The sequence below is a fragment of the Malania oleifera genome, chromosome 1 (assembly GCF_029873635.1).
Source record: "Malania oleifera isolate guangnan ecotype guangnan chromosome 1, ASM2987363v1, whole genome shotgun sequence".
Classification (NCBI taxonomy): Eukaryota; Viridiplantae; Streptophyta; class Magnoliopsida; order Santalales; family Ximeniaceae; genus Malania; species Malania oleifera.
The window spans coordinates 83,588,410-83,722,560 of record NC_080417.1 but is presented as its reverse complement, the minus strand read 5'-3'; the positions used below and the strand labels follow the sequence as shown (position 1 = coordinate 83,722,560).

At 35.5% G+C, this 134,151-nt stretch overlaps 2 protein-coding genes across 2 annotated transcripts; both read left to right on the top strand.

The window, feature by feature from the left end:
- Positions 1-23,719: 23,719 nt before the first annotated feature.
- Positions 23,720-26,067, top strand: LOC131157237 (transcription termination factor MTEF18, mitochondrial-like). Its single transcript, XM_058111227.1, has 2 exons — positions 23,720-23,968; positions 24,201-26,067. Exon 2 carries the CDS (start codon positions 24,232-24,234, stop codon positions 25,963-25,965), a length of 1,734 nt encoding a protein of 577 aa, XP_057967210.1. The 5' UTR covers positions 23,720-23,968; positions 24,201-24,231; the 3' UTR covers positions 25,966-26,067.
- A 3,738-nt stretch (positions 26,068-29,805) lies between these two features.
- On the top strand, positions 29,806-105,989 carry LOC131157228 (uncharacterized). The gene is made up of 11 exons (XM_058111216.1): positions 29,806-30,061; positions 39,081-39,152; positions 41,366-41,582; positions 48,941-49,359; positions 49,562-49,643; positions 49,809-49,881; positions 70,011-70,100; positions 87,819-87,955; positions 103,486-103,735; positions 104,863-104,926; positions 105,120-105,989. The coding sequence occupies exons 4-11, from the start codon at positions 48,990-48,992 to the stop codon at positions 105,755-105,757; spliced, it is 1,704 nt and encodes a 567-aa protein (XP_057967199.1). The 5' UTR covers positions 29,806-30,061; positions 39,081-39,152; positions 41,366-41,582; positions 48,941-48,989; the 3' UTR covers positions 105,758-105,989.
- Positions 105,990-134,151: the final 28,162 nt, after the last annotated feature.

Sequence of the window (134,151 nt, the reverse complement as noted above, 5' to 3'; positions counted from 1 at the left end):
CCTTGCGTCCTTGAACCAATAATCGTCTTTCGACTAACCTAGCCTACTCCGTCCCTCGAGACCAACAAGGGGTAGCACAGGAATATTAAGTCTCCTGAAAAGATCTATCATATTGGGGCGAAGGAGGAGATGGAAGTTGATATGGTGAAGGTTTTGGGGCAGACATAGGAGGATTTTAGGAATTTTGGTATCGGTGAGGAGGTGGAGCAGTAGGTGATTGTTGAGGTCTTTGAACTTGAAAACCCGGAGCTTGTGGCCTCTAAGAGAAGTTAGGATGCTTATTCCACCTAGGATTGTACGTGTTCGAATATGGGTCATTCGATGGCCTATTGTAACAATTATGGGTAACCTTAACTTCCTCGTGCACAAACTCAGGCGGGGGAGGCATTATCAAAACAGGATGAAACCTAGAAAAGCCAACACAAGAGTAGCCCAGTTTTCTCAATTAAGGTCTATTTGAGCTTCAATTCTTCAAATTGAAATTTAATTGCATTCGAAGTCTTGAGATTGAAATCCAATTGAACCTTTATCTTGAAAATAAAGGCTAATAGGATGTTAGTCCAAAAATTAAGGGACAATTGAGCTTCATTTCTCTTTTAAGCTTCATAAGTCCTTCATTGCTTCAAAATCAAACTCCCAACTCCTAATTTTCATCCAACCATAAAACTAGTAATCAATCGAATCTTATTGTTCAAATTGAAATTTCAATATTTGGTTAGAAATCAATGTCAAATTGAATTCTAGTTTAAAAATTGAAACTTAATTGAATCTTAAAATTTTAAATTAAGCTCAGTTGAAGCCAATTCCACATTTGCATGCTCAAATTCACACATGAAAATACTCACAACACATGTACAAAAATCACCCCATTTCGACATGTGCCAGGTTTGGCCAAGTTCCGCCTCCTATTGACCTAGTCAAATACATTGAGTCGGTTTGTCCTGGTTCAATCTGCCTAAACAGCTCCTCCTTTTTGTTTAATTAGAATAATTTTTTATTTCATTATTAATTAAATATCCAAAAAAATCAAGAAAAATTAGAATAAAAATCCTTGAGTCTTTTTGGCTTAAGAGGCCCAATAACATAGGAAAATAAAAATAAATAAAAATAATTAAAATTGGAAGAAATTCCCTTAAAATCATGAAAAAATGCGGAAAAATATTGAAAAATCTAGAAAATACTAGAAACATTTTTTTCTTTTTTTGAAAATTTAGGAATGCTTTGGAGATCATTTTTTACTTGAATTTGGTGCATTTGCATGACTGTTTTTGCATCTTTAATAGTTGTATGCAGCATGTTCTGTGCACGTGTGTATATATTCAACCCGATGATAAAACAAAGGGTAAAGAGGTGTTTCAAACCTTACCTATCTCAATTTAGAATGGATTTTATCTAATAAGAGCCCCTCATTTAGAGGTCTTATTAGACATTCCAAAATTGCATTTGATTTTGCAGTTTCTCTTGAAGTTTTAATGTTCATTAGATTGTTTAGGAGTTAACTAAGGACCATCTTATTTAGCTTGAGCTAATTCATAGTTAACTATATACCGTTTGTAGAACAGGTGTGTAGGAGGTGCTAATACCTTCCCCTCGCATAACTGCACTCTTCATCTCAGTTTTGGAAAAAGCATATTGTAACTAATGGTTCCTTAGTCTTAGGATTAGTTTAGAGACCAATCAATAAGTAGTAATTAGGTGGACTAGCCTGTTGGGTTTCCCTTCTTGTGGGGCTCAGTCCATTGAATATGGGTGAATATTAATTGGGTTTATTGGCTTCTCAGTGGAAGCAAATCTAGAGCATTCTTTTTAAAAATCTAGAGTAGCTTCACGCTTGCAAGAGCCGAAGCCATGCGTAGCAATAGCTGGTTGCCCCCTCAACTCCTTTCTTCATTTTCTTGCAGCAGCTCAAGTCTTCACGGATAGTAGTCTGCACCCCCTTTGTTTTTCTTTCTCTATTTTTATTTTTCACTCACCCACCTCCTCACGCCAGAGCCATCTTCTCAGTTGCAGCAACCTGCTGCTACTTGTCTCTTCTATGTGTGACCTCGGCTGCGTACTACTATCAACATTTTGGGAGCCTCTGGTTGTGCTCATTTGGTTGGTTCTTTTTTTGGAGCTTTGTTCATAATATTGGTGAGGCCTTTCCATCTTGCTACACTTGTTTATACACTCTTGTGTATTTGTAAGGCTCGTGCCTTTTTTATCCACTTTGTACAACATTTTGGTGATAGTGGATTTACACCGCAGTGCCCCGTGGACATACCTCAACATTTGAGGGAACCACATTAAATTTCTTGTGTCTCATTTTATTTATTATTTGCATTACATCATTGATTTACTTGTGGGAATTGTTCGCATATATAATTTTTTTCCCAACAAGTAGTATCAGAGCCGTGTTATATGTACACATTAAATTTGTGTAAATCATGGATGGTAATGTTGGATGTATGATTAGCTTCCTTGGGAGCAATTGGGTAACTTGGAAAACAAAAATGCACAATCTTTTATTTTAAAAAGCTTTGGATGGACTTATTGAGGGTGATAGCCGAAAATCTAAAGACATGAGTAATGACCAGTGGAATAGGCTTAATTGGAAAACCGTTGATGTTATCCGGTAATGAATTAATGATAGTATCTTTCATCATGTTTCTACCGAAACATCGGCATAGGAATTGTGGAAAAAATTAGAGGGTCTTTATGATAGAAAGTCGGTTACAAATAAAACTTTTCTTTTCCGAAAATTGGTGAACTTGAAATATAAAGATGGCGGTCTTATTACAGAGCAATTGAATGAGATAAAAAATATTATCAATCAAATTGCTACTATGAAAATAGTTTTTGATGATGAATTGCAGACCTTAATGCTTCTTAACTCTTTGCTGGAAAGTTGGGAGACTTTGGTTGTGACAATTAGTAATTCGGCTCCTGATGGAATTGTTACTATGAACCAAGTAACTAGCAGCTTGTTGAATGAAGAAATTAGAAGAAAATCAGTTGGCTCTTCTCATTCAGAGGCACTTGTTACAGAAAATCAGGGGAGAGGCAGAAGCAAAAGCAGATATTCTCACCACAATGATAAATTATATGTCGGTCCAGCTTAGTTTCGAAAAAAGATATTGAGTGCCACTATTGTTATAAAAAGGGGCATATAAGTCGAGAGTGTAAAAAATTGAAATTCAAGGAGAAAAACAAAGAGAAAATTTTTGAGAAATAGCATGAAGACACAACTTTAGTTGCTTCTGATGGTGATCTTATGGTTGTTTGTGATGAAAGTTGTATTAATTTGACAAGTCAAGAGACTATATGGGTTATTGATTCCAGTGCGTCATTTCATGTCAGTTATCAGGAAGATTTCTTCACTTCTTATTCCATAAGAAATTATGGAGTTGTTCAAATGGTAAATGAAGGTTTATCAAAAATTGTTGGCATGAGAAATGTTTGTTTGGAAACAAATCTTGGATGTAAGTTGGTGCTCAAAGATGTGAGACATGTACCTGACATTCAGCTAAATTTGATATCTACCAAAAAGCTTGGTGATGAAGGGTTTGACAACCATTTTGGTGATGGAAAATGGAAGCTCACAAAGGGTAATTTGGTGGTGGCTAAAGTCAAGAAGACTGGTACACTCTATATGATGTAAGGTAAAATTGGTAATGGTATTGAATGCAATTGAGAGCCACTCTTTCACCGATTTGTTGCATAAGCGGCTTGGGCACATGAGTGAAAAAGGAATGCAGTTTTTGTTCAAAAAGAAGCTTCTACCTTGAATGAAAGGTACATCTCTTAAAACTTGTGTTCATTGTTTGGCCGGTAAGCAACGTAGAGCTCCTTAAGTACGAAGTTTGTTACTAAAAAATCTAACGTTCTAGATTTGATACATTTTGATGTATGTGGTCCTTTGAAAGTTAAATATCATGGTGGTGCACTTTATTTTGTTACTTTTATTGATTATTGTTCAAGAAAAGTTTGGGCTTACACTTTGAAAACTAAAGATCAAGTTTTAGATGTGTTTAAGCATTTTCAAGTTAAAGTTCAAAGGGTGACTAGAAAGAAGGTGAAATGTGTGCGCTCAGATAATGGTGGAGAGTACATTGGCCCATTTGATGCATATTGTTACAGTCCGGGCATTATACATCAAAAGACCATCAAGAAAACCCCTCAACAAAATGGAGTTGCCGAAAGGATGAACCACACCATACTAGAGAGAATGAGATGTATGTTCTCTCATGCAAAGTTACTAAAATCATTTTGGGGTGAAGCAATGAGGACGGCGGTGAACTTGATTAATTTTTCTCCTTGAACTCCTCTACTTGGTGAAGTTCCTAAAAAAATTTAGAAAGGTAAGGATGTCACTTATGAATATTTGAAAGTGTTTGGTTGTCATGCCTTTGTTCATATTCCAAAAGATGAAAGATCCAAACTTGATGACAAGACAATGCAATGTATTTTTCTTGGCTATGGGCATAATGAAATTCGATATAGATTGTGGGATCCAATTGAAAAGAAAGTTGTTAGAAGCCAGGATGCTGTATTTTTTGAAGATCAAACAATTGAATATTTTGGAACAGCTGAGCAACCACAATCTTATGGAAATGATTTTGTTGATGTTGAGTCACCTTCTCCACCTTTGGCACATGATGAAAATATGGAAGATGTTCTTCCACCTCTTGAAGATGTTGGAAATGATGAAATTCCTAGTGATGTTGAAGATGAAAATGAGGGGGAGCAACAAGTTCAAGAGCAAGCTCCATTGAGAAAGTCTTCAAGAGAGCCAATACCTTCAACTAAATATCCACCAAGTGATTATGCTACTCTAACAAATCAAGGGGAGCCCGAAAGCTATCAAGAAGCCATAAACCCTGAAAATGAAGTTGAATGGATGGAGGCTATGCAAGAGGAAATGAAGTCCATAGTTGACAATCACTTTAACATCCTCAAAATTTCTCCATTTTTTTTTTTTTGTATCTATATAACCATACCTAAACAGCGGAAATATAAGTCATACAATCACATATACTATACAATACCAAAATTCAATACATATAGACTATAAGCATAAAACATTTCCCTCCAATATCATCTATCTCAAAAATACATCTTTGTGCAAAACTTACCCTACAACTAGGGCAACAAAGTAGTCACTCTATTTGCGAACCTGCTCGCTCGCCTAGCTGGCTCGCCTGAAAAATGGTAAAGTAATAAGGTGAGACAATGCTCAGTAAGTGGAAATATGCTATTACTAGTGTGTGGCGACCGAGTTGTAAAACTATAACGTTAATATATAAAACTACATGATCTGACAAATCTATAAAACACATGCATAGTAGCTTAAAACATTTGTATCATCTGAACTTTCTATCATTCATATTGCTATATCATACTATATATGACAAAAGCTATAAAATTGTATACATATACATAACTGTTCTCTTTCCCTAGAACTCTGTATGTCATGATTTGACCCCTCATGATAGGGTTGTGTGGCCCGTAGGCGGGACTTAACCTAGTCGGCCCTTCTGGTAAGTCATCATACTGTACACTACCTCGGCCCGGCCAAACTGCATCCACTCCTAAGCTTGGGACTGGCTGCTACCTCGTCAAACTGGTTCCTTCAACCCAGCGTACTGAGGAGCTGCATCCTCTTCGAGCACAGTTTGACGATACCCACACACTATCTAAGATATGTGGTTGCACTTTATCTGTATTAGCAATGGTACCGTGCTCTATAAACTGTATCTGTCTGTAATCCTTCCACAGGGATGTGATACTATATAAATACATACATATATATATTTACTATTTTCATCATGTTTCCAAAATAACCACAACACCATAATTATGTGCTGTAAATACTGTGATATCTGAATAACTGTAACATCTTGATGTTATAACTGTATAATCTGTCTTTATAAACTATCTGTATACTCTGAGTGTTACGGCATTTAGGAAAACATAATTTTCTATATACATTGTATATACTATTCTGAATAATTATCTATATACTGTTATATATATCTGTTTTCGTAATCATTTGAATAAAACTGCATATGTATACATACTTTGTCTGTATAAAATCTGAAAATATCTAACTATATCTGTATATTTTGAAATACTGAAAAACTGCATAAAACTCCATATCAATATCATGTACTCAGGCTACACATACTTAAAAAATTCATATTCTGTATAATATCTGGTATACATACAATTATATATATATATATATATATAATTTCTGATAACGTAAGTAAATTTTCTAGCATAACATATTTCCCTTATCTTAAATCTGAAAAGCTTCTCACTGAACTCTAGCCCGACACCCGCAGGGTCCTCCACTCAACACCCTGAAAATAACATCCCCCCAAAACAAAACATCAATATTTTCTTATCCACAACATTTCTTATAACTACAAGGCATAATTTGAATAAAATGTCTTACCCTGGATTTGGAATGAATTCCAAACCAACTTCTCCCACGATAAGCTCCAGCAAACTTGTAGAGAACTTCTTCAGGAGCGTCGTGGTGGCCTTAGATCTTCAATCCGGCGAGAAATGGGGCCAGGATTGAAGAGAGAAGGAGGGAGAGGCGTTTTAGAGAGAGAGAGAGAGAGAAAAAAAAAAGAAGAAGAGAGAGTTTGCATTGAATTTTCATCAAAAAATTCGGGTTTCAACTATTTATAGGGTCGAATTCGTCGATGAGACACGTCATCTCGTCAGTGAGTCCTTAAGTAATTTCGTCGATGAACCCTACCTCCTCGTCGATGAAATTCAGACTGTCCAAAAACCCCTCTTGGTATCTTCTCGTCGACAAGACCTACTTATGCACTCATCGACGAACTCCCTGTGTTCGTTGATGAGACCTTGCGTAAAAAAATTTTGGGTTATTATATTCAAAATGTAACGTCGTCGACGAAAGCGAAGACGAGACCTACTTATGCGCTCGTCGATGAGACCTTGTGTAAAAATTTTTGGGGTTATTATATTCAAAATGCAACGTCGTCAACGAACGCTTCACTTTCGTCAACGAAGCCTACTGCCTCCTTCTGTTTCTTTTTCCATTTCCTCCCCTCTTTATTATTTAAATACCATTATTCTTCGAGTCGTTACAATCACACTTATGATTTGGTTAAACTTCCTCATGGAAAGAAAGCTTTGAAAAACAAATGGGTGTTTAGGTTGAAAAAAGGTGGAAAGAATCTTCGGAACAAGGCTAGGCTTGTGGTAAAAGGCTTTGGTCCGAAAAAGGGAATTGACTTTGATGAAATATTTTCATCAACTGTGAAAATGTCATCTATTCGGGTTGTTCTTGGCATGACAACAAATTTGAATTTATAAGTTGAACAACTAGATGTGTAAACCGCTTTCTTATATGGTGACTTGGAAAATGAAATTTGCATGGAACAACCAAGAGGTTTCAAACAGAAAGGGAAAGAGAATTTAGTGTGCAAATTAAAGAAAAGTTTGTATGGCTTGAAGCAAGCACCATGGAGATGGTACAACAAATTTGATTCTTTCATGATTGATCATGGTTACTCAAAAACCTCTTCTGATGATTGTGTGTTTGCGAAAAAAATTTTAGATGGTACTTATATTGTTCTCTTGCTCTATGTTGATGATATGCTCATTGTAGGACAAGACTCCTTCAAGATTGACAAGTTGAGGTTGGAGTTGAGCAAGACTTTTGCTATGAAAGACTTGGGACTGGCAAAGAAAATTCTTGGCATGAGTGTAACGTCCTCAAAATTCATACCATTTTTAAAAAATATAATATATATATATATATATATATATATATATATTGAATGATACTCATATTACTTTAATACCCCTTTAATGACTATTGAAAACACCTATGCAGTGGAAAACATAAAACTGTACAACCAAATACACAATACTAGAATTTAGTATCTCCCCAAAATATACATACACAAAAACATAACTCTCCAGCATCATCTATCAAGACTCCTGAGATCTACTCAAAAATACTTTTCTCCTAAAAACACATACCCTACAAACAGGGCAGTGCAACCAACCTCCCTATCTTTGAGTCTGATCTACACGTGTAGCTGGATCACCTAAAAAATGTTAAATTACTGGGATGAGATAACACTCAGTAAGACGAAATATACTATTATCAGTGTGTGACAACTGAGTTTACATAAATAATCTACTGATAAATAACTGAACTGAGATATCATGTAAAATATAATATTGTGTAACTCACACCTATAAGGCTTAAAATACAATTGTATTAACTAAGCTTTCTATTTATTCATACTGCTAGTAATATAATATATCCGTTGTTATTCTTTAATTCGTATATATATATAACTGTAAAAACAACCCTGGAAATCTGTATGTCATGATTTAACCCCTCATGACAGAGTTGTGCGGTCCGTAGGCAAAACTTAACTCTAGTTGGCCTACTAGGATAAATCAATTGAAACTCTATCAATCATCAAGCCAACCATTCTACAATCCCTCTAAAGACTCGGTAACTGACTCTCACTTGTATAACCAACCACCTCTACCCAAAATTCTGGGGAGCCTGCAATCCCTCAAAGGCATGGTTGACGGAAATCCACACACTATCAGAGATATGTGGTTGCATTCTAATATGAAATAGCTACTGTACCATGCTCTTCTAACTGAATCTGGCTAAAATAATTTATTAGGGTTTGATACTATATAATACTAATATATATAATTATCTTACTATTTCATCATGATTTCAAAATAACCATAACACTATAAATCTGATATGAAAATACTGTAATACATGACTGAAATAACTGTAATTTCTAATATGTAATATCTGATTGAATAAACTGTAATATCTGAGTGTTATGGTTTTGGAAATTCTGGAAATCATGGTATTTTGTAAATATTGAAAAATATCTGACTATAAAATATCTGTCTATAAAATATTTGTTTGTATAATATTTGTCTATAAAATATCTGTCTGTATAATATCTGTTTGTATATACACTATAATTTATAATTCTGTAAAATTTGGTAAAACATATTTCTGTGCAAAAATACTGTAAATCATGATATTCTGAAAAACTGTATAAATTATGAACTGTTCGGATATTAACTCATGCCACATAACTAAATAAATAAAAATCCCTATACTTAAATCTGTATTTTCTGATAATGAAGATAATTTATACTCTATAGAATTTACCCTAAAAGACATATATATTACTGATAAAATTTCTAAAATTCCTAACATAACATATTTCCCTTACCTGGCTACTAAACTCATTTATTAATTTCTAACTCACGCCCACGACATCCATAATAACAAAATCCTGAAATTACATATATATATCCTTGTCAATCAACTGAATTTTCCAAAATAGTTTCATATTCACATTTCCTAAATTATAAACTATTTGTCATCTACCTAGTTTCTTGAGGAAAAATACCCACTGAAAATCCTAGCCAGCCTGCAGTATAAGCACCAAACCTTGTATTTGACAAAATCCTAATTTCTCAATTTACCTTTAGAAATACATACACATCTAAGCTTATACCTTTATTTGTAATGCCCCGAACCCGAAAACCCAATCCGATGCATTATACCTAATTAACCGTGCTTTGTGGCGCCTTGAACCCACCTTGTGGGACCCCGGTGCCACTTCATTCATTTTCCTGTATCTATTATACCATTAATATTTACGCAGTGAAAAACATAACTACAGTCCTCAATCGGTATAATACCAAAGTTTTCTACATCTATCTACATTCCAACATAAATAATACATCCACCTGTATTTACATATATACATTACTCCAAAAACATAAACCACAACTTCCAGTATTCACAATCATTCATTTCTCAGAAAACTTAAAACATAAAACATAAAACATAAATTTATACAACCCAAAAGTATCATCAAGTTATACCCTTTTTCCTTTCTATAACCAAAAATACTATAATAATCTCAAGCTCTCTAAGCTCGATCTCGTGGAGGTCCTGAAAAAGATAAATTTGTATTTAGGGTAAGACATATCTCAGTAAGGGAAGAAACAATATATTAAATCAGTGTGTGGCCAACATGAGATTTGTATAAAACATATAAAAATCATTATTTACATTTAATCATACTTTCTAAAATCCTTTCCTGAGCCTGATCAAACATATGCAAGGTGTTTTACTAATGAGATTTCCTAAGGATTGGGGTGATTACCCGCCCATACAAGTAGCACCCCTCTACTCTGATACTTTAGGCAACCCGAAAGTCACAACTGAAGCATACCAGGGCACTCACCTTACTCAGTAAGCTCTCAAGTAAAGAAGTAATCTCGTACTCACACAGTTCATACAATGGTTTACCAGCAAAGGCTCCCGAGAATAAGGAAATCAACCCACCCATACAAGTATTTTGACTCTGCTCTAGTACGTCATGTAGGCTAATGCTGCATCTGATACCTACTAGGGCACTTGCCTTTCTCAGCAAGCCCTCGGGCGAAGATTTTGCACTGCCCATATAAATATATATCATAATAACTTGAATATTGATACTGCAATATACAATTCATTCTTACCTTTCTCGATATCTGTTATCTCTTTATATACATCTTTTCATGTTCTCAATAGTTCATATTACGTAGTTTACTTTTATAGTTCACATTATATAAAAACTCATATAAAGTCCACTTTGTGTGGATCTCATGTAAATTCCAACCTACGTGGATCTCATGTAAAGTCCACATTACGTGGGTCTCAAGTAAAGCCCACATTACGTGGGTCCCATGTAAAGCCCACATCACGTGGGTCTCATGTAAAGTTCGCATCACGTGGGTCCTATGTAAAGTCCACATCACGTGGGTCTCATGTCATATACATCATCTGCAACAGTCCACATTGTGTGGATCTCGTATAAAGTCCACATCACGTGGATCTCATGTCATAACAAACAATACACATGCAATACATATTTTTATCACATTTCAGTATTCCCAACATCTCATAAATGTACATATCATAATTCATCACATAATTTCCATTTTACTCATGCCACACAATTTAGTAGTATAATTCGAATATGTTTTGTAAAATAAGCCAACCCTTATTTATTATTCTTATACTAAAATAATACCTTTAATTTCTTACGTAATTATCCTGAAAAATCTTTCACTTTCATCAGTTAATTTTCACAATTACTTATCTAATAAAACAACCCTAGGCTTAGAAATCATAATTTAAATGGTTGGCATTTTAAATCCATACAACAAACATATATACATATATGTTGACCTTATAGGTCACGCTCAGTTTTGATTATGACAAATACTCATTATATCTAATGAGTGTTTGAGGTTATGTGCAGGAACTTAAATTGAAAGATCTTAATGCACATGGAAGAAAGTGAAGATTGAAGACCCAATGTTTATGTTGTAATATATTTCATTCATGTAAAGGGTCTGTAATAGTAATTAGGGTCTATGGTTTGTAATAATCACACAAATCACATGCATGGTCTAATACGTAAGTTCAAACTAAGAATAACTAAAAATAACCTTAGAAAGACCTTAGGGGTTACCCTTTGACCGACATCGAATTTTTTCGGTGTCTTCAAAAAGGTTTAGAAAAGACACTAGGACACTCATCATTGCACTTGTATGTATTAGGCACTTGAATAGGGTGAATGTGTATTGAAACAGAATCGAAATGCACAAGTTATGCACTTTCAATCGACCGACCTATACAGGTCATTTTGCCCCCGGTTAACAAAATCCGGTTTGGGTCAACAGGTTGACCATAGTCTGGTCGGCTGAGCCCCTAAAACTTATTTTACCCTAGTCAACCGAACCACCTAAAAGTCAACAGTTTGACTTCCTGGTCAACTGAGAGACTTTTGAACTACACCAACCTGGTCGACCGAGTTCCCACGTGTGGGAACCTAATGGTCTGGTCGACCGACCAGTTAGTTCATTTTCACCCTGGTCGACCGAACTACTCTATTTTGAAAAATCTTCCTCTTCGGTCGACCGAAAGTCTTTTGGTCGACCGGTGCTCTCGGGTTGCCCTATATTTTTACCATGGTTAAATATTTTTAACAGGGTTAAAATCACTAAGCATCATTAAATTTTTTCTAATAATACCCGCCTTGTCCCCAACGGTCATAATTCATGGGGTGTCTACATATACCCCTTCATTTGGGAAAATTAGTAATTTGATTAGCAAATCTGATTAAAAATTCTCTCTCAAGTTCAAAAATCCATACTACTCATTTTCAAGCCTCATTCACTCATGCTTACCCTTTACTATTGCTTAAACTCTCTGTAAGTTGTTTGAGTGATTATTTTGATAGGTTTGCTCTCCTTGTTTTGTTTGATTGATTCGATTTTATTGAGAACAAAATCTTAAGTATTCTTAGGGGACTTTGTTAATAAGTCTATTCTAAGAAGACTTTGTTAGATCTTCTGAGATTGCACCTTCATTGCAAAATCTTGAGAAGCTCATAGTTGATTTTGGTTGCAAAACCTTTTCAAAACATTTTCAAATATCTATTGTGTTTTATCTTGAAAAATATTTGAAGAGATATTTGTTTATGAGTTAAAAATCTTTGTGGCAATATTCATTGAGTTATATCTTTTGCTGATTACAAATATTCAAATTCTTTTTGCAAACCCAATTTATGCATTGCTCAAGCTTTATATTATTGAGAAGATCTGCTAGTTGAAATATATATATAAGGATTGATTAATATCTTTGTTTAAGCATTTATATTGAATACATTTTGTGATACAAAGATCATATTGTTATCCTTTTACAAACCAAACTCATACATTACTAGAGCTTTATACATTGAGAAAATCTGTTGATTGAGATATATGAAGTTTGGCTAATATCTTTGTTTGAGCACTTAGATTGAATACATCTTGTGATACAAAGATTTTATAGTTTACACTCTCACGCACTGATTACAATGATAGTAAATCTATTTGAGAGTAGACATCTAAGACCACACTAAGCTTACATATTAAATCATTTTGTGGTGTATGTGGCTGAGCGTATTTGGGTACATATCTGTTTTACACGAAAGCACAATCATTGTACCAATATCCTTTGATTGTAAAATAAGAGTGTTCTAGGTGTGGCGTGAGGGGGCGGTAATCCAGCCCAGTAAGGATTGTGAAGGTTAAGGTCAGCCCTATGTTAATTGACCTAGTTGTAAAGGTTGAGGTCAACTCTGTGCTAATTGACTTGGTTGTTTAGGTGTCGCTCCACTCGTTAAGTGAGCCTATAGTGGTAATCCTTGTGCTTGTTAGTCAAGGTGGGGACGTAGGCAATTTGGCCGAACTTCGATAACATTTCTGGGTGTCGTCTCCTTTACTACTTTATTGTGCATGCTTGATTAAATCTCTATTGCAATTTAAATTCCATTGTATATTTACATTGATTTATTTTACATGCACTAGATTGACCTTAGGCTTGTGTAATACTGTTGATTAGTGGATTGACCTAGGTAATAAATTTTAAATACCCATTTAACCCTCCCCACCTCTTGGGGTTGCACCAAAGCTAACAATATATTCATAACATATTTCATTTTCCAATTAATTCATAAAAATCTGGTTTAATATATATTCCCCCTTACTAGTTTTTTTGAACTATGTCGACGTGAATTCCCAAAAGATGCCTGTGACGCTCACCCGAACTCTAGTTCAAAAACCCTAGTTTAATTAAATAAACCTCAATTAAACTACTATTTCTATATTTTCTCAACCTATAAACCTTAAATAAACCTTTAAAAACCCAAAACTGAGAATTTTAACCCTTACCTCAACTTAGAAGCATTTCCCGAAAAGCCTAATTTAAAAAACTACTTCGCTAGATGTGTAGAGAATCTTCCCTAGAAAATCGTAGCGGTCTCCGATAATTGATTCAGGATAAATCCGAGCCTAAAAGCTAGAGAGAAGGTAAAGGGGCGTTTTAGAGAGAGAAATTCGAAGGAAAATATATTTCCTTCGCCAAGAAGCTTCCCAATTCCCTTTTATACTCGATTTTGCCACGTGGCCTCATCAACGAGCAGAGAATATTTGTCGATGAGTCACAGAAGAGACCTCATTGACATGAGATTCATTCATCGATGAGTCTTAAAATTTGAAATTCTCTCATTTGGGATCTTCTCGTCGACGAGGAACTGAACTTCGTCGACGATTTTTAGTAAAACACTCGTCGACAAGGACATGAAACTCATCGACGAGGTCTGCTGTTCCCTTCTTCTAAAATTTTCCATTTTCCATTTTATCATTTTATTTTTTCGGGTCATAACAATGAGAATTATTTGTGATCGTGAAAATGGGCAAATTTGGTTGTCTCAAGAAAGGTACATTGAAAAGGTGCTTAAGAGGTTCAATGTGGATAAAGTAAAACCTGTTGGTTGCCTACTTGCTAGTTACTTCAAGCTTAGTACAAAACAAAGTCCTACAAGAGAAAGAGAAGAAAGAGATGAAGAAAATTCCTTATGTTTCGGCCATTGGTTCCTTAATGTATGCAATGGTTTGCACAAGACCGGATTTAGCTCATGATGTTGGAGTTGTTAATCGGTTTCTCTCTAATCCAGGAAAGGAGCATTGGTTAGCGGTAAAATGGATTCTCCAATACCTTAGAGGCACTTCAAAGGTGTGTTTGTGTTTTGGAAATGGTATATCTATGCTCCATGGATTCATGGATGCCGACATGGCCGGTGATGTTGATTCTAGAAAATCAACTTCAGGTTATTTGATGACTTTTGCAGGGAGAGTTGTGGAATAGCAATCTAAATTACAGAAATGTATTGCTCTATCCACTATGGAAGCTGATTTTTTTGCCATTACGGAAGCTTGCAAATAATTGCTTAGGTTGAAGAGATTCTTAAAAGAGTTGGGCATAGAACAAGAAATGTATGTTCTTAATTATGATAGCCAAAACACAGTTCATTTGAATAAGAATTCTATCTTCCATTCAAAGTCAAAACATATTGATGTTAGATATCATTGGATTCAGGATGTGTTGGATAAGAAATTATTGCAGCTTGACAAAATTCACACCGATGATAACGATTCGGATATGATGACAAAAACATTGTCTAGAGACAAGCATGTGAAGTGTCGAACTTTGGCCGATTGGTGAAGTCGTCCCTATAAGTCAGAAGGGGGAGATTTGTTGGGTTTCCCTCCTTGTGGCGCCCGATGCATTGAATATGGGTGAATTTTAACTGGGTTTGCTAGCTTCCCAGTAGAAGCACATCTGGAGCATTCTTTTTAAAATTCCAAAGCAGCCTCATGCTTGCAACATCCAAAGCCACGTGTAGCAATAGCTAGCTGCCCCTTCATCTCCTTTTTCCATTTTCTTGTAGCAACTCAAGTCTTCACGGATAGTAGTCTGCACCCCCCCCCCCCCTCTCTTTGTTTTTCTTTCTCTATTTGGATTTTTCACTCACCCATCTCCTTACACCAAAGCCATCGTTGCAGCAACCTGTTGCTACTTGTCTCTCCTACGTGTGACTTCAATTGCGTACTACTATCAGCATTTTGGGAGCTTTTGGTTGTGCTCATTTGGTTGGTTCTTTTTTTGGAGCTTTGTTCATAATATTGGTGAGGCATTTCCATCTTGCTACACTTGTTTATACACTCTTGTGTATTTGTAAGGCTCGTGCCTTTTGTATCCACTTTGTATAACATTTTGGTGATAATGGATTTAGACCGTAGTGCCCCGTGGACGTACCTCAACATTTGAGGGAATCACGTTAAATTTCTTGTGTCTCATTTTATTTATTATTTGTATTACGCCATTGATTTACTTGTGAGAATTGTTCGCATATATAATTTTTTTCCCAACAAGTGGTATCAAAGCCGCGTTATTTGTACGCATTAAATTTGTGTAAATCATGGATGGTAATGTTGGCCGTATGATTAGCTTCAATGGGAGCAATTGGGTAACTAAGAAAAAAAAAATGCAAGATATTTTATTTTGCAAAGATTTGGATGGACCTATTGAGGGTGATAGTCGAAAACCTAAAGACATGAGTAATGACGAGTGGAATAGGCTTAATAAGAAAACCGTTGGTGTTATCCGGCATTGGATTGATGATAGTGTTTTTCATCATGTTTCTACCGAAACATCGGCACGGGAATTGTGGAAAAAAATTAAAGGGTCTTTATGATTGAAAATTGGCTACAAATAAAACTTTTCTTTTCTAGAAAATTGGTGAACTTGAAATATAAAGATTGTGGTCTTAATACTGAGCATTTGAATGAGATGAAAAATATTATCAATCAACTTACTACTATGAAAATAGTTTTTGATGATGAATTGCAGGCCTTAATGCTTCTTAACTCTTTGCCGAAAAGTTGGGAGACTTTGGTTGTGACAGTTAGTAATTCGGCTCTTGATGGAATTGTTACTATGAACCAAGTAACTAGCAGCTTGTTGAATGAAGAAATTAGAAGAAAATTAATTAGCTCATCTCATTTAGAGGCACTTGTGACAGAAAATCGGGGGAGAGGCAGAAGCAAAAGCAAATATTCTCACCGCAATGATAAATCAAGAGGCTAGTCCAACTTAGTTTTGAAAAAAGATATTGAGTGTCACTATTGTCATAAAAAGGGGCATATGAAGCGGGAGTGTAAAAAATTGAAATTCAATGAGCAAAACAAAGAGAAAAATTTTGAGAAACAACATGAAGACACAACTTCAGTTACATCTGATGGTGATCTTATGGTTGTTTGTGATGAAAGTTGTATTAATTTGATAAGTCAAGAGACTGATTGGGTTATTGATTCCAGTGCGTCATTTCATGTCACTTCTCGGGAAGATTTCTTCACTTCTTATTCCAAAGGAAATTATGGGTTGTTTAGATGAGAAATGAAGGTTTGTCAAAAATTGTTGGCATGAGAAATGTTTGTTTGGAAATAAATCTTGGATGTAAGTTGGTGCTCAAAGATGTGAGACATGTACCCGACATTCGGCTAAATTTGATATCTATTGGAAAACTTGATGATGAAGGGTTTGACAACCATTTTGGTGATGGAAAATGGAAGCTCACAAAAGGAAATTTGGTGGTGGCTAAAGGCAAGAAGACTGGTATAGTCTATATGATGCAAGGTAAAATTGGTAATGGTATATTGAATGCAATTGAGTGTCACTCTTCCACCTATTTGTGGCATAAGCGGCTTGGGCACATGAATGAAAAAGGAATGCAGTTTTTGTTCAAAAAGAAGCTTCTACCTTAAATGAAAGGTACTTCTCTTAAAGATTGTATTCATTGTTTGATCGGTAAGCAACATAGAGCTCCTCAATTACAAAGTTTGTTACTAAAAAATCTAATGTTCTAGATTTGATACAGTTCGATGTATGTGGTCCTTTGAAAGTTAAATCTCATGGTGGTGCACTTTATTTTGTTACTTTTATTGATGATTGTTCAATAAAAATTTGGTCTTACACTTTGAAAACTAAAGATCAAATTTTAGATGTGTTTAAGCATTTTCAAGTTAAAGTTTAAAGGGAGACTGGAAAGAAAGTGAAATGCGTGCACTCGGGTAATGATGGAGAGTACATTGGCCCATTTGATGCATATTGTTACAGCCAAGGCATTAGACATCAAAATACCGTCAAGAAAACCCCTCAACAAAATGGAGTTGCCGAAAGGATGAACCGCACCATACTGGAGAGAATGAGATGTATGCTCTCTCATGCAAAGTTGCTAAAATCATTTTGGGGTGAAGCAATGAGGACGACAATGGAATTTATTAATTTTTCTCCTTCAACTCCTCTACTTGGTGAAGTTCCCAAAAAAAATTAGAAAGGTAAGGATGTCACTTATGATGATTTGAAAGTGTTTGGTTATCGTGCATTTGTTCACATTCCAAAAGATGAAAGATCCAAACTTGATGACAAGACAATGCAATGTATTTTTCTTGGCTATGGGCATGATGAATTTTGATATAGATTGTGGGATCCGGTTGAAAAAAAAGTTGTTAGAAGCCGGGATGTTGTATTTTTTGAAGATCAAACAATTGAAGATTTTGGCATAGCTGAGCAACCACAATCTAATGGGAATGATTTTTTTGACTTAGTCACCTTCTCCACCTTTGGAACATGATGAAAATATGGAAGATGTTCTTCCACCTCTTGAAGATGTTGGAAATGATGAAATTCCTAGTGATGTTGAAGATGAAAATGAGGGGGAGCAACAAGTTCCCGAGCAAGCTCCATTGAGAAGGTCTTCAAGAGAGCCAAGACCTTTAACTAAATATCAACCAAGTGATTATGTTACTCTAACAGATCAAGGGGAGCCCGAAAGCTATCGAGAAGCCATGAACCATGAAAATAAAGTTGAATGGATGAAGGCTATGTAAGAGGAAATGAAGTCCATAGTTGACAATCACACTTATGATTTGGTTAAACTTCCTCCTAGAAAAAAAGCTTTGCAAAACAAATGGGTGTTTAGGTTGAAAAATGATGGAAAGAATCTTCGGTACAAGGCTAGGCTTGTGGTAAATGACTTTGGTCCGAAAAAGGGAATTGACTTTGATGAAATATTCTCACCGGCTGTGAAAATGTCATCTATTCGGGTTGTTTTTGGCATGACAGCAAATTTGAATTTATAAGTTGAACAACTAGAGGTAAAAATCACTTTCTTACATGGTGACTTGGAAAATGAAATTTACATGGAACAACCGGAAGGTTTCAAACAGAAAGGGAAAGAGAATTTAGTGTGCAAATTAAAGAAAAGTTTGTATGGCTTGAAGCAAGCACCACGGAGATGGTACAAGAATTTGATTCTTACATGATTGATCATGGTCACTCATAAACCTGTTCGGATGATTGTGTGTTTGTGGAAAATTTTTAAGATGGTACTTATATTACTCTCTTACTCTATGTTGATGATATGCTCATTGTAGGACAATACTCCTCCAAGATTGACAAGTTGATGTTGCAGTTGAGCAAGTCTTTTGCTATGAAAGACTAGGGACCAAAAAAGCAAATTCTTGGCATGAGAATTATTCGTGATCGTGAAAATGGGAAAATTTGGTTGTCTCAAGAAAGGTACATTGAAAAAGTGCTTGTGAGGTTCAATATGGATAAAGCAAAACCCGTTGGTTGCCTACTTGCTACAATTCAAATTTAGTACAAAACAAAGTCCAACAAGTGAGAAAGACAAGGAAGAAATGAAGAAAATTCCTTATGCTTTGGCTGTTGGTTCCTTAATGTATGCAATGGTTTGCACAATACCGAATTTAGCTCACATTGTTGGAGTTGTTAGTCGGTTTCTCTCTAATCCAAGAAAGGAGCATTGGTTAGCGGTAAAATGAATTCTCCAATACCTTAGTGGCACTTCGAAGGTGTATTTGTGTTTTGGAAATGGTAAATATATGCTCCATGAATTCATGGATGCCGACATAGCTGGTGATGTTGATTCTAGAAAATCAACTTCGGGTTATTTGATGACTTTTGCAGGGGGAGCTATGGCATGGCAATCTAAATTATAGAAATGTGGTTCTATCTACTACGGAAGCCGAGTTTACTACCATTACGAAAGCTTGCAAAGAATGACTTTGGTTGAAGAGATTCTTAAAAGAGTTGGGTATAGAACAAGAAAGGTTTGTTCTTTATTGTGATAGTCAAAGCGCAATTCATTTGAGTAAGAATTCTATCTTCCATTCAAAGTCAAAACATATTGATGTTAGATATCATTGGATTCAAGATGTGTTGGATGAGAAATTATTGCAGCTTGACAAAATTCACACTGATGATAATTGTTCGGATATGATGACAAAAGCATTGTCTAGAGACAAGCATGTGAAGTGTTGAATTTTGGCCGGATTGGTGGAGTTGTCCCCATAAGTCAGAAGGGGGAGATTTATTAGGTTTCCCTCCTTGTGGGACCCGATGCATTGAATATGGGTGAATTTTAATTGGGTTTTTTGGCTTCCCAGTGGAAGCATATTTGGAGCATTCTTTTTAAAATTCTAGAGCAACTTCATGCTTTCAGCAGTCGAAGCCACGCGTAGCAATAGCTGGCTGCCCCTTCATCTCCTTTCTTCATTTTCTTGCAGCAGCTCAAGTCTTCACGGATAGTAGTCTACACCCCCCTTCGTTTTTCTTTCTCTATTTGGATTTTTCTCAATTGCAGCAAGCTGCTGCTACTTGTCTCTCTTACGTGTGACTTCGGCTGCATACTACTATTAGCATTTTGGGAGCTTCTGGTTGTGCTCATTTGGTTGGTTGTTTTTTTGGAGCTTTGTTCATAATATTGGTGAGGCCTTTTCATCTTGCTACACTTGTTTATACACTCTTATATATTTGTAAGGCTCATGCTTTTTGTATCCACTTTGTACGACATTTTGGTGATAGTGGATTTGGACTGCCATGCCCCATGGACATACTTTAACATTTGAGGGAACCATGTTAAATTTTTTGTGTCTCATTTTATTACGCCATTGATTTACCTATCGGAATTGTTTGCATATATAATTTTTTTCCTAACATAACCACACTTAGGAAAATAACAGGAAGTAGAAGGAGTGAAAGAAAGATCCAAGCAACACTTTTTTGGTAAGGAGATTGTTTTGTTGTATTTCGCCTTGTGTTAGCGGCGAATCCATCAAATCATCAATACTAGTATTGCCCAGCAAATCCATCAAATCATCAATACTAGTATTGCCCTTCACCATTTTGGTCCCCTTTTTGGGATGCCACGACAATTTGGCAACTTCATTAATCATTGGAGACCTTGAGAGAGTTGTGCCATTAATTAACTAAAAAATTTCCCAAATTTAAATTTAATGATCATTTGATTGCTTTATGATTATAATATTTTACCTTAAATATTAATTAAAATAAACAAATAACATAATTATTAATTGAATTTTAATTAAAAATTAACCATATATTATTTTACTATACATTGTAACCTATTAATTATTAAAGAAATATAATTAATTTTGGAATAAATAAAAAAACCATCTATAAGTTCTAGTTATTATCAAATAGTCTAAAAATTTTAATTTAGTTATTAATTTTACATTTAGCATAAATTAATGTGATAATGATATGTTATAAATATATATTAATAACAAGATTATTGCTAAATTAATAAATAATATTATAGTATTATAGATATTTAAATTTTAATTATGAAATTAATATAATTATCATTCAAATTTCTAATCATAAAAATATTAATATTTTTATTCAAAATATATTTAAAACTAACTATATATATTATTTAACTATGGATTAAGACATATTAGTTATTATGTTTCAATTTTAGATTGAATAAGAACTATTTATTGTTAGAATTGGTGATATCCCAAGGGGGTGAAAATATTTAAAAATAACTATATATATATATATTATTTAACTATGCATTAAGACATATTAGTTATTATATTTCAATTCTAGATTGAATAAGAACTATTTATTATTAGAATTGGTGAAATCCCTAGAGGGGGGTGAATTGAATATTTAAAACATTAGGTCAAATATGTGAGCTATTTATCAATCTAGATTAACTTGAGTTTGGCATTTATAGAACAATCACAAATACCACAAATATATAAACATACAAGTGCGAAAATTAAAGGAGTGCAGGGAAAGAGAAAACAACATCACCGTTTTACAAGGTTTGACTATACCTGCCTACGTCCTTACCTAAAGACAACCACTTGAGGATTTCCACTATCGACTCCTTCAACAAGGCGGAGCTATCTCTTACAATCCTCCTTCATATGAGCGGAGATACCCTTACAAACCCTCCTAGTAGGCAGAGATACCTCTCTGAGCAAAAACCCTTACTTGACACGATTCCAACCCAAACCGTGAATGTTGAATGGGAAAACAAATGATTTGTGTACAAGAGTGCTCCTTCAATAGCTAATGAGTAGAATGGAAATACAAATACTAAAACACTTTTAATGAATAAGATTCGAAGCTCAATAGAGTTTGGATAGTGTTCTCAAATGACTTTTGGAAATAACAATAATGAGAGAACTTGAAGTGAGAGATGTGTAAAAGTGTTGCTCAAAGATTCAAGTATATTCATAGATTGATCAAAAGTGTACTCTAACTCTCTAAGCCTAGTATTTATAGACAAACTTAAAATATAGTTGTTTTATGGCCAACGGGGGTTTTAATATATATATTTTATTTCGAAAAATATGACAGTTTAAGAGCCAATTTTGGCTTTTCCCAAGAGTTTCGGTCGACTAGACTGAGGTTCGGTCGCTCGGATTGCAGGAGAAATTCTTTTTAGCCATTTTCGGTCGCTCGGATTGATGATCCGGTCGCCCGGATCATACTGCCTGACGTTCGGTCGCCCGTATAGACCATCCAGTCGCCCAACTGCCTTGCAATCTTGATATTTTGAGCTTTTTCATGTTCAATCTCATTTTATACCTTTCGAAATAGTTTAGTATTTCCATTAAAAGTTTGAGTCCCTAGGGACCATCTAGGGTCAAGTATGAGCTTCACTTCAAATTCATTAAGACGTGCATTTACACTCAATCCTAAATACAATATAAATGAAAATTATTTAAGTCTTCAATTCTTGCTTCTTAAATGCTCCGTGAAATATGCCAAGTGATGTGTCATTGAATGCTTCATGGCTTCTATTTTGCATCGGCCATTGTGCTTTCTTAAATCTACATTCCTATTCACATACTTAAAACACAAATGAGATGCTTTGATTTATCATTATCAAAATAAGATTAAACTCAAAAAACCAACATTTATTAATTTAAATTAACATGAAATAGAGTAAAATTTTGAATTTAACTAGTAATATTATTTTCATCATAATTTAATATGATAGTAATATGGTATAAATATATATTAATAACATGATTATTGTTAATTTAAAATAATAATATTATATTACTTTTTAAATATAAAATATTTAAATTTTAATTATATATAATTAAATTAATTATCAATAAAATTATTAATTAAAAATATTAATATTTATAATTTAAAATATGTTTAAAAATAATTATATAATAAAGCAAGTATCCAAATATCACTTATTTTAAACACAACTAAACACTAATTACAACTTTCAACATTTCTGTAGTTCAGTACTTATTAATAACAGTTATTAAATTAAGTACTTTTTCTTAAAAACACTTGTGTATAGGCAGTTCCAAACGATCCTCAAGTGTTTGGAAAAACAGTTATTGTAATAAGTGTTTGTTGTAGTGCAAGTCAAATGTCTTTTTTTTTTTTTTTTTGTAAAAGTGCTTATTTAAAGTGATAAGTGTTATAAGCAATTTCTTTAAGTGGTCCAAAACGGGGGCTAAATATTTGAAGAATTACTATACACACAAATATTTAAATATGTTTTAATAGACACATAAATTAATTTTGAGAGGTACAAAACAAGAGGTAACTATTTTTCTATATTATATATATATTTTTTATCTTTTAAAAAGTTCAAGCCTAAGATCACTAATAAAAAAATCTTGAATTTTAATTATAGGGATATTTATTACGTAGAAACTACATAAAATTTATGATATTATTGATTTTATCTTTAAATTAAATCAAATTATTTAAAAAAAAATTAAAACCTGACCTTGTTCAAAGTAAACACTATAAATCCGATTTTAGCTAATTTTAATAGATTTATTTATTTATTTTTAAAATGGTTTCTCTATTTATACAATAATTATATCCTCGATATATATATATATATATATATACTTAAATATTTGTGTAAATAGGATATAATGAAATATCAGGAAGGCAAGCTAGCCGCTAGCCAGCAGCAATCCGAAGAGCAGGGTTGAGGGCTAAAACCCTAGGGCTGTGACTGAAGCTACAATTATCTGATATAAAGCCCTTGTCTAGCTGCTTGCAAAGCGCATAGCAAAGAGGCGTAGTAGCATTTGGGAATAAAATCAACGATAGTGAATGGTGCTTTCGATCAGAAGACGCGAAAGGGGGGCAAAACCCAACAAAAACCCCAAGGCAAGATACCCTATCCCCAATCCCACCTTGAAAGCTTTTGTTTTGAGCTCTTGTCTTTAATTTCACCTATTCAGTTCCAAAGTATGAGTCGCCCAGAAAGAATTTTGGGCATAGATAGATTAAGCTTGCATTCATTATAATTGCCCTGAAGCTTAACCTTAATTCAACTCTGTCTCTTTTTCTGCCATGATAATTTGCAGACTAAGTATTTTTCTGCCATGATAATTTGCAGACTAAGTAGGTGGTTGTCTTCCTTATCTGCAATGATTTCCCAGGTGAACTACTTTGTTCCATCTCCTGTTGTTATCCAGAAACCCGTTGCTGTGCAGAGCCCATCTTTTGTTTTTGTCAAAATTCGATGCTTTCGCACTTCTAGAACTACCCACCATCCTAATCTGACTCTCACAGAGAAAGCTCTGCCATCCACTTCTCTTAGTGCCAGCCGAATATCCCGTTTTGTGAGAACAGAGGCACAAGAAGCACTCTTCGATTACCTACATTGTACTAGAAACTTCTACTTTGCTGATGCTGAGCACATTAGCAAGAACTCTCCCGCTTTTCTTCAAAAACTGCTCTCCAAGATTGAGAATGAGCAACACATTGCCCGGTCTTTGTCTAAATATTTTCGATACAATCCCATCAATGAGTTTGAGCCATTCTTTGAAAGTCTAGGTTTGACCCCCTCCGAATTCTTTTCACTTCTTCCCCGTGACTTGATCTTCTTGAGTGATGATCACGTCATGCTCGACAACTTTCATGTTCTTTGTGATTATGGGATTCCCCGTAGTATGATTGGCAAGATATTTAAGGAAGCCAAGGAAGTGCTTGGACTTGATTATGGGGTGTTGGCTCGGAAACTTCAAGCTTATGAAGAACTGGGTTTGGGTACCTCCACGGTTATTAAGTTGGTGAGTTGCTGCCCCTCATTATTGACTAGTGGCATTAACAGTGAGTTTATCAGGGTTTTTGAGAAGTTGAGTGGATTAGGGATGAAAAACGACTGGATTGGAGGCCACCTAACCAATAAGAGCATATATAATTGGAACCGAATGCTTGACACGATGGAGTTTCTTGATAAAGTTGGTTATAGTAAGGAGAAGATAAGAACTTTGTTTAAAACAGATCCTGCCTTACTGTTTGAAGGCTCTGGGAAGAAGATCTACATATTGGTTGGTGGGTTACTTAAATTGGGTCTCAGTATGAATCAGGTTGCTAACTTGATCTCGCAGAACCCTCAGATTTTGTCCAGGAAGTTTGCTCAAAAGCTTTGGCGTGCAGTGAGTTTTTTGTTAGATATAGGAATGGAAATGGAAGAAATTGGAAATATTGTATCCACCCACATGCAACTAATGATATCACATTCTCTTAATGGACCAAAAACTGTTCTGAGAAAATTAAAAGTCGGGAGAGATGGCTTATGCCAAATTATAAAGGACGATCCGAATAAGATGTTCATTTTGGCTTCTAAATCAAGTGGTATCAACATTGAACAAAAAGCTGGAAAAAATCCAAGCAAGATTCTTGAGAAAACCGCATTTTTGTTGAGATTAGGATATACTGAAAACTCAGATGAGATGGTGAAGGCTTTGAAACAGTTTAGGGGCAGAGGAGATCAATTACAGGAGAGGTTTGATTGCCTGGTTCAAGCTGGTTTGGACTGCAATGCTGTCTCAAACATGATCAAACAAGCTCCATCAGTGCTAAATCAGACCAAAGATGTGCTTGAGAAAAAAATTGACTGTCTCCAAAATTGTTTAGGCTATCCACTGGAATCTGTGGTGGCATTTCCTGCATATTTATGTTACGATATGGAGAGGATCAATCTCAGATTTTCAATGTATGCATGGCTGAGAGAGAGAAATGCAGCAAAGCATATGTTATCCTTGAGCACACTCCTTGCTTGTTCAGATAAGCGATTTGTAAAATATTTTGTTAGTGTCCATCCTGAAGGTTCAACCATATGGGAAAGTTTGAAGAAATCATCCTCCTTGTGCTAAGTTGTTTTATCCACTGTAATATGTGATTGTTTATAGAGTCTATGGATATGGACACACAAACCATTTTTCTAATGAGCAGATAGTTTGTTGTACTTCAATAAATTCATTTGAGATTTTTTTTTTTAATTTTCTGTTTTAATTGCTGTGAATAATCTGCAGCTTAGCTTCAGTTGCAATTGTAAGTTGCTTCCCCCTCCATCCTAAACCAAATGGAGACATGAAGCACATGACAATCTTTTTCATTTACTTCATTTTTCGTGACAGTCAAATTGATTGTGTTTGACAATATCTTTAGGATTTCAATAAATTCTGCCCTTTCAAATTTGTGGTCAATCTTGTTGCTACATTTTGGGCACAGTAGCTCCATTATATTTGCTGAATTTATTTCTTAAAGTACTGTTAAAAAAATGGAAACAAGGGACTGTTTTGCTTCCATTGGTTTCCTAAAAGTCTTCATTTAATTATAGGGGTTTAACCTAAAGAGTTTGAACCATGAGGTTCTTGCATCCATCAAACTGAAGAATCCAAAACTTCATTTATTTGTCAATGGGTAAAAAAGAAATATCCTGATAATGAAAACCTGTTTGCATTGACTATTTACCTTAGGGGTTTACTAGAAATTCTTGAAGTTTTTTCTTTTCCTCCTTTTTTTTTGGTGTATGAGGAGATGAGACGAGCAAAAGGTTGAAATGTAGATTTGGTTATATATTTCTAGAATAATAATAAATAAATAAATAAATAAATAAATAACACTACTAGAGACGTGTGTGGAGCACAAGATATTATTTAATTTTTAAGAGCTGCCTAATATATATATTTTACTAATTCATTAACAGACTATTATTGTAAAAATTATAATTTAAAGCATAACAAAAAAATAAATTGTAATCGTAACATTTCTTGCTATCTATTTTTTGTTTCATTAAAATGGCCCACACAATTTAAGATATGTATTTATTGGGCCCTTTTCAGAAAGGAAACACATTTAGTTATTTATTAATTGTACAAAAAACTTTTGATGGGTTCTTATTATTTTGTTTTGTTTTAAATTCACAATTACTAGAATTTAGCATTGGATTTTGGAGGCCAAAGAGAGCCGCCTGTTCTGCTATATATATATATAAGAGTGTGTGTGTGTGTGAAATTAATTTTTCCAGTAAAAGAAGAATTATTAAGATTATAAGAAGGATTAAGTGCAATAAGGAAGACATTCACCTAAGAGATTGTTACAAAATGAAAAACAAAAGCAACTAATAAGTCCTTCTAGCCTCTTATACATCTATACAAGAAACTCCTTCAAAGCATTAGATGTAAATACACCATGATGAAGCAATAGAAACTCTTACGCACCATAGCAAAGTGGAAGGAAGTGGTGCTCATTGTTAAGAACTTGTTGAGATCTTTCTTTTTGGTTCCTTTGTCTTCATCCAATGTTTATGTATCTCAGTGTTGATCACCAAAAACCACACTTAAAAATTTTCATCTTATAATTTATCTCAGTTATATTTCTTTGATAATATATTGGAAGCTCCTTCTTCTTAACTTTTTTTTTATTTCTAACACCTAATATAGAGACAGAGACACATTCTATATATGTGATTGATATGAATTTTTGTGCTTGTATGAAATATGAGCATTTTATATTTGATGTTTCTTAGTTTAAATTGCATTTTAGTCAACAAATTAGTTAAAACTTAAAAGTAGTGAATACAAGCTTTTTTTATTGCCAGTAACAAGTGCATAAGTGTCATGAGCCAAACTTGTTTTGGGCATTATGCTGGCTTGTGACTAAGGTCTTAAATTTCGATTTCGACTCAAATTTCGAAGCTCCAAAAGTACGGAAATTTCGACGAAAAATTCGATTTCGATTTGAAAAAATAACGGAAATTAGTAGTAAAGCATGGAATTCTTTGTGAAACTTTAGAAATGGTTAACAAACATAATAATATAAGTTTTAGGACTAATATATTACAAATTAAATACATCTATGTTTTGTATGAGGTAGAAAAGTTGTAAAATGATATGTGCATTAAACATATTTGTAAGATAATGTACATTAAACATATTTAGTTAATACAAATGAAATTCATAAATCATTATTATTTATTATACAAATAATGATAATTTAGACATGAATGGTTAAATAAAATGTTACTGTAAGTTATTTTTTCATATAATTTCAAAAGCACTTGTAATATCTTTTGTTTTGATAAAATAAATTGAGATAGAAATTTCACTAAAATTTTGAGATTTTGATAAATTTCGGATGACGGTGAGATTTTGACAGAAATTATGCAAAACGGAAATAGACTGCCATTTCTATTTCAAGGGTGACGGAAATCGGAAATTTTGACGGAAATTTTGACAATTTTGTGGAAATTTAAGACCATGCTTGTGACTGCTTGCATTGTACATGGAATGAGTAACCATCATGTAAGTGGTAGTATAGGTTTTATTCACTGAGTATGCTTATGCCCAAGTGTAAAGTGGGAGTATAACTCCAGGGTCGGTTTGATGTTTCATAGTCTCAGAGCTAGAATATCAAATAAAGCTCCTTAGGGGAGGGTGAGTGTTTATCAATCATTGTAAAACTCATTAGCATTTGTAAACATGTTTAGCCTATCTGCCTCTCTCGCGAAACAAATGCTGCCTACAAAGGTGGTGTTAATGAATATTGTTGCTTCAATATTTACCACTTGATTATCATTTGCTTACATGAATTGCTTGCTGCTTCTGCTTTTGTTGTGAATGTGTTCTTGTGGTGAACCTCAGTTAACATTCGCTGACTAGTTAAGCAACAGTGCTTTAACTAGTGCTGCACGGCTCTTCACAAGGTGTGAAGTGTTTGGCCCATGACAAAAAGCCGAGATAGCCCTTGTTACTTATAGTGTATCTTAGATTGATTAAAAAATTTACTAAAATTGTTTAAAACATTACTATGTAGGTGATGCTGCTCGAATCTTGGGCATATCAATAATGAATCTTTGATTTTCAATCTAGAATATTTTCTGATATGACCTGCAAGACAATACAGGATAGAGAGTTCTCTGACTTCAGCCCTCTAATGCATAAGTCTGTATTTCCCTTTGTCTCATGGGAGGTTGGTGGTTTAGAAGTTGCTCCTTTTCGCTGGATCTTTTTCCCCTTTTGCTCTTTTCTTGTTCTATTTGGAAATAGCCCTTGATTTAGGCTCCACATGAGGTTGCTGTGATTTTAGCCCCCTTTAATGCCCCAAGGTAGATGATAATTAATGCCTATTGCTATCAAGGTGCACATACCTTTTCTGGCCAATGTATCCTTAATAGGGCGCCCAAGGTGTAGTGTCCAAATTATGCAACCTCAGGTTGGCTACACTCACCGTGCTGAAATATTTCAGGTTGTAGTTAGACTCTGCAAATATCTCGTCAGTTGTTCTCTACTCGCATACATATCTGGGTTGTCTTTTTCGGTTTTCTTGTTTCTTCCAGCCATCACTTTCATCTATTACACATTGTGACATGTGCCATCATAATGAAAGCCTGTCATTGTCCGCATTAAATGCACTCTTCACATTGCAGAAATGGGCAGAAGACGTGTCCTTTGTGTACTCACATGGTAGGAGACTCATATTGAGGGAATATTAACCTTCCTTGATTTCAGTAGAATTGAAAGACAGTGGGTATTTATGTTTCATTCAATGAGATTATCTCTTCATCTTTTGCTGTTGCATTGTTCTGGAGATGACTGAAGCTTTAATTGGTGCTTTGTATATGACTTCATCTCCGAACTGTCTAACTGATCTCGGTATGTTTTGTCCTCTTCTTTTTATTGGTTTTCTGAATTGAGACATCATGCCTCCAGGTGCAGGTTGTTGCTTGATCATGATTCTGAGGAGGAATCAGAGGGATCTTCTCTGATCCATTGGATTTTGGCAGATGCATCATTCATAGGGCTGCAAACGAGCCGAGCTGAGCTTTAACCTGCTCAGGTTCCACTTGGCAGACCAGTACTTTGGCTTGCACTCAGGCACTTGCTCAGGTTTGGCTTGGCCATTGCAAACACAGAAATTTGGGCTTGAGCTCGGCTCAGGGGTATTGAAGTGCCGGTTCAAGCTCAGGTCGTTTACTTGTTTGGGCTCTAGCTTAGTAGCTTTGGCTCAGGTCTCATTTCTTAAAAGACTCACATCTGTGTCAATCCTCATCCACCCATTTTTGAGCTGCAAATAATTTATCATTCTTTGGTTCTATTTGGCAGTTTTCCATGGTATCAATTTTTTTCTCGTTGGGTAAAATGTCTTTTTGATAGCAAAAGAAGAATTTCTTTAATAGATTAAGAATATATAGTTAGGAGGATAAGACATCTCCTTAAGGGTTTTGTTTGGGAAAAGGAAAGGAAAATAAGAAGAAAACTCATTTTCCACTGTATTTTTCTTCTAATGAAATACTATTAGAATGATAATTTGTTTTAATATGACTAAAAATTAGGAAAAATCAAATATTATTGATTTGAAAAATCAAAATTTTGTTCACGAATTTGATACATTTTTTTATTTTCTTTCTCACTTTCCTTAATAATCATTAACCAAACAACATAATGTGGATTCCTTGATATTTACCTTTTCTTTCGCTAATATTTTACGAGTTGCAAACGGGCCCTAACAGAGTCTAGAAAAATCCAGATAAAAACAAAGAAACAAAACCAGGAAAACTGATAAAGAAGAGAAATAAACCAGTAGAGCACTAACAGAGGAAGATAATAGAAAGCAAAACAGAATATCAGGAAACAAATAAAGCACCACCTTACATTATTCCTCCAAAATGCCTGCAACTTCCTCTTGTAAAAAATAGCTGGGTTGCATAGCCTTCAGTCTACAAGAAAATAGAAAGTCTCATTTGAAGTACTTATATTGTCTTCTCCTGAACATACTCTAAAGCTTCCACCTTTGTACATCCCATTGTTTCTTTCTATTTTGATAGAAAAAGAACTTTATTAGCAGAAAGGAGAAATAGTTACAAAGATCGTAGGATAAGATATCCTCTTTAAAAGCAGAGAACAATTATAATAAGCCCCCCTCCAATCCCTATGAAGATTAGACAACAAACTCCCTGAAATTAACCCAAAGAGTGAGCCCAAAAGGGAGCAAGGAAAATGACTGTACCCCATAAAAGACACAAGGGAATTGTTTGGCCAATGAAAATCCTTGCATTCCTTTTGATCTACTAAGCCCAAAAAAGAGCAAACATAATGTATCTCCAAATCTTATTAGGCACCGACAATGAAGGAACAAGTGGCCAGCTTCACTTGACTTCAAACACAAAACAATATCCTGATTGATATCCTTATAAGGTCTATGCATCTGCAACATGTCATCAGTATTAAACCTATTAGGAGCCACATCCACATGAAAGCCCTGATCTTGTAAGGTACCTTTGGCTTCTAAATGAAATTAATCAAGGGGAAAGGAGGACTCAGATTTCTAGGGCTGAGAGAAGAATTTATGGAGAAAGAACCAGATGTATCCCCAATCCAATCCTCAAATCATTTCTCACTTGAGGAGGAAAATAATCCAACACTATTAACAAAATGGTCATGATTCCACATTATCAACCTCTCCCTTATTGAGATTTTTGAAAAAATGAAAATCCCAAGAAAGAGAGCCCTCCAACAAAGAATAAAAAGCATTTATCTGGGGAGACAGTCTGAAAAGATGAGGGACCAAAGACTCAAATGAAACATCCACCCAATTATCCTCCCAAAACTGAATGTGATTCCCATTTCTTACTCGAGAATGAGTTAGAATAGAATAAGTGAGCAACCTGAGAAATGAATTTCCAAGGGCTTGAGTGACAAGCACAGCCACTACTTCTTGTATCCCAAAGATGATAAACAGTGGGCACCAGGCTGTTTGTTTAAGACAACCAATCCATCCATGGTCAATAAAGCCTCAACAACCAGGCCCACCATGACAACAAGAATTTAATCTTGAATGGTGCTGTTTCCATCTTCAAAGCCAAACTATGAATTTGTAGTTGGTGTTAGGACCGGAGGAGCCTATGGGTGGGCTTGATACACATGGGTGAACACCAACTTGACCCAAAAGCTTAAGCCTATTGGGTCTTGGGCCCAACCATGTATATAAGCACTCATGATCCACTCTAATTTTCCAATGTAGGACAAATTCACAAGTGGAATTCTCAACAATCTCCCCCTCACTTGTGAGTTTCAACCGCTCCCCCTTGAACGGAAACTATCTCCCTTATGGGAGTAAGCCCAATTCCCCAACAATTGCTCAAGTGGGCCTTACCACTGGCGCCTTGCGTGCCTCAGATTGCATTTCACGTGCCTCATATTGCATTCCACATGCCTTCGAACCAATCCTACCTCCCACGAATTGACCCTATTCGAATCCATCCCAAGGCTAGATGATCCTTATTGGCCCCGGTTACACACTTAGTCCTCCAACTGTTGGCACGTCAGGAGAATTAGCTTCACGGCTCGACTTTTATGATGTCGCTCGCCCAGAGTTACGAACCGTCGGCTCTGATACCACTTTTTAGGACCGGAGGAGCCTATGGGTGGACTTGATACACATGAGTGAACACCAACTTGACCCAAAAGCTTAAGCCTATTGGGTCTTGGGCCCAACCATGTATATAAGCACCCATGATCCACTCTAATTTTCCAATATGGGTCAAGCTCACAAGTGGAATTCTCAACATTTGGTTGATATAACAAAATCTCTAGATATTGTGGATAATAGGGAGTTTAAAGTTTTTCATATATAGGCAGCTCAACATCTATATATTAAAAATTAAACCCACTGACAACTCAAGAAGATGCTGGTGAAGAAGTCATCTATTTTGAAATCGAAGCTCTATATATTAAAAATTAAACCCACTGAAAACTCATGAAGATGCTGGTGAAGAAGTCATCTATTTTGAAATCGAAGCAACAAGGCCTTCAATCAAGTGATGCCATTGATGAAACCACATTTTTTTTTTTTTGCAGAAACAAGAGCAAGGATAATATTGAAGCAAGTAAATGGCAAGAATTGATTGCGAAATAGAAATAACAATTAAAATAATACAATTAGACCAAGCATCACCGATGAAAAGAAAGGAAGAAGAAAACTGAACTAACTAGCTAAAAGACATAATTGAATTGATTGGTATCTTTATAGAGAAGCTGGAAAAAGGCCCTTTGTGCAATGATTTCTAGTTTATTTATAAGTTCCCTTCGCGTTCAATTGATCTTATTTTGTTATGTTTGGTGTGCAGGAATGGAATGGAATGGAATGCCCATTCTAACAATTTAATTCCATTCTTATGTTTGGGAATACTTGTAAAAGTGAGAATGTCCATTCCCCCAGACTGCCCTTTCCAACCTAAAATGGGAATAAACATTCCTTCAAATGTACGAAGAATGCCTATTCTCGCCAAAGTGGAAATAAGATTTGAGCCGCAACCTTACTCTCTCAATTTCTCTCCTCAACTCTCTCGACTTGTAACTTCCCAAACCAAGAGGAAGGAACAAGGGGAACACCAAATCAAAGCTAGCCATGAATTGTATCTAGTGGTTTTATCCAAAATCAAATCTAGGGTAAGTCCCCTTGTTCATCAATCTTGCTCTGTACATATTAAAATTTATTGCTTTGAATCACAATCTATATCAGCTGCTGAAGTCTATGTGTTTGGTCAGATTATAGGATTGAATCACAATCTACATCTGGTTTGAATCGGATCTATTGGCTCTGTACAGAGTCAATCGACTTTTATGATCAGGTTCTAGCCTTCTAGGATTGAAATTGTTCCTTTGGAAGCTGTTAGATGAAAATTAACTCTGCTGAAACCTTTATGCTCAGAACATTTATTTATATTGATTTTTAATTCTTGTGTAAGAAACTATGCTCTAGTAATAGAATAAATTTTAAATTAAAATCCCAGCTGCAGATGAGTTTTGCTAAAGTTTGTTAAGGTTTTGCTGGAAAAAATAAATAAATAAAGTGTGCTGTGTATGTTCATGCTTGGTTTATGTGTCAGTATGTTCTGTGTTCATTCAATACTACAGAAATTGTGTTTATGATTCTGCCAAGCTGGTTCATTGGGTTTCATGTTTCTAATTTCACTTGGTATTAGAGGGTTCTTCAAATCTACAGGTCTCACAATATAGCAATTGCATGGTTTAAAATTTTTGTGTGTAACCTGTACAACCACATATATTGGCACAGGATTTCTGTTCTTGGTGGTTCATAATGTGGGTTATCGTTACAATGTTTGCATTACTGGCTTACTATATGATATTTGGTTTCAACTTCAAATTTCAAAGGCTGCCAAAGTGGTCTTATTTACATCAACTTTGCCCTACTCCATCCCATTCAGTGTGGGTGTCTAGTTGTTGGAGGAGTTTTGTTCTTTGTTTTCTGATTTTTTCTTAATTGTTTTTGTGTGTGTGTGTGTGTGGCTTCAGTTCTTTTTAATATGGATACTTGAATTTTCACCTTCTAGCTAGATGACGAATACTATGGGAGTCTAATAGGTGATAGAGGTTTTTTCACCTTCTAGCTAGATGATGATAACTATGGGAGTCTAAAAGGTGATAGAGTTTTCTTTGTCTGCTTCTTTTTTTTTTTTGTGGTTATTTATGAAATGAATGGTTGAGCTAAGATTTTAGCAACTCATGGTTTAAGGCTTTAAGCCTGTGCTTGGCTCCCTTTTTGAGGAAGCTTCTTGTTCCAAATTTTATTTCCAAGTTTTTCATTGTATTCCATCTTATTCCTAGGAATAGCTATGTGGTGTACCAAACATAATTTTGTGTTTCTGTATTTGAATTTGACAAGTTCAAAAACAAATATGTCATTTTGAATAACATTTGGCAAAGTTCAAATACATATTAATACATTGTTTGTTATTTTTAGTGCTTCATTTACTCTTGGTATTTGTTATTGTAGAAAGCAGAATACTCTTTGCTTAAGAATAGTATAATTCATAATATTATGATGATCATAAGAAAATTCAGATGCCCTGTTTTGAATATTTTCTGAGGAAGACAATATTGTTGATAAGATGGATACTATAGAAAACATAATATTACTATGATGATCACATGAAACCCCAGAAAATGATTGTTTTGCAGGTATACCTCCCGGAATTTCTAGAACAGTAGAATCACTAGCATCTTGTTTGTTTCTGAAATCTTTTTTCTGGAATCTCCTCGTCTTTGAAGACCACAAATATGCTAATAGTACTGGTTATTTGTTGCAAAGACAGGACTGTTACACACCACAAAACGACTACATGGTTTTAATCACCATATATATGGTAGTTTTCCCTTCTCTAGCTAGATTTTTTTTTCTCTGTATTGATAATAAGACTGGTTATTTACTGCAAAGACAGAGCTGTTATAGCATGGTTATTTGTTAGCACAGACCATTAAAGAATGCAAAGACTGGCCTAGTTATTTGCTATAGTTCTGGGTTTATCATTGCATTGATTGTTTACGTTTTTTTGTTGATTGAGAGCCAGTTTGTCTCCACATGTTAATCTAATGTCTCAAAAGAAATCATCTTGTAAAGGTACAAAAGTGAAATTAAACTTTTGTTTGACGTGTTATCTGAAATTTCAGCTTTAGCTTTTATCCTAAAAGCTCTCCAAATGTGAGTTTAACTTCAGCTTTTATGCTAAAATTTTCTAGTTATCTGAAATTATTTTAGTTTGATGTGTTGGTTTTTCTCCTGTTAATGCAAATGGCCACTGTGATTATACAAATTTGAATCGGTAGAAGCTGGTTTGTGCCTTGTGCTTTCAAGACTTGACAGGGCTGTTGTGGACAGATTGAGCAGTGTCTTGGCTGACATATTTTTCTTAACATGGTCTGTTTCTATGGGTGGTTAATGTGATTGTGGACGATGCTAGGATAGGCTTTATAGGTGTTGTCTTGAATTTAAATCTTGAGAAGGCATATGATCAAGTGTGTCAGGGCCTTGTTGAAGGTTGTCATGATATTGATATTGCTGATCGCAAGGTACAAATCTCATCTGCTGTATTCCTTGGGCTTTTGGGGAGGTTTTAAGCAAGGTATCATCGGCTGTCTTTTAAAGTGTAAATGTGAGAGCTAGCATATTGTCTTACTTTTGATTTTAGCTGCTCTTTTAGAGAATAGTCATATTCTTGGTTTTGATGCAAGGTATCATCTGCTTTCTTTTAAAGTCTAATTGTGAGAGCTAGCATATTGGCTTAGTTTTGAGTTTTAGCTGCTCTTTCAGAGAATAGTCATCTGCTGTTGTAATGGGTGGCCAGAGAGGCTGTGAAGAAGTGCAGTTTCTCATTACAAAGAAGTGAGCTTTCCTTGCCCTCATTTGGTTTGCAGAATCAGGCTTGGAATGGAATTAAATTTCAGGAATGGAATCGCTTTCCTACATTTAGTTTATGGAATCAAGGGAGAAATCGTATTCCAATTGGAATCAAATTTTTGGAAATGGGGAAATCGTGATTCTAATTCAAATAGGCTGGAATCTTCCTCCCCCTTTCATGAACTTAGGCACAATGAGTCTTACTAAGAAGTTTCCTTTTCTTTTTATTGAATTGAATCCTTCCTATCTTAGTGTGCCAAGCATGAAGAGATGTCTTTTCCGTAAGAGAAAGGGGTTCCTCTATTGACCTTTTATGGATGAAGTGAACCCCATTTCTAAGTAAGAAGAAAGGGCATAGAAAGAATGAGAGGGGCCCTCCTGCCGTCGTTTCAGTGACTGATAGGGCTTTCCTCAACTCAGTCTTTTTGGTTCTTGAGAATGGTTGCCACCTGTCCCAGGACCTGAATGATTATCCTTGCTCGATGGGTCTACATCCATCCCTGAATGTCGTCGGGTATTGAATAAGAAGGAAAAAGGCTACTCAGGTCTATATCTAGAAAGGAGGCTGGATTGGAAGATTGGAAAGATACTCATACTTCCACTTGACTTTTTGTTTTTCCCTTCTCCTGCCCTTCTCAATCGAAAATTTAATAACTGATCTTTCGTCCCCATACTTCATCTTCATACCAATGGATCCAACTAATAAACCTCATATCCTGAGGCATGTAGAGGGATCTCTCTGATGCTAAGTGCACTACATCTCCTGTCCAAGTGCAGAATATCTCTTGTCCAAGTCCTTCGCCTCCTTCTTCTGCCATTGGGAATGGAACATCTCTCTACTTGCTAGTGGTAGAAATTAAGGCCGGAATGGAAACGAGTAGGATATATGCTCTCTAGCTTAGCTGGCTATACCAGCAATTCATGACGATGAGAAGACGCTTCTCATGATGATAGGTGATAGGTAGAGTCCCGTATCATAAGACCCATTCCTGTTTCGCTCTATAAAATCAAACTCATTTTATAATATTCAATATTATTAAAATAATGACTAATAATAATTACACTAACAATAATATTTATTATTATAAAAATGTTAATAACAACAAGAACAATATTAATAATAAAAAAGATCAAAATAACAATTGTTATTATTTTAAAGACAATAATTATTATAAAAATAATAACAACTAATAATAATTGCAACAAGAACAAAATTTATTATTTTAAAGTAACAATAACAACAAGAACAATAATAATAATTGTTTAAGGATAATAATTATTATAAAAATAGCAATAACGACAATAAAATAATAATTACCCTAATAATTACTATTATGAAAATAATAAAAAATAATAATCAAACAAAAGTAACAACAAATAATAATAATACTAGTTGTTATTATTATAAAAATAATAATTAATAATAATTACGATAACTATAATATTTATTACTATAAAAATAATAATATCAACAAGAACAATAAGAATAAAAAAGAAAAGGAAGAAAATAATTATTATTTTGACTTTTAAGGATACTAATTATTATAAAATAATATAAAACTATTAATAACAACTATTAATAATTACAATAACAATAATATTTATTGCTACGAAAATAATAATAACTACAAGAACAGTAATACTAAAAAAGGTAATAATAATAATTATTATTATTTTAAGGATAATAATTATTATAAAAAATAAAAAATCAGTATTAACACTAATAAAAATCATTAAAAAATATCAAATGATGGAAAGAAATCGAAATTGGATTCCTATAGCCATTTCATGCTACTAATTGAACGTAACAATTGCATTCCTAAAATAATTACATTTTTGCCTTAACTCCATTCTTCCCTTAATTCCTTTCGTAATTCAATTTGATTCCCAAACCGGGGTAAGTATTACCACCAACGGTACTTATGTTTCATTTCCGGAAACTTTGTTGCTTGCTCTGCATATTTTAAATGCATGGATTTGGCTCATGAAACTCACCTTGAATTACCAAAAATTCAAATTTATCCTCTAAAATGCACTCTCAAAAAATAATGAGTTTAATGGGTCTCTTGACTCTTTTACCTCGTATCTGTCGCCTTGCTGGTAAAAAATTTTTGGCTCTTTTTTGCTTTATACTAGCATTTTTGGCTGCATTTCTTTGAAGAAATTCACTACTTTGGGTGAGTGGGTGTAGGGTACTCTTCATGTTTTTAGTTGCTGCTGTTCTTACTATTTTGATCCTGTTTTTCTTTTTCTTTGCTACTTGTTGTTTTTTAAGCTGATTTTATTTGTTGTCTCTGTTTTTTTACTGCTGTTTTCTTTTTTCTTGAATAAAAGCCTGAAATGTGCTCTTTTTCTGTGCTATTTCTTTGTTTACTTTTTGTTGTTTTTTGCCTTTTCTGTTGCTTTTATTTGCTGTTATTTTTTCAGCTTAAAACTTCATCGCTGGATTTTTTTTCTTCTTGTTTTTGTTTTTGTTTTTTATTGCTTTGTTTTGTCTTCTGTTTTTCTTTTTTATGCTCTGCTGAAGAGATTATTCATTCATATATTATGAGAACATTTAGCATTCTAATTTTTTGGAGCCAACAAAAACAACAACAAGAAGAAGCCTCAAGTCCCTTTAGGTGGGGTCGGTTACATGAATCCTTTCTCACCAATTCACCCGATCGCGTTTTACTCTATTAGATTAAGGGCTATTAAATCCTTACTCATTATCTCATTTCAAGTTATTTTAGGCCTACTCCACCTCTTTTCATGCTAGAAATAATAACTAACTCACTTTTCCGCACAGGTGATCTACTAGGCCTGCATTTCAAATGCTCAAACCATCTAAGTCGCCTCTCTCGTATCTTGTTTTCAACTGGTATTATACCTAAATTATTGCGTATATGCTCATTTCTTACTTTTATCTTTTAATGTTAAACCACTTATCCACTTTAACATACGCATGTCAACAAATTTTTCATACATATTTCTTAATTGCCCAACATTCTGAACCATAAAACATAACTTGCCTTATAGTCATCTTATAAAACTTTTCTTTTAATTTTAAAAGTATTTTACGATCACACAACACACCTGATGCACTCTTCCATTTTAAGCAACCTATATTTATTCTATGTACTACATCTTCTTCAATTTCCCTTTCACCTTATATAATAGATTTAATATATCTAAATCTATCAATGTTAATCGCTTGATTATCCAATTTAATCTTCTCTCTATTGTTACTCTTTACATTACTAAAATTACATTTTATATATTCTATCTTATTCCTACTTATTTTGAACCCAAGTATCCTTAATTTCCAAATAAAGCTACCGTTTTTGTTTTAATTTAAAAAAAATTGAATAGTCACTTAATGCAAATTGCACTTTGCCCTTTTCTATTGAGGATGGGCTTGTAGATTATATATTTTTTGTTATTTTATGGCTACACTTCTTTGCTTTCTCTTTCTCGCTTGGTTTCAAGGATGACCTTGGAAGACAGTTATGGTCTGAGTGAAAATAAATTGTATCTTTGACTTTTTTTTTTTTTCAGTTTTCTTTCCTAAAAGCTTTTGAAGTTGAAGACAAAATGAAACTTTAAAAGATGCACTATGGTTTTTTCCTAACATTTTATCAATTAATACAAATTTACGAACACATTGTTTACATTTCTAGTTCTAAGAGATCATTCTATCCATTTTAGTAAATATCAACATTTCAGTTTGTTTATAGCTTTCTTACCAAATAACTCACTTATCCTTTCACTATATTTTTTGTTGTTCTATGGCTACACTTCTTTGCTTTCTCTTCCTCGTTTTGTTTTTAAGATAATCTCGAAAGACGGTCATGGTGTGAGTAAAAATAAATTGTGTCCTTGGCTTTGTTCCTAGTTTTCTTTCCTAAAAGTTACCGAAGTTATAGACAAAATGAAACTTTAAGAGATACAATCTAATTTTTTCCTGAATTTTTCTCAAATAATACAAATTTATTAACACATTATTTACATTTCTAGCTCTGAGAGATCATTCTATCCATTTTGGTAAATGTCAATATTTCAATTTGCTTATAACTTTCTTACCAAATACTCAACTCAACTTTACCTTTCACAGTGATGCCAAATAATTTTTAATTTTTACAATCACTCCAATCCTCTGTCTCTCTCTCTCTCTCTCTCATGCGCTATACTTTACATATATTTTGTTAACTGACTTCTAGCATTCTTAAAAGTTAGAACCCATGCATCACTAATTGGAGAAGGTAGTTATTCTATTTTTGCAGTGGATGAGAGACATGTAAGGTGGCTAGCCTCTCAAATGAAGAAGTTCAAGTTTGGAAAATGGGAGAATCCATGTTAAGGATTTCTTCAATTGTCGAACTATGTTGTATGGAAAAGTCTTGTGGCTAATAATCACAAACTTCTAGAGGGTTTCGAATGTAACAGGCGTTGCTCCGATACTACCCTGACAATGCTTCGACAATGATGCCAGTATGCAATTGATGGTCCTATTCGTCTCTCTCCTCCTCTATTTCTTCCTTGTGATACTATTACTCCCTCCTCTTGTGTATTCGTTGCGATGAAGATTGAGTTAGGTTTTGATGACCTGAGCAATTCATATGAAAGGAAAATCCTTTGATCTGCATTTAGATCAGGATGAAAGGAGATCATTGTTTTACTTTCAAAATTTACTTTGCAATAAAAATTTTTATTGGACATGACAATCGAAAAATAATAAAAGTATTTTGAAATTGACCTTATTAATTTTTTTTTTTAGAAATTGATTTATATTTTTATTTTAAGTATATTTAAATTCATATAATCACTTAAATTTTATTTAAATTTAAAAATATGTAAAATAAATAATTTAACCTAAAAAAATTAATTTTGAATATTAAAATTTCTGACAAGTTGTCAAAATAACTGAAAATTATAAAATTTTATTTTTAATTTTTTGATAAATACCTAAAAATCGATAATAAAAACAGAAAACTGAAAATATAAACAAATATGTCTTTATAATAAGTTTTTTCATTATAAAAAAAAAATAAAAATAAAAAATAATTAGTTTGTTGTTATATTTAACAAATGCAGGTGGAATTTGCGAGCCGGCTAGTCTTAAAAAGAAGGTGTGGGCTCTTTGATTGATTGAATTTTAATGAGCGATGCAACTACTGTGAGTGGCTACCGTGCTCCATGCGGACCATAAGAAGAGCCAGTCGAAGACGATTACCAGTCGTCGTTGAAGTTCCAAGTTGCGACCAAACCTCTTCCCACTACTGAGTCTCTCTTCAGTCTTCGTGCATCGAGGGTACGTGTATCTTCATTCTGAAACCCTAGTCTCTCTCTCTCTCTCTCGTTGTAACTTCCGTTGATCTCCTCTCTTTAATTTTTTTTTTCCTTAATAGAAGTCTCTCTAATCGTATTTGTTTACTTGGCGAGGAGTTCTTGCAAATTCGTTCCTGGGGACTTTTTTTTGGAAATTTTTGAAATTGATGTCAACGAACGTGCGAAAGTTGCTAAAAACTATAGGACATGAATGGTTGACTTATTATGGATTTAAAGCCCTAACCTGGCTTGGTGCGTTTGGTTACTCAGAAGAAATAGGAAAGCAAAGGGAAATGAATTTTTGAATTTTAACCTTTTATGTTCTTTTGGCTAATTGGTTTCCTGTTAGATATGAGGATACTCTACTCTAAGCCAAATAAACAAGAAATGTGAAATGGAAAATATTAAAATATCATGTTATCCACTTTCTCTCTGCTAGTTAGTGTGGCCTTTACATTCTTAAATTGTGCATATCATAATTGTGGGATACTTATTTCTGTTGCAACTGGATTTGGAGACCAACATACATGTCTCATTTTCTAAAGCATTTTAATTCTTATCAAAGAATGAAGATAGCATCACCTGTAAATTTGTTATTTTATGTATTTTATTTACTCAGAGCTTTTCCATATGCATTTTTTTTTAAAAATTTTTTTCTGATGAATAACAATCGATTTTTTTTTTTTTTGGAAAGACCAAACCTTTATATACAATGCATACGGGTAATGTACCAAGAAGAAATGAATAAAAATCAATCCTGTGCATTTACCGACAGGACTAGAAGACTAGAATGTTTTTTGATAGAGTAGGGGAGGCAGTGTTGCATACAAGAGATCGCCGATAAACAAAGACGGCCGAGGGGAAGTTTGGGCAATCACTGTGGCCTCTAGTACCATGTGACAGGTAAAAGAGAAAATAGGGTGATTAGGGCTGTAACAGATGGAGTTGGGGATGTCGGAATGATGGTAGAATAAATTTGGGGGGAGGGGGAAGGAGTGGGTATAAGGATGAGGCAAAATATGCTAGAGAGAGAGGGGGGGGGGGGTAGAGAGAGAGAGAGAGAGAGAGAGAGGCTTTGGGATGTGAATGAGCTGAGAAACCCCCCAAATGAGGTAAGTAAGGGTAATATTTATAGTGGTGCAGGTGGTATCGTGGGTATTATCGAATAGGTGAGGCTCTTATGCATGAGAGACAATAAGAATAGGGTGGAATGTGGTTGGTCAAATAGATTCAAAAGTGTCTCTTGCTGGTGAAAGTGAAGGGTTGAGTGAAGTGGAACCATTCATCCAATAATGGCATGTAGGTGGTACTTGAGCACACTAGAAAAAGTAAGGTGTGTAGGCTTCCTTTAATGGGCCCCAACCTAAGCCCACCAAGTTAGTTTTCTATGATTCATCCCAATAATCCTAGGTTGATAAGGATCCTTCCCTAATCCCCTAATTAACTCTTCTATGATGCATTTTGTTCCTAATGTGCTCTGTGGTCTGCAATCTCTCCCTTTCTTATGGCCTGTTCATGGTTGTTAAAATCACGATTTAGTTTGTGGATTTGCATGATCGTACAATCCCACTTTACCAAAACAATCTTGAACTTTTATAGAATTGCAAATTGGTAGGATCGGAGTAAGATTGCTGTAGGATTTGTAGGTTCAGTGGGATTGGCAAGATCATGGTAGGATGCATTATATTTTTAACCTTTAGTAAGTTACTTGTAATGTGGGCATGTTGTTTGTTCTCTCTAACTTGTACAAGGAACGGACAACTTAAGAAGTGATTTGATTTATATAATATTGAAAAAATTATGGCAATATAATATATATGTTTAACTTGATGTACATTTAGTGGTTCAAGCTTCGAACATCAATTTTTAGGTTGAGGGTATAAGGAGATTTTTAATACACTAATGCATTGGGTGATAGTAATGATGATGATTTTTTTGATGGGCTTGATGAAGCATCTCAATGATATCAACCAAATAATGTCTTGAATGTTGACACTAATGATAATGAGATAGCTTGATAGCTTGGTGTTTGTTCTCTATTTGCTAACTTAAAGGTACATTTTAGATGTTTATGTTGCATAGGTGTTTGTTAACAATTTTTTTTCATAGCCAATGTTTTTTTTTTTTTCATTTTTTTATATAATATTTATTCCTTTTTCATACTAAGATGATTTGATTAACTTATTAATGTAACAATTTGAACATTTTAAGTCTTTGTTACATGAGGGCTTTACCATATGAGTTATTTTGTATTTTCTTATCTTGAACGCTTAAGTGGACTGTCGACACCCTATTTTGTTTGGGGCTTATATAACAAAACTTGGATTTTAAGGTTTAATTTCTGTACCCACTTTGGTCTTTTCATAATCAAAAATTGAATTTGTACATGGGTGTATAAAAAATCATTAATAATGGGAAAATATAGGAAAAAAAGTGAATACATGAAATAAAATTTTTTTTGAATGCATGAAAAATATAAAAAAATAGAAAAATAAAACTAGGAAAAAGAAAAAGTTTGGTGGGCCAGCTTCTTCATGCTTGCACCTGTACACATAAAGGAGATTTCAATTAGACATGTAGATAATTGCAAAATTAGAATTAAAAGATAAAAAATCAATCAAATCAATTTAAATTTGATTGATAAATTAAATTCTGATTGATTAATCAAGATTAATGGGGTTGTTACCTTTTGAGCCTATTAATGGGGTTGTTACCTTTTGAGCCTATAAATAGTGAGTTTCCGGAGGCAAAGAGGCACAACTGGGAGAAGGAATTACTCATTAAAAAAAGACTTAAAGGAAGGAAATTTGGAGAGAATTGGGGGTTGAAAAAATATTTTTGAGAGAATTGAATACAAAAAGGTGAGGGAAAAATTGATTGATCAAAGACTGAAGACTGAAAGGGTTCGAGTTGTAGAAATTGGAGAAGACTCAAAAGGTTGGATGGTAGAGACTTTGAAGAGAGTTCAAGCAAAGGAAGAGCAGGTTGGCAGAATAGTGGAATAGAGATTTGTATTAATCAATTTAATTCTATTTCAATTTTTGGCATTGCTGAATTTTAAATTCAAGTTGGGATTTGAGTTTGAAACAAAATTTTGAATAACCATACTGGAAAGCTCAAGTCCAAATTTGGATCCGAATATCCTTTGATCCGACTCGGGTCCAAGTCAGATGACATGAAGACCCAGGACCCAGGTCAACCTTGACCTGGATTCGTTGACCCAAACGGCCAAACCCAGTGATCTTAAAACCCAAGAACCCATGATAAATCATATTGGGTATAACCCAATGGGCTAAGCCCCAATTGTATTCAGACCAAGCCCATTTAAAGTTTAAACTAAACCCCACCTAATTACCTGGACCCAAATCAACCTATCAGCACAATTGTTAGAACCAAGCCCAATTAAATCCAATTCAATTCAAAGCCCAATTGGGCTAAGCCCTATCCTAAGCCCAACCATATCAACCTGATCCCAAATAACCCAAAAGTGTATTTGGTTCCTAAGAAAATTTGTGAGGAAAAAATGAAAGAAAATTCAAAGAATCAAAGATAAAAATTGAAATAAAAATCAAAATGGAAGTAAAAACTCACACGTGGGTTTTAGATCCATACTTAAAGAAACCGTCTCTACTTTTTTCTTCATTTGAATATGCAAAAATAAAAAAAAAAAACAAAATGAGAAATTGAAAAGAGAGAGAGCAAGATCGAAGAAAGAGAGAGATGTGTACAGGAGAGAGGGGGAGGTTAGAGAAGGTTCAGGAGAAGAAGAGGAAAAGAAAAGAAAATAAGAGAGAAAAGGAAAGAAAAGAAAAGGAAAGTAAAAAAAGGTTTTTTTATTAAATGTTTTTCATATATATATATATATATATATATATATATAAAATTAGTGGGTCACGTGGCGTAGTTAGGACCATGTGTTTGGGGAGCAGTGTGGCGCGATTCTGGCCGTCCAATGTGTGTTTTCTTTGGACGGCTGAATCGCTATCATTATGACGATTTGTGACATGCTTCCAGAGTCCATAGCATTTAGCCACATGGCGGGTGCCGTCACGCTAACGTCACCCTGCTATAGTAAATTCAAGAAAATAAAAACTAGAAAATGTAAAATATAAAATATCAGCGACACGTGTCATCACTATTGGCTGACATGTGGCAACCCTCTTCCCCAACCGGGTCAATCCAGTTTGACTTGGGTTAGCCTGAGTTGACCCGTTTTAGACCGGTTGAACCGATCTGACCTATCCCGAACTACTGGTTTGTTCTTTTATTTAAAAATTAATTTTTAATGGATTTGTTTAATTTTTAAAGATAGGAAAAAAATAGTGAAAAAAAAATAAAAAGTAAAAAAAAAAAAATTAAAATTTGTTTTGAGTTATTTTGACTTAGATAACAAAAAAATGAAAAAAATAAAAAATACCAAATTAAATAAAATGGAGACAAAGTCTTTAAAAATCCCAGAGAATTGCAAAAAGATATTGGAAAATTTTTAGAAAATTCTTAAAAAATTTTGGAACCCTGAGAATGTTTTAAAGACTCCTTTTGCTCAAATTTGATGAATTTGTTTGATTATTATTTGTATATATATTTTGTTTTGGTGTGTGTGTCCTAATGATTAAACAAAGGGTAAAGAGGTATTTTAGATTTCACCAATATTAGTTCTGAGGGGGGTTTTTCCAATAAGATCCTCTTTTTTGAAGGTCTTATTATATATTCCTAAATTGCATCTTATTTCACGTTTTCTTTTAAAATTTTAATATTTATTTGCTTTTTGAGGAGTTAATTGAGACCATTAGATTCAATGTAGGGTTAATTCATAGTTAATTAGGTACCGTTCGTAGAACGGGTATGTAGGGGGTGCTAGTACCTTCTCCTTGTATAACTGTACTCCCGATCCCAACTCTGGTAAAAGCAGATCGAGATTACTAGTTCCTTGACCTTAAGATTAGTTTAGAGATCAATCAACGAGTAGTAATTAGATGAACTAACCGCATCTAGATAAATAACAGGTTAGTGGCAACTCCATCGAACCTTCAATATTATCACCTCAGCCCTCACCATTATGGACCCTCCTCCGGGATGTTGCAACATGGACTATTTGCGTAGGTTTAATAATTTGGTTTTATGCTTGGAGATCTACTACAAAAGCTATATATCTTTCAAGAAGATTAATGGAAAATTTTAGTGAAAAGGACTTGCATATGGTTTTTTTTTTTTTTTGGATAGGATACGTAGGGAAGTTCTATGGTGGGTTTTAGAAAAAAAGAGTGTGTGTAGTAGGTATACTGATGTCATTAAGGATATGTAAGATGGAGTAATGACTTGCATTAGGACCACAAGTGGAGAGGCTAGGGAATTTCCAATCACAAAAGGTGTACATCAAGAATTGCTTTGAGCCCTAATCTTTTTGCTCTAGTGATGGATGAACTTACTAGAAGTATCCAAAATGAAGTTCCATGGTGATGTAGAACAAGAAGCAAGACTTTGGGAAGAGCATGTTGGAGAATAATTAAGAAGAAGAGGGTTAAGGGATTGTTGGGTTTAATTAGTGGTTTATTATGTATTTTGTTTAATTAGTATATTGTGTGTGTATTAGGGGCTTGTTTGTAGTATTTGTGTATTTTAGGGGATGTTTGTAATGTAACTTAATTTTAGGGGTTTATGTGTAATTTTATGCAAAGAGGCTTTCTTATAAATAGTGTGTGAAAGCCATGTTGTAGGCAGCTGTTGATGAATTTGAATTGAATTCGATGTGAGTTCCCCCCTTGGTATCTTCTTTCTCCTCCCTTCCCCTTTCATTCTCTCTTCTAATTTCTCCATGGCTGCCGAACCTTGATGCGGCCCCTACATTAGATAACGTATGTTGTTTGTAGATAATAGATATGATATTGTCTTGATTGATAAAACTAAGGGTGGAGTAGAATCTAAGTTAGGATTATGGAGAGAAGTTTTAGAATCTAGAGGTTTTAGGATAAGTAGAAATAAGACATATTTATGAAATGTAAATTCAATTATAGTTGGAGGAGTATTGGCGAAAAGATTAAATGTGATGATCAAGAAATAGTAGATTTCAATACCTTGGATCTGTTATGCAAGTTGAAGGAGAAATTGAAAAAAATGTAATACATAGAGTTAAAGAAAGTTGGGTAAAATGGAGTAATGCTTCGGAATTGCTGTATGATCATAGAATATCCTTAAAATTAAAAGGAAGTTCTATAGGATGACTGTGAGACCAACTATGCTATATGGACCAAAATGTTAGGCAACTAAAAAACAAAATATCCAAAAAGTAAAAGTTGCTGAGAATGCTAAAGTGGATGAGTGGTATAATGCTAAAAGATAAATTATGGAATGAACATATTCATGGTAAGTTAGCCATAGCTCCTGTAGAAGACAAGATAAGGGAGGAATGGCTTGGATGGTTTGGGCATGTGCAACATAGGCCAAGTAGTGCACTTGTGAGGAGTGAGCTAGTTACTGTGAGAGAGATTAGAAAGGGTAGGTGTAGACATAAAATAACTTGGAATGAGGGAGTAAGGATCGAATAGCCCTGAATTTGTTAGAGAAAATTGCCTATGATCGTGTCAATTGGCGGAAAAGGATTCATGTAGCTGACCCCACCTAGTGGGGGACTTAAGGCTTGGTTGGTTGTATGAAAATACATATAAATGCAATTTTATATTGAATGTATAGTCTGATGATCATATGATCTAATCTTGCTAACCCTTCGAGTGATCCCATGTGCAATTCTGACTTAAAACCTCAGACTTGATGGAAAATGTTTACTAGCAGCCATCTCAAATATTATTAAAATAAAACAGTAAAATGGTAATAATGGATTTGGGCACATGAGTAAAGGTTATGTAAATTAACTGAAAATTTGATTTTCACCTCAATTACTGTTAGTCCTGTTTTTACTTAATGAATTAAAATATTTGAAATCTATTTTGGTCAACTCTATCTATTCAATATGCTATATTTTTTGTGGTCCAGGGGAATGATCATTGAGCTACCATGGTTATTTTCTACTTTTCTCATCTTCATGTTTATTATTATGTTTGTCTTTGAAGTAGTGATTTGTATTGATTTTTATTTCCTGATTGTAGGTGTCTACACATTTTATATTTTGTAAGGAAGATCATTCTTCCTTATTTTTAAATAATGAATATAGATTGTAGTGTAGAGAATCCATACTGTATTTGTAAATTTTTAAAGGTGAAAGAGCATGTATATTGTTGATTAAAGAGCAAAGGTCTATTCATAATCATATCATCATTATTTTCTCCAAGTCTTCTTTGAGAAAATCTAGCTGAACCAATAATAATAAAGACTTCTTTCATGCAGAGTTTGTGTTTTGTTGGACTATGGATGTCAGAAGCTGCTTTCTCATTTAATGATGGAAACTGAGGATTTAATTCACCTCACTGCTACTCGTGGTTCTGAAAGTGAGAACAACCTTCATGAGTCTAATAATGAGCCTAACGAAGCAGATCCTGGTCCTATGAATTCCAAGGTTAAAGAATATGAACTGAAAGTTGAAAACCAGGGGTCTGGCAAGGGAAATATTGAAATTGAAGGTGGACAAGTTGTAGAAGGAACAGACATTGAAAAGGATAAGGTTGACTGTCAATCTGTTCTGCAAGAGAGCATCGAAGTGACTGAAACTGTTGCTGTTGAACTAAGCTCAAGAGTGCATACCGAGAATGGTTTCTCGACTGCTCAAGATGAAGCTCCTGTCAGCAATCTTAGTATAGATGGAAGTCGTATCCTGTTTCCACTTTTGACATACAACAAAAATTGCTTTCCTGTATATGCTATTATTCTGTATGCCTTCTGAATTTGGATAACCAATACAGCAGGTTTTCTTCTGCAACCAATGATTGCAATGAATTAAATTAACCAATCTCTCCTGCAGCTTATTAAATATTCTCTGACTTTACTGTTTTCCATAATTTAATGTTCCAGCTGTATTAGGTGTTAAGAGAGCAAGAACGACATTTGATGAACAGAATCCTTCGGTACATATTATCTATAATTCCTTAACAAGGTCAGGGTGGGATTTAATCATTGTTTCTTAATATTGATAAAAAGAGCACATTTTAGAGATTTGAATCAGTTGTATGACTTCTAAAAGGAGTTCTTTAGATGCAGTATGTTCTAAGGAAGTTATTTGTGTTGTGATTTATTAACGCTAATTGTTCTTTTTTTCCAGAAATAGTAAACGGAAGCTTGAGGAATTATTGCAGCAGTGGTCAGAGTGGCATGCTAAACATGCCTCATCCAAAGTAAGCTATTTTTTTGTATTGTTAGAATCAGTAGGTTTTGACGGCCTTTATGTTTCCTTTTGTGTCTGTACCAGTAGAAAGTAATTCTATTCATCCTTTTATCCAAACTGAGTTAATTAGAGGTTAGACCTATATAGGATATAGTAATAATGCAGTGTTTTTCTGTGCACTGGATTATTTTTCTCATAGATCGTTTAATCAACTTTATCATCTATGTAACATGCATGGTTTCTCCAAATAATTTGAAAGTAGTTTTACTCTCTTGATCTGTTTGGAGGTACATGGAAAGGGTCTGTGGTGGGTTTCTTCGGTGTACAATCCTTCTTAGTTTGGCTGGCACTCTCACTTTGACCTCTCTCCTCTTATAAAGCTCTCATTTTCTTCTCATTCTCGTTTAGCCATTGTGATCTCTTGCCATTAGAGGCGATTGTGTTTGCTTTAATGTCAAGATTGAAAGGAAATCCTTTGATCTGCAACTAGAGAAAGTGGAAAAGGTGGCTTTTTATTTCTGTTAGAGAAAATCCAGCCATTAATTGCTGGGTTAGTGTTTCATTGGAGGCTGTGAGATGGATTGCAGAAGGTTTGTCCTCAGTGGTTGGACAATTGGGGAGTTCTAGTGTAAAACTACAATTGAGAGGGTTGAATACTGCATGCGATTAGGTTTAGGAAACTTGTTAAATTTTTGGAAGTAGGTTTGGGGTGGAATTGCAAGAGATTTTCTGTTTTTAATGCAGGAGGGTATTGTGGTTGTGGATGGAGGAATTCCGCAGAAGAACTTTGATTAGTTCTGGAAGTAACATAGAAGAAGGATTCACGTCTGGTGAAGGGCATTGCATATGCTGTGCAGCAAGGAGGTCAATTGTGGGAGAAATTCATGACTCATGATGTCCAAAAATGTTCATGTTTATAGTATGGTGAAGCGATGAAGCATATTCTAACATAGAACGGTCAGAAGCTGCAAGGTGTAGCTGAGGAAGACAACTAAGTGAGAGTTTGAAGATGGGTTGGGTTGGGCCTGGGTCCTTCACAGTTGTATTGGGTTTGGGCCCTTTATCGAGTAAGATGCTAGTTCTGGGTTATTTTTTATTTGGAGCAGGCCAAAGAGCTGGTCCAATTGGAAATTGTTGAGGTCCAATGTATGAATTGGATATTTTAGAAATTCTAGGTCACTTATGTCCTATTTTTAAAACACAACCACACAATCACAAGCTCGGGCATAAACAAGTTTCAGTATTACACAACCAAACTAATTTAAGCTAAGGATTTTTCAAACAATCAGTATTACACAATCAATCTCAAGTGCAATAAAAATTTAAGGCATTCACAATAATCACAGTAAAATAAATATAAACATACACAAGCGGAAATTTAAAGAGAGTAGGGAAAGAGAAGCAAACACGAGATTTTTACGAGGTTTGGCTATCCCCACCTACGTCCTCATCTCAACTCAACCCGCTTGAGGATTCCACTATTCCACTCCTTAAACAAGGCGGAGCCACCTTATACACCACTCCCTCTAGGCTGCGCTGCCTCTTTAGGCGATACCCCAGGCCTAGCACGGTTCTATACCCAAACCGCTAAATACAAAGGAAATAAAAATATTTGAGTACAATGAACTGCTTCTTGAACAAGCTAATTTGTACAAATAATATCAAATGCACTCTCACAAGATTTGATTTAAGCTCAATAGAGTTTAAGACCACCAAATGGTTTCTCCAAAAATGATTTTCAAAAATTGTGTAGGAGATGCTAGGGTTTTCCTCACAAAATAATTTTTGCAATGAAAGAATAAAATGAGCTCTTGAATGTTGCAATAGGAATGCTCAAAGATTCACTAGCTACCAATGGTTTCTCCAAAAAATATTTCCAAGAGAAGTGTAGGAGAAACAATGAATGTGCGCTCTCAAAAAATATTTTGCAATAAAGAGAATGTGAGAGTAAATGCTTCAAAGATTGAGTAGATGAGAAAATAAATGGCCAATAGATGATAGAGTATGATATATGCTTTGCAAAACTTGTTTAGAGAGTGTTGGGCATTGTATTTATAGGCGAAAACCCAAAGTAGTCGTTATATGGCCGTTGGGGAAGTAAAATATTATTTTACTTTGAAAACTAGCTGTTTTATGGCCGTTGGCGTTCTGTTCCCGATACGAGTTGTCGACGAGTCACCTGGGCTGAGAACTCGTTAAGACTATTGGAAAAAGTCGTCGACGAGTCAAAACCCTTTTGTTGACGAGTCATGCCTTTTCGTTGACAAGTCAATGCCATTCGTCGACGATTGACCTGGGCAGAAACTCGATAAGGCTACTGAGCATTAGGCGACGATTCCCTTGTTTTTCATGCCAGTTAGCCTTCTTATGAGTTTAACATTTTAGTAGTATGTTTTCCATGAAAAAGTTGATTACCTAGGGTCAATCTAAGCTTGTTTTTGAACTTTCCATCATATCATGTGAGGCATGCATTTACAAATACAACTAAATGCAAATACAATTGAAAAATTAATTGTCTTCATCCTTCTGCTCGTCAATCTTCCATGGAATGGGCCAAGTCATATGTGCTTTAAGTTCCTCATGGCTTCCATGTTGCTTTGAGTATTTGTGCCTTTTGAAATATACATCTGTTCATACACTAAATGCACAAATAAAATTCTTACGATTTGTCATTATCAAACAGGGATCGGACTCAAAAAGTTAACATTACCAAGGCAGAACATGTGGCCAAGGCCCATTGTGGGGCTTTGACTGACCAGACCTGATTTGTTTGAGAATCTACTGGGTGTTCAAAGCAGGCCCCCCTACTCCAATTTACTCGAGGACTATTGGGGCCAATATGCTTGGCAAGGAAAATGGGGGTAAAATGCAGGGGCCAGGGATCCACTTTATTAGTGTTCTTTCTTGCAGCCTACTGGTTCTGGCTTCCAGTTGGAGAAGAAGAAGCTGAGTTCATATTCTGTACATTAGGGGTAAGGGCGAGATGCATGCTGCAGAGCAGAAGTTCGTACACAATGGTTTTGATGTTAGTGGGAGGCTGGTTGACATTTCTCTGTTGTCAGTGGGAAAGGGCTGCTGTCATGACGAGATCAGTATCGATTGGCGTGTGGAAATGGGGGGGTGGTGTTGATTAAGGATCATGAAGGATGTAGGAAAAGTTTTAGGGCAATGATGATGATGCGGGTGATAATGTTAATTGCAAGGGAAGATCTATTGGAAATGATACCTGCAATAGGGTTTACGTCCACTGGTGGGCTGATGGGGATATAAAAAATAGGTTGAGGTGTTTCTGATGGAAGGTTGAAAATTTTTTTGAGAAGAAATGCTTAAGGTTGTTTGTGTATTGTGGACTCTTTGAGTGGCAAACAAGGGGATATAGATGAGACGGCTAATAAAGGAAAGGAGAAGGAAAAATGGGTGATGTGTAAGATAGCGAGAGTGATGACACTAGTCAGTGTGATCATGATGGCCATCTGCTTCTAGATGTTTGACTATGTTTCTGATTGGTATGATTTACTTGATTTATTGCACGTTCATCTATCTCTGATGGAAGGTTTGGAGGGTGTTCCTCTCTTTGAGGATGATGGAATGGGTATGGAGCATAAGTGTAAGGATGGGATTCTGCCTATTCCTGTGGAGGAGATTAATGTGATGGACTTAGTAGCTGAACAATTGCTGGATAAGATGGGTCCTTTATTGTTTGATCTTGGAGGAAACAATGTTCGTTTGGATGGGGGTAATAGCAAGATGAAGAAAGGACACAGGGAATTAGCTAACCTGCACTGTTTGGTGAATTATAATAGCAAGGGGTTGAAGAGGGGGCTTTCTTATTTAGTTCTTTTAATTAATTTCTTTTCTTTTTTGTTTTCATTTTCTCTTTTCTTTTTTATTGAGGATTTCTTGTCCTCTCTTTTATATTGCAATCTCTTCTCTGGTCTTAATGCAATTGCCTTTACCATATAAAAGGTTTAAGTCTTTGTCTTGGGATGGTGTGTTTACAGTTTTTGTTCCCCTAACTGAATTTGAGGTGGGGACTGGGGATTTTATCCAAGTTTACTTATAGCATGTTGTGTTTTGATAGTTTTATCTGGGACTGTGGTCTCTGTGATTTTCCGTTGGCCAATGCTACACTTGGTTGGTTGGAGGTGACAATTCTGTGGATAGTTGTTTGGATACGTTTCTTGTTGTACTAAGTGGGAGGACGTTTTTCCTAGAATTTCTCAATAGATTTTTGGTAGGCCTGTTTCAGATCCTTTTACTCCTATTTCGGATTCATTTAATGTGATGCTGTCCCACATTATTCAAATATGAAAATATGTGGCTTTCCCATCCTTCTTTTTTGTCTTCTGTTGGGAAATCTCAGTGTAATTGCTCAATGAGGGTTGGGAGGGGTTTAGATTGAAGAGAATGGAAGCTCCAAAGGTCGCTTTGAAAAGTTGGAGTAAGGAAGTCTTTGGTGATGTGCGGATTAGGGAATCATTTGGAACCACTTATGCAGAAGTGCTTTTTAGAACATGTGCTTAATTTAATAAGTGCTGAATTCGAAAAATGCCGAAAGTTATGAGTGGTGTTTGGTTGTGTTTAAAATAAACAATATTTAGATACTTTCATTATAGGGTGCTATATGATTATTTTAAAATATATTTAAATTACAAATATTAATATTTTTAATTAACAATTACATTAATAATTATTTTTAATTAAAATTTAAATATTTTCTAATAAATAAAATAATTTAAGATTATTATTTTTAATTAATAATAATCTTGTTATTAATGTATATTTATAGCATATTACTATCATATTAATTTATGATAAAAATAATATTATTAATTAAATAGGAATTTTAATTAAATTAACAAATGGTTTTTGTTCAATCTAGAGTTATAATAACTAATATGTCATAATACGTAGTAAAATAATATATAATTATTTTTAAACATATTTAAAATCAAAATATTAATATTTCATAATTAAATTTTAAAATGATAATTATATTAGATTTATAATTAAAATTTAAATATTTTATACGTATTAAAATAATATAATAATATTATTTATTGATTGATAATAATCTTGTTATTAATGTAAATTTATGACATATGATTATCATATTAATTTATGTTAAAATAATATTATTAATTAAATTAGTTTTTTTAATTTTTTAATATTAATTTAAATTAATGAATGGTTCTTCTTCTTCATCCCGGAATTGAATTATGTTTTATCAATGATTCATATATTATAATACATAATAAAAAAATATGTGATTATCTTCTTATATGTATTTTAAATTATAAAATAGCCACTAAATTTTCTTATATTTACAAATTGACCTCGTCCATGAACAGTACAACTTATAAGTGGCTAAAAAGTTATCTTGGATTGTTTCTCAAAATTCTTTTAAATAGTTCTCAAGTTTGTTGTAGTATAAGCCAAACGCCATTGTTTTTGTTTTTTTGGGTAGAAGTGCTTATTTTAAATGATAAGTGCTATAAGCACTTCTTTTAAGTACTCTCAAATGGAGGCTAAGAAGGCTAGTAATTTTAAGACGATGGAGGATATTGATCATTTGGAAGAGATGGGTAGTGTTTTAGAGGAATTTGCTTGAGCATTTGTCTTAGGAGGCATTTGGTTTGTGGCATAAAAAGCATTCCCATGGAATGGAATTTCCAAGAATCTCGTTCCTGGGAATGGGATGTCACCCTAAACCCTAAACCCTAAATCCTAAACTCTGCCTCATGGGAATATTTTTTGGTTGATTCACACTAAGATTCTTAGGAATGTGCACAAGTTGCCCATGTTATTGTTTGGCTCAATGTGGGATTCTAGTAGGCATTTTAACAAGATTACCATTATACCTTCACTTGTATATGATTAGTATTCAAATAATAATTATTTTTCAGCTCAAAATCATAACAACAGCAACAAAACAAAACCAAGCCTTAAGCCCCACTAGGTGGGGTTGGCTATATGAATCATTTTCCACCAATTTATGCGATCATGGACCATTTCTTTTGACAAATTAGGGATATTAAATCCTTACTCACTATCTCCTTCCAAGTTATTTTAGGTCTACCCTACCCCTTCTACTGCCCCCCACAGTAACTAACTCATTCTTCTTCGCTGATGCACTACGTGGCCTACGTTGCAAGTGTTCATACCATCTGAGTCGTCCCTCATTTATCTTATCTTCTATAGGAGCTACACCTAACTTACCGCGAATATGTTCATTACTTAATTTATCTTTCAATGTTATACCACTCATCCATCTAAGCATTCTCATCTCGCCAACTTTTACTTTTTGGATATTCTGTTTCTTTGTCGCCCAACATTTTGATCCATATAGCATAGCTGCTTTTATAGCTCCCCTATAAAACTTCCCTTTTAATTTTAAGGGTATTCTACGATCACAAAGCACCCTTGAAGCACTTCTCCATTTTACCTAACCTGCTTTAACTCTATGCATTTTATCATCTTCAATTTCTCCTTTAGCTCGCATAATAAATCCAAGGTATTGAAATCTACAAGTTCAATTTATTTCTTCATCATCAAGTTTAACTTTGCCTCCAATATTCCTCCTACCATTACTGAAATTTCATTTCATATATTCTATCTTATTTATACTTCAAAAGCCTCTAGATTCCAAAGCTTCTTTCCATAATTCTAACTCGGCCTCTACTCCGTCCGTACTTTCATCAATTAATACAATATCATCTGCAAACAATGTACACCATGGAATCTCCTCTTGAATACTCTTAGTTAGTTGGTTCATCACTAAAGCAAAAAGATAAGGGTTCAAAGCAGATCCTTGATATATACCTATGGTGATTGGAAATTCTCTAGTTTCTCCATCTATAATCCTTATACTAGTCATTACTCCATCATACATATCCTTAATGATATCAGTATACCTACTACATGTACCTTTTTTTTTTCAAAAACCCACCATAGAACTTGCTTAGGTATCCTATCATTGCTTTCTCTAGGTCAATAAATACCATATGCAAGTCCCTCTTATTTTCCCTAAACTTTTCCATTAATCTTCTTAAAAGATATATAGCTTCTGTGGTAGATCTCCCAGACATAAAACCATATTGATTTTCTGAGACCTTCGTTTCTAACCTTAATCTTTGTTCAACTACCCTTTCCCCTAGTTTCATCGTATGACTCGTAAGTTTAATTCCACGATAGTTATTACAATTTTGAATATCTCCTTTATTTTTGTATATAGGTATTAAAGTGCTTTTCCTCTATTCATCTGGAATTTTCTTAGTTTTTACTATTTTATTAAATAAATTAGTTAACCATATAATTCTGTTATCACCTAAGCATTTCCAAACTTCAATTGGAATGTTGTCCGGCCCTATAGCTTTCCCATTTTTTATCTTTTTTGGTGCAAACTTAACTTCGTTAACTCTGCTTTTGCGAATAAATCTCATATTTTTAGTCTTTTCCTCATTTGACAATTCTAGGTTTAAGCCTTCTATTTGGTTTTCATTAAACAACTTACTAAAGTAACTTCGCCATCTTTCTTTAATGTCTTTGTCCTTAACCAAGACAACATCATCCTCACTTTTTATACATTTTACATTTCCTGAGTCCTTACTCTTCCTTTCTCTAGCTTTAGCAAGTTTAAATATATCTCTTTCCCCTTCTTTTATATCTAATCTATCATACAAACTATTAAATGAATTGTATTTAGCTTCACTGATGGCCATTTTTTTGCATCTTTTCTCATCTCCTTATACTTTTCAAACTTATATTTATTTCTACATTTTTGCCATGTTTTATACCAAGTTATTTTTGTCTTTACGACTTTTTGTACATCTTTATCCCACCACCAACTTTCTTTGCTATTCGAAAATCTTTCATTTGATTCACCTAAAATCTCTTTCGCTATTTTTTTAATAGAGCTAGCTAATCTATAACAAAAACATATTGTTAATATATATCAAATTGAATTCAACCATCATAATGACGACAATGAAAACGACAAGGAGAACAATACCAACAACAAACCAAGTCTTAAATCCTTACTATCTCTAAGTTATTTTAGCTCTACTCCTACTCTTACTGTCTCTCACAGTAACTAACTCACTCCTCCTCATTGGCACACTATTTGGCCTACGTTCTAAACGGCCAAACCATTTGAACTGTCCTTCTCTTATCTTATAAAGGAGCTAGGCACAACTTATTGGGAATATGTTCATTTCTTAATTTATCTTTTATTGTTATACCACTCATTCACTTTAATAATGAACTAAATAAAATTGTCAATCCATTATATTGCTCCATTATAGAAATCCAATCCATTATATTTTCTCCATATAATTTGCCAAGCCATGCAATACGCAAATTTGCATTAAGCATATTCCTTAAATTACTATTGTATGAAACCATAGAATATTGTGATTGTCATAAATGATCATTGTTGCAAAAGGCTTAACATAGATATATCCTGAGATCCTGAGCATGCATGCATATATTTGATCACAACCAAAAGGATCTTGGCCATCTAACTCGTACAAGAGGGAGAAAATTCACAAAAGCGGCATCATATCTGTAATATTGCTGTATTGGTAGTCATCTACAAATCAAGTGAGGGGCAGTACCTGCCAGAGTGCCAGTCAAACCCTCAATTTGTTTCCTAACCCACAAAATCTTTAGTTCAGCTGGGAAGTGTGAAGAAAATATCAATCTTATGGCTTTGCTTCCCATTGACCTTAGTAGTAGTGAGCAATTCATCTAAAGTGAGTCCTTTCACCTTTAGCAACTCATCAACTAGTTCCATTCTTCAATGTTTACTAGTAGCTTGTCCCTCAAAGAATCTGCTATCTTTGAAAAATTTTCATTTGGTACCTCATAAGCTTTCTCAAACTTAAAAGACTCCAGCAACCATCATTGCTTCTACTTTGCTTTTTAGTATAATTTTTAGTTCCGCTTGAGGATGGTGGTTGGGCTTGTGAAACAGCAACAGTTGGATCAATACCTTCTAAACCTTCTTTGTCATTCATGCCAACATCATCCTCTTCTTCACAACATGCTAATTCCTCTATAGCAAGCTCCTTTGTAGCATCTGCAGTGCCTTCAGCACCTGCTCCTGTAGCTCTATCCTTGCTAATGATATGATATAGGTCATCATAATGTGGAAAGGGTTTATTCCATAAACTGGTAGCATTGGATGACCCTGTTATCATACCCAACAAGCATATCGTTGTCATTAAAAAGAGTTAAAGAATTGCAAGTGATCTAACAAGTAATTAAATATCTGTGCATACCTTCATCCATTCATCAAACTCATCCTTCTCACTAGAAACACATTTCTGTTCATCGTCTCATCCAAAACCACTACATCCAGGTTCCAACATATCTACTATTGCATTATATTGTTTTTTTAATAGTTTCACTCTTGATTAAATGTGTGGTTGTGCTTTAAGTCCACAACCTGGCAGCTTCTGCTCCATCCACTTCTCAATTTGTTTACTAAACTCACTCTTGAATGCCATTGTCAAGCTCCACTAGGCACTCAGCCAGTTTTGCATCCTCAATGTTGCTCCACTATTTCTTGATTAATCTCTTGTTGCCATTTGCTTAAGTTAAAACAATGATGGGCTCAAGAAATTTGTAACTGTTAGAAGAGACTATGTTATTTTTGTATTTAGGTTGTGCTAATGGGAGTATTTTTGCCCTTTTGGCTTTATTGTAGTTAATAATATGTAAGAGGGCAGATCTGTAGCTGTACTTGACTCCAGGAAAATGCTGCCCAGTTTTTTCCTCTCGTTTTCTCTTCTTCTCCTCTCCTCTTCTCTTCTTTTCTTCTTCTCTCCTCCATCTCTAACTTCACAACATGGTATCAGAGCATTGATCTCCTTCCAAGTCTTATTTATCTGAATTGGTTTTGATACTCTTTTTCCCCCTTATCCCCCCCTAGTCAGTCCTCAAATCTGATTTTCTAGTTGGTTTGAGAGTCATTTAAGGACGCCCTCCCTATGGGTTAGGTTGTGCATCATCCTTGGCAGGAAGCTGTGTGTTTTCATTGTGATTTGCTGATGTGAATTCAGTTATATTCAGTGTCTTGTGTGCTGCTGCTTTTGCTGATGGTCTGGTTACATCAATTTTTGGTTCTTGTCCTAATTAGTTCGAGTCCTTTCTAGTTTTGAGTGTTTTTGTGTGTCAGTGAGGAAAGCATATACATCTTCTCCATCTAGAGTCGAATCTCGTAGTAAATCATTGTTTTCTCTTATTCATTCAGATATTTATGGTCTGTGTAGAGTCAAGAATTTGATTGGTCATCTAGATTTTTTCTCCATTGTGGATGATTTTTTGCATATGACCTAGATCTATTGTAAAAAAAGATAGGTCTGAATTTTTGAATGTATTTATTTAATTATACCAGTAAATAAGAACTCAGCTTGGCATCAACATTCAAATTTTTTGATTTGATAATGCACTTGAATTTTTTCAAAATGAGCTTCAGTCTTTTTGCTTGGCCAAATGGATTATTCATCAAACTTCATGTCTCAGCATAATGGAGTAGTTGAGCGAAAAATAGACATTTACTTGACATAGCATGGTCTCTACTCCTTTGTATACATGTTACTAAAACCTTTTGGATCAATGCTCTTCTTACAACCTGTTTTTTGCTCAATAGGATGCTCCAATTGTTCTAAGGGGACACATTCCCTTCTCCATTGTGTACCTAGGAACATCCATGTTCTTTGTTGGTGCACATTTTTTGTTCATGTCCCACATACTGGTTAGTAGAAGTCCTCTTTTGGTGCTGTTAAATGTGTCTTTGTGGGTGCTCAAGAAGTCAAAAAAGATATAAATGTTATGATCCCCACCCACATAGGAAATATGCTAGTGCTGATGTCACCTTTTTTGTGGGGACACCCTAATTGTCCTGTGTTGGATCCTCCTTAGATGAATCTCTTTTGATTCCATCAACAATTTATGGCCCCCCTCTTGTGTTGATCCTCCTGTTCGTAGTTCCTACCCTTACTCCTCTCGAGCGATCTTCTTCTCCTCCTCCAAATCCATTTGTTATTGATCTGAAGAAACTATTGAAGGTTTATGACTGAAGGAAAGCAAGCACAAACATCGCTACCACCATGCAAACATCTCCTTTGCCCATCATGATTTAGACCTCTAGTTTTGGAGATCCATCCCAATGTGAGTTGGATTTGCCCATTACTCACTGGAAAGGTACTCAAACATGTGCTCGGCAATCCTTAGTTGCTTATCCTATTTCTCATTATGTTTCAGTTCTTCACCTTTCTAGACGTATATGTTCTTTTGCCTTGTCAATTTCCTCAGTTTCTATCCCTTCCTCACATGCTGAAGCACTTGCTAACATTGGGCAGACGCATGCAATGGATGCATAAACGGATTTCTTGACCACTCGAAAGACATGGGACTTGGTGGATCTTCCTCTTAGTAAAGAGTTGGTTAGGTGTTGTTGGGTCTACACCATCAAATATCTTCCTTAGGGCTGTATAGAATGGCTTAAGGCTCGGTTGATTGCCAAAGGGTACACCCAAAGGTATGGTATTGATTATTTTGAGACCTTCTCTCCAATTGCTCGATTAAAATATGTTTGTGTATTGATCTCATTGGCAATTAATTTTGATTGGCCCTTATATTAGTTGGATGTGAAGAATGCCTTTCGGTACAGAGATTTGCAGGAGGAGGTATATATGGAGCATCCTTTTGGGTATGTTGCTCATGGGGAGGATGGTAAAGCATGCAGGTTGCATAAGGCCATTTAAGGCCTTTCAACAATCCCCTCGAGCCTGCTTTGACAAATTTAGCGCAGTAGTGTCTGCATTTGGCTTTGTCTAGTGCTACTTTGATCATTTGGTTTTTGTTTGCAAAACAAATATAGGTATGGTACCTTCTAGTAGTTTATGTTGATGATATCATCATCACTAGTAGCGACCATAGTGGGATTTGCAGATGTTAAGTAGCAGCTTGAAGCAAAAGTTCAAATCAAGGTCTTGGGTATTTTGTGTTACTTTTTTGATATTGAGATCGTATGGTGCAGAAAAGGGTTAAATCTATCTCAACAAAAGTATATGTTGGACTTGCTAAGTGTGACTGGTTTGTTGGGAGCTAAACTAGTTGATACTCCTATGGATCCCAATGTGAAGTTGCCTAGGGATGTTGGATCGGACTTTGAAGACGAACGTCGATATAAGCAGTTGGTTGGCAAGTTCATCTACTTGACTGTCAGTATACCTGACATATCTTTTGCAGTGAGAGAAATAAAGTCAGATAAAGGAACTAGATTTTGGAGATCGATTGCTCGTGTGACACTTGAAGTATTAGAGCATGTTTGTGTTCAAATTAAAGAAGGGTCGACCTATTTCTGGTTTGATTGATGGCTAGCCTCTGGTCCCCTTTGTGCTAAGGTTTAGGAAATTAGAAACCATAAGTTACGAACATGAGATTGTTTGGGATAGAGATGGGTAGAATGTTGATTTATTAGTGGATCTGTTGGGTGAAGAACAGGCTGAGGAAGTAATTAACTCTGCTATTTCTTGCAAGGAGGGTCTAGATACAGTAATTTGGGAACCTTCAACAGATGGGAAATTTACCACGGCAAGTGCTTGGGAAATTATAAGGGAGCGTAAAGAGGAATTATTAGTTTCAAAATGGATCTGGCATCCCATGTTGCCAAAATAGGTGTCAATTTGTATGTGGAAGTCTTGGTTTGCTTGTCTTTCAGTTGATACTTGTATTCAAGAAGTAGGTGTTCAGATGGCCTCTTGGTGTGATTGTTGTTCAAATGCCAAGATTGAATCTCTAGACCATGTGTTTTGCACGGGATCTTTTGCTCAGGAGGTATGGAAACAACAACAGTGGCATTGGGTGTTAGTTGTATGGCAACGAATACATGGAAAGCCAGAGTTAATTTCTGGTTTAGTTGTGCAAGACGAGTCTCATAGTTAGGCATTTTGGTAGGTCTCATACCTAGTCTCATCATTTGGAGACTTTGGATTCGTCGATGTAGAGCCAAGATGGAATCAATTCATGATTCGATGAGAATTGTGTGACTTGATATTAAATATTGGTTGAGATCCATTTCGGACAAGTTAACTAAATGTGCACCTGCTTCTTGCACGGATATTGCAATCCTTCGTGCTTTGGATATTCAAGTAAAAAATGTGAGGGTTTGTCTTCCTCGTGTAGACAGATGGTGTAAACCTGGGATAGGTTGGATTAAGTTGAATGTGGATGGAAGCTATAGAGGTAACTCAGGTAATTTTGGTGGTGGAGGCGTGATAAGAGATGAAAGAGGATTATTTAAAGCAACTTTTTCCTCATTATTGGGTTATGGAACCAATAATATGGCTGAATTGAAAGCAATTATTGTAGGGATTAATCTATGCAAAGATATCGGATTTGATCAAGTGGAGATTGCCTGTGACTCTAGTTTGTTGGTTCAGTGGATTAATTTTGGGAAGTGTTCGGCTTGGAACTTAAGGGAATTGTGGGAAGACCTTGTGTTAGTATTAAGAGGCATACATTACAAAGCGGAACATGTTTATAGGGAGGCGAATCAAAGTGCGGATTTCTTTGCCAAGCAGGGTGAATCTGGTATATCTCGATCATATAGTTGCTAGGATGAGCTTCCATAGCAAGCTAGGGGAATGATTCGATTGGATTTGTTGGGATTTCCTTCCATGCGCTCGTGATGCTTTGTGCTGGTGTTTGTGAAGATTGGATTGGTTGGTTTATTCCTCAAGATCTTCCAGAATTTTGTTTTTTTTCCACTTACAGTTGTTTAGTTCTTATTTATTTGTTTGGTTGTTGGTCATTGGTTTATTGGTTTTGAATTAGTTGGTTAAGTCAGTTTTAGATTCTTGGGGTTTGATTTTGTTTTCCCCAAGTCTCAAGGTTGGAACCACGGTATTTCTCTGCTATAAGTGAGGGGTTTTCTAATAAAGATAGGAGGTGCTGCCCTCTTTTTCCCAAAAAGAAAAAAAAAAAAAAATCCCAAACAACTACATTGGGATGCTTTTTGTAGGATTATGTGGCATTTCAAAGGCTCCCTCTACAAAGGTTTGATATATAAATGTAATAGAAATTGTGAGATTGTGGGATACTCTAATGTAGATCGGGCTGGATATGTTGATGATTGAAGGTCTACTATTGGATATTGTACATTTGTGGGAGGTAATCTTGTCACTTGGCGTAGCAAGAAACAAACTATTGTAGCAAGATCTAGTGCTAAAACGGAATATCGAGCTATGGCTCACACTATGAGTGAGCTTATGTGGCTGAAATCTTTTATGTTAGAGATGGGATTCTTGTTAACAAAGCAAGTAAATGTATTTTGTGATGATCAAGCCGCCATTTATATTGCTAGCAATCTAGTGTTTCAGGAGAGGGCAAAGCACATAGAAGTTGATTCTCATTTTGTGAGGGATGCTGTGTTGAAGAAGGTCGTGAAGACTCCCCTTGTTTGTGGATTAGTTAGGCGATGTTTTTAAGAAGCCTTTATAAGTTCGCTTTGTATGGTGTTTGTTACAAGCGGGGGTTACACCTCCACCTTGAGGGTGAGTGTTAGAAGAGAATATGTTATTTTAATGATTAGGTTGTGTTAATGGTGGTATTTTTTGTTCGTAAGACTTTTATTATCTTTAATAATGTATAAGTGGATAGACCTGGAGCTGTATGTTGACTCCAGGAAATTACTGTTTAGTTCTTTCATCTTTTTTCTCATCTTCTACTCCTCTCTTCTCTCCTTCTCTTCTTTTCTTCTCTCCTCCATTTCTAACTTTTCAACAATAACTAGACATATATATGCATAACAAACAAGCATTGATACCATTAACACCAAGATATTGAAATGTTCAGCATTAAACTACTGCAACAATCCAAACAACAAATTATGTAGTGTTAATCATCCAAGTGATTAATTGCATAGTATCATCAAATATTATCACACATACAAAAAAAGTTATTTGAATATTAAAGTTTCAAGTAGACCTTGAGTTCCTCCATATGTTGAAGATTTCTTTAGCTAGTCATCTCTCCACTTGCTCCATGCATCAGTAGTTTCCACATGAGTTATATATCATTGGGTGGAGATAGTGTCTTAGCGTGGTAATATGATTTTGACCTCAAGATAGCCGATCCGCCCTTCAAGATTCTAAAACATCTTTCAATACAATTCCTTATGGAAGAGTGTTTCATATTGTAAAAATATTGAGTTGTGGTAGGTTGATGCTCTGCCTCCAATCATTTAATTGATACCTTTGACCTCTATATGGGGTACAACATTGCACAAATAATAGCATTGTAAAACATGTGATTGAATGTATATAATTGTCAATAACATGTCAAGGAGTTTGACAAAAGCAATCTATATGATTTACCTTGTGGAATTTTTAGTCCATTCCTCCTTATTGCATATTTTAGAACATGAGAGTCTGTTGCAGAAGCCTCCCACCCAGGCAATATGTAAATGAATTGTATGTCACTAGTGCATTCACCTAAGACATTAGTTGCAATTTCATTCTTCCTTGTATGATACCTAGGTCTATTTGCCATATCTACATTAACTTTGATATGGTTGCCATCTAAAGCTCCTAAACAATTTTGCATGAGGGTGCATGTGTTATGAAGTATGATAAATTACAAAGAGTTCACAACTCAACAAGTCAAAAGTTAAAAGGCATGAAATTATTCCTTAAACCATTTCCACTTGTGATCGGTGCAATTCTTAGTGGTAGGTTCTGGTTTTCGTCGAAAGCTTGTCATGTAGTTGCAATACCCACTTTAATACGTCATTAAACTTTCTATTGATTGTCTCGCTGGACCTTATAACTTCTTGTTTAAGAACTCTATTCTTTATACCAAGTGAAATGATTTGCAAGAATATGGCAACCAACATTTGTGTATTCATGCTTCTACACTCTCTTAACCCACCCTCATTGATTGAAATGTGATATACTTTTTGGAAGGCTTGTCTATCCGTCCTACAATTTTCAACACCTGCTTTGTCTAAACCAAAAACAATCGTCCTTCTTTTCACACTTCTTCCTACTTGGTGCAAATATTGTGACTACAAGTAGTAAAAGAATAATGTCTCAATCATTTTCAAATGCAGAAGCATCACAGTGACCATTTGCCTCTTCCTTGCAAGAGGTGCTCTTGTTATTTACTACAATGCATGAAAAAAAAAATTATAAAATATTTAATGATGAGAAATTTAATTACTTTTTTACTAATGTCAAACATATTTTATGTAGAGAGATGGTTGAAACACCAACTAAGCTCACTAATTATGCTTTTAATATTAAATGAATTAAAGCAAATGTTTTATATATATATATATATACATATATATATATATATATCTATATATGTATAAATTATAATATATAAAGGTTATTTTTTCCCAAAAAAATAAATTAATGAGATGCTAAAAAAAACTTAGAAATATATAGGCTTGTATCTATAAGGAACACATCTCTTGTGCCCTTTAATAAAAAACTATTAATTTTATTTTTGTCCAAATCACCAAAAGATTTATTCAAAATTTGGTTTATTTCTATCAACACATTCAATCAATATTTAAGCAAATAATAATTTATGTTTAAGCTTGTTGATTTGTAATCAAATGAATCAATTGGAGAATGTTACATAATTGGGGATGACGTTAAGCTTACTGGCAGCCATTTCAGACACCACAAAGCATAAATTAATTAGACTAATATATAAAGCCAAAAAGCAAGAACTCCATGTTCATGTAAGACAAATAAGATTCTGTAAAAGCAAATCCGAATAAGGGCATCCTTGCGTGATTGTGAATAACACAGATTTAAAAGAAAAGAAAAGAAAAAAGGTGCTAGACCGAACAACTTACCGGTTGGAGGTAGGAGATGAACTATATGGGTCATTTTTGGGTTTATTCAACTGATGGGGCTGCTGTGTGTTAAGATATATTTCGAATATTTATGTCATAATAGTTAAAATTACAGTGTAATTTGGGCACAAAAAAGAATTCCCATGAAACTTACTTGTAGGGGAGGGTGGGAATGGGATTCCCATGTTTTGTGGGAATCCTTGCATTTCTGGGAATGTGAACATTCTCGCCAAGTCAGATTCTTATCCTCAAACAAATGTGAGAATGAGATGTCATGGGCGTCACATTTTTGGAATCTTGAAGGTTGCCGCAAACCAAACAACTCCTTAAACTTTGAGGTGTTTAGGAAATGAGTTAGAGACAGAAGGTTAGATTTAAGGTGGTTAAGGAGGGAGATTGTAGTACTAGATCTTTTTTCATAGAGCAGCTGAATGTTGGAGGAGTGTGATTAAAGAGTTGGAATGTGATGGGGGTGTTGTTGTTAGGGATCCAACAACTATTTTTGAAGAAACATTGGGTCCTTAAGGAATCTTTATGAGGACGCAAACCCTTGTTGTGCTTTGATTGAGGTTTGGATTGGTGTTATATCTCTCAAAATATGTTAGTGTTAAGGCCTGTTATTTACATTGTTGGTCACAACCTAGAAGGAGGTCCTGGGTTCTATTCTTTTTGCACATTTTATTGTTTTTTTGGTTTAGAATTATCCTATTGTGGTCCGCTCCTTCTCCGGACCCTACATATGTGGGAGCTTTGTGCACCGGGCTGCCCTATAACGGGTGTTGTTTAGCATTTGTTTATCTCTGTATGTGCTGTTGGGCAGCATGTGCGGGGGAGTGTTAAGGCTTGATATACATTGTTGGCCACTTGGCCCACAACCTAAAAGCTTAAGCTTTTAGTAACGTGGTATTCTAACAATTAGTTTGTTTGGAGAGACCTTTTGAAGAGGAGGAGATTAAGCAGGTTGTGTTTAGTATGGATAGGAAGCTAGGTCTGGATGGGTTTAATTTAGTCTTTTTTTCCCCAAACAGGAATTTCGTGCTAAGGGGGGTGATTGTCAAGAGTATGAATTCGATTGTTATCACCTTAGTTCCCAAGAAAGATCGATTTGTTGTAGTTGGTGGGGCTGGATTAGAGGTTTCCTTTCTTCTACTTCCTTTTTTGTAATTATTAATGGTCAATCTGAGACTTGATTTTCTGCCTGAAGGGGTGTGAGCAAAGGGACCCTTTATCTCCCTTTCGTTTTGTTTGGTTGTTGATGTGTTGAGTAGGATGATTGATAGTGGTCTTGTATGGTTGTGACTTCTGCGTTTGCTGTGCTCGTGGGATGTGGGATTTTGTAATGACCTATGAATTATGACTGACTGAGGTGTTCCTTTAGGTGGCAATCCTTGGTCTTTGGGATTTTGGATTTGGTAATGATTAAAGTTTCTAGACATCTGGTTGGAAGGGTGCGTTCTTTTCTTCCTCCGTGGAGGGAGGGGGTTTGTATTAGTTTAATTCAGCTGTATCTTTCTTCGATCTCTTTGTATTGTCTATCATTGTTTACACTTCTGCTGGATGGTGGCTTGTAAGCTTGAGAGGATTATGCTGGACTTTCTTTGGTCAAAGGTGGGTGAGAACAGCGATCATCTTGTGAGCTGGAAGAGAGTTTGAAAATCTAGGGAGGAGAGATGCTTGGGTCTCGATAATTTAGTGTCTAAAAACATCACTTTGGTGGGTAAAAATGGTGCGGTTTCTCTTGGAAGTTGATTCTCTTTGGTATAGGGTTATTAAAAGTAATTTTGGTTTGCAGGAGGATGGGTGGGATGCTAGTATTGTAGCTAGAGTTCCGCATGTAAGCCCATGGGAATTCATCTTGCTGGTTACTCCTTTCTTCATTCTTTGTATCAAATATAAAGTAGTGGGAGACTGGCCTAGGGTTTGGTTTTGGTAGGATATTTGTCTTTGGGATATATTCTTTTCTGTTGCTCACTTGCTTTTTCTTTTGTTCTTTGTCTATCTTTACATCCTAATGCACCTATTTTTTCCTTTGTTGTTATGGATGTCACCGAGGTCTCTTGGGCTTTCAGTTTTGTTGAAGTTTTAGTGATAGGGAGGTAGAGGAACTTTCTTCCCTCCTAGGGTTCTGAGTTTGTTTTCATCATTCTCATCATGCAGAGATTAGGATAATTCAGGTGTTTTTCTTGTAAATCGATTTATTGTCTTCTAAACAGGTCCTTTAATCCTTTTCCTCTTGCTAATAGAGTGTGGAGAGCTAAGATTCCTTCAAAGGAAAAGGCTTTTATACCGCTATTCTTATTAGAGTTAATACCAACAATCTGTTGTAGGTAAGATCATATACGTCTCTCTCTCCAGGTGTGCATGATATGTGTTATGGTAGTAATGAAGGTCATGCTCATTTATTTCTGCACTGCCCAGCATCTTGGTGTTTATAAAACAAACAATTGGTTTGTTGGGAGAGGGTTGCGTGTGCCTCATTCGTTGGAAGGTTTTTTTTTTTTGTTTGACTTTAGAGCTTTAGACTGCATAAGAACTAAAAGATTTTTTTGGTGGTTTGTAGTTTTTGCTGCTGTTTGGTTTATTTGGTTTGGAGAGAAATGCCTGGATTTTTGAGATTGTGGTTCATAAGCAGGACATGATTGTTCTTTTGTATCCATGAATGTGTTTACTAATGGTGTTTTGGGATGGATTTTTCTTATATTTCAAAACGATTGACTTGGCTCAATGGAGGTGAATTGGATCGGGTGAAAGTGGTTATTGGAAATTGATATTCTTTATTGGGATTGGGGAAAGAAGTGGGATGATTAGGCTGAAGTGGTTGGTGAAGTCATAATTTATTTTCATGTTTCCGTTGCGAAGTGTGTCTTTGCACAGCAAGTGGCACGAAGTGATTTTTGCTTTGCCCTTGAGACTATCTCAGTTTCTCACAAGAGATCACCAACAAAATAAGTTTTTTATTCTCTTTCCGACTCTTTGCTTTTTTGGCTTAGCTTTTCTTTTGGAACAGCATTGTATTAGCTTCTTTTGTTTCCTTACATTTTCTAAGGATTCCTCATCCTTTTACATTCTTCTTCCTTGATAAATTTGTTTTTGTATCAATATATGTATACACACACATATAAAATCAAGATTTGGGCCTTATTGGGTCAAATGATGTCTTCTTTAAGAAATTTTATTTGATGAAACCTGTTTAAGATGTTATGTGCATTATGCTAATGTATTTGCTTGCTCATATCACTTTAAACTCGTTTTTTGGGCAGTTTGTTCAGGATTCAAATGAAGTGCTTGAATCAGGTGACGAGACGTATTTTCCTGCTCTGCATGTTGGTCTGAGCAAATCTTCTGCTGTGGTATGTTTCCTTTTGTATGTGTTACTTGTGCACATATCCATTTTGTTAGCTAAACCATTAAACGCATATTTCATGGTACAATTCTTTTCCATTGAAACTTGTTTTGAACCTTTAAGAGCTTATTTTCTATATCTTCCCTGTCTGTTTTGTTAATATGCATTATTTAAACAATGAGTTGATGGGAGTGTTTTTTCATCTCAAATCAGTCACCAAGATAATTTTAAAAATATGCTCTCCAAACAAATTCATGGATTTGTAGTGACTACTCACCACTGAAGATATGCTTGGGAACAAATTTGAGCAAAAAAACTAGAACTCTTACACTAGGCCTGGAGAAGTAGATTTCTCTGAAGATGATGCACAACTTTGCGAGTCATATTTGTGAGAAGTATTTGTTGGCTAAAAGATTTCATGAAAATTATTCGACAATATTTATGACAGGACGAGGGGATGGTTCTTGAAAAATGGCATTCTTTTGGGTCCATTGGAGGCCCACTTTGGGCCTGAGCAACACAACTGGAGGTAACCTATCTCCCTTCCCATGCCCTTCCTACCCCTCCAATGATTTGAACCTGAGAGCTTCAACATGATAGTTCCAAGCTTTAACCTCTGGAATGCTCCTAGGGGACATGTAAAACAGCATTCAATTTAACTCTAAATCAAATTAAAGGATCTGCTCCAAGGGTTGAAAATGTTCAGCAAAAAAGTCACAATGTTTGTAGGTAACACTCAACATGGCGGCCTTATAAAGAAATTATTGTTGGCACATTATAGACTTCAAAACCATGTTTAGCGTTCCAATATATGAGTTTTACTGACACAGAAATTAATTTCTGAAAAATGTTTTCCTTTGCTGCTGATGTGTGCTATTGTTATTATGTGTGGTTTATGTTTAATACTTTTGGTAGCTGTAATTTGCATGCAATAATTTTCAAGAAGGATCAATGTCATTAAAACATCATTCATCATGTTTATGGGTGTATAGTTTTCTTTTTTGAATAGAAAAAGAATAATATTATTCGAGAGAGGAAGAAAGAATATATAGAGAGGAGGACATGAAGTGCACCAAAAGAAAAAGAAAGTAAAAACTAAAATGAAAACCAAGTCTTTAACCAGCAAACCTCTGTAGTCATCCTGATTGTGGTTTGATGGAAGTTCCCCAAAAACACGCACGTATGAAGATCTGTGTGAAGCAAAGAAGAACAACTTATCCCATAGCATATGAAAATGGAGAAAAATAACCCTAAAAAGCCTGACATTTGTTTCCAACCCAATGCACAGAATAGTAGCAAGCAAAGCACATGCTACAAGATTCTACACTCCTTCCTCTGTCCGAAGTGCTGAAATCCTGAGGGAAACCACTCCTCCTCAGAGCTCAGACACACCCAGTTCTATCCACTGCTAAAAAAGAATTCCACGACTGCTAGGAAAGGGACAGTGCAAGGGTATTTTGTTTGCTACTCCGCCTTCAGAGATTTGTTAGACCTCTGTGTTTGTAGATAATCATTGGTATTTATTTGGTTGAGAACTGAACAAACAAACAAAAGTTTTAGCGTTGAAAGCAAGGTTTTTGATTTCAATTTTCACTAAAATTTCAAAGCTTGAAAAATACCGAAATTTTGATAGAAATTTCAGTGTTGATTTCAATTTTGATTTGATTTTGGTTTCAAAATTTTAAATTAATGGAAATTATTAATAAAACATGGATTTTTTTACGATACTTTAGAAATTGTTAATAAAGATAATAATGATGATTTGGAACTAAAATTTTATAAGCAAATTACTCTACTAACAGGTATGAGGTGTCTAAGATGCAATAGCCATAATATAGTTACCATGGTAAATGTATTTATATATGTTGCTATGGCGGCCTAGGGCATGAAGGGAGGGCATTGCAGAAATTGTTCATAGCAAAGGGAAAAGCTTTTGTGATAAGAGTGGAAAAGTTTGAGTTTTAGTTGATACTTGAGTATCACTCTATGATAATCGATGGGTGAAGTTATCTTTGTCATTGGTGAAGTGGTTCTTGGAGGGTATGTTGTTGGTGTTTGGAAGGCTGGGATTGGGGATACGCATGCATGCAAATTAGTAGCATCGCGTATTGATTGGAGATTCAATTAGTGAAGAAGGGCAAGTTCTTGGAGTTAAGGTTGGGATGGAAAAGTAAGCGATTTTCTATTTTTTGTTCTTGGTGGATCTAAAGGAGATTGATGGTGAGGATTTGTGCAGAAAATTGGTGCAATGGAAATGGGTGCGACGGTAGTTTTTGGTAATGATGAGCGGCTAGAGAAAAATACTCGTTCTTGGAACAAGGATGTCATGGCGGGAAGCGACATGATTTGTGAATGGTATGGGGGTGCGATGGAGGTTGTGATGTTTGGTTGTGTGGGGTTGGCTGTGAATCCTCTACGTTCCTGGGGTAGAGGAGGGACTTCGATCAGTTCTAATGTGTCTATGGTTTCCTCGGAAGATGGTCGTGTGTTGAAGTGGAATAGTCTGGGCTTTGTGAAGAATGGGGCTTGCAATTCCAAGGGAAATGGTGTGGTTTGGGCTGGGTATTCTTAAAACTTTGTTGCATTTGGGCAGCTCTTGCGTATTCATAAATTAGATCCAGCAAATACAAATGGGCAGGATTTAGTTAGTCCATCACTAATAGCTTCAAAACACATTTGGGCCTTTTTTCTCTAGTATTCAGACCGATAATTTGCCTAAGAGTTTAGCTCTTTGAGAAGGTCATGTGATCAGTAGAGGCCAGGTTCCTTGAGGCTCAAATAGAAATGATAGTTCCAGCCACCCTAATAGGATTATTTCGCACTTGGAGAAGAAGTGGTTGAGGCAATTTTTGGAGTTCAGGTGATGTATCCGATTCCTTAGCAGGTGAGAACTGTGGTTATGATGAGAGATTGGGCTGTGAGCATCCTTCGGTTTCCATTGATGGGGTAAGGACTACGAAGGAGCAAGAAGCTTGTGGGGATGATGTTCAGGTCAAGGTTGATGGTGTGGAGGGATAATTTAGAGATAAGGGAAATAGTTGTGATAAAGCAAGGGGGAATAAGGTTTATTTTTGTCTAGATAGCTGTACATGCAGGTGATAGTGTGCAAAACAGGGATGTAGATGAAAAGGTTAGTAAGGGAAAGGAGAAAAATCTATGGGGAGGTTTCTTGGATGATGAGAGTGATGGCCAGTGTGTTTGCTTGTGATGACAACTTGTTATTGAATGAGTTTTGAAGTAATATGAGTATGTGTCTGAATTTTATGATGTACTTGGGGATCTATCATATTTGCCACCATCTCTGATGGAAGGTTTGGAGGTAGTGCATACTTTGAGGGAGATGGACCAAGTAGAGAGCAATAATGTACATATGAGATTTTGCTTCTTCCTGTGGAGGAGATTAATTGGAAAGATTTAGACGACCAACAACTTTTGGATAAGATGGTGTTGTTGCTATCTGATCCTGGTGGAAAGCCATGTTCGATTAGATGGTGGCACGAGAAAGGTCAGTGGGAATTAGCAAACTTGAAAGAGGGGTTTTTTCAATTAGTAGTTGTTAGTTCATTTATTTTTTCCCTTGTTTTTTCTTTCTTTCTTTCTTTTCAGCTGTTTTTGCTTTTCTTATTTTATTTTATTATATATATATATATATATATATATTGAGGATTTCTTGTCCTTTTAAGGTTGTAATCTCTTTAATCTTCTTTCTTAATATGTTTTCTTTTTCTATTGACAAAGAAAAAGTTAAACAATATTTATTGCTTAATGCAACTACAACTAGTTTAGACAAAAATGTCAAATACAATGTTGGGTAGTATCTTAGTTCAACTTTGCATAATTTTTCGAAAGTCCAAAAGAAATTATCTTTATTTTCAATTTAAAAAGAATATTTATTATGAAAAATTTGAATTTGAACTCTTAGGAGACCTTTGGAGGCTATATCTCCAGACATTTGTGTTCTCTGCTTTAATTGTTCATAATCATCATTGCATTTATTTATTCATTGTGACTATGCTTGGAGTGTTTGGAATAAGTTATTTGGTATTTTAGGTGAGTGTTGTGTGAGTTCTTAGACAGTGGAGGATTTTTTGGCTGACTTTTGCTGAATTTGGCTGGAAAAAGGAAAGGGCAGCGCTTTGGAAATGTGCTTTTTTGCAGTTTTTTAGGGGTTGTGGATGGAGCGCAATGTGCGCATTTTTCTAGGGAAGAAGTTAGCTCAGTTTCTGGTTTGGAAAAAGATACATTATTTGGCTTCTGTTTGGTGTGTGGGACAAGGGAATTTTAAGGGGGTGAGCTTCTCTGATATTCAGCACGATTGGAGCGTTAGTTCAAGATGGTTTTTTTCTCTTTTGTTCTTTAGTCTGTAGGTTGTTCCTTTGTGTTTTTTATCTAGATTTTCCAGACTTTGTTAAGGAGATGTTTTATTCTCCTAGCTGTATATTATTCTATAAATTTTGGCTGATTTGGGGAAGTTGCATCGCTAATTTTGTAAGATGGAGATGTGTTAACCTATTGATTTTGAGGGAGATCAAAAGTGACAGTTTCTATAATTTCTTGGAAATTTAAGACCATGCTTGAAGGAAACCTTTTCCCTGAGGCAAACCTTTTTGGCAGGAAAGAATATTGAGTTGAAGACCCAGTGAAGAAGCTCTTTTCATTATTGTTAGGAAAATTTGAAATTTGAATTTTTCATTTAATTTTTATTTTTGGGAATTCTATTAGGAAAGAGCAGTTGTTCTAATTTTGGAATTTAAATTTTAGGGAATTTCTTATTTATATTTGAGTAGCCGATTTTATAGAAAATTTTGGAATTGGAATAGGAATTGAGAATTAGGGATTTTGCCCCTTTTATTTCGGATGTGTGCATGCATGTGTGCGACATTAGTTGGTACCATGCCCCCTTGGTATCACCGCCATTGCAACAACAACCTACTTTGCAACCCACTTTATGATTGATGCTATAACACTGCCAGTCATAAGCATCCTTTGTTTGACGCCTTATCTCCTACAGTCATCCCCACTGTCCTAAATCAAAATCCTACCCGCCCCAAAACCTAGCTAGTTGAGACCCATCACAACCTTAACCCTTGGATCAAAGGTTGAGCCCCAATTAAATCCCAATATGTGGGAGGCCAAAGCTAACAAACCCTACATTTGACAGTTGCTGCAATCCTTGAATTAAGTTCCAACTTCTCCATCAAGCCATTGCATACTCTACTTGAAACCCTTCATTAATGGCAATAGTGTCTTCTTCAAGGTTATTACAAAAATGCCACTTTATTTCCCAAATTTTCAAATTTATATTAAAAGTTGGAAAACATCTTTTCAGTTTTTCCCTAGATTTCCAACTCTTAATTTGTGGATATGGCAGCATGGAATTTGGATCTTGGACCTTAGTTTGTGTGGATTATGTTTAAAATTTCTTCTAAATCCACACAAATCCAAATTCATGCCCCAAAACCCATAATTCCAAATATAACCTTATATAAAATTTGGAAAAATTAGAAAAACAAGTTCTTTCTTTTTTGTGATTATTTTGAAATCTCAAAATAAAAATGAAAAATTATTTTGCACATTCAAACAAAATCTTTATTTTCTATCTTTTTAATACAAATCTTAAGCAAATAAAAAATAAACTAAATTTTTGTATTTTTTGGAAAACTAAAAATTGGAAAAAATAAAATATTTTCCACAGGGTTTGTTGACGAAATGGGGTCTTCATCGACGAACTTCAGAAGGGAGTTCGTCGACGAAAGAAAGGGTTCGTCAACGAACCTTAAGCTTGAAATTCCTGTCGTTCAGGATTTCTTCGTCGATGATGCCTAAACTTCGTTGACGAGAAACAGAAGGGCATTCGTTGACGAAATCAGGGGATTCGTCGATGAACCCTACTGGTTTGCCCTTTTTAAATTCCCTTTCTTCTTTTCTTATTTATTTCTTTTATTTTTTGGTTTCGGGTTTCTATAATCTCTCATCCTTATAAAAATTTCATCCTCGAAATTTACTAATTGTTACCGTTCTCATCCTTAACTCACAATCCCTCTCTATCGAAGAGTCGGTAGCCACTCACATAGCGGTCCCGATCCAAGTTTATTAATTACCCTCACTTATGGTGGAGGAATACTGTGGTTACACACAAGGTCTCAGAAGATTACAATATCATACCAAACTCTTCCAGAGACCATCCATATACAGAAACCATAACAAACTAATAAACTAAACAAACCTACTTGACCTGTGTTACCTATTGATCTGTCTGGGGTTAAATCTCTCTGAAAAGTTGTGGGTATATCTGACGTATTTCTGTCTCTAACTCCCAAGAAGCCTCATCTACTGCGTGATTCTGCCACAACACTTTCACTAATGGTATGTCCTTAGTACGTAGTTCCTGTATTTTCGATCCAAAATCTGAAATGGTACCTCGTATTCCAAAACATCCCCAATCTTCAAAGGCTCATAACTTATCACATCCGAAGGATTTGGCACGTACTTCCTTAGCACTGATACATGGAAGACATTATGAACCCTAGACAACGCTGGGGGTAATGCCACTCGATAGGGTAACTGGACCAACCCTTTCCAGGATTTCGAATGGCCCAATGTATCTAGGACTCAACTTGCATTTCTTGCCAAACCTCAGCACCCCTTTCATCGGAGTAATTCTCACAAATATTGTATCACCAATCTTGAACTCTAGCTCTCGTCGGCGAGTATCCACGTAACTCTTCTGCGAACTCTGTGCTGCTTTAATCCTTTCCCTGATAAGCCCAACCTTTGCAAAGGTCTGCTGAACTAATTTTGGCCCCAAAATTTGCCGCTTGCCTACTTCATCCCAGTACAACGGAGATCAGCACCGACAACCATACAAAGCCTTATATGGTGCCGTCTCGATACTGGCTTGATAACTATTATTATACACAAATTCAACTAATGGTAGATACCGGATCCAATTATCCCCAAAGTCTAGCACACACGCCCGCAGCATATCCTCTAGAATCTGAATGGTTCTCTCAGACTGCCCATCCGTTTGCGGGTGAAATGCGGTACTGAAAGTGAGTTGAGATCCCAAGGCGTCCTGCAAACTCTTCCAGAGCCGAGAAGTGAACCATGGATCTCGATCTGAAACAATGGAAACCGGGACGCCATGAAGTCGTACAATCTCCTATACATAAAGCTCTGCTAGCCTATTCATAGAGTAACTAACTTTGATCGGGACGAAGTGCGCAATCTTCATCAGTCTATCTACAATAACCCAAATAGCGTTTTGCCCATGCACCGTTGAAGGCAACCCTGATACAAAGTCCATCAAGATATGCTCCCACTTCCACTTAAGGATATTAAGTGGCTGAAGTGGTACCGCTTGCCTTTGCTGCTTAGCTTTTACCTACTGACATGTCAGACATTGTTCTACGAATCTGGCAATCTCCCTCTTCATGTTACTCCACTAGAATGATTCTCGCAGATCTCTATACATCTTCGTACTACCATGATGAACAGTATAGAGAGAGCGATGAGCCTCATCCAGAATTGTCTTTTTAATCCCTGCGTCGTTAGGAACACACAACCTGGTGTGAAATCTGAGAACTCCATCATTTGAAACATTGAAGTCTAGCTGCTGTTTAGTCCGTACTTTTTCCATAATTTCCATTAGTTCTGCATCTTTTATCTGAGCAACTTTAATTTTCTTTTGTAAGGTTGGCTGAATGATCGAACTTGCCATGATCGCCTGTGGATTCCCGTCCTTTAACTCTACACCCAACCTCTCCAAGTCCATCCTGATCTGATGCTGTACCACAACAGCTGAAACTGATGCACCCATCGACTTCCGACTCAAAGCATCAGCTACCACATTCGCCTTCCCTCGGTGGTAACTAATGGTACAGTCGTAGTCCTTAATCAACTCAAGCCATCTCCTCTGCCTCATGTTCAATTCTTTTTGGGTAAAAAAGTATTTAAGACTCTTATGGTCAGTAAAGATCTCGGACCTTTCACCGTATAGGTAGTGCTGCCGATCTTTATTGCAAAAACCACTGTTGCTAGCTCCAAGTTGTGCGTAGGGTAGTTCATATGGGGTTATTCTTACTGTTTGGGAATTGGGATGCTAGGGTTAGTACATAGTAGTAGAATTGATAAAATTTATGGGGTTGTTTTCCATTTTTATCGAAATGGATGAAAGGGGTATGGGTCAATGGTGGTCTACGTAAGTCTATGTTCCTAATTGCCCTCTGCGTGGGAGTTGTTGACTGTTTATGTACTTTGTTCTCCTTTTCGGTTGTTGGGGGAAGAGTGTTTGGGGGTGGGGGGGAGAGTGATTTTAATGTTATTAGATTTTTGCATGAGAAGTTAGGAGTGTAGGTTTACTTACATTGCCGCCAGCATTAATTGGTTTTTGTTTTCAAATTAGTCAGATGGTACTTTTCCTAACTTATTTCTAGAAGTGTTGCCTAGGGTTGTCTTTGATCATTGTCCGTAGTTATGTTTAGTTTTGTGAAATTTCCAGGTTTGAGAACATGTGGATGAGCCATCTTGATTTTTTTATTTGGTTATGGATTTATGGAATAGCTGCGTTGTGGGGGGCTGAAGGTGTGAAATAAGGAGGTTCTTGGGGATGTAGGCATGGGGAAAATGGTATTCTTCTGGAGATTGTGTGTTCTTGATAAGATGAAGGAAGATAGATCTTTCTTGGGAGATCAAGCCCATAGTTACCAGAAAATGCTAAAACCCTGGCAAACCATGTATTGGTACAAAGTTCTGAAATGTGGTACATATCATTGTTCTGGAACGCTAAATCTATCGATACAAAGTTTTAGTTCAATGTTTTTCACATAGCATAACATTTTTAATTAGTTGAAAATGGGGAATCATCACATATATTAAGTCTATTTCTATCATTATTAATCTATTTCGCAATGGAAAATCTCTTCTGTACTTGGAAACACCTTAACATACTCTCCAAAATCTACGAGTGCCACTACACTTTTTTTCACCAATATTTATATGTAAGTATACCCCTAAGGTTGGACATTTTAGAGCATGTCTTGTACAGCGATCTCATTCCCATTCCATGGACCAGATCATTCAATGTTCTTGGTAACATTTCAGGCCATTTGGAAGGTTGAATTTTTAAATGAATTTGTTGAGATCCTATTAAAGGAAGAGCTAGTTTGAGCCAAAAGTATAAGCTGAAATGGGTGAGAAAACGGGATTTTGGTACTACATGTTTCCAGCGATTTGATGCAGGAGGCATAATAGTTCTTTAAAGGAGTGTGGGGGAGATTTAATTACTGCAGTGATTACTCAATTATGAGGGAGTTGTTCAATGATGATAGATCTATAACAGAGGGTCTTGATTGGTCTCAGATTTCCTTGGGTAAGGCTGAATGGGAGACCTGTCAAGGAAGTGGATGTGCTCTGAGATGCAGAAGGGGAAAGCCAGGTCCTGGTGGGTTCACTGTTTTTTTTTTTCCCCTTCATATATGTTGGGAATTGTAATATTATTAAGGATTATTAGAGAATTTTTTTTGTTGATGTTGTGGTTCGTTAGAGTGTTAATTATCCATCATTACTTTGGCGCTTAAGAAAGATATATTTGGGTGAGGATTTTTTGCCCATCAGTTTGGTGGTGATGGTTTATAAAATTTTTAGCAGTGTTGTTGGCTAATAGCCTAAGTGAGATATTGGGTAATACTATTGCTTTTTCTCTGAATGCTTTTATGGGGTGTTTCAAAATTTGGATGTTGCATTAATGGTCAATGAAGCCTTTGATGATGTTGAAAGGGTTATTTTAAAGCTTGATTTTGAAAAGCCTTATTATTTGTTGGAGGTTTCTTGATGGGGGTGTTATAGATGAAGGTTGAATGTAGGTGGAGAGAGTGGATTAGGGGGTGTCTTTTGAGCATGGATTAGTGGGTGTCTTTCTTTGGCTACTCTTGCAATTATGGTTAATGGTGAGCTTAAATCTTGGTTTAGAGATGGTGGTAACAATAAGAAGGGTGACTTATTATTTGGGGTAGGGTTTGTACTTTATTGGGGTAGGTGTGAGGGTGGATTGGGTCTCATAAACTTGCATCTAAGAACGTTGCCTTGGTAGGTAACATGTTATGGTGCTTTCTTTTAGAGCCCAAGTCCTGATGGTCTGCGGTGATTTGGAGTAGGTATGGAATCAAAGAGAATAGTTGGGATGATAATGCGGTGAGTGCTTGGAGAGACCTTAGGAAGTGGATGTGGGAGTGGTGGCATTTGAGATGGAGAAGGAGAAAGCTCCATGTATTGATGGGTTCACTATCACGTTTTTGGAAGTGTGGGGGTGGTTTGAAACTTGAAAACTTAATATGTGAGCAACCTGCCTTAGTGGGTAAATGGTTATTTCACTTTCTTTTGAAGCTGTAGTCCTATTAAAGTGAATTAGAATATGAAATCCAACGTAATGTTTAGGATTGTAATGAAAGTCTTAATGCCATTGATATTTATTTATCAGATTTTCATCTGTTTTTTCTGTGAGCAAGGTTTTGCTTTCTCAGTGGCCAATGGGACACAGTCCATTTATGAGAGAGGCACTAGATTGGGGATGCTCCATTTTGTTTTGCTTGCCCTTTTCTGCGTTTCGAGTTGTTATCATGCTCCCATTTCTCAATTCTTGTTTTTGGAGAAGGATGGTATCTCATGGAATTTTTTGCTGTACAAGGAATTTGAATGAGAGAAAATGACTAATAATCTTATTTAGTAGTTAGGGGCACTTTATTCTTTTTTGCATTTCTTCTAGGAGGGTCTTGACATTGGATTCCTTAGGGGAATTTTCTTGCTGATTTTGTTTTGGTTTGTCTTACTCATGGTTCAAACAGGGTTCAATTTCTTTGTGTTCCCTTATTTGTAACTTGGAGTCGGAAGTCTACGATGATTCCTAAAATCAAGATTGACCTCCTGAAAACCTCTAAAACAATTACAAATAATGCTTCCCTCCAATCCTTTTTGAGGGTTGGACGGTGGCATCCCCCAAAAAAGCCCAAAGCAGAAAGATGCCAAAATTCTACTCTATCCCATAACAAATGAGGGGAGGTGATGCAGGACCAACATCCAACAACTTTAATTCTCAATTTTAATCCCCTCAAACTAATGCATAAGTGCCTATTTATTGGCTTACAATGCTTGAAAGCTTAGCAAATTAATTTAAGAAACCTAATTAAGTCAATGCATTGATTTCCTAAATGATAGTAACCTAGCATCTTATAGATATAACCTAGAATCATAAAGATATAACCTAATGAAATTACCCTGAATAAAGCGAATGGAATACATTGAAAACTAAGAAATTAAAATAGATATTATTTGTACCTGCATCATTCTCCTCCAATTAAAAAAAAAAATTCAGTCTTGAATTTTAAAAATTCAAAGAATGAACAAATCAGATCATGGCCCTGCTTGAGGGAGGCCAAAATGAAATAATATTGTTTAGTGGACAGTGGTACAGTTAACAAGTTTATTTAGGATGACGAAATCAACTGGGTAGGCATTGAGCTCCAATTTTGAGGCATCCAATATTTCATGCAGTGTTTCTTCGATCTCAAGAGGAACCTCAATGGCTCTTGGTTCTGCAATTTCAGTAGCAACTTCCTCAATTTGCTGGACAACCTCTTCTTGAATGGCCAGTAAGGAAGGCTTCTCTTCTAATTCACTATTCTTAGGCTCAAAGAATGAATAAGGGTGTGAAGCATAGAATCAGTGTTGTTCATCCTAGAATTAAAGTTTTCCTAGGCCAACTCAAGCATGTTTTTTCTGTCTGGCTGGTTTGATCTGTTCTTGATGAACTGGTTCAGTTTAGTCCTGTCTGAGTGAACAGGTTTAGTGACCCGGTTCAGTCTAATATTTAAGCTTGTTTCTTTTTGTTTTTATAGAAGAAGATAATTTGTTGAAACTAAAGAAAAAGGAGTACAAATATGGAGGACAAGGAGTCCTCTCCAACCAGCTAAAAAATCTATAAAATGCTAAAACAACAAGGAAAGAAGCAGCAAATGAACAGAAAAATACAATACAAACAAAGAACAATCCAAAAGCGCTGCCTTCCAGTCACTGATGAGGTCAGACAGCGAAAGATCCCTAAAGAAACCCAAGGAGTGCACCCAAAAAAAGGCAAGGAAAGTCGCTCTATCCCACAAAAGTCACAAGGTGGTTGATCGACCTAAATGATTTTTGCATTTCATAAAATAAGAAGGGCACCCACAAAGGGGCTAGGAAAGTCACTATCCCACAAGTTGTGGGGAGGTTGATCAACTTCTGAAAATTCTTGCATTTCTTTCTTTCCAAAAGGTCCAAAGGACAGAAAAAATGGCTGCACCCCATAGAACTTTGCTATTCCTGTTTTTTCCATAGCCCCTGAAGTTTACTTGAAGCAAGTTTCTCAGCTTTCGCAGAGCCACCCACTCTTTCCCAGCCATAGAGTAAAGGCCATTCCAAAGCTGTGATGCCACCTTGCAATGCGCAAACAGATGGGCATTGGACTCACTGTCTTCACAACATATGAAGCACATATTAGGTCTGAGAGCCATATGTAAGGTCTTCTCCTCTGAAGCAGATCATGTGTGTTAATCCTTTCCAGAATCATGGTCCAGACAAAAGCCGAATGTTCCTCGACACCTTAACCATCCAAAACTGTGGTACCAAGGAAAAGGATTGGGTTATGGGTTTTGGGTTTTCAGTAGGTAGGAGAGAAAATATTTAGAAGTAAATGTACATGAAGTATTCCCCACCCACACTCTATCATCCTCACTAATAAAGTTTGTTTCTTGTTTGAGAGTTGAGCGTCACACCCTTCTCGCTTTGTCAAGAATGAAGGGAATGCTATGCCAGTGGCAGTGGCGGTGGCTAGGATTTGCTCCACAGCTTATCTAAATTTCTGGCAAGTGGGGCTGCTTTTCATGATGGCATGGATGTATAATGACTGTGGGGCTCCAACAGAGACGGTTAAGGATGGTTGAGGCTTTGATGATGACTAACTAAGCTGGAACTATTGTTGTCAGAAGGGATGAAGGGCGATGATGACTGACGGGTGTTTGATTTCGATGAAGCTGCCAAAGAAGGTGATGGAAACTTACGAGGATGGGGGCTTGCTTTCCCAATGTTGGAAGCACTAAGAAGCGAGGTCATTGTCTTTCCAGAGGTTACAGGTGGTGTTAGGTCTCGACTTTGTTTGATTCAGTTTTTTTTTAAATAATTATTTTTAAACAGCTATGAATGAAGAAGGTAAGAAAGGGGGAGACTTAGAAATTTAGAAATAGGGATGTGTGGTTACTGATGAGGATGGTAGCAAGGATGGTGCTAATGCAAGGTTTTGAGTTAAAATTGTGAACCCTACAACTACAAGTTTAGTTAAAAGTCGTAGAAAACCCTATCAAACACCGACAGTGCTGGTGATTTTGAGTTAAAATCACAAGTCCTATCAAGTAAGACCTGCAGCCATGTTGGATTAGAGTCTGCTTTGATAGTACTTGATGTCGGACCAACGTCCAACACCTTCAATTCTCAATTCGAATTTCCTCAAACTCAATGCTAGTCCACACCTATCAAATTAGAATTTCATGGTACAAATTCGAATTTGGAATGATTTTCGTGAGTGTAATGATTGTAGACCATGGCTTAAGGCTCATGAGACTCCTATTGGATTTGGTCTACTCCAATTGGAATCAAAGCTAGCAGCTCACCTGGGACTTAATACACATTGACCCTTCTCTACTTCCCACCCAAAGTCTTCCTTAATTCGCTTGGCTTAGTCTCATATGTGAAAGGCCTATATATAAGCTTACAATGCAAACTAATTTAGGAAACGTAGCTAAGCCAAAATATCTATTCCCTAAATGATAACAGTGTAGAGTCTTAAAGGCAAGATATGGCCATAATAAACAACAACAACAACAACAAACAACAAACCAAACCTTAAGTCTCACTAGGTGGGGTCAACTACATAAGTCCTTTTCTACCATTTTACATGATCATGGGCAATTTCCTCCTACAAATTCAGGGGCTATTAAATGCTTACTATTTCATTCTAAGTTATTTTAGGTTTGCCTCAACCCCTTCTATTGTCCCCATTGTGACTAGCTCACTACTTCTCACTGATACACTATACGTTTGTAGATGCCCAAACCATCTATGCCCCTCCATTATCCTATTTTCTATAGGAGGTACACCTAACTTATCGCGGTATGTTCATTTCTTAATTTATCTTTTAACATTGTACCACTCATCCGCCTTAGCATGCTCATCTCGACAGCTTTTACTTTTCTGATATGTTGTTTCTTAGTTGCCTCAATATTCTGATCCATATAGCAGAGCTGGTCTTACAATCGCCCTACAGAACTTCTCTTTTAATTTTAAGTGGATTCTATGATCACATAGCATGCTCGAAACACTTCTCCATTTTACCCAACCTACTTTAACTCTTTGCATTGCCTCTTCTTCAATGTCTCCTTTAGTTTGCATAATAGATCCAATGTACTGAAGTCTACTAGTGTTACCGATTTCTTGACCATCTAGTTTAACCTCTCCAATATTCTTCCTACTATGACTGAAATTACATTTCATTTATTCTATCTTATTTCTACTTATCCTAAATCCTTTGGATTTTAGAGCTTCTCTCCATAATTGTAACTTAGATTCTACTCCACCACTAGTTTGATCAATCAAAGCAATATCATCTGCAAACAACATGCTCTATGGAACCTCATTTTGGATCTTCCTAGTAAGTTCATCCGTCACTAGAGCAAAGCGATCAGGGCTCAAAGCAGATCCTTGATGTACACCTATTTTCATTGGAAATTCTCTAGCCTCTCCACCTATAGTCGTAGCGCTAGCTATTATTCCATGGTTCATATCCTTAATAACATCAATATACCTACTACATTACCCTAAATAAAACAAATGATAATAGTATAAAAATTAGGAAATAAGTTGATCTTGTCTGCATGTTGCGTCAAGAGGTTATATGAGTCTTAAAAATTCTCATAATTCCTCTCAATCCAATGGGTCCACAGAACTGCAAAGCCGGCACACGGCCATAAAGCTCTAAAGCTCTACCCTTTCTATTCTTTCTAAAGCCCCAATATCTCATTGGAAAAGAAATCACCTATAACCCGAGACAACATGCAACTTTGGCACTTTGCTTTTGGCTTGTTTAGAGGAGTATGGATCGTTAATGTGCAATGAGATTGGAGAGCTTTATTAGACTAGCTGTGTTCGTGTTTTCTTTTCTTTTGCATATGGAAGGAGGATGCCCTGTCCTTATTGTAATAAATTTTCTGTAAAAAAAAAAAAAAACAAGAATTTAGAACATAGTAGTCAAATCTGTACCAAGGTGCAAAGGGGCGATGCAGTTGGTGCCTAATGAGGGTCGAGATGAGGTGACCTTCAAGAGGCACTCTGTGGTGCAGTGAAGCATGACTTGTAGGGTACATGCATATTTGTGCTTATTATTATTATTATTATTATTATTATTATTATTATTATTTTTTCCCCTTTTTAGTCTCAGCCATCCAATTTGTGTATGATTATAGAAAAAGGTGAAAAGCACTGAATAATTTCTCATTTTGTCTTGCTTGTAACTATTGTATCTCAAGTCTCTTTCACCTGAACCAAAACAACTCTTCTTTTTCTTCTTCTTTCTTTTTCTTCTTGATCAACCGGGGCAGACCTACTGTGCCCTATTTTTAAATTTTATTTTTCATTTTTGTGCTTTTTCTTTTGGAACTCCAGCTACTTTTCCCAAAAATTCTGCTCTGCTGCTCTCAATCTTCATCTTCCTGATTGGCCAGGTTGGAACTGCTATGCCCACATCTTTGGATTTCCCCCCTTTTTTGGCTGTTTTTATTTTATTTTATTTTATTTTGGAATTCCTGATACATTTGCTGAAATTTCTGCTGTGCTTCTCTAGGTCTTTTCTTCTTTCTTCTTCTGGCCTGGCTTGCTGCTCACGGTCAGAGTTACTCTAAGCTCCCTTTTTCATGTTCTTTCTTCCTGTTATTTATTTATTTATTATTATTTTTTTGGGGAATTTATGCTGCATTCCCTGGGCCCTTCCTGTTGCACAAATGTGCACATAACCTTCACGAGGCATGCACCTTTGTTTCATGCTTTGCACTTAGGTTCCAGGTACCCTTTGTACCTCAGTGCACCTTGCTTCTTTGACTAGAGTCATTGAGAACTAACAATTTTACCGTTGTGCTTTGTAGCAGCGTGCATGTCCGACATCTGGCTAATAGGGCCACTGGCAGATAAGTGCCTGATGCTTTTTAAACACCCACATGTCAAAAAATTACTAACAGTGAGATGCTAAATCATGTTGTTGAAGTAGATTAGTATGAAGAAGATTATATGTTTCAGAAATGATGTTTTTTATGCATATTTACCTGTTTATGTGTGAGATTAACCCGGATTGAGTGGTTTCCGTCAATTTTGGATGTATATGTTTCAGAAATGATTTTTTTTTTTACGCATATTTACTTGTTTAGGTGTGAGATTAACCCGGATTGAGTGGTTTCCATCAATTTTGGATGTACAATCCTTCCTTCAAGTGTCATTCGGATTCTGCGCTGATGTTTATGTTCATGATATATGAATAGCAGTGAAATAAAATTTCTCTTATTTTTTTTTGTCAAAACAAAAGATTATTACGAGGGCTTTTGAAATTATATGAAAATATACACTTACAACAACATTTTATTTAACCATTAATGTCTTATTTATCATTATTTGTATAATAAATAATATTTAAATTCATATAAACTTGCGACAACATTTTACTTAACCATTCACGTCTAAATTATCATTATTTGTATAATAAATAATATTTAAATGATTTATGAGTTTCATTTGAAATAACTTAATATTTTTAATGCTCATGATCTTACAAATATGTTTGATGCACATATTATATTACAACTTTTCAACCTCATACATGACATAGATGTATTTAACTTGTAATATATTAATCCTAAAACACATTATTATGTCTTTTAACCATTTCAAAAGTTTCATAAAAAACTTCCATGCTTTACTATTGATTTCTGTTATTTTTTCATATTGAAATAGAAATTTCCATAATTTTGGAGCTTCGAAATTTGAGTTGAAGTTAAAATTAAGGCCTTGGCTTTTAGTGGTGAGGAGGCTTTAAAAGGCATTTATCTAGATAGGTTTTATGTGTAGTGCTTTGAGGGAGACTAATGTTAACCTCTTTACTCATTGTGAGCCTGCTAGGTGGTTGTGGCCTTGTGGGTATGGGTTTAACTGTAACATTTTTGGAGAGTTGTGTGTCTTGTGGGTTTGTTTGGCTACTAGACCTCGGCGAAAATAAGAAGGGAAATTATTTGTGGCATTTGTGATTGGTTTTCAATTGTTTTGGGTGCTGTGGTTTTAGAGGAATGAAAGGATTTCTCGGGAGTGGTTTACTCCTTGTGTTTTGCTTTGTGATAAAGTTCCCCCATATATATTTTTTTACTAGCATTTGGGCTTATTCTTTAGGAGTTACTGGGAGTACTTGATTTATCTGTGGCATAATTGGATGGCTTGTTTATTGCTATTTTTATTTTTGTTGCTGCGGATGATGACTTGTTCTCCTTGTATTTCATTTTCTTTTTTCTTCATTTTATCTACTTTAATAATATAAATATTAATATATATGTATAATATATGTATGTAAATATGTATATTGAATGTGCATGTAATTATTCCTTTCGTGTAGTCATTTTGGATGGACAGTCAGACAACCAAACAATCTAACAAGAATCTCATTTCACCGGATGGTGACTCTGTGCCTCTTTATGATCGTGGATACGCATTAGGTTTGATTTCAGAGGATGCTGCAGGAAATCCAGAAAGGTAACTTATTTTCTTGTTCAATATGTGAATCTGTTGACTGGTCCTTCAATTATAGAGGATCCATATGATAAAGGAGTTGCTCAGCTACATTATTTAGGCCTCTTGAATAAAAAAAAAATGCTGTTCTTTCCCTCCTCTCTAAATCTCTTGATACTGAAGTAATTAACTGCATGGTTAAAATTTTCTCTCTCCCGCATTACATACATGTAAGTAGGTGTGTAAATTTGTTTGTGTATAAATTATGATTAGAACCAGAAGGGTGGATTATTTCACGAGCATGTATTAATTGGGTTGCAACAAATTTTGCTTGGAGGTGGAGCTGATCTGCATTACTATTAACTTTGCAGCGAGCCTATCTCTTTGTTTGATTATTAATGTTGTGAATGCGGTGTATGCCTGCTTTTGTTCTTTTTTATTGTATTGGGCCATAATATTCATTACATTGATCATATTTAAATGCCAGCCAATCACTCTCGAAAGTGGAAGGGCAGTACTTCCCCCTAGTTTTGCCGAAATGCTGCAGGCTTCCTTTGACATTTAAAAAATTATACTGTCTTCTCTCCACATTGAACTTTGATGGCATTTATTAGTGCTTCCATCAAGCTGCCATTAATGAGTTAAACTGAATATAATGATGTTATTTCTATATTTTTCAAGGTAGCTTTTACCCATTAAAATTTTTAATAATAATTTATTTAATCCAGTCTCCCTTCCCCTCCTTCCTTTCCTCTTCTCTCATCCATAATCACCACCTCATCTTCTTCCTTTTCAAACTGACCTTCCTGCACAATTAATCGAATCAGAAAAGATAATCCACTTTTATTCTTTTACCATGGGCATGTTGTGTACATTCTTGGGAATCTTATGACAAACCAAATGAAATATTTTCCATTTGGCAGGCATCTCATTCTTGGGAATGAGATTCTTGGAATATCATTTCATGGGAATATTTTTGATGCTGTGAACCAATGCTGAAGGTAAAATTGGGAAAAACAAAGAAAGTAATGTTCATTTGTTTATAACCAAATGCTACCTTAAAGTAATCCTCGTCTTTGATAACATCTGGGATGATAACCAGGAAGGTCCTCTCTCTCCAGGAATTGAGGAGCTCAAGGGACTGGAAGTTGATAGCATATGTTTCAAGGAGCAGGTTCTGCTAAAAGGTGAAAGTGATTGTTGAATAAAAACGAAAAGAAGGGAAACATATTATTAAAAAATCCAAAGCTGTGGCAAAAAGAAAGATACAAATGGAGAACTCAAATGATTGGATTCTTTTGTTAACTATGACAAGAATGGAGGAGTTCCAAACTTACAGGAGAATGCTAGCAGCTCAAGATACCTTTTGAAAATTTGATTATGTTACTTATCTCTTGGAATGTTTGGAGTTTGAATGACAGATCAAAAAGGACAAATGCTCGAATGCTTTTTCAAAGATTGGAAAGGTGATATTGTTTATAGTAAAACAAAATGGAGACTATTGACAAATGTATGATTAGCAGATTATGGGGGCACAAAAAGTGCAATTGGTATATCTTGGAGCTGTTGGAAATGTGGGACGACTTATTGTTATTTGGAGCGAAGACATAGTGGACATGATCAATCACACAATTGGTAGCAGGGTGACGAGGATATTGTGATGATTACAATGCCATGCGAGGTGGTTCATAGTCAATGATGCTTTTGATATGTGGCTGAATACATGGGAGGTTATACGACGAGTGTAGTCGAGTGATATTTAGAACTGAATATGCTAAGAAATCATTGCTTTCAACGATGTTGTATAAGAAGAGATATCATATGAAGATGGATTTGGTAGATATATTGATTCAACCTAGTGCCATTGATGTAGTGGTGTGAGCGCTTGCCTGAAGATTATGTGTAGTGTAGTAGAGGGCATACTTCAACAATGAAGCCACTTCATCATGTTGTAAAACCTAATTGGTTGCATTTATTTTTCAACGTGCAATTTGAGAAGGCACTCACAGAAAGAAATTTGACCTTATTAAGCACTCACAAAGGAAATTAAGCTTAAGTCATGGAATTTGATGTTAGCCTTTTTCATTAAGAAGGTCACTAAAGTTAAAGAAAGCAAATTGGACCAAGTGAATGTCAACTTCCCTCAACTAAAAATCTCACTTAAAAAAAAAAGGGTAAATTGCTTATATTTACTCTCATAGATCAGCACAGGGCAAGAGGCTCGTGCATGTGGCCATTTTACCTACTCATTTAAAAGGGATAAAAAAAATGAAAAATAGACAAACTATTCCAAATTTCCAAGTCTTGCCTTACTGTGTGCAACAAACCTGCACACAGGCAAACCTTAGAGTGGGGGCATTTGTAGACATTCAAAAATTATCAATGCCTGAAGTTAATTTAATTGGTCAAAAAAAACAAAACTATATATATTTGTCTAATTATTTTAATGAGATCAATTAATAAAAATGTATATTTGGTCTCATTAAAAAAATGGGCCCGTGGTTCAGCATCAACATATGAAGCTTAACTAATTGGATAAAGATTAGCGAGCCCATAGTCTATGTCCTACATAGGGGTCTGGGTCAAGATATTGGGAGTGCTTGGGTGTCACCTAACCCTAGTCCCTCTTATGAATAGCCTCCTTGGCTTCTCAAAAAGGGGGCTCCCTATAATGATCCACACATCAACTTATGGAGAAAAGCCTCCACTCTTTGCAACTCTCTTAAAATTAGAGCCGTTGACATTATGAAGATCGACAAATGATTGAAGAACAAACCACGATTCGCTCTTTGTTCAAACACTCGTTCTTTTTTATCACTTATACCTAGGAGGATCAAATGCTAGTCCATCTTCCATAGATTGTTGAATTAGTCGTCTAAAAGATCCACCATCGTCCCATTTGGGAACATGATCCTCGAGCGCTTGAATTGGCGGATCTCTTTAAAGAGATCGAAGATAAAAAAATATCCATCTTCCATGGATCATAAAATTTGTGATCTGGAAGATCTACCACTCTTTCATTCAGGAACATGTTCCTAAGTCCTCAAATTTTCAGATTTTTTAACAAGATCAAAGATCAACACGTATCCGCCCAGCATTGATCGTGAAATTTGGGACCTAAAGATCTACCTTGGCCTCGTTTGGGAACATGCTCTTGGAGCTCTTGAATTGGAAAATCTTGTCAAATTGATCAAAGATCAAACAAATCCATCTTCTGCAAATCATGAAATTAACCCTCCAAAAGATCCACCTCTGCCTTGTTCAAGAATACCTTCCTCGAGCCCTCGAATCAGCAGATCTTGTCAAATAGATCAAAAATCAAACAATTCACCTTCTGCAGATTGTCTAGTTGATCGTTCGGAGGATCACTCGTTGTCATTCGAGAACACGCTCCTTAAGCCCTTGAATCAGCAAACGAATTTTCATTCACTCTTCATTGTAAAGAATGCACAAAGAGTGTAGCTATTCTTTATTCAATTCAAAATTAAATATTTGTTTCAAATTTCTTGTCTTAATTTTCAAGGTTCTAATTTTGACATTACAAGGCTCTCCAGGCATATGTGGAAGGAGCTTTTTGAGGTTAGAGCCTAGTCAAATGCCCCTTGAGTTGTTGGGGTAGAATTTAACATGGTTTTGTTCCCACATGAAAGATGGGGAAATATGGAGAATATAAACATGAAAGAATGTTTGGGATTCATGTGAATGCCCTCATTGACTTGCCCCTTCTTGCTGGTTCATTTTACCTAGTTTAAGTTGATTGAATCCCTTCCTCAAGGATTGACAGATTAATCTCAACAAGGTGGGAAGAGAATATTCCCAAAGTGTATCAAAAGCTTCTCCCAAGGCCTATGTTTATTATTTATTTTTTATTTTACCATACCCCTATCTTCTGAGATGCATGGGAAGTAAAATGGAGCTCGACTCCTTTCCATTTTGAAAAAATGTTGGAAGGCCGAAGCCCCCTTTAATCGAGGCTTTTATTTGGTTGGTTGCGCTTGATAGAATTAATACCAATAACTTGCTGCAGGTCAGGAGACCTTTGAAGGCTCTCTCTCCAGATGTGCTCTCTCTCCAGATGTCTGTACATTGTGATGTGGAATAAGCTATTTGGTATTTTAGGTGAATGTTTGGTGAGTTCAGAGACAGCAGAGGACATTTTGGCAGTTTCTTTTGTTGGTTTTGGCAGGAGAAAGGAAATGGCAGTGCTCTGGAAATGTGCTTTCTTTGTGGTATTTTGGGGTTTGTGGATGGAGCATAATGCGCGTATTTTTCTTGTGAAGAAGTTGCTGAGATGTTGGTTTGGGAAAAGATACATTATTTGGCTTCTCTTTGGTGTGTGGGGCAGGGGAGTTTTAAGGGGGTGAGCTTTTATGAAATTCAGCGCCATTGGCATTTTTATGTGTTGGATCATTAGTTCTATCGTTGGTTTTATTTCTTTTTTTTAGTTGTCCCGTTTTTATTTCTTTGTTTTTTAATCTGGACTTTTCCAGACTCTGTTAAGGAGACATTCTCCTTGCTGTATATTCTTAATCTATTTATGCAATTCTTCTTTCGCTATCAAAAAAATTTCTGGCTCTTACACGAAGGCTTTGGAGACCAAGCTATGGTGGTTCGCTCTCGATTTTGATGGGCAAACAAGATTTATTGTTGCTTCTAAGCTGCAAGAGTTAAAAATGGTAGAATAAGAATATTTTCGGAAATATGCACTTGGAAAAGTTTGTGATTCTTAGCCATTTTAAAGATCTTGACAACGAAGAGATATTCAAGGCCTCAATTCTGAAGACAAAACAAGAAGGCTGCTTCTTAGAAAGAGATGTATGGGTTTATTAATTTGGAAGAAACAATTTGGACTGAAATCTAGGTCTTTATGGCTGAAATAGGTGGACAAGAATACCAGTTTCTTCTTCCACCGAACAACAAATTCCCATAGAAGGTTTAACATCTTGAGTCGAGTTGAAACTGAGGGGTAGATTTTGGAGGATGAAGGGGCCATTGAGAATGGAATCTGTGAATTTTGTTTAGGAACCTCTACTTTGAGTTGCAGATTGGAGGTGGCAATTAGATGGCATCACCTATAGTAATTCAAGTTCCTCTACTACTAATGGCTTGTTTGGTTCTGCAGAATAGTTATTCATTGGAATAAGATGAAATATAGTTTAAATTTTGAGAATCAAGGGAATAGTTATTCCTTATATATCCCTAATTATTTCATTCAACATGTAATAAGAAAGGAATAGACATCCCCATGATGAAATTTGGTAATAGTTATTCCTTGTCTATAACTTATTATGGACTTATTAAAATATTTTACATTGTTATTTGCTTTATAGTAACATAATTTCTTATGTAACTAATTGTAACTAACCTACTAAAACTAATTTATTCCTAAAAATAGGCATTCCAAAAACCAAACGAAACGTAAGTGGTTTGAAAGGCCTTTTTGTGAGGAAGAAATTTTACAAGACCTTAAGGAATGCAATGGGGACAGCCCCAATGGTTTTACAATAACTTTCATTCAAGCAAACTCAGATACCCCCAAAGGTTTTTTTATGAATTTCATATATCAAGCAGCTTTGTGGGCAGCTCTAATTCAAACTTTGTTGCCCTGATCCCTAAGAAGATAGGGACCTTAAGGATCAGAGTTCTGCCCAGTTAGTTTGTTGGGAGGTATTTATAGAAGCTTATGCAAGGTGCTTTCCAGCACCTTGAGGCTTGAGAAACTGGTAGTTATTGGCTGTGGGACCTATGTGCCGTTGTAGCAAGTAGACGAAGCATGGATGTGTTTGGATTTCCAAATCAATAGGGATTTTTTATTTAATGATAGGATTCCCAAATCAATTGGGATTTCTAATTAATCTATTATGATTCCTAATGAATTCTATATGATGTTAGGATTATGTAATGTTGGGATTTTTATTTAATGTGTTAGAATTCTGAAATCAATTGGGATTGAGTCCATTAAGGACTTGAATTTTATTTTAGATTGCTAATAGGAGTAAGTTTCCCTACCCTATACATATGTAACCCTATGCAGCTTTTCCATGCAAGCAATAACATAATTCATAGCCTTTGGCTAATTTGGAGGCAGATCCCCGCGAAATGATCAAGCCCTATTTTCTCTTACTATTTTCCCTTCTTAAAATTTCCCCAATTTTTCCATGATAAAGCCCTAGGGTCTTATCATTTGGTATTGAGTTGGTGTTCTTGTGGTTGCCGCCAACCCACCAACAAAAGAAAGATCTTGGAATTCTTGATCTTCAATCATATGCAATGGCTTTAGAAAATTCAGCAGAGTCCTAGATGGAAGCTAGGCCAAAGGCTGAACTTAGCAATAGGAGTAAGTTTTAAGAGATCCAGGCGTCGCTTTCTAAACTACTGATTACATCTTCCCAAAAAGAGAAGATGATGCCTTTACATCAATTAATCGTAGGGAGCAGTCGTACGTGCATGGAGGAGGTTACCTAGGAGAGCGTGATTGTGGTCCTTCTCATATGAAGATGGAATCTCCTCGGTGGGATCGTGATGACCCTACCGGTTAGGTTTCTAGGGCTGAAAAATAATTTCGCTTTCACCGCACTCCAAAAACATCTAAAGTTGAGATTACTTCTATTAGTTTGGATGGCGATGCTATTCAATGGTATGACTGGTTTGAAGCCCTTTATGGAATGCCTTCATGGGCAGAATTTGTTTTTGGATTACTTGTCCCATTTGAGTTCACTGAATATAAGAATATTGATGGAGAGCTTGCCAAAATATGCCAAACTACCACTGTCTTGGAGCACCAAACACAATATGAGCAACTATCGAACAGTAATAAAGATTGGAATGAAGGCCAACTCATCAGTACTTTTATTGAATGTCTCCTGCCTAACATTCGGCGTGAGGTCAACATACATTGGCCATGAACTATGATTGCTGCAATTTCTTTTGCATAGTTAGAAGAAGAGAAGTTGGGAGAAGAATGACATCGCTCCAACAAGATCATTAGCTAGCAGAATGTTAGCAATACTATTGCACCACTTGCTCCTTGCAATCCTCTTGCCAAACAATTGACATAGGAGGAACTTAAAGAGGGAATGACAAAAGGTTTGTGCTGACATTGTGATGAAAAGTGGCATAGAGGGCATTGTGGAAAAAAAGGACGACTATTGATGATTGAATCAATGGAGGAGCTAGAAGAGGTTGAGGATAACCCCCTTTATTTAGTTAAGGAAGGTACGAAATCTGATGATAATAATGAATCTACCACTTCTTTAGCTCATGCTTTAGTTGGTTATGGCATTATGGTAATTCCCAAACATGAAAATTAGCGGCTGCCTAAAATGCCAGCCTGTTACTATATTAATTGATATCGGTAGCGCTAGTAATTTTATACACACTAAAATTACTAAATGGCTAAACCTACTATGCAAAACCATGACTAGTATGTTGATTTCTTTTTGCTGCCATTAGAAGACTATGAAGTGGTTTTGAGTATTGAATAGTTAAGGACTTTAGGTGATATGGATTAGAATTTCTCTAAACTGGTTATGAAGTTCTCGTGAATGGCTAGAAAGTGACTCTTAAAGGCAAACATTGTGGTAATGTCACTATAGTTTCAAGCCATTGCATGGAGACGCTCCTTAAAAAGGAGCGACATGGTTGCTTGGTACCACTTCAAGCACTAGAGTTACAACATCAGTCTGGTTCGGATGAAGGGCTAGACTCTCTTATTTTAGAATTTTCTAACCTATTTGCAGAGCCACATGGATAGCCAACTCAGTAAACAGTGAACACATGATCACACTATTACTTTATTGCCAAGTAGTGTCCTTACTAATGTTCATCCTTATTGCTATCCTTATTTTCAAAAAGTAGAAATAGAAAAGATAGTGAAAAAAATGTTAGATGCAGACATAATTCAACCAAGTGCCACTACTAGTCCATTTTCTTTGTTTGTCTTATTGGTGAAAAAGGATGACTCTTGGCGGATGTGTGTTGATTATCGAGCATTGAAAAAGAACAATGTGAAGGATAAATATCCTATCCTCATTGTGGATTAATTGTTAGATGAGTTAGGAGGTGCCTAGTAGTTCACCAAACTCAAATTGGAGTTGGGTTATCACCATATTCAAGTACACAAGGATGACATTTAGAAGATTGCATTTAGAACTCACAATGGCCATTACGAGTTCTTGGTTATGCCTTTTGGGTTAACCAATGTGCCTTCGACCTTCGAAAGTCTCAGGAATGACATTTTCCGGCCTCATCTACGTAAGTTTGTTCTCTTATTTTTTGATTATATCCTGATATATAGCTCATCTCTTGAACATCATTTAGTTCATTTGAGAAATGTACTCACCACTCTTCGTGAGCATCATCTGTTTGTCGAGAAATCTAAATGCAGTTTTGCTCGATCACATGTGGAATACCTTGGCCATATTGTTCCCCAAGATGGTGTTTCAGGTGACCCTTCTAAAATACTAGTGATTACAAACTTACCTATTCCACGAACAACCAAAATGCTTTGAGGATTTTTAGGGTTAAGTGGTTACTACTACAAGTTTGTCAAGGATTATGGAAATATTAGCACTCCACTGACTGCTTTACTGGAAAAGGATGCATTCAAATGGAGTGAGGAAGCTGAACAAGCCTTTGTCAAGCTTAAGTACTGTCCTGCTAAATTTCAACAAGGTGTTTGTCATTGAGTCTAATGCATAAGAAGTTGGCATTGGTGCAGTTTTAATGCAAGACGTACCATTGCTTTTACCAATAAGGCTTTTTCTCCAACCCACATCAGCTTGTTTTTTTATGACAAAAAGATGCTAGACATTGTATATGTAGTTACAAGTGGAGACCATATTTAATCGGTTGACATTTCCAAATCCGAATTGATCACAGGAGTCTAAAGTTTGTTTTGGAGCAACGAATCTCTTTCTTGGAACAAACAAAAGTGGGTCGCTAATTTCTTGGGCTATGACTCTGAGATTATTTACAAGAATGGGACTTGAGAATGTGGTGGCAGATGCACATTCACGACTTCTTGAACAAGTTGAACTTATATCTATTTTTGTACTATTGAACAAATGAGGGAGGAATGGTGGCAAAATTTGGAGACTAATGGTATTATCCAAAAGCTAGAAAGAGAGCCATTAGTCTCTCCTTACCTTTGGGACTCTTTAAACTTACTATATAAAGGGAGGATTTTATTAGTGCCTAATTCAACCCACAAGAAAACCATATTGCAAGAATTACGCTCATCACCGGCTGCAAGTCACTCTGATTTTCTTAGAACCTACAAGTGCTTTTCTCAAGAATTTTACTGAGAAGGAAGAAAGGGTGAAATCGAAAATTTGGTGGCATAATGTGATGTTTTTCAATGAGAAAAAGGGAAATTGTGGCGAGTTCTGGCTTTCTACAACCTCTTCCTGTTCCTGAAGAAGCTTGTATTGACCCATGGATTTTATTGAGGGTTTGTCATCTTCTCATGGTAAGTCTACTATTTTTGTTGTTGTGGACCGTCTCAACAAAAAATGCTCATTTTTGTGCCATTACTCACCCTTATACTGCTATAAGTGTTGCTTGTACTTTTGTTGAGAATAATGTCAAGTTGTATGGAATTCATCAGTCTATTGTTAGTGATCATGGCGAAGTCTTTACCAGCAACTTTTGGAAGGAGCTTTTCTGTTTGCAAAAAACACAATTGTATATGTGCACTGCATATCATCCATAATTAGATGGGCAAACTGAAGTTGTTAACAGGGGCTAGAAGACTTATCTTCGTTGCTTTGCTAGTGACAAATCGAAGGATTGGGTGTAATGGCTCCCATGAGCGGAATGGTGGTATAATACTTGACTCCATTTGAGGTTGTTTATGGTAAAACCCATTCTTGCTAGCTATTTAATTGGATCATCTAGAGTTGATCAAGTTGACAAGGAGTTACATGATCGATACAAAGTGCCTCAGCTCCTCAGGGAAAATCTTGTTGCAGCTTAAGCTCATATGAAACAGCAAGCTGATAAGCACCATAGCTCAAGGGAATTCTTGGTGGGAGATTGGGTATTTTTCATGCTATAGCCTTGTAGACAAATATTTGTGATTGTCCGTTCTTTAATGAAGTTGTCTTCTCAATTCTACGAGCCTTATAAGATCCTAAAACGTATAGGCCCTATTGCTTATCGCCTTGACTTGCCAACAGGTTCTAAGGTACATCCAAATTTTCATGTCTCTTACCTAAAAAAGAAGTTAGGGGAGCAAGTTATTGTGCAACGCCACTTGCGTGATGTTGCACCTACGAGTGAGCTTCAAGTGTAGCCACAAGCAATTTTGGATCACCAGGTGGTCAAACATAGAAGTCGAGACATTGTAGAAGTTTTAGTTCATTGGTCTTACTTACCATCTGAAGATGCAACTTTGGAAACTTATCAATCCTTGGAGGAGAGATTCCTAGAGTTTATTGCTACTTAGCCTTGAGGACAAGGCTGATTTGAAGGAGGCTATTTGAAGATAGATTATCCATAGATTCTGAACTAACTCGTAGAACTTTCTATGTTTCTAGAAATCATCCCAATCAGGTTCTTCTTCATGAAAATCTGAAACCTATCCATCATTCTAGTCCTCTAGAAAAAGGTTCCAAAACAGCACTTTCCTTATATTTAATTCTATTGGCCCAATGTATGCTGTCCACCATAACCTTCTTGGATTAATGAAGTTTAATACATATTTTACCAATGCTGGTAGAAAATTAAAGGCCTGTCCTATTTTACTGAAACCAAAGAATTGAACATCTCCTAGCCTTGAGGCTTTCTGAACTGCAATTAGATTCTTAGGGTTGAAGCTTCTAGGAATGTGTAATTTTGGAATACACAATCCACTTCTCATCCAATACCTGCTTTAATTCCGAGTACTTTGAAATTCCAATTATCGCTCTGGTAGTAAATTTACATTTTTTAAATTCTATATCCATTTCTACCTTTAGGATAATCTGCTGATGAATGAGTGCTGCCATATTTTTCCTGTGAATTACTTTGTAGTTATCTGAAATAATTGCCTCAAATTCTTCAATCATTTCAACTACTTCCTTGAACCTGATAGATAATTCATCGTTTGTTGGACTTACTGGTTCGTTTAGCAATCCTTCCAATGATCTTCTCTTATCTTTTGAAATCTCTGGAATCCTTCCCAGAAAGTCTTCAATGCACAGATCTACTTCTTTAACCTTGCTGGTTTCTAAGTAGTCTTCATCCTCGTTGATCAAGTTACATTCCTGCTTTTCTTTGTTTGCCAATACCTCTTCCTTTTTAGTCTTTCTGACTTTAGGATTCTGGGTACATTGCGTGCTGTAATGCCCATATTGGCTACAGATAAAACACTAAATATAACTTTTATCTTTTTCACTTCCTTACTGCTTTTGGCAACTTTGTGAATAGACTTGCTGCTTCTTGCAGTTTTGCTTTCTGCATCATGAACTGCGATTGACTTACTGCATCTTCCCCTTCTTCTTTCTTCCCTCCTAGAAGCTGAAGGAAGATACTTCTTTTTCTTCACAAATTTTACAACCGGACAATCTGTTGGTCTGTGAATTTGTTGACAAAGAATGCATCTAATCTGGCTGCTACTGCTAGCCATTGAATATGCAAGCATTAAGATATCTTGTTAGACTGTCTGCCATAATATTTTCTTTACCCTTTATATATTCTACTGAAAAAGAGTAATATTGCAATTCGTTTTTCCATCTAACTAATCTAGCCTGCGTGAATCGTCTCAGTTTAATTCTTACGAAATTCTTAACATAAGAACTATCTGTCCTGACGATAAAATGCTTTCCTAGAAACAAGTAATTGCAACAAATGCTTTTGACTACAGCGAGAAGTTCTTTCTCGTGTACTAGATAATTTAGGTTTGCACTACTAAAACATCCACTCCAATATCTACTAAGATGTTATGTTTTATCAATCTTTATGATTTTTAAAACACATCCCCATGCTATATTGGATGCATCCGTTTCTAGGATAATCTTTGATTTAGTCCCATCTGGGTATTCCAATCTTGGAAGATCCTTAATCTCCTTTTTTGAGGATTCTGATTACTTCAGTGTCCTCCTCTCATTTTCATGGCTTCTTGCTAGAAACCTTTTCTTGTATGGGATACGATTTTTCTGCAAGATTTTGGATAAACCTTCCTGCATAATTTAGAACTCCCAAAAAGCTCTGGCACTGTTTTTTATCTGTGAGTTCATTTGGAAATTGCAAATGATTTTCTGCTATATGCGGCTGGAGCTCCTCTCCACTTCCTTGGATTTTTAAGCCCAAGAAATCAATCTGGGATTTAGCCCATATGGTATTTCTTTCTGAAAGAACCATTCCTTCTCTTATGAACACCTCAGCCACCAGTTTAAGGTGTTTATAATAATCCTCTAAATTTCTATTGAAGACAAGAACATCATCGATATAGATTGTCACAAACTGTGACATTCCTTTGAATGCTCTATCCATTCTTCTTTGGAAAATTCCTAGAGCATTCTTTAATTTGAATGGCATAACTATCCATTCATACAATCCTACTAGGGTTGTAAATGCTGTGAGACAAATGACTTCTTCTTTGACCTTAAGCTGCCAGTATCCTGACTTTAAGATCAAACTTAGAATATACTGTTGGTTGCTCTCTTCGAATCCTATTCCTTAAGGATTCTTGATTTGGGAGATTATAACCATCATCCTTTGTGGCTTTGTTAAGCTCCCTATAATCAATCACCATTCTGGTCTTGCCTCTAACTTTTTCAACGTGATTCATAACCATAAATGCTGCACTCTTGTGCCGACTTTGGCTTTGTCAAATAAGTCCTAATTTTAATAATTCTGGAATTTGCTTCTCAAATTCCTCTATCATTAACTTAGGATAAGCGATCCCTTTACTACGAATAATCGTATTCGGATCCTTAAGAGTAATGTCAGCCTCAGGCGTTGCCTTCTGCCATAATGCTTGAGCATTATCTAATCAATTTTCTGAAAGCATAGCCTTGACTTCTTTAATCTGGCTATTACCTTCTATTGTCCTGCTAACACTCAAGATTTCTCCTTCAACCAAATTTCTCCATTCATCAAGCTTCTCTTGATAAACTTGTCTTTCCTTTTTCTCTTCCCTTTCTATCATTACTTGGCTTCTGCCACTTCTGATAGAAGACAAAGTAGGAATAAAATGGTTGTCTAATATAATTCCTTCTGCAAATATCATAAACGGATGGTATCTTTTAAGGATTAAATTCCCTAGGAGAAAATCATTTGGTAACTCTGGAATTAAGCAGAGTATTTGCTCCTCAAATACTCTACCATTTAGAGTTATCTGGACATTTCTTGCTATTTCTCCAATGTGGAGTAATGCACTGTTACCTACTATAACTTGAAGATTTGTTGATTCCCAATTCACTTCTGGAAATCTAATTCGTGTATATAACCAAGTACATCCATTATCTATAAGGTTTGTACATTCTATGTTGCTGATAGAAATGTTTACAAGTGTTGCCCATTCTTCGATTTTGGCACTTCAAATGGATGTTCCCATATATGCTATATGGGATTGGTTTTCTTCCTCATCTGCGTAGATAGGAATTCGTATGGTTCTCTAATCAACTATCCTCCTACTTCTTGATGGTCTTGATTCAGATGGTCCAGATCATTCTGACCTTACTTCCAAATTAATTTCATCATCTTTGGATACACTCGCTCTACTAGGAGTGTAATCACTTAAAGGTTCTGTTATTATCAATCTATTTGCCTCTTGTTGTACTGACTCTTGGAATATATTTTTTAGTCTCTCTTCTGTTCTTGGGGTTACCCATATCTGTGGTCAACTTAGTGCTTTTGGATTTACAACTTCTGGTTGCAATCCCCTGATTGACTCGGTCTGACTCGTTTCAAAGAGTTGAGTGAATCTACTAACTCCCCTTCTAAGAGCTGGCTTCCCTGTGCTATAAAAATTTAAATATAATCTGGCGATGAGTCTAATGCACCTCCTATCTGGATTGCATTTTAACATATTCTGCCAATTCCTTGTATTAATTCTTATCTGTAGAGTTTTCTCCACACTTTTATCCTGAAGATCAATATGTAAATCTGGTATTACTTTTATCCAGACTGCTCCTGAATGTAAGTTAGCCCTTGCTCCTCCTAGTAAGGATCTACCAAAATTACCGATGCTTCCGCCCATTACTGCAACAAGGATTGGAAGATCTTGCCCTTTTCTTACTAACGGATCTGTCCCAACCTGGATGGTTCCATAATGGACATATCTTGCCTTCTTATCCATTGCTCTCTGAACTTCTTGTGGTGAGTAGCAAGACTATGAACGTTCCTGCATCCGTACTAGATACTTTTGCAATTACCTCCTTCTTGGTAGGGAGGAAGCAAAAATACTAGACTCAACTTTTACACCTGCGCTTCCTCACCTGCCTCTCCACTGGTGCCTACTTTCACCAACCGTCCCCTAGGAGCAATTTACCCTCATAGCTTTAAGCGCGTTGCGTTAAATATTGTGTATTGCTCTTTGCAGAGCATTCTAGAGTAAAGCTTTGTCGGAGGGAGGAGGGAGGAAAAGGACATACAATTGGGGGAAAACTGACATTAAACTTTTGCAACTCAAAATCATTAAAAGAAGAGAGAGAGAGGAAAAAGGACATACAATTGGGGGGAAAACTCACATTAAACTTTTGCAATTCAAAATCATTAAAAACTTAACATGGCTTTAACACCCTGCTTATAAGAAAGCCAAAATTACATGAAATCACAGATAAACCCCTAAAGATTCATGAAATTACAAGAGAGCCCCTAAATGACATATCTATAACAAACCAACCACCAAAAAAACAATAGCATGATTAGTTATTCCTAAATCTATTTGGTTGAGATCTAATAATTCCTTAATCCAAATCTCCTTAATCAGTCTCCAATTAAGGTTCATCCATGACCGTGCTTCCTGTTTGACATCTATGAGATATTCCAGATAATTCTTTTTAGGTGATCGTATGATTAGGAGGTAAACATTGACCTAATGGTGGCATTGATTCTTTCAAATCACCTCCTTGAACTTCAAGACTCAATTTCTGAGTTGGTTTCTTAGATTTATCTATTTTTTTCTCAAAAGTAGGGTGGCAACTCCAAAATACACCTCTGCAAAAAAATTTCATTTTTTACCCCTTTTTTTTCTTTCTCATTCTCTGCTGCCAGCAACTACCTTTTAATAAATGTAATTATTTTCATAGGTCTCCAGAATATTTAAACTAGTAGTACAAAAATTTCCTAGTTGTTGCCATTAATTGTTTTGGCTTGGCTCTAATTGGCTGTCATAACTAGCATCTTTATGATAGTTAGTGGCTTTAAAATTGGCTATTTTAATCAGTATCTTTGTTATGTGTTTGTTCGTGTGCGCTGTGCTAATATCATTGGTTTGAGCGACTGGTCCAATTGAACCAGCCACTTCAACAAGTTGGTTACTGGTCTAGGTTCTAAAACCATGGTGTAAATTCCATTTTTGTCCATTTTATGTAGGATATGGTCACACTTATCGTTTAATTTTATAGGTGCTTGGAAATAGTAGATGCTGCTCGTTGTTTCAATTGCGGTTCCTACAGTCATTCTTTGAAGGAATGTCCAAAGCCTCGTGATAATGCTGCAGTCAACAGTGCTCGCAAGCAACACATTTCTAAACGTAATCAGAATGCTGGTCCTCGAAATCCTGTTCGATATTATGAAAATTCTCCGGGTGGAAAGTATGACGGTTTAAGGCCTGGTTCTCTTGATGCCGAGACACGGAAACTTTTGGGTCTTAAGGTAATACTTTTTCCTGTTTAAAAAGAAAGCGCATTGTTCCTTTTCAGTGGCACATTAATGCGAGCACTGAATGTTACAATAACATCTGAATGTTACAATAACAAGTTGATGATGCTAGATGTAAATTATATTCTTCTGGGTTTCAATCACCAAGTAATAATGTATTTGACTGATCTGGTCTCCTAAAATATTATAATAGAACCAAACCTCTCCCCCCCTCCCCCCATAAAAAAAAAACACACACACACATCCTTGAACACATAAAGCATACATGCGCATTCTGGTTCTCTCTCACTCAAATCAGCCTGTGCACCCTAGTGCTAAGCATTCATGTACCTTTCCTCTAATGCTGCTCATGTTCATCAAACTTCAAAATGAGATTGGCCGTGCTATTGTAATTGATTTATTGTTTTTTTTTAAATAGATAGTGGACAAAAAGTGGGAAATTGTAATCAGTCAGGAAGACTGGGTACTTGCATTCAATGATTTGTTTGGGAAGAGTGGAATAGGATAATTTTTGAAGATGAGATGCTTCCATGTGTTTAAAGATTATGTCTAGAACAAAGATATCAAAATACAGCTGGGTTGGGTCTTTAGGATAAGTTTTCACTTGCTGCCTTTTTACCCTGGCGCTAAGGCTGAGAACAAAAAATGAGAAGGCAGGAGAGGAGAGAAAAAAAAGGGTTGGGTGTTTGTAGAGCATCATGATGCTTTTTGTGCAGTAAATGAATTTTCTCACTGCTTCAGGGTGGCGCATGTTAATTTTGTTCGGAATTATGGACCAAAAAATGGGGCACCAAGGACCATTTATACTTTCAAGTTGTCATGATAACTGGTTATTTGTGGGTACCCATTCATCAAATGTTATTAAGGATGAGCTTGTATGTATGTGCTTGTTTGCATGTCTAACAAGAAAACCAGCCTTTGACCCCTGACCTGAACCCAACATGCTTATTAATAGGTTTGAGGAAAGATCTAGACTTTTGTTGCTATTTGCTAAAGATGATGTGCATTTTCATGTGGGTGGCAGGCTAGGATTGTTGAAATGCAGAATAGGTTGCTTCAAGCTACAAAGTATTTTAGCATCTTATATTTTTAGTCGTGCTGAAACTCTTTTCCTTGTTCAGGAGCTTGATCCGCCTCCTTGGCTGAACAGAATGCGAGAAATTGGATACCCACCAGGATATCTAGGTAACTGTTGTATTGTACTTCATTATGAGTTGCAAATGTAATGTTTTGTTCCAAAATCAATTTTTGAAGTGGTACAGGTCTTTACTATTTTTGAAGTTGCATGGTTTAGATTGTGAAATATATTCACTGGGAAATTTTGACCTGTCTTTTCATTGCGGCTGACATCTTTAATTTCATTTCATCTTTTTTCTAGATCTGGAAGATGAGGACGTACCATCAGGAATTACAATATTTGCTGATGGGGAAGCTAAGGGGGAGGATGGTGAAATCCTGGGAGCAGAATGTCCTGAACCCAAGAGGAAAATGAGTGTTGGATTCCAAGGAATAAATGCGCCCATCCCAGAAAACGCTGATGAAAGACTCTGGGCTGCTGGGTCATCAAATTTTGATGTGTCCAGGAATCAATCACACCGCAGACATAATCATTCATCAGAATCTTTCAGCAAGGGGCACTATCACGAGCAAAGAAGGTTCCGGGATGAGGGACCTCCAGGCTGTGACCAAGAGTTCAGCCCCTCTATGTCCAGTGGCAACCAATCACGGCATGGCAGCTACGACACTAGTTACACTCCGTACAGTTCGAGAGATTATTTTCCATTACCAGGAAGTCCTGCTCTTGGGAGGTCTCTATCTGAAAGAGGTAGAAGGAGCCCTTTAATCCATGAAGGATCCCAAAGTTATGGTTCTTTGCCATTCTCGTCCCCAAACAGCCAGTTTTCCCCACAAAATTATAGTTCTGCCCGACATGAAAGCCGAAATGATTTTAGCTCTGATTATTTGCATCACCACAGGGATAGACATGATGGGCATCGCCATCATGGCAGGAGGTGAGTGTAATTGTTAGTGCAGATCTTGCGCCATAACATGCTTGCATAAGAGATGTCATTGGCGTAATTTGATGCGAGTTTTGTACAAAGAATTGTTTGAAATTCCAACCGTGACTTGAAATTGGGCATCTATGTTCATTTGGATTATGTTTCAGACCTTACCGGTATTGGGCTTGGGGATTTCTGCAGTTTTTTTTGTGAAATCATTCAAATCTAATCGTATGATTTGCAGGTTATTGCTCTCGATTCCATAACCTAACCTATTGCATTTTCCATGTAAAAGTCATGGAAGATGAATAGTAACTCTGGGCTGGCGTTTCTGAAGCAGTTTACAAAGATGCTCTAATTATTTATAATTTGTATCCCTCGTCTTTGCTCCTGTTTTTGATTTGGACAGCAAAATGTGCTTGTTTATATTTTCAATTTTCTATTTCTATTGACTTTTAGTTGTGTGAGATGAAATGAAAAATTAGATTTTATGATTTTAGTTTTAATATTTCGAATTAATATTTTTGGTTAATTATTTATTTTTATTAATATTTTTAATTAAAAATTAAATTGATTTTATGAATTTAAAATATACTTCAAATAAAAAATGCCTAAAATTTTTAAAAATAAGAAGTGAAAAAAAAAATGTCGTTTACAAAATAATTTTATGATATTTCAATTGTCATATATAATAGGATAAAAGGTACATTCTTGAGATTTGGTAGAAAGATAGAGACATCTTCTAGGTTTGAAAAATGTGACAAATCTGTCTTAAAAATGTCACGTCTTCCCAGAGGTTTTCTAAAAAGATAGAATTTCTTTAAGAAAATTTGTCTTTTTATAAAATATAAGGGAAGATTTGTGTTTTTTTTTATAAGCCTCAAGGAAGGTTCTTAGGGTTTTTATCCTTAGTTTTGTAATTTTTTATAGTGATATCAAATGTACGGTCCTTCAAATCGTAGACGAAGTGGGACTATCATTTTCTTCTTTTTATTTTTTGATAGAAATCAAATTTTTTAATGGATAAAAACAAAGTAGACAGTGAAAATAAACAGATAGAAGCAATAACACAAGAAAAATAAAATAGAAAGTAAAAGATACATGGAGGATTTTGGCAGACGGATGGTATGGACAATACATGAAACTCAATACTTGGCGAATTGCAAGGGCCAATTGTGAACGGTAAATTCTAGAAATAACTTCTTCAACTAGCAGAATTTTGGTAGCCGAAAGTCATAGCTTTGTTGTATGTGGGGGTCAAAAAGACTCGCAAATGGTAAATGTGATATGAACATGTGAATTGTAGATAATTTCATTTAGAGTAATAGATACTCACCTTTAGTGAGATTTGACAAAAAAAAAAAATATAGAAACCTTCTCTGAAATTTTTAAAATGACACAAATCACTCTATCCCGATATTTCAAAAATACTGCATACGTTTCCTGTGATTTGCCTAAAAGATGTCGACTTTTTCCGAGAAAACTTATCTTTTTGTAAAATTTAAAAGGAAAATTTGTGCTTTTTTTCACAAATTTCAATGGAGGTCCTTGAGATTTTTAAAATTTTAGGGTAGCTTCTTGAAAGTTTTGAAATCTCAAGGAAAGTTTTGTCTCTTTTTCCAAATTTCAGAAGGGGTTAATGTCTTTTTCTATTTCATTTAAGTTAGTATGGGCTAGTAGTATCTGACATTGATGAGCATAATGAGCATGAGTCCTAGAAACATGTTGCATTGAAGAGCATTGTCTTGTATAGAACCACTGAACAAAATATTTTAAATGAAAATAATAAGGTAGAGGTTGAAAAAGGAGCTTCTTGTATTACAAAGTTAGTTTAAATTATTTATTTGTTCAACTAGATTACCTTAAAGTCGATTTGGATTAAGGATTTTATTTAAAAAGAGGGGGGAAAAAGAGAATAAGATGTAAAATAAATTTTTTTCATTAAATTTTCTCTGAATATTTATACAATTAAAATAAAAATTTATCTACTTAAAAAAAAAAGAAAAATTAAATGCTAATGATGTGTAAAATGCAAATTTTGTTCATTAATTAGCTATATATATATAAATATAAAATTTGATTTCTATCTTTTCTTGATGATCCTACATAAAAAACTAGACTTCTTCAAAATTTCATTTCCTTATTAATTTTTTCCACCTTTTAGGTCGGACCCAAATTTCTTAGAAAATAAATAGTTTAAAATCTCGACATTTTTCAACCAGCAACGTTAAAAATTAAGAATATTTACTCTTTTTGCTCCAATGACCAAGAGGAAAGATTACCTCTTACTAATTTGTGGATAATCTTATGAAGAATGTTGGGTGGCTAAAGATTGACTAAGGATCTTCATAGGAGACAATCATAACATATTGTTCAAAAGAAAGGCTCTATTTTTATTTGTTATTTTAAGATATTCATTAATTAAAACTACAAAATTACAAAATTACTTTAAGTTATGAATTTGGTGATCAAACCTGGCTCAATTTAGATTGTAGGGTGTCCATAAACTCTAATCTTGAAATAGATGAGTAAGAAGGAAAAAAATATCATAGTTTATAATTAAAGTATAAAACTACTTTTGTAAAATAAGTTTGAAGTAATGTACAATAAGAAATATAGTAGTTGTAGAAAAAAATATAATCCTCATAAGAAGTGATGGTGTAATCCCAAGAGGGGCGTGAATTGGATATTTTAAAATTTTGTGTGGAAACTTAATTAATTTTAAAACTTATTTACCACGTGCTCTAAATATTTTAATCACAACTATACCAATTAACGATCCTAAATATGAAACCAAATCTTAATATTAACAATATTCTTTGCAGATTCATGTTAATAACAATATGTTCAACCACATAATTATTTATTCTTGTATTCAAATAATTAATCAACCAATACCAAGCAATACTAGCAAATTAAATCAAATCTGAATTTGTAATTACAGTAGAGTTTGATCACAAAGGGTATTTAAAACATTCAAAACATCTACAAATCAGATTATATCATTCACACCATTCCCAAATCAGATTTAAACCATTCACAGTAGATTAGATCAGTATATATGTGCTTCAAAGTAAAAGATAAGGGATAAGAACGACACCGAGATTTTCTAAAAGCTTCGGCAACGTAGCTATGTCCTTACCTTAAGCAACCCGTTGTGAGGATTTTACTAACTCTATTCATTCAATAGGTGGAGTACCTCTCTCCTTTTAGTAGGTGGAACACCTCTTTCCTCTCAGTAGGTGGATCACCTCTCAAGCAAGATAACCCTCTTGCTTGTCACCGATTCAATACCCGAATCGATCGTTTATAAACAAAACAGCAATAGATTTTCGTATAATAAGAAACCCTCTCAAAAGAGTGAATTTGTACAAGATAAAATCACTAGGATACTCTCAACAATAAACTTGCTATGAAACTCAAAAAGTTTTCTAGTCTTATGGATTTAAAGATAAGAAAACGAAGAACAAAACCAGAAAGTATCTTGCAGTGATGAAGAATGGTGCACAACAGTGTTTGAAAGATGAAATCAATGAGTTTCCGTGCTATTAGTTTGCCCTAACACGATTAGGGTTGGCCTTAAATAGTTGGGTTTGAATTTTGACTGTTTGCCCAAAATTTGGAAACAATATATTTTGAAAACGAAAAGAAATTGTATTGTTTGCTAAATAAATCATGCACTTTGATTGACTGAACTGGTAGTTCGGTTGCCTGAACTAATTAAAAACATGAATTTCGAATCAAGCAATAGCTTTTTGGTCACCCGAACCAACACTGTCTGGGCTTTAGCAATGGTAGTAACCATTCAGTCGACTAAACCAAGTGTCCGGTCATCCAAACTCTCTGATGCCAGACTAGGTTGTTCAGTTTTCTGCATTCAGTTGATTGAGCTTTAAGCCTCAGTCGCCCGAACATTTTGAAATTCACTTTCCCTTTTATTTTTGATTCTAGAAATCATATGTATTCATTTGAAAAGATATTTAGACTTTGAAAAAATTATTTTCAAATTATTAAAACATGTCTCTAAGTCCAATTATTTATCTTAAGAGCTTAATAAACAAACTTGAATTTGATAAGTACTTGCATGAGACTTCTATTACATTAAACAAGAAATAAATTCTAAGTCTTCATGCCTTGAAGCTTGATCTTCATCCAAGCTTTAGCCAATCTTCATTTTCCTTATTTTCATCTTGGCTTTTAAACTTAAACATGGTCCATTGTGCTTGTAAAATATAATACTTGTAAATTCACTTGAAAGCACAATTAGATTCCTTAGTTTGTCATTATCAAAACTGAGATTAAGCTTTGTTAGGCCAACAATCTCCCCCTTTTTGATGATGACAAATAAGGAGCAAAATAAGGTAGCTTTGATAAGGACCTCACAATAAGCATAATCACAATGTAAATGAAAATATTTCAGTATTCTCCCCCTTAGGAATATACAAGTACAATCATATTTTCAGTATAATCATATTATTCAATTCAAGCATATTTTCAGTATAATCATATTATTTAGTACAAGCATATTTTTAGTTTGCTTTTATTTTGCTTGTTCTCCCCCAGTATGTTGTTCCCCCCAGTTCATAGTATATATTTTGCTTGTTCTCCCAGTTCATAGTACATATTTTGCTTGTTCTCCCCATTTTGACATCAGCAAAAAGGATACTCAATAAAACATATATAACAAACATAAGTTCACCAAACAGCCAACATGCAGTTCACAAAAAATGACAATCAGTAGAAAGTCATAATCAACCATTCCGTATTTAGCATGGAGACATATTCAGCATTTCCCAATTAGAACACATAATGATTGAAGATAAAGCATATATCAATATTAACATACATTATATGTTAAAGATGTTTTCAAAGAAAAAAAATAATCAAAATCAGAATGATAATGTTTCAAAGAAGCTTTTTAACAAAAACTCTTAGTTAGTCTTCCTCAGAATCATTGTCACTAGATGAGCTCTCGTCCTCATCATCATCATCATCATCCTCATCACTTGAACCTGTTTCCATGGGAGCTTTCCCTTTTGATGAGGATGCACTACCCATGTTTCTTTCAATCTGGGCGAGTTGCTGATCAAATAAACTGAAGTTGGATTGGAATGTCTGGTGAAGTGCAATTTATTTAGATGCAATATCCTAATGAATAGCACTAAACTGAGCATCCATATCCTGATGATAGTTCAAAAACCATGTAGGAGGGTTAATAGCAGCACCAACAAGAGCAGGTGGCACTTCATGGGGTGGATCATTCCAATGTTTATGTCCATGTCCCTCCTCCATTTGTACATTTAAATTATCTCTCGGAGGTAGTCGGTGTTTGGGAATCCAACCAAGTATACCGGCATGCTCATATCCCATTAGTTTTATGGTGGTCGATGAGAATTTATCAGAGTTTTTCCTTTTGACAAAGAGAGTTGAAGAGCGAGCTAGACCTAGGTTCTCAAAAATGAGATTTAGAATCCCTCCATAAGGGAGAATTACCTATCTAGTCTCTTTCTTAGTTATCATCCATTTTAGTATAAGAGTAGGAAGATCAAAATGCTTGTCGATATAAATACACCACATAACAAAATAGTCTAAGAAGTAAAGATGGTCTCTTGACCCACTCCTAGGTAGAATGTTATATGTTATAAGCAAGTGAATGATCTTGCCTCAAGAGTTAATTGCCTATACAAAGGCAGATAACCAAAAGCAACTAGTGGTTCAGATAAACAAAGGGGCAAAAACGCTTGGGGTGTAAACCCTTGTTCCATTAACCATGTTTGTCCTATGTTTGGATATTCAAACTCCCCATACTGAATTTGAAATCTCTCAGCTATTGTTTGTCGGGTGAGTGCAACAGATTTGTTCATGATTTGGCTCGAGTATATGGTTCCTTCCCTTCCTAGGTTTGCGTAAAACTAGTGTACTAGGTTTGGATAAACCCCTTTGGGTTGATAAGCTATGAATCTATCCCAACCTAAAGTAGAAAACATCCTAAGAATATTGGGAAAATTTCCTTCCATAAAATGCATGTCTAAAATCTTACCAAGAATAGGATCTATAGAATGAAGATGTTCGTTATAGAGTTTCTTTGCTCTCGAAGTCAAGAGCCAGTGATGGATTTGCTCTGTGCCGTTGTGCCCTGAAGAGGCGTTTTTGTGAGCAACATTCTTTGACCTTGGCATGATTAGCTAAAAAGTAGAGAAAACTGAGAAATCCAAGCTTGAGAAGCAAGATCGAGGCTTAGATATTAGTATTTGAAGCAAAAACGAGTGGTAGAAGGGTCGAAGCAGGTTGGACGTAACTTCGGGTGAGAGAGAAATAGGGTTTAGATGGCTGAAGTGCTTAAAAATTAAGGTTTTTTTTTTTTTTTTGTGAAAATCAGATTTTATATCTACGCGGTTCGGTCACTTGAACTACACGTTCGGTTGCCCGAACTTCTTGGAAAATAAAAACCTCTAACACAATAAGCGTTTGGTCGACTGGACAGAGAGTGCAGTCACCCGAAGTCTTTAGTTGACTTATATTAAGCTTTTAGTCGCCAAAACTACTTGATACTCTCAGAGACCAACCTAATGAGGGTTCCGTCAACTGACCCATACCCTTCGATCGCCCAAAGACTTGAGATTTTTGAATAATTCAAAAATTTGCCCAGAACACTCAAATTAATGAACAAATTCTCCTCAGATTATTTCCCGAGCATGCAATAGGCCTAATTCATGTCTTATTGATATGAAACGGTCCTCTTGAAAAACTTTCGAGAATATATTAGCCCATTGTTCATTCGTGCTTACAAATTCAAGACTAATGTCTTCCTTTTACACATGATCTCTAAGGAAATAATGTCTTATATCGATGTGCTTTCTCCTTGAGTGAGATATCAAATTTTTGGATATATTAATAGCGCTAGTGTTATCACACTTTATAGGCACAACCTCTTTTTCCAAATTATAGTCTTTAAGTTGTTGCTTCATATACAATGCTTGAGTGGTAGATAATGCCACGAAATTCTGTTTCTTGTAAAACCAAAATATCAGAGAGCATCCTAAGAAGTGAGATGTACCACATGTACTCTTGTAGTCAATTTTGTACCCATATAGTCCGCATTAGAGTAGCTGATCATTTCAAATGATGTATCCTTAGGATACCATAAACCTAAGTATATAGTACCTATCAAATACCTTAAAATCCTTTTAACAACAATTTGATGTTATTCCTTAGGTAATGCTTGAAATCTAGCACACATACAAACGCTGAACATAATATCTGGTCTACTAACTGTTAAGTAGAGCAGATTACCAATCCTACCTCGGTAGTATTTGATATCTACTAGTTTCCTTTACTTATCTTTATCAAGACTAATAGAGGTGTTCATAGGAGTTCCCAATGCCTTGCCACCTTTTATATCAAATTTCTTGAGCAAGTCTTTTATGTACTTAGATTGGTTATAAAAGTGCCACTTTTGGCTTGTTTGGTTTGAAGACCAAGAAAGTATGTCGGTTTGCCCATCATGCTCATCTCAAATTCATATTGCATTCATGTAACAAACTCTTTACATAGATTCTCATTTGTAACACCAAATATGATATCATCAACGTAGATTTGAATGATAAGCATATCATTGAATTGGGTTTTGATGAAGAAAATACTATCCATCTTTCCTCTCGAGAATCCATTTTCTAATAGAAAGCCGCTCAATCTTTCATACCAAGCTCTAAGAGCTTGTTTTAACCCATATAATGTAGAGACCCAAAAAATAGAAATAATAAGAAAAAAAAAAGAAAAATAGGAAAATGGTTTGGTAAGAGGCCCAAACCAGCGACGGTTTTCTGGAGTACCCAAAAACCATCGACGGTTTTGTATTTACCGCGGGCCGGTTACAAGTGAAATGGTAAAAAGGGGCGGGTTAAAACCCAAACCGTCGCCGATTTTGTGAGAGGTGCAGAAAATTGTTGATGGTTTTCTCGGTAGAACTAATTTTAAAGGGAAGTCTTGCGAGTTTCATTTGTAAAATCAAAAACGAAATCTCTCTCTCTCTCTCTCTAAACCCTACGGCCCTAACCCCTTCTCTCTTTATTTTCGTTCCGATTATAGCCCATTTTGACGATCTGAAGCTATCACGAGGTTCGTGGGGGTGATTCTTTGCAAATTAACCTAAGCGGATCATTGAGATGGAGTTCCGGGGAACCACTTCAAAACCAGGGTAAGTAAGGTATTTTAGGATTTAACTTTTAATTTGGAGTATATGAGGCCTAGGAAATGCTAAATGAGAGATATTCTGGGGTTTGAGTTGATTAATTTGGGGAAAATGTAATTTCAAGGTTTTGAGCTTCAAATGCCATGGGGCGTGGATTTAGGGTTGTCAATAGGCTTCTCAGTCAGTCAGGTAAGGGAATAGATTAATTTAGATATTTTTAGAAAATTAATTATTGAATATATTGTATTTGATTCAGAAATATATATATATATATGAATTAGTATAATTTTTGGGAATACTAATGTTGAACTGAGGAAACTTTGAAAACAAATTTAATAATTTTTTGTCAGAAAAATATGTTTTCCTAGACTAGATAATATATTACAGAGTAGTACTCACTTGTGTGTGGCATGAGTATAAATTTTACTATAAATAATGGTATGTCAGAATATTTTATGAAATCACAGTACAACCATGATTTGATAATTTTTTTTTTCAGAAAACTATAAACAGTACAAAATTTTATTTTCAGTATATTATAATATTCAATCGGCGTAGATGTCATGATAATTCAGCAGGCACAAATGTTGTGATATTTTAGTCGGCGCAGATGCCGGGAACAAATTTATATATATAACAGTTTATTCAGAAATTATGATATGACAGATTTTATGTAGAAATATGAAATAAAATATGTTTGAGTTATATATATATATATATATATATATATATATTATATCAAATGTATTATATGATATCAGAACCCCTGATGGACTAAGTTTGTTTTGAGCATGGTACCGTAGCTAGCTAGCTAGATTAAACAGTGTAACCCCTATGTGTCGACCCGAGAAGTGTTACAGAGAGTAGGATGGGTAGACTAGGTTGGTGATAGCCGACAGTGCAACCACACTATTCAGAAAGTTTTGGGTCGGATGCCAATTAGCCCCGAAGTGTTGCGAAGAGTAGGATACCCACTGTGTGCCGACTCGAGAAGTGTTGCGGAGAGTAGGATGGGCGGACCAGGTTAGGTGGGCAATCGTGCATTGTTATGTCATGTTTGACTTAGCCTGGTAGGCCAGCCAAAGTTAAGTCTAGCACATGAGCCGCACAACCCGAGTCATGCGGGGGTTAATTCATGATATATAGTTATCCATCCAAGGCATAATTTTAGTAATATACAGATATAACAGATATTTTATATGTATACATAAATTTAGTACAATACAATATGTTATGTTGATATACGATTTATTCAGATTAATATAGAACAGTTTTACTTGACTTGTCAAATGCAATTAAATTATGTACAGTTCTTCCTTATCGGATACAGTTTATCACAAACAATAAATGTTTATAACACACTAATATTAGTCTATTGCCCTTACTGAGAGGTGTCTCACCCCAGGAATGCAAACATTTTAGGAAACCCCGATAGACGAACAGACTGAGCTTTGAGATAGAGGAGGCTAATAGTGCTACCCTGGTTGAAGGGCAAGTAGATGGGTTGAAATCAGGATGGATTTTTGGGGGTATGACCTAGGGTATTTATGGTTCTTTTTGGGATGTATATGTGTATTTTGGTTATAGTAAAACTCTGGTATTGTATATAAGGTTGAATAAATCACGATTTTCGCTGCTTAGTTGTTATGTATGCTAGGATAGGTATATCCCCGATTTCCTTTGGGGTCTGAGTTGATTTAGTGTATGTTTTATGGTATCAGAGTTATTAATATTATATTTATTATTATGAAAAAAAAATATAGCAGAAATTTTGGGGCGTTACAAATGTGGTATCAGAGCTTAGGTTGCTAGGTTTTGTAGACTTCAATGTACTATGGAAACAATACTAGAGTATAGGAATAGATTTTGGAAAGAATAGTAAATGGGGTAGATCAGGATCTTAGTAAGCTAATGCTGGGAAGTTAAAAGGAGAATTTAGGGTTTTTTTTTTTGCAGTTTAGAAGTAAGATTTCTGTAGTGGTTTCTGTGTCTTTCCTAGGGTGATGATTTCAAGAAAGGCATGGTAAACTATTGTCGGGTTGTATTTCTAAATTGTTGAATTGAATCTTAAATTGAGAATAAGGACGCCAGATTAGTTGATGATATGAGATTTTAGTTAGATAAATATATTAATTATGTTATGAAGATAGGGTCCTCAAATTATGTTTATTTTCGTTTTAGGATGGACCCTCGGGGTAGCAGTGCTCACGCCAGTGGTAATGATGGTGCAGGGCCCTTTAATATGGGTGGCGGTGATTCAAACGCAGTTCTGCATAGTATAGCTTAGCAGGTTATGGCTGAGATTGCACGGAGCTCTAGGGAGCAGGGAGGCCCATCAGCAGACCAGGGCTATACTATAGAGTGATTCACTAAAATGATGCCTCTGGCTTTTTCAGGGAGTACAGACCAGATTGCGGTAGAGAATTGGGTGCAGGAAATGGAAAAGATACATATTGTAATGCACTACACCGATGAACAGAGAGTATTATATGCCACCTACAGACTAACAAGGGAGGCTGAATGTTGGTGGTCTGCTGTGAGACTTCTGGAGAAGTAGAGACCGGTACCTGTAGTCATGACCTAGAGCTGGTTTAAAGAGGTGTTCTTCGATCGATATTTTCCTACCACCACTAGAAAAGCAAAAGTGGAGGAATTTTTGAACCGGACTCAGGGGCATCGGACAATCCAGCAGTATGTAGCAAAATTTACTTAATTGTCCCTCTTTGCCTCGTACATCGTTCCTGATGAGGCAAAGAAGGTAAGAAAATTTGAGAGAGGTCTAAGGCAAGAAATCTATGAATAGGTGAAAGTTTTGAAGGTGTAGAATTTCGCCGAGTTGGTGGATAGAGCCACTGTGGAAGAGGCGAGTAGGCAGCGGGGTACTGAGGTGCAAGGTTAGAGGAAGAGACCCACACCTCCTGGATCTCAGGTGGGTTCTAGCCGAGGCCTATAGAGGAGAGTTGGATACCGCAAAGGACAGAGGCAGGAGACTGGGAGCCGTGACATGCAAGGCGAGTAGACTTATCCTGTTTGTCCTAGTTGCAGTAAGAGACACATGGGAGAGTGCCGAGCAGGGAGAAATGTCTACTACCAGTGTGGTAGTTTGGGTCACTTGGCATAAGACTGTTGTGCATAGCAGAGTAATGCTCCTGCTCCCAGACCATTTCGAGGAAATATCAAAGCACCCTAAGGAGGCCAGCAGAGGAACACAGCCCTAGCGAGGGTTTGTGCGCTGACACCAGGAGATGCTGAGGCAGCTGACGATATGGTGACAGGTACATTTAATACACTTTCAATTAAAGCTATTATTCTATTTGATTTAGGGGCCACACACTTGTTTGTGTCTTTGGGGTACGTTAAACTATGTGGGGTAGAAACTTAGCTGTTAGACACTGTGTTATCAGTAGCTACACTGACAGGATCAGTAGTGGGGTGTCGAAGGGTGTTCAGAGGCTGTCTAGTTGATATTCAAAGGAGGGTATTACCAGCTGATTTAGTAGTGTTAGACGTGCATGGGTTCAATATGATTTTGGGAATGGACTGGTTAGCTGCTAATTATGCCAGCATCGACTGTCATATGAGAGAGGTAATTATCCGACCCCCTGGAGAGTAAGAGTTTAAATTTGCGAGGTCACGCGTGTGCTCCTCACCACAGTTAATGTCAACCATTCAAGCGAGGAGGCTACTCTTGGATGGATGTCAGGGATATATAGCCTGTGTAAAGGAAGTGCCAGAGAAAGAATTGAAGCTTACCAATATTCCAGTGGTAAAGGAATTTTCAGATGTCTTTCCAGAGGAGCTACATGGATTACCTTCCGATTGTGAGATTGACTTTGCCATTGATTTACTTCCAAGGACAACATTGATTTCTAAATCTCCCTAAAGAATGGCTCCAACATAGTTGATAAAGTTAAAAGATCAGTTGCAAGACTTGTTAGATAGATAATTTATCTGACCGAGTGTATCACCCTAGGGAGCACCAGTTCTATTGGTAAAGAAGAAAAACGGAACGATGAGGATGTGTATAATTTACAGAGAAATAAATAAAGTAACAATTAAAAATAAGTATCCTCTTCCCCGTATAGATGACTTGTTTGATCAACTCCAGGGTATACGGGTCTACTCAAAGATTGATCTACGCTCTGGGTACCATCAAGTGAAGGTCAAGGTAGAGGATATTTCCAAAACAGTGTTTCGAACCCGATATGACCACAGCGAGTTTTTGGTCATGCCATTCGAACTAACAAATGCTCCTGTTGTATTCATAGATATGATGAACAGAGTCTTCCATCAGTACTTGGACTAGTTCATAGTGGTTTTCATTGATGATATACTGCTCTATTTAAGGAGTTTTAAGGAGCATGAAGCGCATTTAAGACTGCCACATCAGGTACTCAGAGAAAGGAGGTCGTATGCTAAATTTAAGAAGTGTGAATTTTGGTTAGAGAAAGTTGCATTCATTAGGCATGTAATATCCAGGGATGGAATCTCTATAGATCCAAACAAGATAGAAATAGTGGTGAATTGGGTGAGAACAAAGAATATTCAGGAGATCAAAAGTTTCTTGAGACTAGCGAGATATTATCGTCGGTTTGTAGAGGGATTTTCTAGACTATCAGGACCTCTGACACGCCTAGCCAGAAAGAATGCTAAGTATGAATGGAATGATGATTGTGAGCAAAGCTTTTAAGAATTAAAACAACGATTAGTTACCATACTAGTTTTGACCATTCCATCAGGGGATGGATATTTCGTGATCTACAGTGACGCGTCCTTAAAAGGACTTAGGTGTGTATTGATGTTGTAAGGAAAAGTGGTGGCATACGCTTCTCGGCAACTCAAGGAATGTGAAAAGAATTATTTGACGCATGATTTAGAGTTGGTTACAATGGTGTATGCCTTAAAGATCTGGAGGCATTATCTGTATGGTGGGAAATGTGAAATCTTTACAGATTATTAGAGTTTGAAGTATTTCTTCACATAGAAGAAATTTAATATGCGACAGAGAAGGTGGCTTGAGCTGATTAAAGACTATGATTGCATCATCAATTACCACCCACGAAAAGAAAATGTGGTAGCTGATTTGTTGGGTTGTAAATTAGGGAGCGCATCTCTATTAGAAATAATAATTGCTTATGAGATCAGAATGGATTTGGAAAGACTTAGGGTGGAGCTTGTAGAGGGTAATCATCAGGCCTTTATCACTGATTTGGTTGTATAACCCAAATTATAGGAAAGAATTAAAGTTCCTCAGGTAAAAGATGTGGAGTTGATGTAGATTATGGATAAGGTGCGGAGTGGTTCGGAGGTGGAGTTCAGTATTTTAGATGACGGAGCTTTGACATTCCGTACTGGACTTTGTGTGCCAACAAATGTTGAAATTTAGAAAGTTATCCTCGAAGAAGCGCACTGATCCCTATATACTATACACCTTGGTAGCACTAAAATGTACAAGGATCTTTGGGAATTTTTTTGGTGGAGCAATATGAAAAGAGAGATCACTGAATTTGTGAATCAGTGTTTGATGTGCCAACAGGTTAAAGCTGAGCACTAGAGATCGGCGGGACAATTACAGCCACTCCACATTCTTGAGTGGAAGTGGGAGCATATTTCTATGGATTTTATTACAAGATTGCCACAAACACTTCATGGTTAGGATGCTATCTGCGTAGTCAAAGACCAGTTGACAAAGACTGCCCACTTTCTTCCTATTAGAGTTGGCTACTTAATGAATATGTTGGTAAAGATATATATACAAGAGAAAGTGAGACTACATAGGGTGTCTGTGTCCATTGTTTCTAATCGAGACCCACGATTCACATTGCTATTTTGAAAAAGTTTGCAAAGAGCCATGGGTACACAACTGACATTCAGTACGACCTTTCATTCTCAGACCGATGGATAGATGGAGAGGATGATCCAAATACTAGAGGATATGTTACAAGGCTGTGTATTAGATTTTGATGATAGGTGGATCCAATACATGCCACTAGTCGAATTTGCTTATAATAACAGTTACCATGCTACTATTGGGATGTCACCATATGAGGCATTATATGGTAGGAGATACTGATCCTCATTATATTAGGATGAAACTGGTGAGAGATAGATTTTGGGGCCAGAGATGGTTCAGCGAACTTCATAGAAAATCAAACTCATTAGGGATAGAATCTAAACAGTTCAAAGTCGACAGAAAAGTTATGCAGATACTCGGTGGCGAGAGTTGGAATTTGGTGTAGAAGATTGAAAGGGGTGATGGTTTGGGAGGAAGAGTAAGTTGAGCCCTAGGTACATTGGACCATTTGAGATACTTGAAAGAGTGGGTCCGGTTGCCTACAGGTTAGCCTTATCGCCAGTTCTATCCAAAATTCATGATGTGTTTCACGTATCAATGTTGAGGAATTATGTCCTAGATCCCTCCCATGTTATTAGTTATGAGGCATTAGAGCTTGGTGATGCCTTATCTTATGAAGAAGTGCCTGTACAGATTCTAGATCGAAAGGAGCAGGAGTTATGCACAAAGAGGATTCCATTGGTAAAAGTATTATGGCGCAACCATGCAGTCGAGGAGGCTTCGTGGGAATTAGAGGAACAGATGCACCAGCGACATCCACATCTATTCAGTGGAGATTGGAGATGAGATATTAAGAGTAAAATAACTAACAATGTATGTATTGTTGACTTGTATAGTGTAAGGTAGAATAGTTAGTATTTTTGGTTTTAAGTTATGAATGGTTTTAGGAGAGTTTTTTTTTTTTTCCTTTAAGTGACTGTAATCTCCCAGTTGTCTTTCTTGTAACCACGGTCTTCCTCCACAATAAGTGAGGGTAATTAATAAAATTGCGATGTTTTTCCTTAAGATTGGAAAATGTGATAAATAGTGAATTTTGAGGACAAAATTTTATAAGGGAGAATGTAAAGACCTAGAAAGTAGACAAAATAAGAAAAAAAAAAAGAAAAAGAGGAAAATGATTTGGTAAGGACCAAATCGGTGACGATTTTCTGGAGTGCCCAGAAAATCATTGACGATTTTGTATTTACCGCGGGTTGCTTACAGGTGAAACGGTAAAAAGGGGCTGGTTAATCGGAGCGGATCATTGAGTTGGAGTTTTGGGGCACCATTTCAAAATTAGGGTTAGTAAGGTATATGGGGCCTATGAAATGCTAAATGAGAGATATTCTGGGGGTTGAGTTGATTAATTTGGGGAAAATGTAATTTGAGGGTTTTGAACTTCGAATGCTGTGGGACATGGACTTAGGGTTGTCAGCAGGCTTCTCAGTAAGCCTGGTAAGGGAATAGATTAAGTCGAGTATTTTCAGAAAATTAATTATTGAATATATAGTATTTGATTTAGATATATATATATATATATATATATATATATATATATATATATATATAAGGAAACCTTGAAAATAGATGTAATAATATATATATATATATATAAGGAAACCTTGAAAATAGATGTAATAATATTTTGTCAGCAAAATATGTTTTCCCAAGCTAGATAATGTATTACAGAATAGTACTCACTTGTGTGTGGCATGAGTATAAATTTTATTGTAAATAATGGTATGTCAGAATATTTTATGATTTCACAGTACATGCATGATTTGATGACAATTTTTTTTTTTAGAAAACTATAAATAGTTTAAAAATTATATTTTCAGTATATTATAATATTCAGCCAGCGCAGATACCGTGATAATTCAGTCGGTGCAAATGCCGTGATATTTAAGCCAACGTAGATGCCGTGATATTTTAGCCAGCTTAGATGTCGTGATTATTCAGCCGACCCAGATGCTGTGAACTTATTTATATATATAACAGTTTATTCAGAAAATTATGATATGACAGATTTTATGTGGAAATATGAAATGAGATATGTTTCAATTATATATTATATGAAATGTATTCTATGATATCAGAACCCATGATGGACTAAGTTTGTTCTGAGCATGGTACCGTAGCTAGCTAGCTAGATCAGACAGTGTAACCCCTATGTGCCGACCCAAGAAGTGTTGTGGAGAGTAGGATGGGCAGACCAGGTTGGTGATAGCCGACAATGCAACCACACTATTTAGAAAGTTTTGGGTTGAAGGCCGATTAGCCCCGAAGTGTTATGGAGAGTAGGACACCCACTGTGTGTTGACCTAAGAAGTGTTGTGGAGTGTAGGATGGGCAGACCAGGATGGGTGGACAATCATGTGTAGTTATGCCATGTTTGACTTAGCCTGGTAAGCCAGCCAGTGTTAAGTCCAGCCCACGAGCCGCACAACCTGAGTCATGCGGGGTTAATTCATGATATACAGTTTTCCATCCAGGGCATAATTTCAGTAATATACAGATATATCATATGTTTTATATGTATACAGAAATTTAGTACGATACAGTATGTTATATTGATATATGATTTATTCAGGTCAATACAGATTAGTTTTTCCTAACTTGTCAAATGCAGTTAAATTATGTACAGATCTTCCTTACTTATCAGATACAGTTTATCACGAACAATAGATGTTTATAACACAATAATACTCATGTTGCCATACACTGATATTAGTCTATTTCCCTTACTGAGAGGTGCCTCATCCTAGCAATACAAACATTTCAGGAAACCCAGATAGACGAGCGGACTGAGCTCCGAGATAGAGGAGGCGCTGATAGTGCTACCCTGACTGAAGGGTAAGTAGGTTGGTTGAAATCAGGATGGATTTTTGGGGGTATGACCCAGTGTATTTATGGTTCTTTTTGGGATGTATATGTGTATTTTTGTTATAATAAAACTCTGGTATTGTATATAAGGTTGAATAAATCATGGTTTCCACTGCTTAGTTGTCATGTATGTATGGACAGGTATATCCCCGATTTCTTTTGGGGTCCGAGTTAATTTAGTGTATGTTTTATGGTATCAGAGTTATTAATATTATATTTATTATTATGATATATATATATATATATATATATATATATATATATATAAAGCGGAGATTTTGGTGGTTGTGCTACATATACTTCTTCATTTATAAAACCATTTAAGAATGCACTTTTCGCATCCATTTGATATAGTTTGAAGTTTTTATGGGATGCGTAGGCTAGTAACATATGAATGGCTTCCATTCTAGCTACAGGAGCATAGGTTTCCTCAAAATCAATACCTTCTTCTTGATTGTAATCTTGTGCTACCAGTCTAGCCTTGTTACAGACAACAATGCCGTTTTCATCCTTTTTATTCTTATAAACCCATTTAGTGCCTATCACTGAATGATCATTGGGTATGGGAACTAACTTCCAAAATTTATTCCTTTCGAATTGATTTAGCTCCTTTTGCATAGCTAATACCCATGAATCATAGTTGATTACATCCTTAATGTTCTTAGGTTCCTCTTGTGACAAGAACACACAATGGTTACATAGGTTTTTAAGAAAAGAACGAGTTGAGACCCCTCTTAACGGTTCACCAATGATTTGGTCCTTAGGGTGGTTCTTCACGAATTTCCATTCTTTAGGCAATTCAACTTGTTCCAGAGAGTCATCATTAGATGGTTCTTTAGTTTTAATGCTCTCTTCTTTGCTTTCATAAATTGCTAAGTCTTCTAAACTTTTTCTTATATCTAGATCTTCATTATCAATAGTTTTAGAAGAGAATATTTTGACTTCATCAAATACGACGTGAATGGATTCTACAATAGATAGTGTTCTTTTGTTGTAAACTCTAAATGCTTTACTATTTAGAGCATATCCTAGAAAAATCCCTTCATCTGATTTTGTATCAAATTTTCCTAGGTCCCCTTTATCATTTAAAACAAAACATTTACATCCAAATACATGAAAGTATGAAATGTTTGGTCTTTTTCATTTCCAAAGCTCATGAGGGGTTTTATTTAGGTTAGCCGTAATGGAGACTTTGTTCATAACATAACAGATGGTATTTACCACTTCAGCCCAAAAATATTTGGGTAGGTTATGCTCATTTAACATAATCCTAGCCATTTCTTGTAGGGATCCATTCTTTCCCTCAGCAACTCCATTTTGTTGAGGTGTTCGTGGTTCTGAAAAGTTGTGTGAAATTCCATTTTCATCACAAAAGTTTTCAACATCTTTATTTTTGAACTCCCCACCTCTATCGTTTCTTATGTGTAAAATACCCTAACCCTTTTCCTTTTGGAGTTTCTTACACAGGTTGGTGAGCATTTTACAAACTTCATCCTTTGAGGCTAAGAATAATACCCAGGTGAACATGGAGTTGTTGTCAACTATGATGAATGCATATTGCTTTCCTCTTCGATTTTGTGTTTTAGTGGGGCCAAACAGATTTAGATGAATTAACTCCAATGGCCTTCTAGTGGATATCAATTGCTTCTTTGTAAGCTTGTCTTGATTTGCTTCCCAAGTTGGCAAGCATCACAAACTTTGTCTTTTGTGAATTTTGTGTTTGGTAAGCCCTTAACTAAGTTCTTCCTAGCTAACTTGGATACAAGGTCCATGCTAGCATGTCCTAATATCCTATGCCATAGCCAACTAGATTCATTTAAGGTCGTAAAACATTTTACGTCTTGAGATACTAGGTTTTCAAAGTTTATGCAATACACGTTTTCAACCTGATTTGCAATGAAGAATATTTCGTGTTTTTTCATATTTTCAACTATGCACTTATCCTTTTTAAAAGTTATGTCAAACCCTTTATCACTAAGTTGACTAATTCTAAGCAGGTTATGCTTTAAACCTTCAACTAATAAAACATTCTCAATTATTAAGGAAGGTTCTTCACCGACTTTGCCGATGCTGATAATTTTTCCTTTGGCATTGTCTTCAAAAGTGACGTGTCCACCTTGCTTTAGGGTTAATGATGTGAACTTGGACTTATCTCCCATCATGTGCCTTGAGCATCGATTGTCCAAGTATCACTTGTCTTTTGAAGGGGTGGACCTAAAATATACCTACAAAAGGATTCAAGTAGTTTCCTTAGGTACCCAAACCTTCTTTTGTCCTTTTAGGATAGTTTTGGAGGTTTATTTTACTTTCCACACCTTTTTAGTTTTAACATGTTTTATTTTAAATGGGCACTCAAATTTTATATGATCCTTTTTCTTACACAAGAAACATGTGGTGTGTGTGTGTGTGTGTGTGTGTGCAATGTTTGACGATGTGCTTGCATAGTTTTAAGATTCTCTTACAAAATAGCTTATATAGAGATATTTTTTCCTCCTATTTTCTATTCCATTAAATCCAATGCCTTCTTTGTCTAGAGACATCTTTTAAGACCCAACTAGTTTGTCAAAATTATCTTTTCCTCTTGTGAAGTTGTAGATTATTTTAGACTGGTCGTCTACCTTTCTTTGTAGATTAGTTATCTTTAAATCTTTCTCATTTTCACAAGTGGCTTGTGATTTCAAGTTCTTTAGTTCTTTTGACATCTTTTTAGTCCTACTCTCCAGTTAAAAAATATATATGAGTCCTTTTCTTTTTCAACAGAGTGAGTTGACTCTAATTTGTCCATTAACATGTCATTCTCACTTTTTAGTGTGGCGTTTCTTTTGGACACCCTAACAAAGCTTTTATGCAATTTGAATAATTCAATTTTAAATTCAGTGTGTGATGGCATACTATCACAAGATTCATTGCAAGATTCATCCCTAGAGTCAATGAATGAGTTAGAATAAGAGTTTACCTCATCGTTTAACGCCATAAAGAAAAAGTTTGCCACCTCCCGATCACTCGAGTTACTTTCTGAGCTACTTGAGCTAGAGTCATCCCAAGTTGTGGCCTTTATTGTCTTCCTCTTCTTCTTCTTCTTCTTCTTCTTCTTCCTTTTCCTCTTCCTCTTCTTCCTCTTCTTCTTCCTCCTCTTCTTCCTCTTCTTCTTCTTCTTCCTCCTCTTCCTCGTCTTCTTCCTCTTCTTCTTCTTCCTCTTCTTCTTCTTCTTCCTCTTCCTCTTCCTCTTCTTCTTCTTCCTCTTCTTCTTCCTCTTCCTCTTCCTCTTCCTCTTCTTCTTCTTCTTCTTCTTCTTCTTCTTGTACGTGAGAAGTGACCCAATGATTTCATCTAAGGTTATGGATTTTAGGTTTCTACCTTCAGTTATAGTTGTGGCCTTGGGTTCCCAAACAAATGGAAGTCCTCTAAGGGTTTTCCTAATCATTTTGTATGTTGGGAAGTTTTTCCCAAGTGCATTTAAGGAATTTATTATATGGGTGAACCTAGTGTACATACTCAATATAGAATCTTTTGGGTTCATCCTAAAAGCTTCATACTCACTAGTGAGTATGTCTATTTTGCTATCCCTAATATCTATAGTTCCTTCATAGGTTATTTCTAGTTTTTCCCAGATTTCCTTGGTAGTTTTGCAGCCCATTATGCTATTAAACTCGTTTGCATCTAACACACAATACATGGCATTCATTGGACTAGAGTTTATCTGCATTTGTTTCATGTCGGCCTCATTCATTTCATTTTCTTGTTTAGGAATTTCCTTATTTTTAGTGACTTTAGTAGGAACTTAGTTTCCTTGGACTACAACCCTCCAAACTCTCCAATCCATCATTTGTAAAAATATTCTCATTCTTTGTTTCCAGAAGGTGTAATTCACACCACAAAAGATTGGGGGTCTAGTAAAGGATTTTCCTTCACCGAATGGGGACACACCTAGGTTTGCCATTGTGATATTTATGCAACTACCTAATAGGATATATTGCAACCTACACTCTGATACCAATTGAAAGTGGTGGTGTAATCCCAAGAGGGGGGGGGGGGGGTGAATTGGGTATATTAAAATTTTGTGTGGAAACTTAATTAATTTTAAAACTTATTTACCACATACTCTAACTTTTTTAATCACCACGGAATTCTATTCAGCGAACAACTATACCAATCAACAATCCTAAATATGAAACCAAATATCAATATTAACGATATTCTTAGTAGATTAATGTTAATAACAATATGTTCAACCACACAAGTATTTATTCTTGTATTCAAATAATTAATCAACAAATACCAAGCAATCCTAGCAAATTAAATCAAATTTGAATTTGTAACTACAACAGAGTTTGTTCACAAATGGTATTTAAAACATTTAAAACATCCACAAATCATATTATATTGTTCACAACATTCCCAAATCATATTTAAATCATTCACAGAAGATAAGATCAGTATATATGTGCTTGAAAGTAAAAGATATGGAATAAGAATGACACCGAGATTTTTACAAGGTTTGACGATGTGCCTATGTCCTTTTCTCAAGCAACTTACTGTGAAGATTTTATTAATTCTCTCCATTCAATAAGTGGAGTACCTCTATCCTTTCATTAGGCGGAGCACCTCTCTCCTTTCAATAGGTGGAGCACCTCTCAAGCAAGAAGACCATCTTGCTTGTCATCGATTCAATACCCTAATTGATTGTTTATAAACAAAACAACAGTAGACTTTCATACAATAAGAAACTCTCTCAAAAGAGCAGATTTGTGCAAGTTAAAATCACTAGGATACTCTCAGCAATAAACTTGATATGAAACTCAATAGGTTTTCTAGGTTTTCTGGATTTAAAGATAAGAAAATGAAGAACAAAACCAGAAATTATCATGCAACAATGAAGAACGGCGCACGACAATGTTTGAAAGATGAAATTAGTGAGTTTTCATGCTATTAGGCTGCCCTAACACGATTACGGTTAGCCTTAAATAAATGTGTTTGAATTCTGACCGCTTGCCCAAATTTTGGAAACAATATCTTTTGAAAACGAAAAGAAATTGCGTTGTTTGCTAAATAAATCACGCACTTCGGTCGATTGAACTGGTAGTTCGGTTGTCTGAACCAATTAAAAACATAAATTTTGAATTAGATAGTAGCCTTTCGCTCTATTGAACTATTAGTTTGGTCTCCCGAACCAACACTATCTCGGCTTTAGTAATGATAGTAACCATTTGATCGACTAAACCAAGTGTCTAGTTGCCCGAACTCTCTGATGCCAGACTAGGTTGTTTAGTTTACTGCATTCATTCGACTGAGTGTTGAGCCTCGGTTGCCCAAACATTATGAAATTTATTTTTCCTTTTATTTTTTATTCTAGAAATCATGTGTAATCATTTAAAAAGATATTTGGACTTTTAAAAAAATATATTTTCAAGTTGTTAAAACAGGTCTTTAAGTCCAATTATTTATCCTAAGAACTTCATAAACATACTTAAATTTGAGAAGTACATACATGAGGCTTGTTAGCTTTGGTGCAATCCCAAGAGGGGGGGGGGGGTGAATTGGCATTTAAAATTTATTGCCTTAAGTCAATCTACTAACAACAGTATTACACAAGCCTAAGGTCAACCTAGTGCATGTAAAATAAATCAATGTAAATATACAAATGGAATTTAAACTGCAATAAACGTTTAACCAAGCATGCATAATAAAATAGTAAAGGAGACGGCACCCAGAGTTGTTATTGAGGTTCGGCCAAATTGCCTACGTTCTTGCCTTGGCTAACAAGCACAAGGATTACCACTATAGGCTCACTTAATGGGTGGAGTGGCACATAAACAACCAGGTCAATTAGCACAGGGTTGACCTCAACCTTTACAACCAGGTCAATTAGTGGGGCTGACCTTAACCTACACGCCTTAACAGGATGGCGTACCTAACTTTCCTAACCAGGTCTAAGCCAATCCGGGACTATTTCAAAGGGCTAGTCTCCCTCTTTAGGCCCGTGCCTGGAAATACTACAAATGTGTATATAATTTTGTGTACAAGGAAATGCTTCTTATACTAAGCTGATTATGTACCACTAAGCACAATGTAATTAATACACTACAAAGAAATAGGATTTGATAAGCTCAGTATAGTCTAAGTGTCTATTCTCAAATAATTATGCAAATATTTCAATCAGTGTGTGAGAGTGCAAATAATGCTATCTTTGTATCACACTATATTTTCAATCACAATGCTTAAGCAAAGATGATAGCAATACTTCAGATATCTCAAATGATATTTCTCAATATATAAGGCTCAAGAGATATTCAGATTTAATTTATAAAATAATTTGATCTTTGTGTTCAAGAAGATAAAATCTTTTTGCGTATGCACAAATATCTCAACAAAATATTTCTCAAAGTAAATCACATAAGATATTTGAAATCAATTTACAAAAATTATTTCACAAACAAAAAGTAATACGAACTCTTGAGTATTGCAATGAAGATGCAAAACTCACAAGCTCTACAGAATTTTCCTATGAAAGACTTATTAATGAAGTCTCCTAGAAAAACTTCAAACTTACTCTTGAATAAAAATATATATATATCAATCAACTAGAACAAACGAGAGAGTAAGCTAAACTAGATACTCACAATAGCACTCTTACTTAGCAAGATTTGCAAAAGATTAGTAAGAATGGAAAAATGAAGCTTGGATGTGAGAAATAGAGCTTTTGAGAATAAGAGGATATTTGCTAATTGTTTTTGCTAATATCTGTCTAATTATTCCAAATGAGGGGGTATATATAGAATTCCACCAAAATATAACCGTTTAGGACACACTTGAAATTATTAGGAAAGTTTTAATATAGTTTAATTATTTTTAACCCCATTTAAAAAAGTTAACCATGGTAAAAAATTAGGGGCAACCCGAGAGGTCTGGTCGACTAGAAACATTTTCAGTCGACCGAAGTTCATATGGTTTGGTCTACCGGGCCAAATTTGAACTACAGGGTTGGTTGACGAGGAAGGGTGATTTTTCCAAACAGCGTGGTTCGGTCAACCGGGAAGAAATGAACTAGATGTTTCGCTCGACTAGACCGTTGGGGCATCTCTCGAGGACCCTCGGTCGACCAGAGCGTTGGCGTTCATTTTGGGCTTGGTCAACCAGGAGGTCAAAGTGTTGACTTAGAGGGAGTTCGGTCGACCAAGTGTAAATGAACTATATAAGTTCGGTCGACCGGACTATGGTCAAACTGTTGACCTGGTCTGGGTATGGTCGATCGGGAGTATATGTACTGTGAAGTACAGTCGACCGAATGTGCCTATTTTAAGCATTTTGGTCCTGTTTAAGCATGCAAACACCCTATTCAAATGACCATTTATATATATATATATGCATGTGTGAGTGTCCTAGGGTCATTTTTAGGTCCTTTTTAGTTCGAGGACACCGAAAAAATCCGGTGCCGGTCGACCAAAGGGTGTTCCCTAAGGTCCATCTATGGTCATGAGCTTATCGATCCTACCATGCAGGTAACACATTAATTATTACAGACCATTTCCTATTTACTATTACAGACTCAATATGATATATATAAATTACAATGAATACACATTTTGAGTCTTCGTCTTCTACAAATCCATGTGCGTGCACCATATAATACGTTCGATTGGTCCTGCACACAAACTCATCAAACCATTAAATACTAAAATATTTGTCATAATCAAAACAGGGTATGACCCATAGGGTCAACAAGGCTTCTATTACATTAAACAAGAAATAAATTCTAAGTCTTTATGTCTTGAAGCTTGATCTTCATTCAAGCCTTAGCCAATCTTCATTTTACTTGTTTCATCATGGCTTTTAAACTTAAATGTGGTCCATTGTGTTCGTAAAATATAATACCTATAAATTCACTTGAAAGCACAATTAGATTCCTTAGTTTGTCATTATCAAAACCGAGATTAAGTTTTGCTAGGCCAAGACAATTGTATTCAATATATATATAAATGGCATAAAGACAAAGGTGTTGACTTTTTGGTACGATCTTTGTTTTGATAATGACAAATTGTAAGAATCTCATTTGTACATTGAATGTTTGAACAGATGTATATCTCAGAAGGCACAAATATTGATTGCATTATGGAGGCCATGAGGAACTTAAAGCGTATATTGCTTGGCCTATTCCATGAAGATTGAAGAGCAAAAGGATGAAGACATATAAAATTTTAATTGTATCATTTTAGATTTGATTGTAATATGCATATCTTACTTGATATGATGGCAAGCTCAAAATAACCATAGACTAACTCTAGGGACTCAAGCTTTTCATGAAAATTTAAATACACTTGTCCTAAGTTGGGTTAACTCATTAGAAGGCTTACAAGACTCGTCGACTAATGCATGCCATTCATCGACTAATGAAAGTCAATGGCCTTAATGAGTTTCTGCCCAGGTCACTCGTCAACGAACGATCTTGACTCGTCGACGAACGAGCTTGACTCCTCAATGAAAGGGGCTGACTCATCGATGAGTACTATTGACTAGTCGACGAGAAAATCTAGTACCTTAAATGATTTTTTAGCCAAGACTATTGGCCTTACAAGGTTTAACATCCTATTTTGATGCTAACAAACAAGTGAAACTTAACATATTTGTTGAGCAATAATATTTCAGAACTTACAAGGATCAAGTATGAAAATGCAAGCTTATATTTCAGAGAAGGATGATCCTATGAAGCTTAAAGCATGAATTTCAAGATGATATTTTAAAGCTTGAAGAATATGAGAGAAAACTTAAAAGTATATCAAAGCTTGAAGAAAAGTAAGAGAGGCAAAATAAAGAAAAACAAAAAGAAAGCTTAAAGAAAAGACAAGCATGAAGACTCAAGCGCCAAGAATGTTCAAAGTCTTAGAAGTCTTTATGTAGATGCTTCATATTTTAAATATTTTTTGAAATATTGTTGAAGCTCTTTTAGGGTTGAATATGGACTTAGAGACTCGATTTTAAAACCCTGGAAATTGTGTTTGCTAAAGTTATATTTAAATCTTTCAAATAACAAAAGGGTTTAAAAATAAAAAGTGAAAAATTTTCAAAAAATTGACTAGTCAGCCGACTGACTAGAAAACACTAAGATTGGCCAGTCGACTGATAAAACATCAGAATGAATGACTGTCTAGCCAACTGACAGTTTGCACTGAGATTAGTCAGCCGACTAACATGCCTAGCTGACTAAAGGCCTGTCCAGCTGACTGACCCTATGAAATACACTACCCAATTGCCTGTCTAGCCAATTGACTCTACGAGAATTTGAAATTTTGAACTTAACGGGAAATTTCTAAAAATCAATTTTTCAAATATGAACATTATAAAAACTTGGTGGACACTCCAAGTGTAATACACCAACCCCGAAGGGTTTGAAATATTTACTTCTTACTATTGATTTACAGCGGAAGTAAATAAACTCAATTATTATTAAACCAGAACACTAATTATCCATCTTACAATCATTTATTTTAAAAGAAGAAAAATTACACAAGCATAAATGTCTGGCATCATACTAATATTTCTAATCAATCTTTATTTTTCTATCCCCACCCGCATGCTTGCTAAGCCTAATTTCCAACATGCCCTTTAGAGTTATCTGAAATAAAAATATGATTGGAGTGAAACGACGCTCAATAAGTAAATAAAATTATTATTAGTGTGTGGCCAAAATGAGTTTTTTTTTTTTTTTTTAATTTCGTAAAACAATATTTAATACTATAACTTCAAAACTGCTTCTAGAATAAATATAAATTTAAAAATTTCTGCATAAAAAATTTGTCATCAATTACAACAGTAAAATTTTATAATCATATACTATAACTGTTAAATTAAAATTTTAACTTTAAAACTGTATAAATATTTAATGATAAACATACATATACTTTTCCTTATACGTTTTCTTTAGATCGTCATTTAAGCACAAGAATGATCATTTTCATGTAAACTTACACTTTTCCTTCAAATCATCAATAACTTTGTACACGTAATTAAATATGTATAAACGTATATTGTAAAAACCACCCTTAGGCCTATTTTCCGTAAGTCATGTTTACCCCCATGACTAGGTTGTGCAGTCCGAAAACTGGACTTAGCTAGCTGGCCGACCAAACTAAATTAACGTACGTAAACATTAAGTGAGATTTTCAATATTAAGTCTTGGTCCGGAACCAGGTGTACACTCAGGAGAAATCCACTAACATAAATAACCACTCTGTAAATAGTGTGGGTGCACTCTGATCCGTTTAAAACTTTAAACTACGGTACTGAGAATCTGTAACTTTGAACTTTCGTTGTCATAAGGGGTTTTAAAATCATCTTATTATAATTTATGCAATTTAAAATAATATCGTGAAAATCTTATCTTTACTCATATTTTCATGAAAAAAATGTAACATAGAAATAAACTCATGCCACACAATTTTTGTGTTAAAAATTATATAATTTTTTTTTTGAATAAAAAGAAATGCTGAAAATTTACCCGAGGGGATTAGAACATTTCTTAATCCAAAAATAAATGCAAGTATATTAAAGATAGAATTGGTATAATTAAATATACGTAAAAATAAACTCATAAAAATTTTATGGAACTAACTAACATAATTGAAATTTACTTACAAAATAAACTCGGGTATGGCTTTTAAATAAAAAAAAAACTAACATAATCAAATTTACTTACCTCTTCTTTTATCTTGTGCTACGAACACAGTAACTATCTCTAAGAAATGAGATTGGAAAGAGTGGGTAAGTGAGAACTTACTCAAAAATTCTCTCTCCACCACAAATTCTTTCACTCACTAATCCTTCTCTTCCTTTGAAAGTTTTTGTGAAAAATGAAGGTTGAGAGCTTCCTATTTATAGGAAAATTTTGGGGAAGAAGTGGAATTTGTAAAAGTGTGGGGAGAGGGGTGAAATTATAATTTTTTTTAAAATTAAAAAATGGGCAAGGGATGGGCAAGGTATGAGTTGAGTATGGGATGGGGATGGAGGCCATGTGGGAGTGCTTGCCACCGTTCCCATTAAATGAATTTTTAATTAATTACAGAATTAATTAATTAATTAATTAGTTAATTAATTATTTTATTATTTTATTAATTTTAAATCATTATTATCATTATTATTACTTTTAAGCTATGTTTTAGTATTTATTTAAAAAAGAATTAAATTTGAATTTCGAAAACACATGTGGGCCCCACACAACTTCGAGACCCAAGTGGGTCCTACATAACTCCAATAGTTCTTACACGGTTTTATGAGCCCTACATAACTCTGGGACTCATGTGGGCCCTATATAGTCTTGTGGGCCCCACATATGATACCTATATTATTATTATCTTACTATGTATTTTTACAAATTATGTCTGTCAAAACACTATTTTATGTATATGTACTTATTTACATGTACAAGCAGTGTCTATCCTGTTTATCCTATGAAATTCCATTTTGACTAGGCCGACCTCCAGGGAGCGACTGAGCCACAATGGTCTCTGAG

Excerpts from the sequence above, each read along its gene's own strand:
- LOC131157237 (XM_058111227.1), top strand. The coding sequence starts at position 24,232 with ATGATTTCCCAGGTGAACTACTTTGTTCCATCTCCTGTTGTTATCCAG.
- LOC131157228 (XM_058111216.1), top strand. The coding sequence starts at position 48,990 with ATGATGGAAACTGAGGATTTAATTCACCTCACTGCTACTCGTGGTTCT. Across the intron at positions 49,360-49,561 it reads TCTTAGTATAGATGGAAGTC|CTGTATTAGGTGTTAAGAGA; the intron begins GTATCCTGTTTC and ends TTAATGTTCCAG. Across the intron at positions 49,882-70,010 it reads CTAAACATGCCTCATCCAAA|TTTGTTCAGGATTCAAATGA; the intron begins GTAAGCTATTTT and ends TTTTTTGGGCAG.